General features: G+C 34.5%; 1 protein-coding gene and 1 long non-coding RNA gene across 3 annotated transcripts; both read right to left on the reverse strand.

Annotated features, from left to right (window-relative positions):
• Positions 1-2,870: 2,870 nt before the first annotated feature.
• On the reverse strand, positions 2,871-111,208 carry LOC143232249 (uncharacterized). 2 transcript variants are annotated; one of them, XR_013017464.1, is made up of 4 exons: positions 110,596-111,207; positions 97,894-98,247; positions 65,432-65,569; positions 2,871-3,102 (listed from the first exon to the last, which is right to left on the reverse strand). It is a non-coding gene; the product is annotated as an uncharacterized LOC143232249 (long non-coding RNA). The 2 variants fall into 2 exon arrangements; XR_013017465.1 differs by lacking the exon at positions 2,871-3,102 and adding an exon at positions 44,311-44,645 and having other exon boundaries at positions 110,596-111,208.
• On the reverse strand, positions 80,311-84,204 carry LOC143232248 (transcription factor Sox-2-like). Its single transcript, XM_076467417.1, has one exon. It carries the CDS (start codon positions 83,781-83,783, stop codon positions 82,785-82,787), a length of 999 nt encoding a protein of 332 aa, XP_076323532.1. The 5' UTR covers positions 83,784-84,204; the 3' UTR covers positions 80,311-82,784.
• Positions 111,209-144,179: the final 32,971 nt, after the last annotated feature.

The following is a 144,179-nucleotide window of genomic DNA, read 5'->3' on the forward strand; positions in this document are numbered from 1 at the left end:
GAATCTAAATAGCTCGAATAACCGTCAGTCCATAATAAATCACAAATGGTCAAACTTTTCATTTACACAGGTAACTTCATAGACGAGCAAAGCCTGCATTGTGGATAAAAAACATCGTCAGCTCCATCACTGCAGCAGATGGTGGCAATATATTAGTCTGTGTTCGTAATGCACTACAGTACAGTACTAGTTTGTTCAAAAAATTATAATTTCCTCCATTACATGTGCAGTTTCTATGTTCTTTTTAATAGGCATTGGGTAGTTTTACTATAGAGTTGTAATCCAGCTATACCCTAAGCTGTAATGGCAGTTAATATTTGAAGTAACTACATCTTTAAAATACCAATGCTCGAACATAATCTATCAAATATTCTCTCTCAACATAACATTCCAAGATATATGCTGAGTTGCATCCTGGAATTAATTGAGCTAGCCCTCATACCTTTGGAAAAAAGCAAGCTGAACATTCTCACGCTGGATTTTAGGTTCAGTCAAGCTCCAACAGTTTACAACAGCCATGGCTTTTATTTAATCCTTCTGATATTGCATATTGACCACTAGCAAAAAAAAAAGAAATGTTTGTCTTTTGTTTAATATAACAAGACACAATAGTTTATTTCCACTATCAAGCTAATTCACATTTAAAGCGAAGGCAGTATTTCATGCTCAGTAGGTTTTTTATGGGAATATAACGACTATTTTGTGTGCAGCCTTAGTGGTACGCTCTGAGGAGGCTACGTTGCATAATGGAAATCAATGGAGATGGACTACCACATCTGTTGAATCTTTGAAACACATTTTGGAGATTCCTCAGCCGTTAAAGTTGCAACAGCGAGCTTCTTTCTTTCAACAACTTCAAAAATGCAATCACACAAAATTGTATTACCACAGAAATAGCTTCACACAAAACAAGATGTCTCTGAATCCAATCAATATCGTAGCATTTTTATAAAAGGCCCTCAATAATTTTGTTAACAACAATGTTTTTTATGATTTAATAATGTCATTTTAGGGTACGTCTTTCAATGTAGGCATGGCAGAACAATTGCTTGATTAGTCAAACTTTAGGAATTCCTTGTCTTTAAGCTTTGCAAATTGACCCTGTGAATAGCTCAATTTACCCTGAGTCAAAACATCAGTATAACTCAGCTACAATTGCGTCCATTTTTCAAATCCTCTGTGGTATCTACTGCTGGATCATTCTCTAAGAAAAAACTTGCAACCAAGTTAAGGTCTCCAGTATTCTGGAAAACATTGTTGCTCAACTTGGTGGTAGGAAAACTCTGACTGTCAGATATTATACTCAATAGGTATCCGTAACCCTCCTCTGGTCAATGACGACGTCAGTAGTATTATTTGTTGCACCTTGGGAGTTTTGTCGACATTATACATAATTTCATCGCTCCAACAAGATGAAAGTAAACTTGAAAGAGCAGATTGTATCAATACTCCTAAAAGTCTTAGACTATGGCTAAAATTAAAACATTAGCATAATTCTCTGCGTAAGAATTTTTCCTCACTGATACTTTAGAACATTATTATATCTCGGTCTCATCTCAGTTGCTGCTTCTCCCTTTACATTTGTGAAACAGGTCTTTCTACATCAAACAAAATAAAGTCTCAAAATTATAAGAAAGCACAAAAACAAAACAAGAACAACAAAAAATAGAAAAGATTGTATGACATAAACCTTCGACTAAATTACCAAAGTTTTTACCCTTACTTAGTCTGAGGTTTACACGAATAACTAAGCTCAAAATATCAGTTATTAACGAGGCAAACACAAGGTTAGGTAGAAGATATATCTGGAGTGTAAGGTTAATTCGAGTTTGCTGGAAATAAGCACAAAAGCACAACACAATATTAAACAAACAATAAATAGGTAGAACTGGAACATGAACTAGCAATGGAGAACTTAGGAAACTCCAGTTTTCCTGTTCTATTAATGGTATGTAAATATATGCGATGTTTTAAGTTCGGTGCAATTCAATTGTGCATGATTTACGAAAATGTTCACGTTTCCTGTATTTAAAATAAGTATATTTTTGAGGGGTTTGAATTCAAGAATATTGATTACTTTTGTAATAACACTGATATTTTGCCAACCTTGAACATTTACAGGGATATATATAAGAAAAGTATGTAATGACAGATGACGGGAAATGAGTAATTCATAAAACGGGGAGAATTTGCTCTTGTGTAATTAGTAGTCTGAGACAAGAGTTGGGTTTCCCCGAATCTTTCGAAACTAATGCCATCTTTGCTTTTTCTTTTCCAAGGTAAAAGGTTTCTTCAATGCTTTATTTTAATCACTAAAACATTCAGAAAAGGGCAAAACCTTTCTCGTGGCACAATGTTTAGTTTTTTTCATGAGCACTAACGTTTCAACACGCTGTCATCACAGCATTAACAGACATACAAAAACGACGAATCAATTTTGTTGTCGATGTCAAAGGATCAAACCGGTTAGAGGGCGCCTCCTCATGAGTGTTATATTTACTAAACTCTAATGTGTGGTGATCTCGTTGGCCTTATGCTAATAAAGTATGTTAAAATGATTGTCAAGTCTGGCAACCGTTTGATAACGTAATTGTATTCTTTAAAACAAACTTCAAAGTGTCTTATTTATGCCTTTTGGGGAAAAAAAAATCATTACACGTGCATATATATATATAGCAAGTGAAGAAACTATAGCGACTGGGAATTTTGCTCTTTTTTGTTTTTAGTGGCAATTCCATCGATTTCTAAAGAAATTACGATTTATTAACTTAATTTGTTTAATATTTCTACACACTTAATATGTTGTGAGTTACGTATTTTGTTTAAAGTTAGAACTTTACAATGAATCTTTTAATTTATATATAAATATACAGAAGTAATGATATAATACATAAATAGACACATATTAATCGAAAAAGGAAATTACGTAACAACTAGCGGAAGCGACTATAACCCGCCCACACAGTTTAAATTCGTGTACGACCTTTCTAGGTAAACCATGTACTTCCGTTCTTCCTCGGTGTCTGTATCGTTTTTGGTAAATTATTAAACCAAGTGAGAGGAAATCCGTTGTGTTTACTGAAGCGAGAATTGTCCCTGCACCTGGTAGAAATAAAACTGGATTACTAAGTTATCAGGTGTTGCATTTATAACTACAAAAGGGCTTAGTCTAAACCAGATAGTCATATACCTGCTGGCAAATAAATAGGTAGTTAACTATGAGTGCAATTTTGAAAGTTGGATTAATTTAAACTGTCAGAGGCTCTTAAACCATTACAGTAAAATTAGTATATTTATTGCAATACTATTTCTTTAAACACAGGATTTCTAGAATAATATCAAATTATTCTAATCGCAGACACCGTAATCTGTAAGTCAACTTGTAATAAGCTTAACTAATTAAGTACACATATATTTGATAAAGATGTAACTTAATAACTTAGGGTTTGTACGGTTTTTATTCTTTAATTTATTTTGGACTAAACTATGTCGTAGTTAATACTATCAATAAATTGACTTATACTTTTATTCTATGGTCTAACGTTAAACCTTTTTAAATTTTTTCATGAGCTTTTAATATGTTTCCTATACAAAATGTACAATAAAATATATTTATATCCGCCTTTTGCTTACATCCGATGAAAAGAAATGCTCGCACATGTTTACATGAATAGCAAAGTGCGTGCACATTTTCAAAACAGATAAAAACTACGTATTACTATAACAGACGTTGGGATTTAGTAAAGACAATTAAAAACGTTATATACTAAAATTATTAAAGAACTGTGAAATGAAGTGATACCCAAGAAGGAAATAATATTATTCATTGCGTTTACAGAAGAAAAATCGAAAAGAAAAACATATATAATGTCACTTACAGTTTGTTTGTTTTTCACTTTTTTATTTTGCTTAGAAAGAGTTACTGCAATGTATTTCGTTAAAGTGATAACTGTCTTAACAGCTAAAGTGCTTATTGAACAGGTTTCGTATTTTTGTGCCCATGTTTTATTCTGCTGAAGAAAAATATTACAGCAGATAAAAGCAAAACATTGAATCTCTATCATAACCCACCTTTAGATTTCAGCTCACCCAGTTGTACTTGTTAATTTTTACCGTAATTCATTTTTAAAGTTTTGGTCACGATAAGCAAAATTTCCAGTTTGATACTGACAAAGTACTTTGATTAAAATTACTTATTAGTTTTGTGTTATATATAAATGCAATATATATATATAAATATATATACTGCATTTCTCCGGTACGTGACGATGTTGATAAAAGCATACAAAATACATAGTTTTAAAATACCAAAACAAGCATGAGAATATTTGACTGGTGTGAAGGGATGCTAATGATCTTCAAACCACAGCCTTAGATTGTGGTCATTACTGTGGTTTTGCGTGCTAAAAATATACAACTTATAAAATTCCCATGAATCACATTTACAAATAAAGTTAGCTTCGTTTTTGTGAGAAAGAAATTTAAAAACATAATCACACAAAGCGAACCACAGCTTTTTAAAGCACACGAATGAAATAAACAGTGAAACGTTATTGTTTTGTACTATTTCAGAGAATGCAAGCACAACATTTTTAGGTTTGCTGTCTTCCTACACATATAGCCCTCGTGTAGCTCTGCGCAAAATTGAAAAAACAACAACAAAAACCCTCTCCCATGATTAATCCGTAAAATATCTCAAACTTTAAAAATTGGGTACAATATAAATTTCGTTGTTTATCATTTGAACCTAAAGTCGAGAAACAACAACATATGTCTAAGGCAAATATTCAGTAAAGTATAATCCAAAGCATGACAAAATATATCATCCAAAAAGGAAGTGAGAAATGGATCATTAACTTCATTAGTTATTTTAGATGTAGCTCAAGTGTACATGAGATATCGTTTGAGTTTTAAAAAATCAACAAGAAAATATGTGTTTAATCTCACAATAAAAAAAATAATAATATTCATAGTGTGTTTCTATTTCCGACATTTAGTCGCTGCTGAATGAGGCCCAGAAAAGACTATAATATCGAATCATGTCTTATAATATTCTTATATCTGTTTCACTGCTTGTGAGTTTTTCAGGTTAAGTCATCCAATAAATATTCCTTATTTTGTGAGGAATTTCCTAAAAGACAGCTTATTAAATTTATTCCACAAATAAGTTGAGGAGAGGACATTTTATGAGAGCCATCAAATGTATCTGTTACATTATAAAAAAATGTTTCAAATCTTATGATAAAACTAAACTCCAAGTACTGATTGGTGTAAGCGTTGTGAGAGTGGCTTCTGTAGTATGCGGTTGTGTTCAACTTGCGTTTAGAATGTTAAATACCTCTATTTAGCCTTTATCATGAATTAAACACATGTTTGTTTTGTTGTTGAAATAGTATAATAATGAGTAATTAAACTATTTCAGGCAAATCATTTATAGCAATAAAACATGGTAGACTAAACACATGTAATTGAGGTTGTTTTTTTTCTCTACGACTTTTGAATATTTTAGTCAAACTTTGAACATCCTATGGTTTTTCGCTGAAGATTAATGATGTAGGCTATTGGGTGGTTAAGTTTAGAACTATATCTATCTGCATATAAACGATTAGTTTCCGCCCACAATGGGTGTAAGCAATTTTACTTGTTGTTTAAAATATACTCATTCCAGTATCATCGCATGAAAAAACATTTTCTTCACTGGCTATATAACTTCTGGTTAAGGGTTAACAAAGAGGTCAGTTAACACAGAGAAGTGATCCGTTCAGCCCAACACCACCTTATATTAGGGATTGCCACTAAATTTAAATAATGGATTTGAGTACTGTTTTATAATGATTCGATCATCAAAGTATTTTGCCAATGATATAATTATGAGTTGTGTAAATAATAATTATTTATTACATAAAAAAATATTTATAAAAATATATAATTGGGAAAATATCCAATAAATTTTGAGGCAGTCCCCATTTATACAATGCATATATGTTTGGATTCGTGCATGAGTTTCCAAGTAAGCATGTAACATCACAATTTCATTAACGCCCTCTGTAAAAGTATATTAAAATTTCCATAAAAAGGCATTATATTTTTTACATTAAGTGGCTAATTTCATTCTCTGTGTTGCCGGTTCAAAGAAAGATGCGATTCTTAAGGGAGTATGTCATTTTAAAATGTAAAAAAAACATCTAAGAGTCTGATGAAAATGCACTTTAGCTTAAAAAAATTGGATCACTGTATACGTGAATCCAATCAAAACATCTCTTCAATTCGAAAACACTAAACTAGTCTTTCTCTATTTTAGTTTGATAATTTTTCAATGAAAGCATATGATGAAACAAACAAACGTAGTAGGGTTTAAAATAGCTTTAGCCGTCTTCTTTTCTATAAATTAAAACATATATTTATATAATGTTAAGCCATGTTTAATGAAAATATTTTTTCCTTTGATGTCTTAGAGATTTTACTTGTAATGAAAAATATTGATAACTGAGCTTTCCTTTCTTTTCCAGTTTCTATTGAGCTTATGAAATCAGCATATCACATAGAATTGTACCATAGGACTTTTATATGAATTATGCTAACTTTTCAGGTAAAAACTTACGAAAATGTATATTGGCAAACATGCTCGACGTTTCTTCAGCATAAACAAAGCGTTTATTACCAATTATCAATTTGTTAATTATATAATGTTTGTTATCAGCAGCTACATCTTGTTTTCAAATTTTATTAATCTAAAAAAAATACCAGCTCTAATTTTTTTTTCATGCAAGTTAGGAATACCAACGTACCCTGCTTGATGTGTACGTTATTTGCATCATTTGGGTTAAGGTTATTGACGGATTCTAATTGGTAATTGTTTTCACACATGCACTAATAATATTAAATATTCCTGTTTGGAGGTTGTGTTATTATTTGTCTTAGCTTTAAGGTTGTTCAAGTACTTTGCCTGATAATTAAATTAACAAACCTTTCAGGTTAATATTATCATTTGTTCTTGTTGATAGGTACGTAAATATTCTTTCTCCCTCAAGTTAAGATCATTGTTGTGTCCTTTTTAACAGTTACGTTAAATATTATCCTCAATTTGATATTACTGTTGTGTTCTTATTAACAGTTACGTTAAGTATTATCCCTTAATTTAATATTATTATTGTGTCCTTATTCATAGTTACGTTATATATTAACCCTCAATTTAATATTATTGTTGTGTCCTTATTCAGAGTTACGTTAAGTATTATCCCTTAATTTAATATTATTATTGTGTCCTTATTCATAGTTACGTTATATATTAACCTTCAATTTAATATTATTGTTGTGTCCTTATTCATAGTTACATTATATTTTCCTTTTTATTAAGATTAACAATAGATTTTATATTGTTGTTCCTTTCAGGTTAAAGCTATTCGCCTACCCTTAACAACAAATTTGTTATTTTCTCCTCAGATTCAGATTAGTAACGTAACTATTTTCATTATTTTTCACATTATTATTTTTTTCTCAGGTGAAGTTCTTTTCTACTAATCCTGATTAATTATTAAGGTTATTAATTTGTCCTTATAGGTGAACTTTAAGATTATATATATATAGACACACACACACAATACATTACATGTATAGCTATTATTGGAGGGTTTTTTTTCTTCAAGTGTAGGAACGATGGTAACACTGGTGCAACATAGCTCTCGACTCAACTCGCATGGCTTACTTGATAGACATATCTCTTATTACAGGTAATTTGACTTTGAACTCCAAACTAATAAATCCCAAAATCATGCAATACGTAACACATAAAATAAAAAGAAAAATGATACCCAAGTGTTTACTTTTTGCATAAAACAATTTAGAAACTAAAAATATAACTAAAGCTTTGTATTTACCAAAAAATACCCTTCTTCGTATTTTAAAACTTCTGTTTCTTACACTTCAAATATAGCATTCAAATGGTGTTTTATTCTTTCTTTATGGATACCTTTGTTTTTATTTTAGTGTTGCACGGAACCACGTGCTTTTAACATACGTGACTTACAAGCCACTCCCATTCAATCAATATCTGAGCCCGTAATTGATTGAATTCAATAACAAAATTGGCCAACACCAAGTCAGGAGTGTAACTACCGCAATCCTTGTATTTGCCTCAAAATAATGTATAACATTACTTATGTTATACAGAAATATTCATGCTGCAAAACACAGGGAAGAAACTTAATAATTCGTTTCAGTACATCAAATACAGAGTTAAACAACAGGCTATCTGTGTTCTGCCCACCGTTGTTTAATACGTATTAAACTCGATAACCTTAAAAGAAAGTGCTCAACACAGTAAGTACATGTGCCAACAAGAAATAACTGTAGTCTGGTGAAAATCTAAATGTAATAATACTACAAATGATGTAGTTATATTATGCTTTATGTTTTACTGGTTATTTTTTATTTTGTTTGCTAGTATCGGGGACACATTTTTTAGATAACTTGTTAAGGTTATTGTGAGCTAAATTCGTTCTTAATAACAGTTAGTAATACTCCCTAGTCCAAACACAGACAAGCACGCACAAAATACGGTATATAGTGTATTTAACAACGATTTAATTATGACAACATTTAACCTACAGGAGAGAAAACATATGACACTTTCGGACTCGTGAATGATACATAACCATAAATATTCGAAACAACTCCAAATTATTAACAGAGTACACGTGCTTATTAATCTATTATTGCCTATCCCTAATTCTCCTTTTGTTTTCAAAATGTACATTATTGATTAAATAGTTTATTAGTAAATTAGTAAATTAATAAAAATATTGCGTTAATATTTGAAAAAAAAACTTTGTACACGGCTATCGTTTTTAGTAAAACATTCGCTACCAAGGTGGATATTAAATGTTTCCTACTGCATATTCCAAGAAATTCAACGACCGGTTTTGTGACGATTGTAGTCGTTCTTGAACTTTGATAAAAAGAAAACCCGGGAGCTTGTAGTGCACGTGCATGTATACTTGCTGTTACTCATGCCCTCATAAATTCGAGTTGTGTGTGTGTGTAAAAATGTTGGACCTCTACCTCTCTATATAACATATTGTTGTGATATGATATGACTTTTTGCTCGTAATGAAGTATTACTTACCTTTGGTTTAGTTAAAGTAATATAATGTAGTAGGAAACTAAAAGTTATTTTTCAACAATCGGTGGACGAACTTGCTAAAAACCGAACCCAGCAAAGGACGGACGACGGTCAGTGGCCCGCCCACGTGCGTGCAGCCTCACCGCGTTGTGCGTATGAACAGGTTTTCCAAAGTAAATTACAGGTCTGTACAAGAAAGATCAGAACAGAAGAACATGACATGCACGCATATCGGTAAAAATCAAGGAAAAAAAAGAGAGAGAGAGAAACTGTGTCAGTTTTGACGAATCCGTCTTCAGGACATACACAGAACAGTTGGTTGTGTGGCTAAAGTTTTGTGGAAAGATGCAAAAATAAAATACATTTTTCCCATTCCTAATGCTACAGAAATATTTTATCTAATCTTGACCTATTGTATGGAATACATTCTTTACTTGTCCTCCTGGTGGCTCAACGATAAGCTTTAGCACTTACCAAGCAAAAATCCATGATTTAATTCGCTAGGTGGACAGCGAGCAAATAGCTCATAATGTAACCTTGCGTCAAAAAAGAGCAACAAACAAGGAAATGCTGTGGAGGGTCGTCATCCTCTGAAGCTTACTGTACTTATCAATATCTCACAAACATTTGATTTATTCAGATATGAGGCATTGAATGTCTGTATATTTGTTACGTATCTAAGTTATTAAAAGCTATTATCAGAAATAATTAGGGAATGTCATAAGATATCTTTAGGTAGCACATTTATAATGGCCTGAAAATATTCAGGTGTGTTTTACAAGAGATTTGAGACGTGTAAGATTTAAAAAGACATCCAACATAAAATACTGTTACAGGAATCAGCTGTTAAACTATATATAACGTTAATCTCAGTTTATTGATAATAAAAAATATCCAGCGAATCTGTACACAAATACGTTATACTGATAGATACGTCTTTGAAGGTGCGTGAGATAGAAATATATTAATAAGAAACACTGATATTTAATACATATATTTTGATATATTAACATGCTGGCCCGGCATGGCCAAGCGTGTTAAGGCGTGCGACTCGTAATCTGAGGGTCGCGGGTTCGCATCCCGGTCGCACCAAACATGCTCGCCCTTTCAGCCGTTCGGGCGTTATAATGTGACGGTCAATCCCACTATTCGTTGGTAAAAGAGTAGTCCAAGAGTTGGCGGTGGGTGGTGATGACTAGCTGTCTTCCCTCTTGTCTTACACTGCTAAATTAGGGACGGCTAGCACAGATAGCCCTCGAGTAGCTTTGGGCGAAATTCCAAAACAAACCAAAACAATTAATATGCTTAATTCGGAACTGTGAGATAACCTTGAAGAACATGTTTTTTCTTTCTAATTGGCCATACATGTTATTTTCAATCTAAAACTACTGCTGGTAGGTTAATTTCTTAATTTCGCTCATATTTCTTTTTGTATCAATAAAAGCTTAATTTCGTGTACATGGTAGCCTTGGAGACGTTTTCATATGCATCATTATAAATTCATGTAACATGTTAAGTTTTATGTTACATTATAGAAACCACGATAAAGTTTAGCAACTGTGTAAAACCAAGAAGAAGAATTTAATTGCATCTGTAGCAACGTTAATATGGACAAACGTTAATAGATACAAAGTTTTTTCCAGATTTAAGAAAACTCTAAGTGCACATCCGATCAAAAGGATGTCTTTCACATTAGTGAGGATTGTTCTACTTGTGACTCAAAGTCTATGGAAGATGTGAATTTAATTATGCTCACATAAATTATGTATTCTACTCATATGTGAAGAGAAAACATTTTTAAAGCATTGGATCCGAAACTGAATACCATAGATTTGCTTTGGCGCTTCAGCACGATTTCCATTTCGTACCCTCCTTGTTATCGTATTGATGTGTATTTTGCTTTTTCTCGAGCAGAAACATTTTTTCGCACGTAGCGGCCCGTAATGAGATGTTTTGTGTATATACGTTGTTAACATTTATTGGTATTAAATAATTAACTTTTGCACTAGTACCTTATTTCTTACTATGTGTAATGGAGTGGTCCATGTTTACGTGTATTAAAATTTATTTGTATTGAATACTCAACTTTGGTGCTAGTACTTTGTTTCCTACTATCTGTCTCTCTCTCTCTCTCTCCTACACGCACACACAAACAAATACGTTAACAGGTAATAAAATAATGTACATGTGGAGGACACGGTTGAGATTTGAATCATAGTACTTATGAACACATTTTTACGCTTTAGGCCGACTCAAGCTATAGTTACATTACAAAATCATCACGAGCAGACGGTGAGAATGTTAATGAAAGGATTTCGTCACGTGTACCCCTGCTTTAGCAGCCGGGAAAAATATGATAGAGGTTTGGTTTGATCCACGTAACTTCCTTCTCTTAGTCTGTGATTGAAAACAGCGGTGAAAATAAGACAGATTACTGTTTAACACCTTTAGGAAAGAGAAGGTTTTGTTTTTTGTGATGAAAGTGTAAGCACGGTTTATTCCGGTGTTATTCTGACTGATACTGGGAAGTTGCTATGATAATATGTGGGTGCCGAGCGGCATGTCAACTCGAAAGTTGCGCACACCATAATAAAATCACACGTACCTTGCACAGTTTATATTAAAACTAGTGGTCTTGGGATATCTTTTATCTCTGCTCTGTGCGTTAATTAAAGGGCTAAGCCAGCGGCGAGGACGATGGCCGACCGCGTGATCTTAGGGCGGGTGCGCGAGACTCGTCAGGTGGGGCTCAAGGTGTAAATGAATGCTAATACTACATTATTCGGTCGCATCGACTTCGTATTGTATACCAGCTTTACATTACGCGTTAGTCCTGTATATATATGTGTGTGTGTGTGTGTGTGTGTGTGTGTTTTACGTATACATTAAAACAGCTTTTTTATGTTTTATATCCACACATATATAACAACGGATCTTTTATATATATTAAAAGAACTTATTTGCATACACGCCCTTACTTCTACATGCCTGTCAGATCGGTTTGTGGATGTTAAGATGCTATAAAGAGTCAGTTAATTTCCAACATCTGGAGTAAATAATGATAAACAGTGATCTTTCACGACAGGGATAAAACATCCGGTTTTGTTATTTGTTCTTATATAACAAGAAAAAGGTTCCAGACTCATGTTGGTCCTTCAATCACCAGGTCATTATTTGGGGAACATGTAAAGTATTCATATGAACGGTGATATAAAACGAAATGTATGTATGTATCGAGTATGAATGAATATAACACGTATTACATTTCATCGTGCACAAGAAAGGGCGAGTTTTATCATACTTCCAGAAATGTCCATATATCTCTAGACTAAATGGTATTCTCGACTCCTGTCATTAATATTGATTCAGTCCATTCGAGGGTGGTCTGTGATAGGGATTCTAAAAATAAACACGTGTGTTTCACAAAAGCTGTTGAAGTGACTGGTAATTTTGAGCTTCAAGGATTTGGGAAACTTATTCCACACACACACACACACACACACACACTCGTGGATATAAGCTGAATTGCTTAGAAGAGGTTTGTTTCACTTGATCAAGTGGTTCCTTTATAAGGTAACGTAGAATCATAAAATCTATTGCTTTTGTAACGTAACTAAAATATAACTCATATAATTCACATCAAACCGATTTTGTTTGTTTGGAAGTTCGCGTAAAGCTACACAAGGGTTATCTGCGTTAGCCGTCCTTAATTTAGCAGTGTAAGACTAGAGGGAAGGCAGCTAGTCATCACCACCCACCGCCAACTCTTGGGCTACTCTTTTTCCAGTATATAGTGGGATTGACTGACATATTATAATGCCCACGCGGTTGAAAGGAGGAGCATGTTTGATGTTACAGGATTTGAACCCGTTTTTTTCAAATTAAGATTCGAGCGTCCTAACTATATGGCCATGCCAAGCCCCATCAACACGATTTTACTACAAAAAGACTTTCGGATCCAGAGTTTGGCACCTCACCCATCAGCTCCACCTGCCTCTTTTTTTTTTTATGAGATCTGCATCAGAACATATTCCGCTTCTACTTCTGCAACCGTCTCATACACATTTTTCATAATCTCTTTTAAAATATGTCTGGTTCTTTAAAATCACTATTCGTTTTGGTTTTTATTGAGAAATATTATTTGATTTTGATTTTGTAGTACAATTTAGAAGTACTATCTTACTACTTTGTTACCTGCGTCAGCTGTTTTTTATTTCGTCTACAATGTGCCTTAGAAACATTCTTTCTTCTAAAATCTATCTCAGAAGTACTGCTTAGCTGTTCTCTAATTTGCATTAAAAACACTGTTGCGTTTTCCAGCCAACTGCCTCGGAAGCACTTTCTCCACGTCTTCTAAAATCTCTTTCAGTGGACACCATTTAGTTCTTGTGCTATCTGCTTCAGAAATACTATTTGTTTCTACTCCTTAGTATCCCAGTATTTTCTTCTACAAGTTGCACAGGTAAACTATTTGGTTTTTTTGTATTTGCTTCAGAATGCCACATTATTCCTTTTATAACCCGATTCTAACAAACTTTCGGTTCTTCATGATCTGATTAAGAAGTACCATTTGATCACTCTGCAATTTTGTACCTTGTTAATTTCTAATCCTGTCATGTAATCATATTACATAATTTTGCACTTATACCTGAGTAGAGGTATTACCTCTCGAATGAGTTATCTCTTTTCTTCTTTCATTTTCAATTTAGATTTAAGTATGAGTTGCAATGTTGATTCATTTCGTTTGCGAAGGAACAAAAAGGTCCACGATTTTTACTTACGTAATAAAAGTAAATAACGTTTGTTTTGACTTCAAAACCTTCACATTCTTTGTCACGGCGGGTTTCGAGTAATCGTAATGATGTATATAGATTTACCTACTTAGTCTAAAACTTATTTTCCTTTAGAAAACCAGTTCTACTATTTCGTAAGTAGAAAGATTATTTTTAATTACCGTGGCGCCAGTGCATTAGATTTGTATGATCATGTCATATATGCACCCTGAAAACGGGAAACAGAGACGAAGTGGAAAAATCGTAACCTCTATTTCAAATCTACATGCACATAGAATAAACATTTTGCTAATTTGGGGGTTTCACATTGCGTTATAAAAAGATTTTTCCATTATCATATAAGCAAGAGTTTCATTACAGTATGATTAGGACAGATACATTATTGAGGTATCTTGGCAATTACTTAGTTTGGAATATAGGCTGTATATCTATTTACCCCATTCAGTAAAGATTGTATCCAATCTCGTAGCACATTTCCACAGTCAGCCAATGTTTATGTTTCTTACAAGGAAATGAAATACTTGGATAAGATATAAATTTAGAAATGTTAAAATAAAAATGTTAATTTTATATGTGAATACAAAGTCATACTTCAAAAACAAATGAGTAAATAAGGTTTATACTGATAACCTTATCATGATTTGTTAGTTTTATACAGTGACAATAATTATATAATGATCAGTACTTTGGTTTCGAACATTAGATTTTCAGTCTTTTTAATGGGCAATCGTAAATATAAGTTAGGTAATATTCGATCATATTCATGTTAAGAAACATAATAGTAGCGATTTTTACCTCATGTTGGATAACAATGAGAGAATTAATTATTGTGGAGTTTAAGTCGGTTGAATTTTGCGGTGTTTATGTTAGTTTGTTTTGAAAATCACACAAATCTACCCTAGTGCTAGTTGCGCTAGTTGTATCTTATCTTGAAGTGAGAGAACAGAGGAAAGGCAGCTAGATAGTCAACACCACTCACCATATACTCTTGATATATTCTCTACTACCAAGTACTGGGATTAACCGTCGCATTACAACGCTTTCTCTCACACACACACACACATAAAGCTGAGAAGACGAATGGGATTCGAATCTGCAATTTTCAAATTACAAGTTGAGTGCCGAATCACCAGTCCATGACAGACCGGAAAAATTAAAAGAGACCTATAGTAAAAGTTAGGTCGGGTTGATTGATGAAGAGTTTGTTTTGTTTTTGAAATTTCGCTCAAAGCTACACGAGGGCTATCTGCGCTAACCATCCCTAATTTAGCAGTGTAAAACTCAAGGGAAGGCAGCTAGTCATTATCACCCACCGCCAACTCTTGAGCTACTCTTTTACCAATGAATAGTAGGATTGATCGTAACATTATAACGCCTCCACGACTGAAAGGGCGATCATGTTCGGTGTGACTGGGATTCGAATCCGCGAACCTCAGAGTACGAGTCGAATGCCTTAACCACCTTGCTATGCCGAGCCGTTGATGGAGAGAAAAATATTTGTAATGGTGTTTAAATCGATTGACTGATGAGAAAATTAATAATGTTAGTGTTTAAGTCAATTGTATCCTTAGGAAAGAACTAACATAGTGGTGTTTAAGTTAGATTGAATAATGAGGAAAGGCCTATTAGCAGAGGTGATTCAATCGGGTTGGATGATGGACAAAAATTAATAGTAGAGGTATTTAAGTCCTTGGAATAATGGAAAGAACTAATGGTGTTTAAGAGAACTGGAAAAATGAAGAGAGATCTTCCAGAAGTAGTGGTGACATTCTTTGGATGGTGGGAATAGAACTAACGATATTTGAACCAAGGAGGAAAATTTCGAGAAAATCCAAACGATAGTGTGTTGTTATACTGGATAATAGGGAGATAACTAATAGTAGAGTTATTTAAGTTAGCTTGATTATACGAATAGGATTAAGGGCGTATTGAAAAATAAATAAATAATAGTAGTAACATTTAAGTCAGTTAGGGGAGCTAAACGTATAAATGTTTAATTTTCGACTGAAAGATGAAAAACTAATAGAAGCGGTGTTTAACTCAGGTTAAATGACTGAGAGAGAACAAACAATAGAGGTTTAACAGATATTAGCAGTATTTACGCTGGTTGTATGATTGAGAGACAACTAACAGTAGAGATTTAAAGTCATTTTAGATTTTGAGAAATGATAATAGTATTATTAATTTGATAGAGTGAAGGGAAGATAACTATTTGTGTTTAAGGGAAATGGAAATATTAGGAGGCAAATAATTAGTAGTGGTAGGTAATTCATGTTAGATGATGGTGAAACTAACAGTAGTGGTAGGTAATTCATGTTGGATGATGGTGAAACTAACAGTAGTGGTAGGTAATTCATGTTGGATGATGGTGAAACTAATTGTAGGGGTGTTTAAATCAAGATGGATGATGATAAGAGAATTTATAGTAATAATTTTTATGTTAATTGTCTAATAAGGAGATAAATAACGGTCTTAATATCAGTGAAACAAATGTGAATAAAGCTGACATTAATTGCAATATTTAACTGGAATGATGATGAGAAAATTAATAGTAGTGGTGCTTAATTGGATAAATATTTGAAACAAAACCGTGACTGATGGTATCTAACTTGGGTTGAGTGATGAGGAGAGAGCGAATAAGCGTGATGTTTAGTTCTTTTGGATGTTGAAGGCGTTTAGCTCGGGTTGAATAAGGTGGAGAGAACATATAGTACAAAATGATAAAATCCTTAGAATATAAAAAGGTTGGATATCCCTTAATAAAAGTTAAATGTTCATGTAAGTTTTTAAGCACTGAATCACTTATAACGGAAATAAAAATGTATACTTACCTGAATTGGGTTTATGTTCCTTACGTGCTGATACATTATGATGTCAGAAAAAAAACACACTTAAGTTCAATAAGTATTGATACAAAATAATAGTAGTCGTGTTTAACTAAGGTTAGATAATTAGGAGATAATTAATACTAGGATTACATAACTCAATTTGTTTATGGGGAGAGGACTGGTGGTGTTTAATTTAACGTAGTTGGGAAAATGACAAGATGGTTATTAGTAGTGGTAATTAAGTGAGTTTGTATGAGGGGGATAGAGAGAGAGAGAGCTAATAGTAGTGGTAATTAAATCAGGATGGATGACGGGAAAATAAATAATAGTAATGGTACTTAAGTCTGATGGATGTTTGGAAGAGAAATTATAATATTAGTCATCTGGATGAAGGAAATAAACTAAAATAGTGGTGTTTTGACCATTGGATAATGGAGGCAGAACTAATGGTATCTAGGATTAAATGGAAGAATGGAGTGAGGACTACTATAAATGATGATTAAATTAGGGGAGATCTTGGAGAAAGAAAACAGTAGTAATGTTTAAGTCTGTTGGAGAAAAGAAGTAGCGATAACGTTCAGGTCGTATTGGATGTAGTAATAGTGGTGGTGTTTGAGTTTATTGGATGATGCAAAGATAAGTTAGTGGTAAACGCGATTGGAGAATTGACGAAATAACTAACAGTAGTGGAGTTAAAGTCAGGTTGGATGATGGTTCCACTAATGGTAGTGTTTACGCCTATTGGATGGTGAGGAAAGTAGTTGTGTTCAAATCGAGTTGGATGATGGACAAGAAACTAAAGGTTTAATGATGACAAGATAATGAACGGTGTTTACGTCAGTTAGATGAGTGAGAAGAGAACTACCAAGAGTGTTGATTTTATCAGGCTTGATGATAAGGAAGTAGCTCATGTTTTAACCATTATCATGGTGGAGTGTGAGCTAATAATACTGATGATGAGAAGAGAACTACCAAGAGTGTTGATTTTATCAGGCTTGATGATAAGGAAGTAGCTAATGTTTTAACCATTATCATGGTGGAGTATGAGCTAATAATACTGATGATGAGAAGAGAACTACCAAGAGTGTTGATTTTATCAGGCTTGATGATAAGGAAGTAGCTAATGTTTTAACCATTATCATGGTGGAGTGTGAGCTAATAATACTGATGATGAGAAGAGATATAAAAGTAATGGTTTTTAAGCCAAGTTAGATTAAGGGAAAAAGCATTTAATCGTTAGTTTTATGACAGGTTGGATAACAGAAAGACACCTAATAATAACGGTATTTACGTCAGGCTGGTAAATACCGAAAGGACTAATAGTAGTGATGTATAAGTCCATATATATTGACAGGTTTGCTTCACTTTCGATTTATTCACTCGAATATAAGTTATGGTGAATATTTTAAAGCAACACATCATATCACATCAATTTCTGAAGAAAAAATTATCTCAACTCTAAATTCTTTAACGTATTTTGCAAACAAACTATCTTTATTTGCTCAGTGATTAGAATATAAATCTGCAATTACCTCTGTTGCTAAATCCACCTGTGATTTTTGAACACACAAAGGTGGTTTTTAATGTGTATAATTAAACCTTGTTACGATAACCTCTTCAAACAGGATCAATAGAAACAATAAAAATTTACTGGAATGCCTTAAATAGAAGCCCGGCATGGCCAGGTGGTTAAAGCACCCGACTCGTTATTTCAGGGTCACGTGTTCGAATCCCCGTCACACCAAACATACTCGCTCTTTCAGCCGTGGGGGCTTTATAATGTGACGGTCAATCCTACTATTCGTTGGTAAAATAGTAGCCCAAGAGTTGGCGGTGGGTATTGATAACAAGCTACCTTCCCTCTAGTCATACACTGCTAAATTAGGGATGGCTAGCTCAGATTGCCCTCGAGAAGCTTTGCGCAAAATTCAAAAAACAAATAAACAAATGCAATGACTATGCTATACGTATTATACATTCACGGACTGTGTTAAATCGTTCTTTGTTTAATACATAGTACCATTTCGCTGATTTTCTGTAAACTATTGCTAAAAATAGCCAATGCAGTTTAATATTCATTCATAGGCCAATAAACACATTTTGTAAACTTTTGTTTGCTTTTTGTCAGTATAAAACTACGTGTGCTATTCTGCAGAGATCGAACCCCGAATTTTAACATTTTAAACACCGATGCTTGCCGCTCCACCACAGAGGTGCATTTAATACAAAACGTCTGAAAAAATTTTTCATTTGAAAAAATAATTATTTTTAAAAAAACGTTAAACTATTACGATGCAAGGTCATTTAACTATTATTAATAATGTTTATGCAGTATTTTACAAAAATGATCGTATGAGTGGTTCTCTCTATACTCTCAGGCACTCAGAACAGTGTTAAAACAACAATAAAACTGTTAAATTAAGATCGTAAAGTCTGAGTAAATTATTGAGAAAATTAACAACAGTCAACGTATTTGAGGTGACAAAAATATCTGCCTTAGTAAAGCTAGGAATTCATAATTATCTGCCTTAGTAAAGCTAGGGATTCATAATTGGGAAGAGAGTTTGTATTTTTTTGAATATCCTATTCATATAAAGAAACAAAAAAACGATCCTAACGTTATTAAAATAAAGAACATTAGTTTGTCTTGTTTCTTTTCATGCAAATCTGCAGACTACTTGTTAGTATGAATCATCCTCAGCATTCCAGCCATAACCATGATATGAGTGCGTGTTAACCCTATCCTGTTTAATTATTCCTGAACAGTTTGCACTGGGCACGCGGGAGTGCCCGTTTCCTACTCCATCTCTGATGGGCTGGTGCTTTAGTACATGAGCACGTGGGTTAATTACTAGGGCTGATGGGTGGAGTGCAGCGCTTTACTGGTCGGTTTGTATGATACTGAACTTCCACACATCCCAAAACTATCACCTGAACCGCTTACGGTCAAATACTTCTAACCTTTTTCTATGTACATAGATAGATTGGAAACTTTTGTTTTCCTAATATCACTGGTTCTAAGCATAATACACTGTTTTTTTTTTATTCAAACCACACCTATAGGGCTGTACTATGTTGAAGGATCTTCCATAGTTCTTTGAAAACGATTATTTTGTGTAACTTACTCCATAAGTGTAACTAATATGATGTAAGATTATTTTGTGTAATTTACTCCACAAATTTGACTGATATGTTATAAGATTATTTTATTCATTAAAGTTTACAGTAAATGCCTCATTCAACAAACAGCAACAATCCACACAGAAAGACAATGATAATTACAGAGGCCAACACTAAACAGAAACTTAGAAACAAAACAGAATATAGCGGTACCAATTAACAGCATCAAGGGTATTAAAAGAAGTCGAATCACCTGCAATGAAAGAACTGGTCATAAACGACTGAACACGTTTGGATTTGGGACACAGACAATTGGAGCTCCTTATTTGCTATATTAATACGATCATTGAATCCAAAACTGAAATATTATATGTTTACTGGTGAGCCATTTGGTGAGGAAAGCTCTTTGAAAGAAGAAAAAATTGCGAAAGCTATGTGCATAATTTTTGTAAAAGGAGTTTAGTCCTAAACTGATATTTTATATCACTTATAACTGGAAGTAAGAATATATAAGTAACTAAAGTTAAATGCTGTGAATTATACACTTTGTTGTATAAATAATGGGTTATCCGTGTTCTGCCAATCAAGGGTAACGAAACCAACTTTACATTATAATCCCTCAAACTTACCTCTTAGTCACCAGGAAATATGAATAAATGCTAATAATGTTTGAAATTACGCAAATATTCTAACTTTAGTAAATGTTCAATACATCTAATAAATATATTTTTTGAATTTTGCGCGTGAAGATTTTGAATGATTAAATTCATGATAAAACAAGTACACGTTTCTCATAATTGGATTGTACTAAGTTCTCACAATAATAACTTTGACTTGTTTACTGCATACTTTTCATATCTTTGCAAAATCCGTTTTCATGAAATATCACATAATTTAATTGGACAGTGTTTTTAGTTGTTTGTAGTAAAGCAAAAAACTACACAATGCTCTGCCCATCAAGGGCATCAAATCCGCTTTCTAGCAATTAGATAGTTTGATATGAAATTTATTATTGAATCAAGAAATACAGCTATGAATTAATTTTGGTTGATTGGTTGGTTTGGTGTTTTATGGTACAAAGTAACTGAGCTATCTGCGCCAAACATCCGGTAAACAGCTAAAATTAAAGTAAAATTCTTAGAAGAAACTTAAGGTAAAACAAAACCAAGTTTAATTTTTGAAGTAAAAACAGAAATAGCATTAAATCCAATTTTTACAACTAGTATACAGCGGTAAGAGAATTGTTTGTTTTTTGAATTTTCACACAAAGCTGCTCGAAGGCTATCTGTGCTAGCCGTCCATAATTTAGCAGTGTAAGACTAGATGGAAGGCAGCTAGTCATCACCACCCACCGCCAACTCTTAGGCTACTTTTTTTACCAACGAATAGTGGGATTGACCGTCACATTATAACGCCCCCACAGCTGAAAGAGCGAGCATGTTTGGCGCGCCTTAACACGCTTGGCCATGCCGAGCCTACGCGGTAAAAGAAAAACTACAGTAATACAAGTTGTAAAGGACTTTCTGTAACATAATTGTAATTATCATAACTCGCCAGGAAGACTAACAGGTAAATTCAAAAACTACCGTAGTCACCAGAAGTTGACCTTTCCAGTCCTGGTTTTGAGCTATTTGATGTTGCGGTCATTTTCAGAAGGTAAAGTAATAAAAGTTTTAAAAGACTTGTAGCAAAATTTTAATAATAACTTGCCAAGATGACTAATGGACAGTTTAAACAGCAGCGTTAGTCACCAGAAGTTGGCCTTTCCAGTCCTGGTTTTGAGCTATTTTATGTTACGGCCATTTTCTAATTTCATATCGAACAAGATGGAATTTGATTCTTAAAAGTGAATCACATTTAAAATAAATTAAAAACTTAAAGAGCATCAAAAAGATTAATGGCCTTTAAAAAAGTAAAAACATTTCTAAGGTGGAAAGTGTCGCCATCACCAATAACACTGTCTACTGTTACAGATAAACCTTGTATAAAATGGTGCCGTAGTTGAGAGTCGTAACAATAGCAAGACAGTAAAATGTAGCTTATTGTAACTTGAGTGTTACACAGACAACATATTGATGCATCATTTCCAGATAAAAGAAAATAATGAGTTAAAAAACTGTGACCAATGCATAGTCTAGTTAGAACAACTTCCTCTTTCAGATCCTTACGGAAGCAAGACAGCCAAGGTCCAATATAGGGTTTTATTTGGAAAAGCTTGTTTTCACGTAGCTCACTCCAAGTCGACTGCGAACTGACATGGAGCCGAGCCATAAATAAAGGACCATAGTCCATATATGGAACAGGCACATGCGTGATAGTGCCAGAGCAGACAGATGTAGTTGCGGTGTTGGCGAGCTCGTTCCCGCGAATACCAACGTAGCCCGGTATCCATAAAAACTGGATAGAAGTAGATGTTAAAGAGAAATGGGCCAATCGGTTTTGAACATCGGCGACAACTGGGTGTGAACTAACGTGAAGTGATTCCAGGGCCAGTAGAGAACTAAGCGAGTCAGTATAAATGGTGCAGTTTGAGTACTGCTTAGCTTCCATGTGATCCAGGGCAAGAGAAATGGCATACAGTTGATCAGTGAACACAGAAGCTCTAGAGAGAATTCTGCGTGCAACCACTGAACCACAACAAACCATGACAGAGCCCACACAGTTACCTGATTTTGAACCATCTGTATAAATAGGAATAGAAGAATGGTTCGAAAGATGTTCAGCAAATAACAGGCAGTATTTCCAGTCGGGAATGTCTAGTTTTCTCAGATGACTTAAAGATAGGTCACATTTAGGGGCTGTAAGAAGCCATGGTGGGATGGGCTGACCAGTGGATACAGCAATATTATCCAAGAACAGACCCAATTCATCCAACCTGGATACGAAGACCAAAAGGAGCAATGGCAGATCGTCTGTTCTGAAAAAATAAGGCCCACTGAGGAAGGAAAATACAACCCCAGGTGGGATGTTTTGGTAAGGAACGAAGTTTCGAAGCATATAGTAAAGACAGTTGCAAACGGCAGAGGTGCAAAGAAGTTTTATGAGACTCTGTGTATAAGGTCTGAACTGAGAAAGTGTAGAAAGCCCCGTTGCCAAAGTTCCCGATAATAAACGGGATCCAGCATCTTTAAGGTCGAGGTCCTGGTATAGCCACAGACCAATGATCCATAATCTAGTTTCGATCGAATAAGAGCACGATATATTTTCAGCATAGAACATCGATGGTGGAAGAGAGGACACGGATAATGTTCAGCGCTCTTGCACATTTGACCGGTAGCTGCTTGATATGTGGTATGAAGATCAGCTTACGGTCAAAGATAAATCACAAGAACTTTGTCTCAGAAAATACAGGCAGCACAACTTCACCGACACGGCAAAAGTGCATGCAAACGGTTTCAGAGAGAGAGAAGTTAAAGCCGTTTGCTGTGGTCCACTTCGGTAAACGATTGAGGGCAGCCTGTAGCTGCCGCTCAATATACTTCATTTTCGACGACCGACAGGAGATGTGAATGTCGTCGACATAGAGTCCGTTTGCAATAATCTTTATACTGGAAAGTGTGACACTCAAAACACAGCCCTGGGGGACTCCAAGTTCCTATAGAAAATAACTTGAAAGTGTCGAACCCACACACATGGAATCACCTGTCCATTAAAAATTTTAATAAAAATGGGCAAATGGACACGTAACCTATATATATGGAGATCTTGCAAAATGCCATACCTTCATGTTGTTTCATAAGCCTCCTCAATGTCAAAGAATAGAATATTGATACAATATGTTGTCGTTTGAGAAAGGCTTCTCTGATTGACTTTTCAAGTCGAATCATGTGGTCAATAGTGGAACGTTTTCGCCGGAACCCACACTGGGTGGGCGAGAGGAGTCTGTTTGATTCGAGGAACCAAATAAAACGAGCATTAACCATCCTTTCTAATATATTACTAAAACAGCTCGTCAAAGCAATTGGATAGTAGTCTGAAGGAATATTGGGATCCTTCCTAGGCTTAGAGAAAGGGAGGACAATAGCCTGGCGCCAGGCACCAAGAAAAACATTCTCTTGCCAGATCCGGTTAAAAACAATCAAAAGAATAGCAAGAGAAACAAGAGATAGATGGCGCAGCATTTCCTAGTGTATATCATTAGGTCCGACGGATGTACTCCCAGACTAATGAAGGGCTAGTTTGAGTTCCACCAGGGTAAAGGGACGATTACAGTCATAGAGACAATCAACTCAAAAGGAAAGAGGTAATTGCTCTGCCTGAGTCTTAATGGCTAAGAAGTTGGAGGAAGAAGCAAAAGTGCTAGATACCCGGCAAAGCTTTCACCAAGAATATCGGCGAAGCTCCAGGTATCAGCTACTTCCTGGGCGTCAAAGAGCAAGATGGAAGGGTCAGAAATAAACTGCCCACTGACCTTTCGAATTATGTTTCATATGAGTTTGTAATTTGTGGTAGAAGATATGCTGGTTGTAAACTTAATCTAAGAGTCCTTCTGGCTTTGACGTCTTACGCACCGAGCATGTGCACGAGCCTGCTGAAAAGCGATGCTGTGCGAGAGTGTGGGATACATACGAAAAATATCCCAGGCCCGTTTTGAGCCTTCCATGCCATGTGGCAGGCAGGATTCCACCACAAATGAGAATATCGTGGGAAACGTGTCGAGGTTTCAGGAGTACACTGAGTAGCTGCTTGTATAATACAGTCAGTTCCTGCTGCTACACATTCGTCTATTAATGACCTACAGACGATGGCAGGATCAAGATCTGCGAGAGCAGTGAATAAGGACCAGTTTGCGTGATCCAGCTTCCACTGGGGCACGCGGATCCGGTAGTATCGACCACGGCCAGTCTCTCTCAAAATTATAGGAAAATGATCACTGCCTAGTGGATTATTGTCAACCCTCCATGAAAAATGTGAGAATAATGAGGGGAAGCAAACCAAGAGATCAATAACAGTAAAGGACTGACTAGGTGTGTGAAAATAAGTAGAATAATTAGTATTGAAAAGAAAAAGATTGTGATCAGAGAGAATACGCTCTACGGATCGACCCCTCCCATCAATATCATTACCTCCCTAGAGGGGATTATGTCCATTAAAGTCTCCCAGGATTAAAAAGGGAGATGGCAACTGTTTAATGAGAGCAGTAAGGTCTGATTTGTCGTAGGTCTTTTCAGGAGACAAGTGGATGGTACGACCAAATGAAACATGGATTGCTACAGCCTCCAAGGGTGTGTAGAGTGGCAAAGACATCCATGCACTCATCCAACATACAGTCTGTTATTTCTATAGAAATAAAACTGCCGAAAGGTGACTGTATCGACAGGTTTCAGAAATGTTTCCTGTAAGGAAAGACATACAGAATGGTAGGAATCAATCAGTGCTTTGATGTCATCCAGATTAGAACATAAACCTCGACAGTCCCATTGTATAAAGGTGGCCATTTTTATTTATGTGTAGGCGAATTGGATGGAGAGCCCTTCTGTTTATGACCACATTTTTTCTTTATTGTCTGTCGACCTCCATGGTTCCTTACCTTGGTTGATTGGGCAGGTCTTTGCTGTTGGAAGGGGATTCCAGCGACTGAGGACGTGAACGAATAATTGTTTAGCATCTTGAAGTAAGAGAAGATGTACCCGAGGAAAGTCTCGTACCTGAAACTAAAGGAAGTGGATCTCAGTGTTTGCTGGAATGTATTTTAGGGAAAGAGATGGATATTGAAGTTGATTCATCAACTTTTTTAACCATAGAGGTCAAAAGACTTTTCATTTGGTTTGATAATGATTCTTTTGGAGGCACAGAGAGATCCGTCTGCACTTCCACTGTAGTAGTGGAACGAAGTACAGCAGCATACGTCCTAGATGAAGTGGTGGACAATAGCTTTCGAACCTCAAAGTAAGTATTTTTAATCGTTTTCAAACGCTGTATCTCTTTTTCTTCCAACCATTTTGGGCAAGAAAGAAAGTAGGACAGATGAGAGCCATTGCAATTGACGCAATGAGGGTCCGTTTCACACTCATAGGCATTGTGAACCTTGCCACCGCAACGAGCACACGTCAAGGAACCACGACATGATGTCTTCGAATGACCAAACATATGAGAGAGTTTAGAATGTATGGCCTTACCTTGCAATTAAGATAACCTGCCTTGATGGTGGCAGGTGGACGCGGTGATGTAATGTCAGAATGAGGACATTGGTCGGCATCCTAATTTCATCTTTGCAAGTAGAGATGCGCCTCACTGCAGAAACACCTTGGGTGGAGAAACCAGCGAGAATCTCTGATTCGGGGATGTTCTTCAAATTTCCCTCAACAATAACTCTTCATGACGAATTCAAAGTAGCATAAGGTGTAACCTCAATAGGTATATCCCCAACTGCCTTTGAATCCAAGAGGAGTTCACTGTGTTGAGATGTGGTTGTTTCCACCAATATGTCACCACAGCGAAGTTTCTCTACAAACTTTGGAGAGCCAGCAAGTCCCTCTAGTCCCTTCTGAATGAAAAAGGGAAACCCCTGTCCTAAAGGCTGGTCTGGAAGAGAATGTTGTATAAGAAAACGAGGTACAGGTGTTATTGATGTTGAAAATTGCTGCTCAGAATTTTCAAGACGTGGTCGTTTACCAATGGATTGTTTTTCCACTATTTCAGTTAAGTTTTTATTTGAATGATCCATAATAAAAAAAAAGAATATTTCGGTGCCCACTGACCCACACACTATAATCCCTACGAGAATACGCACTACAATGCCAAATAAGTACAATGCAGCAATGCCAGGGTTTCGTGAGCACCATACCTAAACACCAGCATCATATATAATGTCCACAACACCTGTTGAGAACATCCAACGCTGGTACTTGGTTGACTCTAACCCAAGTGGGCCAGCCGATTGACCTTAAAGGTGGCCACCCCAAGGCCGCCCGTCTATAGGAATTCAAGGCCAAAGTGGTGTGTTAGGGTTGGACCCCTCAACCACCAGGATCCTCTCCTCCCCTTCATAAGTCACTACGTACGGCAAACACATGGGTGGATGATTAGATCCCAGAGGAGGTTAGCTGAAAGAACAAGACCTACCCTGGGAGATTCCCTCACCATCTACAGGAATCCAAACCGAGGGGAATTAATTTTGAAAAGAAAAAAAAATCTTCAATTAAGTGTTTGGTGTAGCATAAGAAATAATGCTGTCAAAATGATGAAACATTTAAATATGTTTTGGTTGTTTATTTCTTAGTGCATATCTAAATGATAGAACATCTGCGCCCTGTAAACTACAAGGACTCGAACTACAGATCTTAGCGATGCATGTCCTCATACTTACCGTTGACAAAATGTAATAACTATATTATTTTTAGGTATTCCAGTAAACTTTTGTTATTTTTCATAACCCAGTGTGAAATTTGTCGTAACAAGTTTCAATTATATAGTTAAAATACTTTTTTGTATGTTCATTTAATGCAAAACTATAGATTTAACTTTGAATTACTGAAGTGATGAATGCAACGTTTTTGGCAAATTACTTTAAATATTTTAAGAGTTCAAATAACTATTTCTGTGATTTATTCGTTGTAATTATCACGATTTATCTGTAAAACAATTGTATCAGCATAGACACCGTTTATTTAATGTGCAAAAACTTAATCATAACTTCATAATTAAAGTAAAAATATATACTTTAACTTTATGCTTTGCCTCGGCCCCTGAACTTTTGATATGATCGGAGTCATGTCTTTTTCTTTCTAGCACTACTGTTAACAGAGAAAGTAAAAATAATTTTTAACTTCCTTTGGTGTGGTGCTATTGTGTCCATTTTCTTTTATTCCATAAGTTTATATAGATTAGGAAGCTTGTTTTCCCTCTTTCTTGTCACAGATCAAGTCACGAAATCTGCTTGTGAAAAAAAAAAGATAGTAAAAGTCGGTAGACTCTCTTAACGCCATTCAAGATTTGATCTAAGATTCCGCCAAACAGCTGTGCAGATAGATTTATTTTATTAGTTAAGATTATTTGAACTTCCGTCTTCACCAGCACTATACACATCTACACGCATGCATTAGATCACGTAAGAGTTTGCTATTTCGCGCACACAGATCTTTAATTCACGTATGTAATTCCTTTTTTTTTTTACTTTCTTTCCATGAAGGCACCGATTGTTCAAGCAGAATATAATTTCAAAACAGAAGTAACGAAAAAATTTTTTTTTGCTTAGTATAATCCAATACTATCAGAATGTTTAACTTTTTACAAATGTGAGACGTATATAGAGATCACTTTAACAAATAATTGTACCATTAGTGTTTGCTTATTTACTTAATAGCAACGTTTAAACATTCCTGGATACCAATCTTAAATACATTATTTTAATATATTTATACTCTATATTTTTGGCAAAATTATGAAGACTGTTTGCTGTAGTCCATAATATTCATCTACTCACCAGAGGGAGGGCAGCCATTTTCTACACTTACGGATTGACTGTCACTCCTCTTATAAAACACCCGCAGTTTAATGTGCAGGAAAAACGTTTGTAGTATCGCATGGATTCGAAGTCGGCTCAACAGAATCTTGTGCTCGTTTACTTTCGTTTTTAGTCTTGGCTAATAAGTTGCCTGAAACTTAGTGTTTTTACGTATATTTTATATGATAAACAGAAATTCCTCTATAATATTTTTTGTATTATAATAAAATCTAAAATCAAATTAATATTGCGCATAAACTGTAATTTTCATGGTTGCTTTAAAGTTTTTTTTACGTTACCGTAGGTTCATTCAGTTAAGTATCCAACCTAATGCCAAGCCAAGTTTTATATAACGACTATACTTTCTTTAATACAGGCATACTTTCTCAAATAATAGGTAATAACATGAAAAGCTGAGTTGTCGCGTGCATGTCTCAAACCACCTTGCGTGACACATGAACGACAATGAAGTGACGGATAGGATGTTTCGTTTTACAAAGCCACTAGGTGTCGCATAAACACTTAAGATAAAATTACAGTTTTAATTTGATGCGATTAAATAGTTTTATTGTAAAGGAAATACAAACAATAACCTCACACACGTTAGCGAATTCACAATTTCATTAATATCGAAATTTATCAAGTTGTCGTTATAAGTGTGTGTTTCTTTTAATTAGTAACAGCGTTAAAATACTTTTGATTAGAAAATAGTAAATAAATATAACTATTATCTAATATATTTTACTTAATGATTTTAAGAATAGGCCAGGTAGTTTGGACGCTTGACTCACAATGTGAAGATCGCTGGTTCGAATCTACGTTTCACCAAACATGATCTTCCTTACAGCCGCGGGGTCGTTATAAAGTGTGGTAAATCCCACTATTCGTTGGTAAAAGAGTAGCCCAACAGTTGGCGGTGTATGATGATGACTAACTACCTTCTCTCTGGTCTTACACTGCTAAATTAGGGACAAATGGCGTTTCACCTCTCATTGTAAGATCTCTCAATATAGTCTGTTTAATTCAAAATGCTCGCTTTGCTGCGAGCAAGATTTCTCATAGTGTTGTATTCTCAGAGTATTGGTTTTTCAATGTAAGATCCTTATTAAGATCTTTCATGGTGTTGATTCGTTCAGTGTAAGATCACTCTCTGCTAGTTCTGTCGGAGTGAAAAACCTCTAATTTTTTATTATTTCATTGTGAAGGTTTTCATAGTGTTGATTCTGTTGGAGTGGAAAGTGTTGGTTCTTTCAAAGTAGTATCTCTGGTTTTATCCAGTTTACGGTCTCTCGGTGATGATTCTTTCGAACTGAGAATATCTCAGAATATGTCAGTGTAAAATGATTTTCCCGGAGTAAAATACCTGAGTGCTTTTTATTCAGTGTAAAATTTCTCAAAATGATCACTTAGTGTGAAATATTTTAAAAATGTTGATTTTCAGTGTAAAATCTCTCAAGTCAAACCTAAGTGTTTCAATTTTTTCTGCTATTTTTCAGTTTTCCAAGGCCATTACACGCGTTAGTCCTTTTAACGTATGATATTTAAAAGTGTTTGTATTCTTAGGGTAAGTTTTCTCAGCGTGAGTATTTGCAAAAATGGTATTCCTCAAAGTGAAATCTCTCTAGACATTTCAAACTCCACTGTGGATTATATCAAAATATTGTTGTTTTTTTCTGTATAAGTTTTCTCGTAAAATGTTAGTATAATTAATTAATTTAAATTAAATATTTTACGCAAGTTTTTACTTCTCATGTCATGCTCTGATTTATTATTCGAAACCATTCCTATAGATACACTTGATAAAGAAAAACGTTTATCCACAAAACCTTGCAATTTTCTGCACTACTTATTTCTTTTTCGTATAAGAAGAATAAAATATAAGTGTAGAAATAATGTTTAAAAAGATTAGTTGTGGATCGGTAATCCTGAAAAAAATTAACTTCCTTCACTGAAGACGATTCGCTCTGAAGACAGGATTCGTTGACAGTCGTGTCCATCAACTGTGGTGACGACGAGAGCCTTTTTTCTACTGTATTACTGTTCTTAAAGACCAATTTACTCTTTAAGATGTAGAATTTTATAAACCCGGAAAAGATAGCAAAACAGGGCGGAGTTACTCCAAAAAAATTATACCCTACCACACGCCATATAACTAACTACAAATGTTCCCCACCCATTTAAAAATCGTTTTACCAAGTAGTTTACCTTTGTTATTATCTCAAAAAAAAAAAAGTTTGTCTTTGTAAGATATGGAAGGAATTACAGAAACAGTTGCAACTTTTCTGCATAAGTGTTTATGTGTTAATACTGTGATCACCGACTCGAAATTACTTTTATAACATAAAATCCAAACGTCAAAATTGTCAGTGCTGTTGATAAGTTAAGATCTCAAAAATCTAATGTTTTGTCAATTGACGTTTACAAGACGCGTTTCGTTGTAGACTTAAGCATTCATAGAAGATAGTGAAGTATTTCAAAAGCTACTTCCTCTGGTTTGAGGAGTTTTCTGCCAAAATAATTTAACTTAACAATATCCTAAACAGTTGTATAAACGTACTGGTCTTATTCAGATAAAAATCTACCAAACAAAAGAAGGCCGTTGCCATGGAAACTTCAAGACTTGGGTAATTTCTGTTCATTTACAACCTGTACGGTGCCCTTTGTTTTGGAGGGTGGTGTCTTTTATCGTTAACCTAGTTACTTGTAGTTTCTCTTTAGAAATTGCAATTTTTTATATAACTCATAACGAGTGGCGGGTTGAGGGTTGTTAGTCTTGATGATATGTAAAACTACACTTCAGCATTAGTAGTTCTTGCAAATAACTTCATACACCGTGCCTGAAAACAAATACATTTTTACACACCATAGAAAAGAAATACTTGATTGAATTTCAGCACGAGTTTTCGCATGGAAAATGTGTTAACAATTCCACTTACCGTTTATAACACAATGTAATTACCAAGCAAATCCTTGACATATGTGAACATATAAAATGTTCTTAGCATGGTGTGAAAGAAACTAAATTCTACCAAAATAGTTAGCTTCAGTTAAATGTGGACAGCCTCAACTTTACAACTTCATATAACGCACTATAGTAACATCTTTCATCCTAAATTTGAGCTTAATATTTGTTTTCATACCATAGCTCTGATGTAAAGTCTAAAAAAAACATTCAGCTATATAAACAGCGTGGCCAGGCATGCCCAGGTGGTTAAGGCACTTGACTGTAATCTGAGGATCGCAGGTTGAAATCCTCGTCACACCAAACATGCTCGCCCTTTCAACCGTGGGGACTTTATAATGTGAAGTTCAATCCCTCTATTCTTTGGTAAAAGAGTAGCTCAAGAGTTTGAGGTGGGTGGTGATGACTAACTGCCTTCCCTCTAGTCTTACACTGCTAAATTAGGGACGGCTAGCGCAGACAGCCCTTATGTAGCTTTGCGCGAAATTCAAACCAATACACACAGCGTTGCTAACAAAACCTAAATGTGAAATGTGTTAGTTGTTGATCCAAGATTTATCGACTAATGCATCTTTTAAGGCTTTTTTTATGTAAAAGTGAAGAATTATTTCGCAAAGATTGTTTTCTTAGTACCCTTCATGAGAAAAAATATTGTGGTATCGAATAAAGAAAACTTATGTGCTTTAATTTTTCTCTCCTGAATCAAAATAGCCATTCGTGTGTGTGTGTGTGTGGACATGGCTAGAATGTATTGTATCACTATATTTCACGCAAGACTTTTGCACACACACAAAAGTAAAAACAAGTGACAATTTTGATACCGCATTATGTTTTGAACAACTTACGTAACAAATAGACGTTCATTTATTGTAGTCAAGCACAAGTTACAGATTCTTATCCCGCTGCACAACCATAAAATACAATGTTGAAAACGTTTTTCTTGTGGCCCTGCTATAAAACCTGTTTGTTCTTTCTTTAAAAACATTCGTGTTTAAAGTTGTTTTTCTTGTTAAAAACATTCATTTTTAAAAACGTGCTTTATTATGAAAACGGTCGTATTTAGTACACTTCCTACATTTTTTACATTGTGATCTACCTCTTAAAAAACATAATATAACTTTACGTTTGCCAACCATTTATACACAATTCATTTGCTATTCACCTAGAAGAAATAAAGCAAAGGACTATTTTTCTAGGTTGTTTTTTTTCCTGGAACAACTAACTATTCCAGTTTGGTAAGCATTACACCACTTAACACAGAAGATATACTTGGGTTACCTGCTGGATCAAGGAGGTACCCCCCGCTAGGACCATAATTCGTTTTACGTTTGTACGAAAAATAGCACTAAACCACGTGCAATTCATTGATTAACATTGTATTATACAACCAGTATATGAATGTGCTATAGCAAGTCAACAGACAACACAAGACATAAAAATAAATTATTATCCAGTCTAGTTTTTGTTCAGTTTTTTTTTTTTTGGCCTTTACTCATAAAAAAATATTAGGATAAATATATGACTGATATTATGAACACTGTATTACTAGTATTTTCAGTTAATTTTGCATTTCCACGAGGAATAAACATTTAATATCACACATAATTATTTTTAGGACTCGTAAACTAACGGTTTAGTTTGCACACGCAAAAACATGCATCAACTGGGATCCGATACCTCTGTGTCTATAAATTAAAGTCAAGTTTTCACAGTACTGGAAAGTCCAGTGTATTTTCAATCATTAGTTGTTCGTGAAAGTTTATTTTTGACTGCTTCAAATCAGAATATTGCGATGTGAATGTCTTCCTGGATAGCTGAAGCAGTCTGTAATTTAAGCTTCTTAGGTCATTAGTTCGACTTTTCTTTTCGAACACAGATTTGTCATTGTATTATTTAAGTGCGATTTGTAGAACCAGGGAAGCTATTTTGATTATCTTGATATGTACCTTGTCTTTAGCATTAGTTTATGTTTGTAGTCAGATGGTAAAATTCATGTCCAATGCAGAAAACCTAGTGTCTTCGTCACAGAGGAAATCTACTACTTCCATTTGCTACTTTATATCCCTGCTTAGTACTAAACAAAGTGTAAGATGTAATAAAGTGTAATCATTGTAAAGGGCTGATTATTCGAAAGAATCAAGCATGGAACATAAATGTTTGTGTTATTCGGTAGTGACCTTTGATGTTTGTACCATCTTTAACTTCAATGTTGTCTAGCCACATTGTTATAATCTTAAATTTTGTTTACTCAATCGGTACACTGCTATCTAATTAAATCTTGCAAGTCTCTTCTTAATGTAGTCCTAATGTTTCTGTTGGAACTTAATACAAGAGAATGAGTTAGAAGGAACAATTCTGATAAGGGTTTCTATAACACTTCCATTGTCCTACGTGTCTTACCATTGTTTTTACACCACTTCCTTTGTCCCACGTGTCTTTCCATTGTTTTTATACCACTTCCTTTGTCCTACGTGTCTTTCCATTTTTTCTTTTCCACTTCCTTTGTCCTACGTGTCTTTCCATTGTTTCTATACCACTTCCTTTGTCCTGCGTGTCTTTCCATTGTTTTTATGTCACTTCCTTTGTCCTACGTGTCTTACCATTGTTTCTATACCACTTCCTTTGTCCTGCGTGTCTTACCATTGTTTCTATACCACTTCCTTTGTCCTGCGTGTCTCTCCATTGTTTTTATATCACTTCCTTTGTTTTACGTGTCTTACCATTGTTTCTATACCACTTCCTTTGTCCTGCGTGTCGTACCATTGTGTTTACACCACTTCCTTTGTCCTACGTGTCTTACCATTGTTTCTATACCACTTCCTTTGTCCTGCGTGTCTTACCATTGTTTTTACACCACTTCCTTTGTCCTACGTGTCTTTCCATTGTTTCTATACCACTTCCTTTGTCCTGCGTGTCCTTCCATTGTTTTCCTATACTCTTCTCATTCTATTAGTGACAAGTCAGTATGTCCCTTAAACAGAGGCGTAACTATGGGGACATTGGAGGAATACTTCCATTAAAAAACTGACCGGGTTAAAAAAGACATCTGACATCTGGGTGATCAAGAGAGACCATTGTAGTTTACATCAGTCTTTTTCATATTTTCTGAGGGAAGCAGCTGCGGTGTCAACACACTGATGTTAGAAAGACAACAAATGACGAACAAAACCAGATATTTTTTAACTGAACCGATTTCGCGCCATCTGTGTTCTATGTATGTTTCACCATATTAACTTGAAGTCGCAGAAAATCTAAGTCAGTATGTCAAATCAATGTCACCTGTGCACGTTCTCGTATTAACTCTTTAATAACTAATCTTAACGTTCTTGTTTTTAACATTTTTCGTAGAAGTTTTAAAACAGTATTTTATAGAACCTCGTTCTCAATAGTCACATCACATACAGCAAGTCACAACTTTATATGATACTTGTTGTTAATTGTTCACGAGGGCTATAGTTTCCAGTGACTAATCCTCTTTCTCTAAATAATGTCCGTAAGGCCTTTGGAAGGCTATTGTTAGATTCATAAGAATTGTACTATAATTATTTGTATTAGTTTAAAATATTTTATAAAAGAATTAATTATTTAAAATATAATGTTATAGATTTTGTCATATTAATATGCCCCCTAGTAGCACAGCCGTATGTCTGTGGCCTCACACCGCTAAAAACCGGGTTTTGATACTCGTGGTGAGCAGAGCACAGATAACAATTGTGTAGCTTTGTGCTTAATTCTAAACAAATCATGTTAATATTAGATTACGGACGTTTTTTTTTTCTGAATGTTGGATCATAAGCTTTGTTTGGAATCTGAGGTTTTGAACATTAATGAGCCTCGTGGGATATGATGTTTACTTTTTTATCATTTATGTATATACTCTACAACGATGGTCCAAGACAGTAACTAGTGTTTCTTAAGTCAAATATGATATATTACATATTTACTGTCTTTATTAACAATATCAGTTATAGTAAGTACATAGCTTGCTCTGATCGGAAGTTAACGTGATTTATTTGAACCAAACACTGGGTAATCATATACCGTTGTTAACTGTTTTAAAAATTGTATAAATATATAGAAAACAATGTACAGTAGACAGTTGCTAACGTTAAGCACTGGAGTTTAAAAATTGCAATGGGAAAAATATTGCGAATTTTCTGTTTCTGGGATATATTTGGGCGATAATAAAATAGGTTTCACGGCTTACAACGTTAACATTTGGATTTAGATACCCCTCGAGAAAGTACAGATAGCCATTGTTCGTTTTTGTACATAATAATAAGCAAAAATAAACAGTGGTAGAAATGCTTTTTTTAAAAATGCTTCAGTAATTTACTCGTGCATAATTAGAACATAATAAACCTCTAAACTATGTTCATGTTCTCAGTCAAGTGGTCTGATGAAGTAAAAAGAGCCGTGCTTTATAGAATGCTGCGTTTCTGAATTGTAGCTACAACATTATCGAACACTCAATGTGAATGCTACTTGATAAAAACTAGTCCTAAGAAAACGTGAGCCGTTGCCGACCAAGTCCTCTAATTGCTCTTTGTAATAAAGACATTAAAGCTAGTGATTAACCTACTTAAAATCGCTTGTGTAATTGTTGTTAAGACATGATTAATAGCTCTATAACACAATTTCAACTGTTTACTTAAAAAAAGAGTTCAGAACTGTCAAATAAGTGTTCTACTAAATATAATATTTCTAAATTGTTTTATAAGGATAGAGGGAAATATATGTATTCGTTTGAATTATTTACCATAAAACAAGATTTTGGGCTCATTCCAAACATGTATCATTCTACTGTCATTACTAGCTGTGTAAAGTAGCCTAATAACTAGTGTGTCTAGACTCAGAATCCAATGGTTTTGGGTTCGCATCTCGTTACCACAAAAATCCCTTCCGCATTTTGAGGTCGTGATTGCAATATGAGAATGACGGTCAAACGAGAGTAATCCAAATTATGATGACGAGTACTGATTAATTGTTTACCCAAGAGCTGATGGCGAGTATTGTTGAGTAGTTGTTTACCCAAGATTTGATGGCGAGTACTATTGAGTAGTTGTTTACCCAAGATTTGATGGCGAGTGCTGATGAGTTGTTGTTTACCGAAGAGTTGATGGCGAGTACTATTAAGAAGTTGTTTTAGTCATGATCTAATGGCGAATGCATATGAGTAGTTGTTTTCCCAAAATTCAACGGGAATACTGTTGAGTACTCGTTTACCCAAGATCTGATGGAGAGTACTGATGAGTAGTTGTATACCCAAGATTTGATGGCGAGTACTCTATTGAGTAGCTGTTTACCCTAAAAATCTATTAGTTCAAAATAAAGGACGCATATGCGCAGATAGTTACATGCTGTTAACTTTAAGTTCAATTCATAACAACACTAACGCTTTCGGGATAGTTTTGCTTGAAATTTAATCAGCAGTTTTACTTTATTATGGTTAAAGGCAAAAATGCAACTTGGCAAATTTATTGGCGATCCGTTTAAAGTGTGTGTGTGTGTTTTCTTGTAGCAAAGCCACAGCAGGCAATTTGCTAAGTCCAATGAGGGGAATCGAACCCCTAATTTTAGCGATATAAATCCGTAGACTTGCCCCTGTACTAGCGGGAGACTCGTTTAAATTGAAAAATTATTTATGTCAATGCAATTAATTTCAGCCAACATAACTGACAATCGCGGACCTGTAGTTAGAAGGTAGTAACAGTACAGATGCTTAAACTCTATTTCAACATCACGTGCAGTTGGAGAATTTGTATCCACGGTAAAGTGAATCGAAATCCGACGTGAAACACTACCTACATTTGTTAAGATGATTTTCTTATTTAAGAGTAAAGGTGCTTAAACGATGTAATTTGATTTTCTAAAACGTTTTTTTAAATACAGATATAATATCACGTGGTTGCTAAATTGCGTGAGTTTAATTTTATAAACTCAGTAATAGAGTACATTCGTTCAAACAATAATATCAAGACAGCACAGAGGGTAACACTTAAAGATGCTATTACATCAATCACTTGAACACAATACTTTCCATGCTATTACAGAATATCTGAAGAAAAGGAATTCTTAGTCTGATACCACCCATTTAACTGCACAAACAGGAAAACTTTGAAGAGGCCTTTCACAGAAAACTGCACTTTTAATTTTAATTCACCAACTCGGGAATTAATAATGGAATTTGCATGTCTTTAAAGCATTTAGATATAGAACTAGAGAAATAAGGAATTCGTTTCAGACATAACAGGTAGCGTGATTAAACACTTTGTTACTTTGAAGCAATAACACCCAAATTTGAAACAACAAGCCTGTGAACCTTCACGTGCTTCTCGCAAACACAAATTACTTCTCTGGTTCGGGCAGAGATATTCACTGGAGTTCCCAGCTTCCTGGATCTGTTTCACCGCAATTTTCTGTACCCTTCTGTTTCTAAACCGTTCATTATAGCACAGCCTGCCGAGGCTCACCTGTAATGAATTGGCACGAGTACTGTAGAACCCTAACGGTTACTGTGAATCATAACCAGACAGTCAGTCGACATAGTCAAGCCTAATTTCCAGTTCGTGGGAGGCGAAATGTGTGGGCAAAATGCCAAGATCCCGTAGTTAAGTAGTGTAATCTATTCATATGCATTGTGTGGCTTCCTCCTGATATAAAGATATACTGATAGATAAACAGATATCCAGACAAACAGATTGATAGCCAGAGTGTATATGTGTTATTTCCTATTTTAATCTAATATTAAATTGTTGAATATATATTTTATACATACTGTAGTTGTGTAAAATTTTGATCATCAATAATAACGTCTGAGTCAAGAACTTACACACTTGCCAACTATTAAAATCCTATGTTTGAGTTCCATTTTGGTATAGGTGAAGAATGACAGTTCCCTTAAGCAACCTTTACAATGTTCCTACTGGTGAATCAAATACGCAATTAAACTGATAAACTGATAATGAAAATTATTTAAAGTTATTTCCATGACAGACATAAATGTAAAAACGTTGGTACTGTGTTATTAGATCTACCATCAAATCCTTTATGTTGAACATTACATCGGCACTAATTGATGCATCGTGTTTTTAATCGGATACTACACTCTAGTCAGACTTCTGTTAGTCTACAATCAAAATAATTTCATACTCGCATTTTTTAACGACTCATTCAAAGAAATCATTGAAAGTAATTTCAGGATATTTCTTTTTAAAAAATACTGTTGAGATTACACTTTCTTGTTAAAAAAAAAAGAAAAAAAGTGTCACCTTACAAAAAGTTATCCGAGATCTTCTATGTTTGGGAATATAAATTTCAACCTGTATTACGGAGGTGTTGAAAATAATAAAATTACTTTGTAATTTTATCTATATTTCTTTATCAATATAACTAAAACTTGGATAATAATGTTTATATGTGCTGGTAGAAATACACGAAGTTATTTTAATGTAGTTGGAAAATAAATGAGCGGTCCCCTGTTTAATTAAAGACCCCGTCACAAGTAGAATGATTAAAATTAGCTTGAGAAAAAAAAACACAGACGGCGCCGCTATTGCCACCTGTTTGATGATAATATATTTCAATTACACAGTCTACAGCTAATACAGAAAAAAAAATAGAAAGAAAGTACCAGTTATTTAACATAGTAATATTTCTGACAAACGTCCGATGTTTGTGTCCTGTCCTCATCTGCCCTTCTCGCAGCCTTGAGGCCAAACAAGAATCGGGAACTCCCGTAGCATTAATTGGGTCACGGCCTAGTAGTTCCCTGTGATAAGATTTACTGAACAGATGACTGAGTGGCTTTATTTCTTACTCTGGCCATTCACATTTCAACTTAGCTACTTCAAAGTTTAACCAGTATTTCACACTGGAATAAAAGTGTATAGTTACTTTAAAACTTTAATAGATTGTACTTCATATTGCTAAAAGTTCTTTCATTACAAAATGAAAATCTTAATTGATTAAAATAAATTGTTTGTTTTTATTTCGCGCAAAGATGCAAGAGGGCTATCTGCATTAGCAGTCCCTAATTTAGCAGTGTAAGACTAGAGGGAAGGCAGCTAGTCGTCACCACCCACCGCCAACTCTTGGGCTACTCTTTTACCAACGAATAGTCACATTATGACGCTTCGACTGCTGAAAGGGCAAGCATGTTTAGTACGACGGGGAGTCGAACCCGCGACCCTCGAATTACGAGTTGATAAAATAAATAATGCGTTTGGGTCTCTACATAAAAAGTAGTATTTACTTTTAACACAAGTGCAAAATTCGTGCACAACATGTGGTGCAAGAAACAACCACAGCTTGCAGTTCGTTCGTAGTCGTTGTGAAACAACTAAAACATGTTATTTTTTGTAATTAAATTGAGGTGACTACAATGTGTGGTCCATCATAGCCACAGTAAAATAACTACAGAGTACCTTTTTTGTTGTTGTTTTTCATTATCGCAAGCAGAAAAACGAGTTGGTAACACCAAGCAACAATCGTAATGACGAGAAACCCACTTGAAATAAAAATGTATCTCAGGATGTTTAAAGATGACCTAGAAGGTCGAAAAGTTGTTCTCTACTATATTTTGGTTAAAGTGTTAATACCCATACCAAACAACATACCCACGCCCAAGGTTTATGTAAATAAGACCAATATGTTACGGCTGTACACAGGTATTTGTGTTGATTCTGTAATGAGGGAAGTTTTTGCATTATAGCAATTATATTAATTTCGCGTTAATTTCTCTACTCTAATTGCTTCTACGATAAGCCCCCTAGCGATATTTTTAGTAAGTTAGACACAGAAAGTAAGGAAATAACACTTTTTTGTTCCTTGGTACGAAAAAAAAAAATCCGATAAACGCCTAATCTCGTAGCAAACTATGAAATTACAGTTTATTGGAATAGATTGTGTGAATAGATATTCAGGTCTCGCCACTGATGGTGACAGATTCCACACCTCCTCCAACCGTGTTCCTCAAGAACCAATATTCCAATCCTACTACACTATGGATAGAGGACCGCAGAGCCGTGATGATATTCTGTTGTAATGAATGTGATTCTATTCTAGAAACATTATTGGGAAGCCTCAGACGGTTACTTGACTAAAACGGTCCCTTGATAGTAGTAGTCGAGTCTTCTAAAATACGGGGACACAAACTGGAAGTACATATCTTCAGAACATAACATTCTTCCTACGAAACCTCTAGTATGTACTGAACATAATGTACTCATCACATTTGTGGACACACAAAATGGTTTGGCATATGACATAAAACATTACACAATACATACCCTGTCTATTATAGTGAGTATTTGTGTCCAGTGTACATGATAACATTATCATGCATGTGTCCTGTAGTATGCTGATATTTAGTGCCCTGTATATACACTTTGTGGTGATATCAATGTGCATATGTTCAACGTGCTCAGTGACTAATGCTTTCAAAGGAAGCACCGTGATATTTAAACACTAAAGGGTAAAAGTATTTAAAAAATGTAGGTAACACACGAAAAACATGTTTATGTTTATTTTTCATCGACATACGAGATCATTTATTTGACAGCAGAGATTTATTTTTAGAATATATATCAGTTTGACTGAAAATCGAAACACCTTTTCAAGGGTTTTTCTGAGGCAGTAGAAAACAGAAATATTTCTGTCAAGCCCACACTGGATCCAATGAACAGTAGCACTTCGCGACGATTTTTTGGCTCATTTGGAAATGTTACTTTCGAGTAAAGTTATACAACAAAATATGTTTACTCTGTCGATTGCGGAGAATCGAGCCCCAGATTTTAGAGTTGTAAATCCGTAAACTTATCCCTTACCCACTGGAGGAACCCTTTCAAAATGAAAACTTTTGTGTTTGTTTAGTTAGAAACAGAATGTTAAAATACACAAAAATTATCACCAATGGCCAAACAAGTTTTTGTTGAGTTTTTGTTCCAAGGACCATAGTATATGGATATTCTCTTATAGCGAAACCACAGCAGAAAGGTTCCAAGATCGATCATTTGGTGACCCGGCATGGCCAGGTGGTTAGAGCGCTAGATTTGCAATCTGAGTGTCGCAGGTTCGAATTCTCGTTCCACCAAAAATGATCGTCTTTTCATGGCTTATAAAATGTTATGGTAGTCCCATTATTCGTCGGTAAAAGAGTAGCCCACGAATTCACGATGGGTGGTGATGACTAGCAACCTTCCCTTTAATCTTTCGCAGCCAAATTAGGGCCAGCTAACACAGATAATCCTCGTGTAGCTTTGCGCAAAATTGAAAACAAGCCAAACAGATCCTTTGTCGGTGTTAAGTGCACAGCTCCGCAATGAACTATCTATGCTATGTCCGTCGCAGTGATTGAACCTAGTAACCTAGCGTTATATTCTCTGAAACTTACTGTTAAATTACCTAGGGACGCGCTAGATCATTTAAAATGAAATTCCTTTTCATCACACTGTTTTAATTTAGAATTAAACTTTTCTTCGAAAAATAAAAAGGTGAAAATATTTTTAAAAATGTAAGTACTACAAAGATGATTTAAAATGCAATGTTTCATTAAAGAGTCAGATCAGTTCACTTGGAAATAAAATCTTCTCTTCCAAGGTTAGAGTTTTAATTAACAATGGCAACTTCTACTGTTTCAGTTTTAAATAAAAACTTCTCTTTCAAGGTCAAAGACTTTAAATTAACAATAGCAACTTTTGCTGATCCAGTTAAAAATAAAACAACTTCTCTTCCAAGGTCGTATAATTTCGATTAACAATAGCAACTTCTGATGATTTAGTTAAAAATAAAAACTTTTCTCGAAAAATCATGCTGACTCATTAATATATCATAACCTAAAATGTGAGAGAGTGAACACGAGAACCACGGTTAGGGAAACATTATTTTTGTTTTTCTTCTAGACAAAAGTTATTTTATTATTTTATATTATTATAATCTATTTTATTTGCACTTATAGCTGTATTTCTTCTCCACTGATTGATTACTATTGATTCGAGATAAAAAAAATGTTTTTTTTCTGTTTTGTTTTTTTTTGCTTTTATAAACCTTAGAATTATCTAATGATTCTAAGGGTCTCGGATTCGAAATGCGGTACTACCAAACACTCGGGGAACTTCGGTTGTAAGAACGTTACAGGCGACAGTTAGTTTCTCTATTCAAATAGAGTAGCCGCTTCAGGCGTAGTGTGAGGCTGATTGGTTTCCTTCCTTGTCATCAGCAACTCAAATCTAGGAACAGCTATTCCTGAACTATAGGGGTCTCTTACTTGGCCATTTAGCCCATTATGTGAATAAGGTGCCTTTCAAGTGACCAAATAAATTTACTGTGATAAGTGTTTCAGAGAGGGACAAATAAAAAGGAAACTTTCAATTCTTGAAGATCACAAACAATAACAACAACTGAAATATTTCATGACTATAAATTTATCTAAAACCACTTATTTAATATATTTAAGTGAGAAGACAGATTATTGAAATATCTTCCTTTCAGTTTTCAAATCTTATTGACCCGGCATGGCCAGGTGGTTAAGGCACTCGACTCCTACTCAGAGGATCGCGGGCTTGAATCCCCTTCACGCCAAACATGCTCGCTCTTTCAGCCATGAGGGCGTTATAATGTGACGGTCAATCCCACTATTCATTGGTAAAAGAGTAGCCCAATAGTTGGCGGTGGGTAGTGATGACTAGCTGTCTTCCTTCTAATATTATACTGCTAAATTAGGGATGGTTAGAGCAGTTAGCTCTCGTGTAGCTTTGCGCGAAATTCAAAACAAATAATCAGCTCTTATTATCATAATCTCTAATATTCGCGTGTTAAATGGGCTTAAAATGCGTATTGCTTCTTTCATGAGTAAGGAAACAAATATTTTCTTTTCTCCAAGACAGGTAACCTTGAAATTCCTATTTTTTGTGTTACGTGGTAAACTCCAAACTACAGTAGCATGTTCAACATAAAATGTCATGAATTATGATATGACCTTTCAACAGATACAAGTGAACTGTTATCATAGGTATATTATTTAGGAAGCCATTATCCCGATAAAAGTAGCTTGCCAGAGTAATAATAGTCTTTAAAATAATTTTAAATTCCTGAGAACATGAACCAGTATATAGATAATTTTGGAAAAAAATTATTGCTTAAAAATTGTTGAATTAAACATTACTCATTCACACGTTCTTCATATGTCAAAATAAACAGTCATCTGCTAGCTATACAATCAAATAATGTGAACTTCCTAGTTTCTATAATTGATATTTTAAATTCACTCTGTGTTTTAATTGCTATTGTTTTCTCTTTTGACGTTCCAATTAAAACTGAATTTTAATTGCAATTGTGAAATCTTTCATTTGTGGTGCGAGAAATATTATCAATTACTCTCAATTACCAGCTGAAAATATTTTTAAAAGTCTAACGTTACACCATTCATTTAACTATAAAAGCTCTATAAGTAAGAATGTTTTCTTATTCCAACAAAGTTTGTTTTTTTAATTTCACACAAAGCTACTCGAGTGCTATATGCGCTAGCCGTCCCTAATTTAGTAGTGTAAGACTAGACGGAAGGCAGCTAGTCATCACCATCCACTGCCAACTCTTTTACCATTGTACAGTGGAATTGACCGTCACATTATAACGCCCCCACGGCTGAAAGGGCGAGCATGTTTGTTATGACCGGGATTCGAACCCGCGACCCTCAGATTACGAGTCGAACGCCTTAACCCATCTGGCCATGCCGGGCCTCCGACAAAGTTTTACCCAAAATAAGACGTCAAAACTTTAATGTTGTTCAATCAACAGAGACGACACAGGCAGTTACTGTCTGGCGTGAAAAAGATTTTAAGAATAGTAAATGCAATGTGGAATTTTTATAAATTAAAAGCTTGCAGCATGCGGAAGTACAACAGTGCAAAGCAAGTGGTTCACACCTTTATATTACTCTACGAGGATAATTAAACCGTTAAAGATTAGTTTCAAAACGCACTGCCTTCTTTTATGCTTTATAAACTAAATACCATGCACGATCCTGGTTATTTATTGGTGGGTATTTCACATACATATGTTCACCTTCACATTCTCCCACACAGAGACTTGTATACATGAATGGTCAAAACTACTAAATAAGTGTAAAAAAGTTCATTGAAAACATTCTATGGACCGGACGTAGCCAAGCATTAGTGTGCCCGATCTGTGAATCCAAGGACTCATGGATAGGAACCAGTTGTCACAAAAATGCACTCCGCATTTTAGGGCCATTGGTGCGTTATAAGAGTGACGGTCATCTCCTATACTATTTCTCGTACAATAGAAGCTTGAGAGTTGACAGTGGAAACTTTTGAGCAGTAGCTTTCTTCTATCCTATTGGTTAAAGCCAAAAATTCTAAATGGAACAAAAAAAAACAAATTTTCAGTATCTACAATAGAATTTCTACCTCAGAAAGAAAACCGTCTTATTTGGATAGCTTTACCTATCTCACCATTGCGGGTGTGTCGATTACGGAAAATTCTGTTGTGCAAGCATATATGTACTCTTTCCCGTTAGTACAGCGGCATGTCCACGGAGTCACAACGCTAAAATCAAGGGTTCGATACCCCTCGGTGGGCTCAGCAGATAGCCCGATGTGGCTTTGCTATAAGAAAACACACACACATATATGTACTAGTAGAGACCCGTAAAATATTTGGAATAAAATTGATATTAGTGAAGTTTCTATTAAGTACCGTCTACATTCAATAAAGAGATACTTTGAAACTGTAATTTGTTTACTGTTTTTACTTCAGTGTAGTTAGGGATAAACTTTATCGTACTTACTACTATCAATAAATAAACTAATAATATTATTCTATAACCTAACGTTAGACCTATTTAAAAACTTTAATAACTTTTTAATGTGTTGTCGTAGAAAATGTCTACAAACATATATTTACATGCGTCAAAAATAAGTGTGGGCAGATGCGTATTTGTATAGAAAGTGCGCGTATTTTCAGGACAGACAAAAATTATTACACTATATAGCGTCGTTTTGGTTTTGTTCTTTTCTGCTCGTTCACACGCATTTAAGACTTCAAATAAAGAAAAGGTAACAATGATTTGGGTGATTGCTTTCCACTATTCTACATTTTGAATCTGCAGTTTAACTCTCTATACGTATTTGAGAAGATCAATATATTTCACTTATATGTAGACATAAAGCAACCACCTAGCGGCGTTGTAAACCATTATATTCTGAAGTACTTCATCTGGAAAACTTTAGCGAGGCTTCATTATGTCTTTGAGTGTTCAAAATATTTTTCGATCTAATTAAGAAAAACGTAATTAATTCCTTATCGAGGCTCGGCATGGTCAGGTAGTTAAGACGCTCGATCCGTAATCTAAGGGTAGGGGGTTCGAATCTTCGTCACGCCAAACATGCTCGAGTGTTATAATGAGACGATCAATCCTACTATTATTTGATACTCGTTGGTAAAAGAGTAGCCCAAGAGTTGGCGGTGGGTGGTGACGACTAGCTGCCTTGTCTCTAGTCTTACATTGCTAAAGTAGGAACGGCGACGATAGATAACCCTCGTGTGCCTTTTCGCGAAATTCAAAAACAAACAAAACAATTCTTTATCGAAACATACGTGGACAAATTTTGGAAATGTGTGTCCCTCTTTCTGCCATAAATTTTCACCAACTGAGTTCCCTGCTACACATTCAGAATGTCCGTTATAAGGTCACATCAGTTTGAATAGAAATATTTTGTGTAATCTAGAATCCCATTTCATACTTACCAAATCTAAGGTTCTATTATATTTCGCGATAGATTGTTCATGTTGAGCAACATACTTTATAGTAACTGTTTACAATGCACTAAGCTTGTTTCTTTGTTAAATTTGCGCGCAGAACAATTCGAAGGCTACCTGAACTAGCGTGGCTAATTTAGAAGTGAGAGACTAGAGAAAACATCACCCACCGCCAACTTTTGCGCTACTGTAATTGAATAGAGAAGATAACTGTAACATAATAGCTCCTCTACAGCTGAGAGGACAAGCATATTTAGTAACTGGGCTCGAACATGTTCACCACTAGCACATCCGTGCCAATCTCAGTGTGTTGGGCAAAAATATCTGATATATTTTATCTAGCTTGTTTAAAAACTTGCTAAAATTGTCTGAACTATACAGAATTATTTAAAAAAACAATTATTAAAATTATTAAGATTCATTATTACTAGGTTAAACAGTTGGTTGTAATGGTAAGTTACACTGCACAACAAAGTTTTTGCTTCTTCAACACTGTTGGGTGTTCCTTATAGATTTTTGGCTGCTGATCACGAAAATCACATCCAAATTTGTCCATCACGTACCGTTTCATCAAAATTTTTAGTTTCACCAGGACAATTGCTACAATGGAAAAACGATATAAGGACAACTGGAATCCGTCAATGCTTTCTGACTACTGTTGGACACTACAACGTGATGCACCGGACATTGAATACAAACGAAAATCAGGAGCAAAACACTTTTAATTATGTTGAACTTAATATCGTATTAGAAACATAAACGCAATTAAATACGTTATTGCTGGTAAACAGTTAACTGTCTATTTCTCAGAGTTCCTACGTGATGAAGCAAATCCAAAACTATATTTGTGCATACCCAACAGGTACCTGTCACAATCAGCAGGAAGCAAAACTTTTCAAAAATATTGTTGTGCAGTGTTATCAACCATACTTTCTACAGTATATGGTAGTACAAATACAACTGACACTCGTCTATAAAAAAATAATTAATATTTACCAAACGGTCAATAGTCAAGTCGTTTTGATCGACCTTCATTTATAGATGATTTGTGCGAGTCATGTTGCCATGGGCTAAATGTTTAGCACCTATACATTTGTTGAATTTCCGGCTATTTGACAGTGCAATACCCCCAAGAGTAAATTTATGGCTAGAGGTATTGGTGGCATATAAGATAATTATATTTAAACAGTAATTAGTCTAGTCGGTATGAGATATATAAATTTCTATACAACAATGGTAGTCAAGCTACATTTGCGGAAGTGTCATTCTGATTTCGTACAATATCAACAATACAATAATGATGGTAAATAATCGTGAAAACGTGTTATTGCTATTGTTTTATGTAGCAAACAGCTTGTGTTGTAGCCTTAAAAGTACAACGCTTAGTTTGGTGCGGTAACCTTGAAAATTATATCAGAGTAGTAACCAATGTTTGAACGACACCTACATAACCTTAATGTAATATTACATAGTATGATATTGAATAACCTATTTGTACAGTTACCATCTTGGTTATTGCATGACATTTTCGACCTTTTAATAGATCAATTTTGTTTTTGTGAGATACCTCTAATATCTACAGTGGCTATGGTAAATGTATAATGAATACTTCCCTGAAAAAACAAATGAAAAACAGTTCTGGTTATAATATACAACATCTGAATGTAGTATGACTGGTAAACACCAATTTGTGAATGAATGAACTTTTACGTGATATCCTGATTATTGTACGATCATAGCGTGTGTGTTTCTTATAACAAAGCCACATCGGACTATCTGCTGTGTCCACCAAGGGAAATCGAACCCCGATTTTGGTGTTGTAAATCCGTAGTCTTACTGCTGTCCCAACAGAAGACATTATTGTATGATATCGAAAATGTCTGACATCATCTTAGTACTTTTCAAATTATTGTTAAGAACAAATGCTTTTCAGTAATGTTTGATAAGCTTCTTATGGTATTCTAGACTCTGGTTCTAAATGAATGATCATATCATAAGATATGAATTACAAACTCGAAATACAAATTAAAACTAAACCAACTTACTTCTTGTTGTATGTATTGTCATCTGATTGGTTAAGTTCTGAAATAACTACAAAGTGTGTTAGTTATTTCAAGGAGTGTATTTTCTGTGATAGCGATAATAACAAAGAAAGCAAGATTATAACTTATTAACCAACAGAACTAATGTGATACCTAATTATTACTTTTATCTCACTTTTATGTGATTTGTTTTTTTTTTTTTTTCGCGCAAAGTTACTCGAGGGCTATCTGCGCTAGCCGTCCCAAATTTAGCAGTGTAAGACTAGACGGAAGGCAGTTAGTCATCACCCCCAACTTTTGGGCTACTCTTTTACCAACGAATAGTGGGATTGACCGTAACATTATAACGCCCCCACGGCTAAAAGAGCGAACATGTTTGGTACGACGGGGATTCGAACCCGCGACCCTCGGATTACGAGTCGCACGCCTTAACCCAGTTCTCCATGCCGGGCCATTGTATGTGATATTTTAACTGTTACCTTGACTACGAGATTTAATATGTTTTGATTGACAGTATTTCCGTTCTAACTTTTGATGTTAAAAAGTCAACGCTTCTAGGCTGAGAATCACTTAGCTAAGGAGTCTTACCAGTTTGCAGTTCTGCATGTTCGCAGATCTCCAGGTGAGAAATTTCGAGAATCTCACATCAATCAGTTCGTAAAACATCCCTTGAAGAAGATGTTTGGGGCTTTTTTGGCTACTATGGCGTCGTAGGCTTACATATCGTAGAAGATATGATGCGAAGACCACACTATATCGAAGTTTTGCACAGAAGAGTCGTTCCAGAATAGAAAAAGAGATTTTCAGATGGATCTGGCAGTTTTCAGCAAGATCTGGCTCCGTGTCACACATCGAAACTTGTGAAGACTTCTATGACTACAACGCGAATAAAGGTGCTGGACTGGCCTGGAAACTCTCCGGACTTAAATCCTATTGAAAATCTTAGGACGATTTGTAAAGAAATACTTCGGGGAAAAGACTGTACTACGAAAGATAATTGAGGTGTGGTACCGCGATCCAATAATTAGTAAAGATTGCAGTCAACTCATGGACTCGATGCCAAAGTAGATTAATGATCTTGTGAAAAATAAAGGCGGTCATATCATGTATTAATTTGTGAGTAATTTTTGGATTCTCAGAAATAAAACGCAAAAAATTGAAAAATCGTAATTTTCCGTCTTGTTTCAATTAATTTGCACAAGGGTGTAAGAGCTTACTGCGATTATTCATTGAATACTGTAAGTTGTGTCACCATAATGTGTGATAAACACGATAGTACACTACCGTGTTTCCAAGAGTATCAATATTTTACTGAATACTGTAACCTGTGTTACCATAGTATGTGATAATATATACTCATCAAAACAAGAAACGCAAAAGGGATATTTTTGTTATTTTAAAGAGAAATATATGTAATAACGTTACAAGTTCAGAGTATGTGATGTTACACGTGTTAAGGCATTGATTGTCAGACCAAAATGACAATAAAAGTTGTGCACTTTGAAAACGAAGGAAAACATCGGAATTTTCGCCAAAACGCATGCGTGTCCAATAAATTTGTTTGAGAGATCTGCATGTTTTGCAAGTGCAACATGTGCAAAATCCCTATAAAAGTGACGGGTTCTCGGTTTCCATAGCTCAGTGTTAAGCCACCGACACGCAATACAGTTACGCCAAGACTGACTGAAGCACAACGCAACAACGCCATTGGTCGCTTGGAAGCAGGCGAATCTCGATCAGATGTTGCCAGAGCTGTGAATGTCCACCCAAGCACCATCACAAGGCTATGGAATCGTCACCAACACAACATCAACGTTCTTCCCTGGCCCTCCTGATCACCAGATTTAAACCCCATCGAACATCTTTGGGACGAGTTGGACCGACGTCTGCGACGGCGACAACCTCAACCGCAGACTCTACCTCAGCTTGCAGCAGCTTTGCAGGCTGAGTGGACAGCCATTCTACAGGATGTGATTCGTCATCTCATCGCTTCCATGGGCAGGAGATGCCAAGCAGTTATTGATGCTCACGAGGGGCATACCCGTTATTGACGTTGAGTGACGTTAAACTTCACCTAGTGAGCGTGGACTTCACCTTTGCAGACTTTGGATGTTCAGCAGTGAATGTGGAAAGTTTCACACATGTCATACAAAACTACCCGGAATAAACTTGTTAACAATTTGTCTCATATTTTGCCTTTTGCGTTTCTTTTTTTGAAGAGTATAGTACACCACCAAAGTTTTTAAGAGCACCAGTTGTCTACTGTAATTAGTAAACCGTCCGTTTAAGGCTATCTGTACTTTACTATAGTTATTAATCAAATACTTTTTAAAATACATTTCAAGTACCATACATTTTAAAAGGGCATATTATGTTTTCTGAAATTGTTCAACCATAATAAATAATAAAACGTATATAAGAATATCTCCCTCATATTTTTATTTCCAAGAAGAACATGTAAGTCTATTTCATCTCTTTACATCAACTTTTAAATTTATAGAAGTTTCATCAAATCAGTTTTTAACAACAGAAAATGAAAAAAAAAAATCCATCCAAAGAATTTTTCCTGCCTTGCTAGCACAGTACTGTATGCAGCTCGTGGTTCTGTTAAGTGGAGAAAAATGTCTGGACTGTCGCAATCAACATGGTTGATATTAAATAAATATATTGTGTATTTTCAAAACCAGATCCCATTTCCATTCACCAGAATACGTTTCCTTTTAACTAGACAATGTAATAAAAAAAATTGCAGAAAATTAAATTCTATTTTACAACTGCATATCTGATCGTTGGGCATGAATTCACTGACTGACTTAAGTTTAAATTAAAATGCAGACTGTGAACTTTTCAAGTACTGGTAACTTTGAATATGTGAGAAATAAGTTCTGACAAAAAGTGTTCTTTTTGCTTCACGAATACTCTCATAATTTAACAATTTAAAAATAGAGAACTTTTATAATCACTTACATGTGTTTTCACTCTGTGATACCGATTAAACACCACATTCTTATGTAAAAAAGTTCGAAAACTTTCTTAAAACTGGCGGAGTGACCTTGTTATTAGCGTCTTAAGGTTCTATCTAGCGATATAGTTCTGCAGCTTTGGGATGTTATAAAAGTCAGTCCCGATATTTGGTTAGGAGTAGCCGTGTAGGCAGATATTGCTGTTCGCTGATTATCATCCTTCTGGTCAGAAGCTTTAAATTAAAAATGGTTATGTCTGGACTTTGGTGACTCAGACGTGTTCGTTTGACCCACATGTCGTATTAATTACTGTTCAGGTGGTAAACACCCTATATCAATGATTTGTTTACAATCTACACAAAAACAATTAGAGAAGAGCAAACTTTGATACGAATTAAATGCGTTGTTGTGCTTTTATATAACACAATTCCGCCGTTTGATTCTAATAAATATCTAATCGAACTTCATGAAAAAAAAAACACATTTAAAAACCAGAAATGTGGCTAGTTATAAATACAAAACACAACTAGATTTAAAATAATTTTAATCATATTTGATATTTTACATGAAGACTGTTATTAATTATACAGTTTTCTTTGTTTGAACTCCTCTTTATACATATATAAAGTTGTATTTATATTTTACTTCAGGGTAATTCTGCTATTTTTTAAGGCTATACTACCAAAGCAGCAGCCTAAATTTCATCTTTTGTTCACGTCTAACGCCAGAGCTGCAACCTAACTTTCCACTTTCATTTATGTATAACACTAGAGTCACAATCTAACTTTCCACTTTCATTTATGCATAACACTAGAGTTACAATCTAACTTTCCACTTTCATTTATGTATAGCCTAAGATTCACAAACCAAGTTTCCACTCTTTTGTAAATGTATGCGCCAGAGTAGCGGTTTAAGTTTCAACATTTCTTCGTGTGTGGCGCTATAGTATTAGTTTTAGTTTCAACTTTTCTTCAAAGCATTGAGTTTGGTGGGTTGATTTTCTTTTGTAGGGTCCAGAGGTTAATGAGTTACTTTCTCGAAACAAAAACGAAAAAACAAACAAACTGTATTTAACCAAAACTTTTTCGTATGTAAAAAAACACATAAAAAATGAAAAGGGTCAGGGGTGTAAAAATGTGATAAACAGAACTAGAACTGATATGTTACTGCCCCTCCCTTGCCTGCGTGTCATACCCTGAAACTGAAAGATAAAGTACTTAACACGTATATAGTTTACGTTAAACTGGTTTCTGTTTATGAATGGTCAGAGCACGGGCAGAACAAGGACAAGTTAGTCCACTTATTTAGCACAACCAATTAACTTCACCACTGTAAATATTTGACCACTTTTACCGCTTCCTAACTTGTTTAAGAGATAGATTTATTTAATTATTTTTCCTAAAAGTGTTCACTGTGTATTTAATAAGTTTGGAAGCAAGGCTTTAAAGTTTTTAAAATTTGGGACTTTGCCAGAATATTTGTTATTCTGTCACATTCTACAAATGCAATCTGAAGATGACGGTTCCTTCGTTTTTTATTAGTTGTTCAGAGTTGGTTCGTGTTCACCACTTATTATTTTATAGCAATTATCAATCTGCTTAGTGTCGAAGCTTTCTTTCTATACATAAATAATTTACTCAAAGTAAGCAAAATCACCGTGTGACATTAAAAACCTAAAATTTAATTAGATATTACATATAGCAACCTTGTCACTCTGCAATACCTAATTTTAAAACATTCTCTACGTAAAACTGAAACAGAAAGAAGGTACTTATAAAGACTCTTGTATTCTCTTCCCTCCTCGTATTCAAAACATTCAGGGAAGAATTTTGAAATGTCGATAAAACGCATTTTCTGCATAGTAACATCACAGCTCTCAATCATTAACTTGTCGTTGTTTTTGCTTGTGACACGATCAATAGCCGATGAACGGAGACTGTAAGGTGTTATAGTCATGATCCCAGCTGTTCAAGATTTTCGCCCCTTCTCAGACGTCAATGGTTGGTACTTAATATATCTAAATGACACCCTTCTCGTTGACAGCCTCTGTTTACCCAACATGTTAAATACAATCATGTCAAAGAACAAGGGTAAATAATTTATACATGGGGAAAGCCCTAATGTAACATTGTGATAATTAGAAGCACCTCTTTCTGGCACGCAAACTTCGTGGATAGAAACCCGCGAGACCCATCCCGCTGGTCCTTCGTGTTTAACCAAAGAAACCATTTTACTCTTTATGTTACTTGAATGTGCAAGCTAAATATTACAAGTTAGTAAGATAATGGTGACGGTTTTGTGGTATTGATTAAACAAAGAAATACATGAACCATCAATCTGTTTGTAATGGGGTAGTTTCACTAAACCTGTCATTAAATTTCTCTAGCCCAGTCGTTTTATTAGATCTATGTGGTACATCATATCGTAGGTAGAAGTTCTATTTAAAACGTATAACTTATTCAAGTGCTAGAAATGTTTTATCTTTTAAATTATAATCTAATAAAAGAGCCCCTGAATGAATCTGCCGGTTCAGATGTACACATACACACACGCATATATATATGAATAAGCCACATTATACTTGATTCTGTGGATTACATTCCCAAAGTTAAAATCAAATGTTAGAATGAGACTTTTAACAGAGAACAAAATTTACATTATGGCAGGTATAGATATTAATGACTTTTATATCGGATCTGCACATCTGAATAAGCTTCAATAAGAGAGGGCCATCTTACTGTATAGATCAAATATGAGAACTGGAATAATATTTACATAGTGGTATTATACACAGTAAACATCATGTACGACTGAAAATGTTCTAAATATTATGCAGAGTATCAAAGTCGTAAAACAGCTTCTAGTTTTTGTTATATACATATAACGAAATATGAATGTTATATTAACTAAAAGTCATATAATGACTAAAAGTAATTGAAAGTAATTAAAAGCAATAACTTCATCGTAAAATACAACAATAAATTTCACGTGAAATACGACAAATTTCAACCTAAGTAAATTACTCGTCATTATAAAAATATTAACTTTTATTTAAAACGTCACCCAAGAATTTTGAAATTTGTGATTTTTTTTCTGTTGTGAAATTCTATTCCATGATTTCTATACTACGCTTTGTAACGTGGTCCGACAATGTGTGATTGGTAGGTAATTTAACAGGTGTACCTGTGTTCTGATTGGATGGGCGACAGGAATACCCGATGATTATAAATATCTGTTATAAATGACAAACGGTTTGCTGCAGGATCAATGAAAATAAAATAGAAACAAATTTTAAAAATATATAACTTTGGACGACAGCCTCTCCGCCTCTAAGGCGGACGAAGCAATGACGAGCAAGCGTAAACGGCCCTGAATAGTAATTCTTGGAAGTCTGCATGGGGGTCGTCTATCCTGAGCCTTATGTGTCACGTGCCCCTGGGGAGACATTAGCACCAGTCAGGACACAAGACATAAGTTCATGATGGGCTAGAACCATCTGTCAGAACACGGTAGGATGAAAGAGGGGAGGAAGTTGTTGCCATGTGCCCCACACCTGCACACTCCTAAATACTGGTACAGCTGCAATTCTGCCTCTTCCTACCCCTTCATCTTACCCCTTTTCTTCGCTGGAACTGCCGATCATTTTATTTAAAATGGAATACGGAGTAAAGAAATTTGTTGGTTTATAAAATTCTTGGCTACAATATGACATTAATTTTTCGAGTAAAGCGCTTTGTTTCCAATGGTATGTTGGTTTATAAAATTCTTGGTTACAATATTACATTACATTTTTCGAGTAAAGCGCTTTGTTTCTAAAGATATGTTGGTTTATAAAATTCTTGGTTACAATATTACATTACATTTTTCGAGTAAAGCGCTTCGTTTCTAAAGGTATGTTGGTTTATAAAATTCTTGGTTACAATATTACATTACATTTTTCGAGTAAAGCGCTTCGTTTCTAAAGGTATGTTGGTTTATAAAATTCTTGGTTACAATATTACATTATATTTTTCTAGTAAAACGTTTCGTTTCTAAAAGTATGGCATCACCACAGAAAATATGTGGAATATAATACATTCATATTGTATCCAATTAAATAATCTTATTTCAGACAAAACACTTTACTGAGAATAAATCTAATATTTCGATGAAAAACTGTTTCAATAGCTTAATGTGTTCAACAATTACCTGTGTAATTATTAAAAATAGTGTTCATTATATATATCCCATTGTCATCGTGCTTATTCAAACGCATCCTAGAACAGCTTTCACGATAAGACTATAAATGTTGTATTAATTATATATCATTAGCACTGCTATAGCTATACATAGTGTTTCAAGGAGCTGTCGGCAGGTTTTATTATTGTTTTTGAAATTAGTTGGAGAATGTGACGGAGTAATATAATATTGTATGAAAAAGCAACATAACATCTTATAACCGTCTTCTAAGCAATATTGCATCTTCTAAACAAACTACACAATAGAATAATGAGTGATGTAAGATACTCACTATTCTTTTTCTTAACACTAAATATTGTTGCGTTAACTAACATAATTTTTATGTGTGTATATGTTTAGTAACGATTTGCATGTATAAATGTGTAACATTTACAATAAATCAACCTCCTTTGTTTCTTAATAGTGAGCAAGTTTATTGTTTCTATATCGTACGGTGAAACTTTACCCGTGATTTTTACCTCTTGTGCATAAGTCGAATGGTAACGTTTTGTATCATAAGTTTTATATCAATATAATACCAAAATCCATTTTGGAGTGCAAATCACGTGGTTTTATAGCCTAAAGGTTTACACATTAGTAACTTAGTGTTGGGTGCAGTTACTTTTGATTCATTTTATTAACTTATTCTCAAGTTATTCGTTGAAATTAATTTTATTAATGTTTTATATCATTTATCAAACATTGATTATGAATGAAATCTATACATACAGTTTTATAACATAAAATTTATTTATAAAATACATAAGTTAATACAAAAGCCAAATGACCTGAAAATCTCTTTTACGCATTTCTGAAATTTTTACTCAAGACTCTTATTATTATTGTTTGAGTGTGTGTGGTTTTTATAGGAAAGCCACATCGGGCTATCCACTTTGTCCACCGAGGGGAATCGAACCCCTGCATTTGGCGTTGTAAATCCGTAGACTTACCGCTGTCCCAGGGAGGACCTTGTTATTATTGAGGTTAAAAAGTCCATTTATATTTTAATACTTAAATTAAATTCTAAAGGTCAAATCCTTTCCTAAAAGGTACCCCTCTTTGAGCGAGTCTTAATTGTCTATTTATATACAATATAAAAAGGGAAATACGAATTCCGCGAGGAATACGACAATAGTGAATGTTCTGTATGAAAAACAATTATACAGAAAAATCTGAATTTAAGAGTTAATCAATATTTGTCTTAGTTGCCATGTACAATAATAATAAAAGGTTCTCCCGTTTCCTCGACTGTTATGCTATGTAGCTTTACAATAGGATTGATAATGTAACCTGAGGCAATCAATTTTGCAATGCTTAACATTTATTAGGCACGAGATGTCAATCGTAACTATTTGCTTGAAAACAGTATTTTCCTGAAACTTTTAAGCACTCTTTTGAATTTAAACATAAACTTGTTTCCAATCAAATAGTCTTACCTAACCTGAAGAACTGATAGCGCCATCTAATAAATTCTATAAAACTTTCGCTATTTTTAGTGTGCAAAATTACACTGTAATCGATTAATGTTTCTTAAAAAAAAGATAAACAAAAAAAAACTTTTAAAACCTGTCTTTAATCTTTGAACTTATCTATTTGTTACTCTAATGTTCAACTTAATGTAAATCGTTTAAGTGTCGAACACGATAAACCAATAATGATTTGAAGTAAGGTGTTAGTACAGAACAGATCGGTGGGTTCTTGAGCAGTGACAACTAGAACTCATTTCATGTCTAACACTCTAATGAGTGTGAATTAGGTCAATAACAAGAAACAGAAAATTAAAATCAACTAACATGAGAAGATAACGTCCATGGTGTGTTTCCTGCTTATCCTTGTAAGTCGCCATAGTTACGTGTGTGTGTGTGCGCACACTCATAGTTCATTTGTTACAAAGTCTATCACACTGAACATAACGCAACGTAGAGTGTTAATAAAGCCTTGTCTTCTATCTTAAATAAATACAAAGCTCGTTTATACTTTATAACTGTTTTAATTAATACTTGAATCACTGAATTTGTGTGACTTTTGTAGAGAACTGAAACTATTGCATAAAATATTATGAACTTTGTAAAAGGTCCCCCCAAAAACAACAACACAGAACCATGAGTTGAGTTTTCTAAGAAGTACCAGCACCGATAATGTATGTTGCTTATTCGACAATGAAAAGATAATAATTGAGAAGGCTTTTTGAATAAGATATGAATTTGCAGGATAAGCGATTAATTTCACCATTTATTAATATTGCTTAAAATTAGAAACTAGCATTAACTTCCTATTAAAGCGAGCTCTATACTTAGAGTGAAACTAAAAATCAAGTTGACAAATAGTATGGTTAATTAAATCTTGGCTAAGGTTTCCTTTAAAAAGTGGTTTTGATAATACATATCTTTAACTGATCCTTGCTAGAAAAGATAATATAGTGCGTTTATTAATTGAGAGATGTATCTAATAATTTTAAAGTAATTTTATTGTAAAAAAATAACACAAGTGTATTATTTATGGAGTAAACTTACGTTGCCTGTTTAGAAATATTGACACAAACTTTTGAGACAGAGGCGATGCCACTGTGTATTTGTTTGTTTCACTTGATGATGTAAATGTCTTTCGTGTACCATAGTGGATATATTGTTGACACACTGTTTATCCAAGCATGATATTATTGACTCATATTCTGCCAGAGAAAACATATTTTTACACATTGTTCCGAAAAATAGAATTCGCCTACCTATTACCAATAACATTTGATGCAATCAAGCTACATGCATGTGTCAGAATTATGTAATCTGTTAAATAATCTAGTTTTAACACAAACTTTTCGAGAAGGAGATGTGCTGTTGTTGTGATTTTAGACGAAAAGAAGGTATTTCAGATACGTGGTTTATTTAATTAAAGCATAATATTAACACTCCTACGAAAAGACGTTTCTAGTCCTGATTTCTCCCAGCCCTTTCCCTGGCTGTGGTTTCGCTAGATAGTAGATAAGGACAGTGGGAATCTCGTTAATCCATTCATTAATAGATTTAAATGGCAATTTCATTTAAATACAAAATTATTAGCCTAATATTAATAACCTTTCAAGTTGCTCTGGGGCTTATTAGGCCCCACTTTTCGTAGGAGTGTTAACATTTTATTTTATCCAAGTGAATAACTGTTGACATACTGAAAAACAATATTGTTGAAACGTTCTTCGAAACGGAAACTGTATCCTTTGTTTGTTGTGCACCAAAGATACGCAGTTTCCGAATGATTATATCCTTCAGTTGTTGTAAAGCAGTCAAAAGACAAGATATTCTTTGAAAAATTGTTAATCGGAGAAGATAATTTTGATACTGACACTTCTGATATACTTCTATCAGAGAGGATATCCTTGAAACACTGCTAATGAAGTAACATTTGTAATCCGTTCTCTGCCTGAGGGAGGTTATTTTCACACATTGTTTTACGAGAAGGTGGTGATCACGTTTCGTTCACTTCGGTAAGACGTTTAATGCATTTCTAAGAAACGAAGCAATTTTGTCGTTTCGTATTTTGAACATGTGTCCGACTCAGTCATACACGTATTTTAAGCTCCGTTTATTTATTTTAGACCAGAACGTATAAAATAATATCTATTTTTTTCAATAAACCGTACATATGCTTATTGAGGGTTTTTCTCTTTTTTTACCACAGAAAGACTGGACGTTGAATTCATTGATTACTGTCTCACCAACAGTTTGCCCACTAAAACACCAGGACAGGTAAAATATAATTGAGTTAAACTTTAAACTTCTTTGTTGGTTTGCTTAAAACATATACTTGCTCAGTAAGGTTTTCTCCTTGCCTCGAAAAACCAGTGACACAACGGGTACGTCTGCGGATTTCAACGCTAGAAGCTGGGTTTAGATACCTCTGGTGGGCATTTCCGGATCAAGACGATTGTAGGGCCTAGGCATCCTCTGTTCCTAGGCTCTACCAGCAGTTTATAAATTAAACCAAAATGTAAATAAATTATAAATATATAAGTTAAAAATTCTGATTTGAAATTTCGTAGTCCCTAGGCACTGTATCTGTTGTGTCTAATAAATTATCCGGCACAGGTGGCGGGCAGAATATAGATAGCCCATCGTGTAGCTTTGTGTTTAACTACAAACAAACAACTTACACGACGAAGATTGGATTTGAAGCGTTCTAGGGTTTATTCTTCTAAACTGACAAGGTTTAGTGATCTAACACGTATGAAACGGCTACATAATGAACTGTCTTTGCCCACTGTGACTATCGAAACTCGGTTTTTGGCATTACAGACTTTCAGACGCGCCTCCGTGCCGTATATATTTATGTACAATGTGAAAACAGACCTCTTTTAGTATTATTTTGTCATGAAAAAAGAAAACACATATGAAAACAATACTTCCGCTCTACAAGTTAGGTCTTCGTGGTTTTTGTGTTACAAATCTGTAGTACCAGTTTCGTATATATCCATACACAGGTTAAAAATATTAACATATAAACCCTTCTTAGACCAGTTAAAAGTAAGAGAAGTTTCGTCCCAAATAAATTAACAGTTTCGAACTACTCGTCTTTACGAAGTTAAATAAAACTGTCAAGCGACAATAGTAAAATTTAACTAAACACAGCTCTCCACAACGTGATTTGGGTGGTCAACCACCCGTCTTTGTGCACATCAACACGTGTACATTTCCTGGTATTCGTTTCCTTTTGATCGTTGTCGTTGTGAGAATTCTTTAGTACAAAATGACGTCATCTATCACGGAGGAAGTTCACCATTACGCTCATTTCATCCCGTGCACCATGGCACGAGCTAGAGCACGTCGCCGGTTCGACCGAGGAGCCATGGCTGCAGCTTGTACTAATAATACGTTAAAATGTGTTAACAATGTGGTCAGGTACAGGTTGTTTTTGGCTCTCGCGGCAGTCATAACAACTTAGCCTGTTAGTGTTCTACATAACACAAAACCATCACCAAGCAACGCTGACTTTAAGACAATATTCTTACAGTTGCTGATTCCAAAGTAGGGTGAAGTACGGAGAAGTCGTTTAGCTAAGTGCCAACTACAGTTAGTCAAAGCCTATTTTGCTTACCAAATTGCTTCGAAAAGGCGCGAAACAGCACGTTTTCTACACGCGCGATACCCCGAGCGTAGCGTGTATTGCTGCTCACGCGGAACGAGTGTGTCGTCATGCCGGCTAGTCTTACACCCATGTCCGAAAGAATACGACGTGTTACGCTGGCATGATTTCTTTGTACATACTTCAGTAAAGCCTTTAAGGCCATTCACGTAACAAAACCATTTTGTTTTTCTCGTAAACTCCTGACATCACCATAATCTCACACATTATAATGGAATACTTCCTTGACACAATTTTCACACATTTGGATATCTTTAAAGATAACAATCTAAGAAGGAATAAAACACAGGTAAGAAACATAAAGCTGACATTACACAGAAGAAAAATTCTATATTAACGTCTAGAGTTTGACTGTATTAAATTAAGCCTCAATAACTTATCTCTCAGAGAAGATAAATTAAACATTCACACAAAACGTAAGCAAAAAATTTGAAATGAGAATACCTAGTAGTGATAACTGGTAAATGTTTTACGCTAACGTAAATTGTTTTTATTTTGTATGTTCGGGGCGTTATAATGTGACGGTCAATCCCAGTATTCGTTGGTAAAAGAGTAGCCCAAGAGTTGGCGGTGGTTGGTGATGACTAGCTGCCTTCCCTCTAGTCTTACATTGCTCAATCAGGGACGGCTAGCACAGATAGCCCTCGAGTAGCTTTGTGCGAAATTCAAAAAACAAAAGATCAAACCTTTTATTTTCAAGTACGTCATTTTAAAACTTAGTCAGTACAATAAAAATAATTTTTATTGTGGTGAGACAGCTAGTATGCTAAATTAAGAAGTAAATAAAAAACTGTTTAGAGAGCCGGTTAAGAAGCCAGAAAAATAAATGTTTTACTTTATTGCGTTAGCTCGTAAGTCAAAAGAAAAAAAATGTCTCTTGATGAAGCATGGGTACACCAAAATATCATCTTTCTTAGCAAACCAGTTGATGTGAAAACAAAAGACCCAGCATGGCCAGGTGAGGTGGTTAAGGCACTCGACTCGTAATCCGAGGGTCGCGGGTTTGAATCCCCGTCACACGAAACATGCTCACCCTTTCAGCCGTGAGGGTATTTTAATGTGACGGTCAATCCCATTATTCGTTGGTAAAAGAACAGCCCAAGAGTTGGCGGTGGGTGGTGATGACTAGCTAGCTGCTTTCCCTCTAGTTTTACACTGACTGCTAAATGTAGCTTTGTGCGAAATTGAAAAACAAATAATACGAAAAAATAAGAATGTATTTCTTAAAGAATCTGTTAGTAAATAAAAAGTTATTTTTCCTTATTGAGTTGGTTAGTTCACCAAAAAAAACAAACAAACATATATTTGATGAATTTATAATATAGAAACGCGAAAGTATTTTCTCTTAGTGATTCAATTATAATTTAAAACATATCAACCTGCACCGTAGTGAGTGTTAAGTATTATGATTTATCACGGACGATTCTCCTGGGCCTGGCATGGCCAAGCGCGTAAGGCGTGCGACTCGTAATTCGCGGGTTCGCGCCCGCGTCGCGCTAAATATACTCGCCCTCTCAGTCGTGGGGGTGTATAATGTGACGGTCAATCCCACTATTCGTTGGTAAAAGAGTAGCCCAAGAGTTGGTGGTGGGTGGTGATGACTAGCTGCCTTCCCTCTAGTCTTACACTGCTAAATTAGGGACGGCTAGCACAGATAGCTCTCGAGTAGCTTTGTGCGAAATTCCAAACAAACAAACAAACAAACGATTCTCCTATTTATTATGTTACGTACGTTACGTTACGTATTTAGATTTGAAATAGTCAGAAATTTTAATTCTAATTTAGGTATTAATTGAATGTTAATGTGTATCAAATTTATGATATTTGCCAACAAGATTTATACAGTTTTCTTTCTTAACACAAATATATTTTAATATACAAACAATAATACAATTTATAATAACGGCTATTACAAATAGTTATTAGAAATTATTATTTATATACAACAATGTTACAAACTCATAAACAATATTCAGTTTATTTGGTCTGCAACTGAATATTTTATCGATGGTCCAAGTCCACAAGGCGCAAATTACTTTTATGTTGATACATAGATATACTTGACGGGAATGCTAGCTAGTTCTATTCTTCACACGTGAGTTTTTTCTTTTGAAGTTATGCGATAGCTTCGTAGAAATACTAACGTCCGAAGTTAATTCTCTGAAGTTGAATGGTACGTAATGTTCGAAATTTATAAACGTTCCTGGTCAAATATCTGTAGTTTTCCGATTAATAAGCGTTTATCACAATTATAGCTTCCGAAACTCATTGTATACCGACTGTAAATACCAAACAATTTTCTATAACTGTCTCTTGGCGCGTCGATTTGTAAAATTTTAGGCGAGGTTCTAGAAAGTTGAATTGGCAGCAATACTGGCAACCACTAGTATTTTAATACATCGTATGTTGTTGATTCTTACTCTCAATAATCTTCTACAAATTTAGAGAACAGGCGGGACTTGCACAATGTACATTTAACAATATATGTAACGTAACATGCATTAAACAGAAACAAATGTAGATATTAAAATAAATGTAAATCCGTTACATGAATCAATACACACACACACAAAAATTCTCTTAGTAAGGCTAACAAGCAACCTTGTTTCTACTGTAGTGAATCTTTTCCTATACCAGAAGTGGAACTTGTATCTTAATGAGTCAGTTAGTGCCTCAGAAAGTGAACATATTTCTTGAAGAGTCTGGTGGTACACATAAAATATAAAACTAATTCATTGTGGGTCTGTTAATACACATGAAAGATAAAGTTCATTTATTGTGGATCTGTTAATACACATAGAAGATGATGTTATTTGTTAATGAGGTTATTTGATAGTACGTTTGAAGTTATTAGTTAATAAGCTAATTATTACACTTAAACGTGTAATTGGTTGTTAATGAATTAAGTATTATGCCTAAAGATATAATTATTCGTTAATGAGTTAGTTATTATAATTACACTTAAAGTTTGAAGTTATTTGTTAATTATTAATTATTACACCGAGAGATGTAGTCATTCGACAATAAGTTTGAAGTTATTAGTTAATGAGTTAGTTATTACACTTATAGACGTAGCTATTTGATCATACGTTTGAAGTTATTAGTTAATAAGTTACTTATTACACCTAAAGATGTAATTATTTGTTAATGAGATAATTATCACACCTAAAGGCGAAATCGTTTATTTATGGGCCAGTTAGTGCACGAAAATAAGAAATTGTCTCTTAATTAGTCACAAAAAATATTTAATTTTTTATTGTGTAAACCATGTAGACCTAAGAAGTAATTTTGAATACACCTGTTATCAGTGTTTTTTGACGAAGCATAGGATTTTTTGTTTTTTTATAATGTATATATAAGTATGCATTAAAACGCGCTTCACGTGCTAAATGGTAAATCTGAGAGAACATCATCCATAGCGAGATGTGATGGGCCACTTTTTCTGCTGAGATTTGTTTTAAACATCGGTCTGCTGATCTAGGCCAAAAGCACAGCCTCCAGGATCGCTGTTCATTGTCCTAAAATCTCTGTTATCAGTTGTATACCCTCACTTCAGGCGTACCTTTTGCTTCATAACTATATGTTATGCCTTCCACGATCTTACAAAACTTCATTTCATTTTCTATCCCTTCAAAGCTGTATTCATATTTATGTGTATAATTTAAACGAAATTGGAATACATTAACGCTGCGAACGAAATGAGAAAGCACCTAATGATATCCCGTTTAGGTGAAAGAAACAACAACAAGAAATCAATAAAGTGCTCGCCTAAACTGTGATTCTATTGTTGTTATACTTCAAACCAGTCTTCCGTGGGATGAGATGCGCTGAACTTAGTTGTTTATACGTGATGTTGGGTAATAGACACCGAGAGTTCTTTTATCAAAAGCACCTTAATACTTCAGTAGATTACAATATACAAGTGTTTAAAAAAATTTCTGAACATTGAGGCAAATAATGCAATTACATCAAGATAAAGGCAACTGCAGTTGCTTTTGAATTTACCAATGTAGAATTCATAAAACCATAATAGTAAATTGCAGGCTCAAAGTTTAAAAAATTATAGTAAATTGGATATCGATTCTCTACTGGTTTTAAAACGTTATTTACAGATAAAGCTATAATTTTCACATGGTATTTTAACCATCTTTTTACACACAAACACAAATATGTTTTCCATTCAGAAAAAAAAAAAGACTGTATATGCTCAAGAATTTGTGTTAATATATCAATTATGTATAAATAATTATTCATTATAAATATAGTAATTATTATATAAATAAATGTAAATAGAAAACACTATATTTTTAACATAAAGAGATAGATCAATATATTACTTAAGAAAAATAGACAGATGAAAAGATGGCTAAACAAATTACACAAAGTAAAATCAGATAGAGAAACAAACATATACAGATCGGTAGACAAATAACTTAGTAAATACTCAGAGGCATCCAGATGTACAAATACAGAGACACATATAGCTATTCAGATACGGAGATGCATGGATACATTTGACTCTACAGATATAGAAACACGGAGATATATAGATACAAGTAACTATACAGAAGTAGAGATACGGAGATAATAGATACATGTAATTACACAGAAGGAGAGATACAAATGTACAAATATGGATATACATATAGTTATACAATTACGGAGATACATATAGCTATAGAGATATTAAGAGATATATGGATAAATAAGCATAAATACAAGTTAACTTACAGATAAGTTGTTATGCAGATAAAAAATGGAAGAAAAAAATATTGTACAGCACCTTTATAGATAATAAAAATAAACAAACAGATAGCCACAATGTGCACAACAGATAAACACAGAGACAAACAGATAGATGGATAGTCATATAAAGATATAAGCAGAGAAATAAGTATCTTGATAGGTAAAGGTATATATAACTTAAAAGTTGCTGCTAAATATGTTTGAGACACGTGCTGTAATTGATTGAACTCACAGAACCAATGTTATATATTTTAATAACTTGTTACCGTACTCTCCTTACTTACTTTGTTCTCAGATCGTGTTTCTCTGCGAATAACTGGAATCGTATTCATAGAGACTGGGACGAAATAGACAATATTCCAGATTTACTGCGAAATGTAAAATCTTGCTGCACTCGTTTCGGTTTATGTCCTTAGTCTGAACTGGTAAAAAGAGAAGGTAAATCCACACATGAAGCAACTACTACAAAGTTCCTTCTTTAATGAAAGTCTGGTAATAAGACATTAACACAACAGTATAATGTTGCATTACCGTATTAGATATGTATACGAAACTTGTGTTAATACAGTAATGTATAGCTTGCAAACAGTGGTACTGTTTTCTTAATTTCACAAGGAGGTCGTTTCTAAAAGTGGACAAGAAACATATGTTGTAGATAACTGCGTTTATACTTCTGAAAATGTAATCAATCTATGACTTATTCAACTAAGTAAAGTCGTGTGTTTTCCATTGATGAACCACAATATTCATGAATTACCCCATAAAATTAAAGATACAGTATTCTAACACCTTTTGTTCTAAAGAGGTGTAATTTGTGAGTACTATTAAGAACTGGTTGACCATAAGTAATGTTTAGGAGTTTCTGTAATTTTTATACCGAACAGAATTAACTAATATATATGTTTGAGAAATAGCTGTAGTAAGTAACTTATCTCTAAGATTTTGAATACGTCACCATTACCCAGCAATATATCTGTTTTGTATCCAATCGTACGTTGAAGTACTTTCAGAAACATTCCAATGTTGTGGACTGGAATATTAATATATATGTGTGTATTTATGCATGTATATTTATATATGTTTGTCAGTGATAAACATGAAGACAAAGATATGTAACAGAGTGACAACTGAAATAATACAGCATTGTAAGCTGGAGTGCGCGCAGTATAGTAGATACTTATCTTAATGACGTACACGTAAGTAGTTGAGAAACTGATAATATACTGGAGAACCAACAACTTAGCTTGATATGTCGTTGAGTACCCATACAGACCTATATTGTAGTGATATTGAATCGATATGTGCTATAATACACAAATTATTGTATGTCATAGGACGATGTATACATGTTTAAATGAATACCATAATGACACACACGGGTAAACAACTAGCTATTTTCTGGAATACACACTTTAGTATGTACGATAGAGATACAACGTCGATCGCCGTGAACTTAAAGAAATGTATTACAATACTCAAAAGCAAAGCGCGAGGAAATACCCACGTTCACCAATTGGTCTTTAACTAGATTTTATTTAAAATATACAAAGGTGTCTTAAAATGTTGAATGCTATTGGTATTACAGGCTAGGAATTTTCTGACAGAACATGTTTTCTGACCGATTAGGACCAACACATTTATCTTCATTAATAACTTTTCACAAATAACGCTGATATACATTATACATTAATAAAGGACATTTGTTAAACATTATCCATTTCTACAATATTTGTTACATTTGACAAAATGTACTGAGAACCAGGAAAAGATTCATCGCCGTTTAGTGAGATTAACAAATATTTTAATGCGAGTAAGGTGTTGGTAGTCAGAAACTGGCTTGGTGAGATTAACAAATGGCTTAATGTGAGTCAGATTTAGGAAATAAGAAATTGGCTTGGTAAGATTAAAAAATAACTTGATGTGAGTCAGATTTAGCTAGTCAGAAACTGGGTTGGTGAGATTAAAAAATATTTTGATGTAAGTCAGACTTAGGTAGTCAGAAACTGGCATGGTGAAATTAACAAATAACTTAATGCGAATAACGTTTAGGTAGTCACAAACTGGCTCAATGAGATTAACAAATGGTTTAATGCAAGCTAGATTTAGGTAGTCAGAAACTGGATTGATGAGATTAACAAATGGCTTAATGCGAGCTAGATTTATGTAGTCAAAAACTGGATTGATGAGATTCATAATGAGGATTTTATTCCTACTTTGATAACTTATGTAGAGCTTGGTTTAATGAGACAAGCGTCAAGATTTGGTAGTTTCAGAATAATGTACAGTTATTTGCAAAAAAAAATAGTTATTCAGATTCTTTAGTAGTCAATATTACATTATTCACATAAAAATAATTCTTTAGTTGCATTTTGAGTTGGGTATTAACAACCAATTACTAAATATAACAATTACCCCAATGTGGCTTTGCGCTAAAACATACATTCACTTAATTACTAGTATGAGTTGTTTACAACGATTGGCCTAATTTATTGGAATTTTTATTATTTTTAACTTATTTCGTGATGAAATGAACGAAACACAAAAGTATTTGGTCGCTTTTATTAGGCATTTTAACACTTTTGTAATTTTTATTTCTTATTACTTCTGTACGTATATTTGGCACTATTTTGATACATTTCTTACACAATGAGGCAGAATATTCTCCTTTTTTCCTGTAATGTCTTCAACCTGTCCTTGTTTTTCTGTAGACTTTACTTTTACCGTTCCATACGTCTTTAGCGTGTTTAAGCTAGGTAACTGAGTTGGTTTTCATCTTAGGAAACTTCTTGTGACCATCTAAGTAAAAACAGTTCAATTTGTATTTCATACGTAAACAAAACTAATCAGAGTTGCTGACTTAATAACATGATGTTTTTCAAACTCCGACGGTCTCTCTTTCCCCCCCCCCCTGAGAAATAAACAACTTTCTCGCAACTCCGTCACGAAATACTTGATTGCACATCCAATACTCATGACACTCTCATCTGTTTTGTTTTTATTCTTTTGTTTTTTGTCTCTCTCGGAATAAGATGGTTAACTTTGTATCTGTCACTTCTGGTCTATCAGGTATGCTTTTTTGTTTATAAATCATTGTCTGAAACTTCTTTGAGATGTATGCTGGACAGTGGAATTAACAAACTTCAAAGTTTTAGTAGTTCTGGACTCTCTTTATGATGATAACACAGTATGGACTCCCTAGGAGCAGCAGACACTTCCTTTTATTAGACATATCAGTGCACTCTTTTTTTTAAACTGGTCAGTTAAAGATTTTTTAACACCGTTTAGTTAATTATTTTTACAATCTAAATACATTTAACAGCTTCATTCCTTAGCGATTAAGTTATTTCTATTGAGAAAACATGTTCTTTCTGTTTGAATTGGAAATTCGATTACAGAGACCAAATACTTTTGTGGTCCTTTTTTTAAACAATTTTTTACAAGAATTCGTAATCCATTATTACCATATCAAACTTTTAAGTCATAAAGTGAGATATTGAGTTACTTACGAATTGTTGAATCAATAAACTCCTGTTCAAAGATGGACAAACGTGACATTGTGGTTAGATGTCGGGCTGCATGTGGATCGAAAGGTCCTAAGTTCAAGACGTGATGCTGCCGATCATAATCCGTACTTTCAGCTGATGATGCATTATAAAAGTAACAGCCAATTCCTTCAATCGGTTATTCAAAGAATTGGTCAAAGCCCTTGTCTCGGCGGATAGTGACGGCTGGTTTCTTTTCCTCTGGTCAGCAGTTCCAAACTAGGTACGGATGTAATTGAAGCCTAGGGGTTCTGACCTGACAGTTTAGCCTAAATGCTAAGTGCCATTAACGTTTTGAAAATTCATGTAATTATTGTAATGTTAATCTACATGTTATAACAAAAGAAAATATACGTATTAAACACTTGACCATATACGTTCATAAGCAACAGTGTGGCGATCTTGTGACATAGATATGTGAAACTTAATAGTCATGGTCTAGTTAGGGAGCCTTGAATTGTTTTAATCATGCTTTGCTGGTATATACGTGTATGAGAAATTTGGTATATATTAGTCCCAAACTCTGGGAATCTAGTATAGTTTGTAGTCATTATTTAGTACACGAACCTTGAATACTTAGTTGCCAACATTTGACAATAGTATCCACATGAGACAAAATACCTATCATTTTGAAATATTCTCTTTAGACTCTCCCTTTCATAATTTCGATACAGATCTTGAAGATCTGTTATTCATAACTTAAAGCTATGAACCTTAGAAATTCTGTATTCATTATCTAATGATATAATATTTTGACACTTAATATTTCTAATTTAGTGATACATAAACATTAATAGGAAGATGATTTTTATAATATATTGGTAATGACCTCGAATATAAATACTTAAAAGCCATTATGGTCATAGTTTATAGCGTCGTGAATGTTATGTACAAGTGGTATCTATCGTATACAGTAAGTTATATTAAAAGTTTTGACCCTCTCCACTGTTTGACACAAACTTTTCTCTAGAAATGGTCCTGGCTGTGCTGTTTGACACAAACTTTTCTCTAGAAATAGTCCTGATTGTGCTATTTGATACAAACTTTTCTCTGGAAATGGTCCTGGCTGTGCTGTTTGATGCAAACTTTTCTCTAGAAATGGTCCTGACTGTGCTGTTTGATACAAACTATTCTCTAGAAATGGTCCTGACTGTGCTATTTGATACAAACTATTCTCTAGAAATGGTCCTGACTGTGCTGTTTGATACAAACTATTCTCTAGAAATGGTCCTGACTGTGCTGTTTGAGACAAACTTTTCTTTAGAAATGGTCCTGATTGTCGTGTTTGATACAAACTATTCTCTAGAAATGGACCTGACTGTGCTGTTTGATACAAACTTTTCTTTAGAAATGGTCCTGATTGTCGTGTTTGATACAAACTATTCTCTAGAAATGGTCCTGACTGTGCTGTTTGATACAAACTTTTCTCTAGAAATGGTCCTGATTGTCGTGTTTGATACAAACTTTTCTCTAGAAATGGTCCTGATTGTCGTGTTTGATACAAACTTTTCTTTAGAAATGGTCCTGATTGTCGTGTTTGATACAAACTATTCTCTAGAAATGGTCCTGATTGTCGTGTTTGATACAAACTATTCTCTAGAAATGGTCCTGACTGTGCTATTTGATACAAACTTTTCTCTAGAAATGGTCCTGACTGTGCTATTTGATACAAACTATTCTCTAGAAATGGACCTGACTGTGCTGTTTGATACAAACTTTTCTTTAGAAATGGTCCTGATTGTCGTGTTTGATACAAACTATTCTCTAGAAATGGTCCTGACTGTGCTATTTGATACAAACTATTCTCTAGAAATGGTCCTGGCTGTGCTGTTTGATACAAACTTTTCTCTAGAAATGGTCCTGACTGTGCTGTTTGACACAAACTTTTCTCTAGAAATGGTCCTGACTGTGCTGTTTGATACAAACATTTCTCTAGAAATGGTCCTGACTGTGCTGTTTGACACAAACTTTTCTCTAGAAATGGTCCTGATTATCGTGTTTGATACAAACTATTCTCTAGAAATGGTCCTGACTGTGCTGTTTGATACAAACTTTTCTCTAGAAATGGTCCTGATTGTCGTGTTTCATACAAACTATTCTCTAGAAATGGTCCTGACTGTGCTGTTTGACACAAACTTTTCCCTAGAAATGGTCCTGACTGTGCTGTTTGATACAAACTTTTCTCTAGGAATGGTCCTGGCTGTGCTGTTTGACACAAACTTTTCTCTAGAAATGGTCCTGGCTGTGCTGTTTGACACAAACTTTTCTCTAGAAATGGTCCTGACTGTGCTGTTTGATACAAACTTTTGTCTGGAAATGGTCCTGACTGTGCTGTTTGAGACAAACTTTTCTCTAGAAATGGTCCTGACTGTGCTGTTTGACACAAACTTTTCTCTAGAAATGGTCCTGACTGTGCTGTTTGATACAAACTTTTCTCTAGAAATGGTCCTGACTGTGCTGTTTGATACAAACTTTTCTCTAGAAATGGTCCTGACTGTGCTATTTGACACAAACTATTCTCTAGAAATGGTCCCGGCTGTGCTGTTTGACACAAATTTTTCTCTAGAAATGGTCCTGACTGTGCTGTTTGATACAAACTTTTCTCTAGAAATGGTCCTGACTGTGCTATTTGACACAAACTATTCTCTAGAAATGGTCCCGCTGTGCTGTTTGACACAAATTTTCTCTAGAAATGGTCCTGACTGTGCTGTTTGACACAAACTTTTCTCTAGAAATGGTCCTGGCTGTGCTGTTTGACACAAACTTTTCTCTAGAAATGGTCCTGACTGTGCTGTTTGATACAAACTTTTGTCTGGAAATGGTCCTGACTGTGCTGTTTGAGACAAACTTTTCTCTAGAAATGGTCCTGACTGTGCTGTTTGACACAAACTTTTCTCTAGAAATGGTCCTGACTGTGCTGTTTGATACAAACTTTTCTCTAGAAATGGTCCTGACTGTGCTATTTGACAAAAACAATATTTTCTAGAAATGGTCCTGGCTGTGCTGTTTGACACAAACTTTTCTCTAGAAATGGTCCTGACTGTGCTGTTTGACACAAACTTTTCTCTAGAAATGGTCCTGACTGTGCTGTTTGATACAAACTTTTCTCTAGAAATGGTCCTGACTGTGCTATTTGACACAAACTATTCTCTAGAAATGGTCCTGGCTGTGCTGTTTGACACAAATTTTTCTCTAGAAATGGTCCTGACTGTGCTGTTTGATACAAACTTTTCTCTAGAAATGGTCCTGACTGTGCTGTTTGACACAAACTTTTCCCTAGAAATGGTCCTGACTGTGCTGTTTGATACAAACTTTTCTCTAGGAATGGTCCTGGCTGTGCTGTTTGACACAAACTATTCTCTAGAAATGGTCCTGGCTGTGCTGTTTGACACAAACTTTTCTCTAGAAATGGTCCTGACTGTGCTGTTTGACACAAACTTTTCCCTAGAAATGGTCCTGACTGTGCTGTTTGATACAAACTTTTCTCTAGGAATGGTCCTGGCTGTGCTGTTTGACACAAACTTTTCTCTAGAAATGGTCCTGGCTGTGCTGTTTGACACAAACTTTTCTCTAGAAATGGTCCTGACTGTGCTGTTTGATACAAACTTTTGTCTAGAAATGGTCCTGACTGTGCTGTTTGAGACAAACTTTTCTCTAGAAATGGTCCTGACTGTGCTGTTTGATACAAACTTTTCTCTAGAAATGGTCCTGACTGTGCTATTTGACAAAAACAATATTTTCTAGAAATGGTCCTGGCTGTGCTGTTTGACACAAACAATATTTTCTAGAAATGGTCCTGACTGTGCTGTTTGACACAAACTTTTCTCTAGAAATGGTCCTGACTGTGCTGTTTGATACAAACTTTTCTCTAGAAATGGTCCTGACTGTGCTATTTGACACAAACTATTCTCTAGAAATGGTCCTGGCTGTGCTGTTTGACACAAACTTTTCTCTAGAAATGGTCCTGACTGTGCTGTTTGATACAAACTTTTCTCTAGAAATGGTCGTGACTGTGCTGTTTGACACAAATTTTTCTCTAGAAATGGTCCTGACTATGCTGTTTGATACAAACTTTTCTCTAGAAATGGTCCTGACTGTGCTATTTGACACAAACTATTCTCTAGGAATGGTCCTGGCTGTGCTGTTTGACACAAACTTTTCTATTACAGTATTTCCATCTACTGATTGGTATAAACATGAACAAGTTTCTTTTATTGAAACCTGGCATGATACCAAAAACCTTTTGTTGTTTCTAATGGGTTTGCACGTGGATATAACTCAGTGCTGTCATCTAAACATTTTCTGTCTCACACATACACTATACATATACAAACATGAACATTTTCAAAGTTATATTATTGATGTATAGTTCAGTGGTTAGTTAAGACAACAACTTTAGTATATTTTAACGCTTTGCAGTCCAGTTTAAAACCGATTCTGTGTTTCAATATGATCGCTTTCTATGGATGAAAAATAAGTCGCTAATTTTATAATATTAGTTTTTGAGGTTTTCTAGTCTGACATTTTACGATGTCAGTTTTGTAGAACGTCACCTGTGTTCAATAAAGTATATAGCTTTCTAATACAACTGATAACTGATAGATCTTTATGTAGAGTCCGTTAATGTTCTGTTTAAGTATTGTTTAATATGCAGAGTAAATTAAGCTTGTTTTACGATAAAATGTGTACTTCGATATGACAGTCTATGTTCCTGTTAATCTGCCGGCCACTCTGAAGGGCGGGACAGTGTAGAGCACGCCGTCACGCTATAGTATCTGTTGGTTCCACGCATGCATGCTAAGCATAAAATGTAAGTTTTTTAGCCCTATATCGTCCACGCACAAAGTTGTTGGATAAAGCGTTGTGATCTGGCGGGTTTCCAGCACTCTGGGCTGATTTCAATTCGATGTAGACACGTATCGCTAGCTGCAACGCATTACAGAACTTTCCGAATTCCACTGATAAAATGGCAGGAAGTTGTTAGGCAGATCGCCGAGTTGGTAGGGGTTGAGCGGATGTTTCTCCGGACCAGTCCGTCCATATTACGGGCAAAATTGCGAGACTAGTCGCCGTGTAGTTTCCAGGAGGTATGGACTGTCGAGCAGGCCGCGCCTATATAGAGGATTCACGGTCGGTGAGCGCACGCACGTAGTCTGAAAACGTCCGACTTTGACTGTGGCCAAATTCGTCATCAATTTATTTTAGTCCATTTCCCAAGGTAATTATTGATAGACTGTATTGTACTGTGAAGAAGGTATTTACACCAAAGCATTGAAGGTGAATTATATTATTCACGGAAATTATCATGTGGTTGAAAAACAAATAAACAGATAAGTGGATCTATTTACAAAGAATGAGTGGGAGAAAGGTTTTGTTTGAAATTTGTTTCCATAACACTGATATTTTAACATATCGGTGGAGCAGTTATACCGGGCAAAACGCTCCATTCAAAGACAACCAACATTATAACAAGAAACCCTCTAACCTTCTCAAATCTTATGTTATAAAACCTACAAATATATATACATGTATAAAAGTACCAAACTTACGTGATTTTTTTTACATGAAATTATCATTTTGAAAAGCAGATTATCACAGACAGACAGAAAGAAAAGCAACAATTCTTTCTAAATATCGAATCAATCATGGTAAATTGAAGTCACATACACTGAATCATTACTTGAGTATTTTACGGTTTCGGAGCAACGCGTTTGGGCTAGGTTTACACCGCCTCCTCGTGTTATTGATATTGATTACGAGACCTGCTACAGAATTGGCTACACCACTGAGATCAGGAGAGCTTATTGTAAATCCTCGTGATCGCTGTTGATTGCACGGACTTCTTTCCTGGATTATAGGCAGGTTATCATGATTTGTCCTAAATAAACATTTCATGTGTAATTCGACATTCGATTAGTCGTTAAAGCACAGGTGAAAGCATGACACGCATTAATGTGTTCTGACAATATGATATACATATATAGCATTTGATGTATGTAATAATATATGTATTAGAAATAAAATGCATTTCAATTCAGCAAATGTAAACAGTGCAATAGATCTGATAAATTGTGCCATTAAGACTACTATTGTCATTTAAACAGAAAGTTATAAACGTTGCAGCGTAAACTACGGTAAAGTTTACGCATAAGAATTTTAGTGTTTTTCAAAGATTCTTAAATTATACGTTTTATTATTAAAAAAGACCTTCTTGACTTACTGTAAAATAATAGTTTTAAAGATTTGAGTTATAAATATCTATATACGTATTTTTAAAGCGCTAATAGTTTCACGTGTACTCTAATTACTATACGTACTTGGCATTGTCTTTTTTTGTTATCGTGAACATAGGTAGAACGCTTCTAAGTAGATAGTGACAAGAAAAAGATTCGCCAATAAGATCAGCCTGTTAACTTGAAATGATATGTCAATAAATATCCTTTGATATTTGTTGAACAAATAGAAATAATTTGATAAAGATGCATCAGTAGTTAAGATAAATAGGAAAATCTATGTTAACAAATCATGAGTAGTTTAGATAACCAGCAAATAACTCATAAAATTATACATGGGCTGTAGAGATAACCAATAAACAAGTTAAAGAAAAGAAACATGGATACTTAACATTGCCAGTAAAAAACCCATGGATAGCCTAGATAACTACTAAACGGCCTATAAAGTGACGCACGGGTGATTGAAAAACCATTAAACGTACAGAAAAAATTACGTATTGTTGAAAAGCTTACAAAAAAAACGTGAACAGATAAAATGGCCAATAGATAATTTATTAAAACTTGTGAATAGGTAACATGACAACTAAACATCTCGTCATAAGACTTGTATTTAGTTGACATTATAAGTAAACTGTAATCATCTATATAAATAAAACATAGTTACATTGACTAGTAAAATATACATAAAGACTTTAACTGGCCACCAGTAAATTACGTACAGAAATGATCGTGTTGTCTGAGTTGATAAGTTGCAACGACAAATATATAGGTGTTTCTAACATAACTGGCAGACAACGACAGAAAGTTTTCTGGATTAACGATCAGTGAACAGCGATGGTAGTACACATTGACTCTTATAATGAATACAACACATATTAAATAGTCATAAAAAGCCACAGTATCGTGTGTAGCAGCAGTTTGTTCAATTTAGAATGTTTTTCACTAGCTATACATCAAGTAGTTTTATGACTACGACAATATACTGATGATACAACTCACACTAACAACTGGACAGCTGAAACGAAGAATAAATATCTCGTTTAACAACAGGGTTAGAAAAACTGTACAACATACATATCTCCCATTCATCGTGATGAAACTTAACATGAAATGAGTTGAAGAATATACATCTATCTCGAACTAGATTATTATAATTACAATTATAGGGATTACCAGTATCTACTCCGTGATGAAACTTGAACACGTCAAATGAAAATCAGTAACACTTGAAGAAAATCAAAACAACTGCAGGAATAATACAACTAATGATGAAATTTGGACAGATGAACAGTCCGTGAAGAATACTGTAGCAGCTGAGGGATGACTGGTGTCTATTTTGCAATGAGATTTAAACATGTGAAATTAAAGTTGATATTTGGACTCATGCAGGACAGCTATATGAATTAGAAACATGCAATTATATCATGAACAATGAAGAGTGTTTATACTGGATCAAAATAAATGGTAGAGCTTAAAATGAAATTTTGGGCACGTGAGTTATGAGATAAGAGTATGTCTATTTAGACGGTGAAGGAAGTTGTAGGGGTAGCCAAGTATACATACTAGCCTCGAACAGTCGAGTTTATAAACTGTATGTACCGAAGTATATAAGGATGAGAAACAAACAGCTCACCATGAGGTTCGGAAAATTAAAATGCACAATAAATAATAACTGGGCAAGATCAGGGCATTGTAGAGATGACCATGATTCAAACTTTCACGAGACTTGGAAAACTAAGGTAAACAGTAAACTTTTTCCAAGCGGGATCAGTACAGCAGCAAGGATGGCTGAGAATATAAAGCGTCACAAAACTTGTAAAACTAATATGAACAGTAAACTGTGTTTGGACCGGATAATAAAACCAAGATTTAACTCGCCATGGGAGCCGGAAAACTAAGAGGAACAATATGTAAACATGATCAGGACAATTTTAAAAATAGATAACCAGATCAAGATTCAACTCAAATCGAGTTATCAGAAACTCACATTAAAAATAAACAAGCTATGAATAAAATCAGAGCATTTGAAAGGGTAATATAAATAACAGTACAACTCAGAACTATATAAACAACCTACTTATGAACAGAAGAAAGAAAAAGTTGAAACAGGCAATCAACAGATGATGAACAACGTTAGGACAACTATATAGATGAACGGCACTGACACATCACGGATATCCATCCTTAAGGACATATACTAGGCTCATACTATAATGTGTTAAAATGAACTAGATCAAGTCTCTGGAAAACTTTAACTCATCTCACAGACACAATGACTGGACACAAACTTGTTTTCCATATAGTAGCTCTGTCACAAAGAAAAAATGGCTCATTACACTCAATCCAGGACATGCACATTTTTATAATACCAACTCATCCATTACATGTGATAAAAGTTATGCATTTTAAAAATTATATTTGTCGTTTTACTCTTTTTAAACTCAACAGTTTTCGTTTGTTATCTTGGTTTTCTTTGCATTATCCACGCAGGTTATTCCAATACGTTTTTCTTTCACTGATAAAAATATTTTTGTTAAAACGTTTTTTAAACAAATGTAGAATAACACACTGAGCCAAACTATACAAATTGTATCTGTGTTTTCCTGTACGTCTTTTTTAACAATTTATTGATTTTGAATGTATAGAAAATTAGGTTAAAACTTAGTTTTGTACTCATGATTCTATGAGAAGAAGAGCTATTGTAATATCCAAAACATCAAAAATAAACTTTATGTCGAGAAGTCGCATGAAAGATTAATATAAACACGCAGCGCAAAATTGTTTTAAAGTATAAATGTTGTAAGAAGGTACAATATATACAATGTTACACTCTAAAAGCTATGCAAAATTTTACACCGGAAGTACCTACTTTTAACGTATTGTGTCAACGAAAAACAATTTTAGTTCTTAATATTGTTAGAATAACGATGCAAAAATTATCGGTATACAAATGTACTTGAAGTTTCAAACATGGCAAAATAACATACAGTTTCAACTGTATGTATATATATTGAAAAGACTGGATAAAGATATGAACGAAGTTACAACATCCAAATATATATAACATATAAATTCAATACTAGCCTAATAAAACGTACAATATCTGATCACAGTATTAGCCTGGTAACAAATATGATATCTAATCTCAGTGTCATCCTGATAACAAATATAACGCAATCTCAGTATCAGTCTGATAACAAGAATAACATCTGATCTAAGTATCAACCTGATAAGAAATATGATATCCAATACCAATATCAGCCTGATAAAAAAATATGATATCTTATCTTAGTAACACCCTGATAACAAATGTGATATCTAATATTAGTATCAGCCTAATAACAAGTATAACATCTAATCTCAATATCAGCCTGATAAAAAATATGATATCTTATCTTAGTAACACCCTGATAACAAATGTTATATCTAATATTAGTATCAGCCTAATAACAAGTATAACATCTAATCTCAATATCAGCCTGATAAAAAATATGATATCTTATCTTAGTAACACCCTGATAACAAATGTGATATCTAATATTCGTATCAGCCTAATATCCGTATCACATCTAATCTCAACATCAGCCTGATAACAAGTATAACATTTACTCTCAGTATCACCCTGATAACAAATACGATATCTAATATCCGTATCAGCCTGATAAAAAATATATTTAATCTTAGCATCACCCTGATAAAAAATATATCTAATCTCAGTATCAGCCTGATAACAAGTATAACATCTAATATCAGTATCAGCCTGATAACAAATATGATATCTAATATCAGTATCAGCCTGATCACAAGAATAACATCTAACCTCAGTATCAGCCTAAGATACACAAAGTGGCCATAGTGGGCTTCCTAACGAAAGAAAACAAAGCTAATGAGTGCACCAACACTAACCTCTTTTCACGGTTAAGATCTCGTATTGTTACTGAATTAACCTAACGTTTCAAATGTTCAAAGTGTCTATCACAGTTATAAATACACGTATAACACTAAAAGTTCTTATAAACTGTCGCAATAAAATACAACACAATTGTTATCCTTGATGTACTTACCGGGAAATTCACTATCCTGAATTTAAAGAATGCAAATTTTCTCATTCATTGGTTTCCGTGATTAATAAGTAACTACAATTTTGTTGTAAAAACACAATAATTAAATAAAACATTATCCAGCTAAATTGTTTTAAAAGTATTGGAAGATAATGGCTTCAATGTTAACATAGAAATCACATGATATACAACCACAGCTCAGATACATAATAATTACACTATCACCTACCGATTATTTGAAGACATATATTTTAGTTTCTACATCACTATATCTAGTATAAAAACGCCTTAATTAAATTAGTTTCCACAACAATCATGGTAGTTCCATGAATAATCCCAATTGTACTAAATAACCACAATCCATTCGTTAAACAATCGAATAGTTTAATAACTTCTCAAGTATTATAATGTTAGATTTCAGTCAAACGTTCGACGCAGTTTTGAGATTCTAATCTCAAATGTTAATTATTTGACTTCAATGTTCTAATTAATCTCAGACCTCCTTATTTTACATTAATTTATTTTTTCCTTTACATTAGATTTCTAAGCGTATAAGAACTAGATTTCCAATGGAAGAAGTAACTGCCACAGAAACGATAAATAAATCTAAGTTTTAATCGTGTAAGTAATAATTATTGCAACAACTCTCTACACGCCTTCCACTCACTGATTGTGCTATTTGTGCTCTTCTTTGTCTATTAGTAGCTATTAACCACAATATTAGTATCTTTATAGATCCCAGTTCCATGTGTGGTTCACTGACCTAATCACGTTCTATGCCACAGTCTGTAAGAGCCAAACATGAATCTGTTGCCTTGGTTCGTATGTATAACAAATGCACTGTATTCTTTACATGCCTCCGACAAATTGTCAAAACTATTTATCGAATCAACCAATAGTACAAAACTAGTTAGATCACTTCCCGAAATCTAATCAGTTTTATGTTTTTCATCAGAAATAAAATCCGCAGGTAAATTTATGACTTTAAAATTTCTGATTAAAACTAACGAAAAAAAACATAATAAATAAGTTAACAGGTTCATACAAATTGGACAAAACTTTCTTGAATTCTATAGACACTAAACTCTCATATTTCTTGATTTAAATTTCTATAAAAATAACATAATGGACGTGTTTGTTGTATTTCATACCAAAGTATCGTCTGTCAGATCAGCAAGTCCTCATCTTATAAGAAACGGATGCTTGATTGATCTCAAGTGGAACTACACAAAGCCAGCAAATTCAATATTTTGTAATTGTATTAGGTTCAATATATCGATTTTCACGTCGCTATTTTAAGTACAATATATTAAGAAAGACTCGTGAATAGATTGTGCCAAGACTTTTATTGGCCTTAGGACGAGTACAGTATATACAGATAACAATGCTTTTCTTTCGGTAGTATTACCTTATTTCAGCTTGATCATCATATGCTAATACAGAGAAACTAGAGGTTACAAGTAAGCTACTATATCATGTCCTTAACACACAGCCACAGCTTAACATTAGCGCATAGACCACTACTATCTCTGTCATATCTCAGCCGAGCCGATGAGTCTTGGTATTGCACTAAAGGCCTCTTCGGCACTGAATATGACAGATGTAGTGCAATTGACATATTATAACATTGTTTTCTGTTTTCACTCACGGGTTCTTAAAACTTCACTATCATCCTGTTACGTTATTTTAAACAGAAAACCAAAAGCATACAGCTACAGAGTTTAGAACTAAGTAAAGTTCTAGACCCAAACGTTTTAAAACTTTTTGTCTAAAGAAAAAAATCTAACGAATTCCTTCAGGGATTATTCTTTGAATGTTTGTTTTACAAACTGCTTAAAAGATACAACATAATTGGTTGAATCGGATTTCTTTTTATGGTTGAAAGAATTTGTTTTTATTTGGTGGAGTCCATAAAAATACAAATTTTACTTAAAGTATACTGAAGTATGAATTTAAGAACAACTAACAATAACAACATCAACAAACTTAATGAACATACCTAACTCTGATCTGATTACAGGTACCACAGAAAAATTGATATGCTTACGAAATTATATCGGAAAAATTATCTTAACAAAGGGACTTTTATTTTCGTGGAACAGTATAACGTTAAATTATAGCTGTTAATTACATGTATTATCATAACTGTCATTGTAATTTATCTGTAAACTACAACGAAAGTACTACACATGTAACTTACTTGTAAAATTCTGTTTAAAGCTTACAGCTTTTGATGTTTTCTCACTTAAGCTATTTTTAAAAATCAGGCGGGGAGGATATTTTTATGAATGACGTTGTAAAATGAACAAATTCAGCATTTTAATTCTGCTTTTAAAACACGAGTAAATATCTAAGATGAAATAAATACGCTCTTTAAATGATCGAAATTATTTTATTTTTCAGTTATTTTTGTTCAAACAAAACTTCTGAACAAATAACAAAATTATCAGTTGTTAAAAACGATCTTGAGCCTATAGGAATCTATCAAAAAAAGAACCATATTATCATAAATAAAAGCTATCTTTCTATGTTTGAAACTATTTCAAAGAGAAAATTATAAAGGACATAAATCAACAAATGAAAACCTCAAGAACAAGGCATGAATACAGCTATGAAACCCGAGAGTGGCGCTTTAAAGCGTAGTTATATGTTGCTACATAAACCAATCCAAACTCACATTTTTTTTTTCTAACAGTCTCTTTGACTTGTAACCATTAACAATTTTTATATTAAAAGTCAAAATCTCATAAATTACAAAGAAAACACTTGGAAATTAACAGCTAATATCAATTAAAGAAGAAGATATGTCGCCCTTCTTCCAAACTGCATCAAGTCCTTCATAAAAAGTAGAAAAACAGCAAATTCACCTCAACCTAATGCTTTCGACTCATTCGAATTTTTTAAAACAAGTATCTCGTATTAATTTCTGCTACACAACCTGAAGTTATCTGGTTTGTTTGTTTTTAGTATAAAACAATCATTTATACATTCTTTCCACTTCCTACCGTTGTTTTTTATTACTCATTTTAAATTTTAATAACATTGTTAAGCTTTAGGTCATTAATTATACTTTTTTAATATAGCATCTTATCTGAGAACAATAACGAAACGGAAATATAATAAACTTAATGTACAGACATTACATATATGTACATATAAACACCACTTCTACAGGATCAACTATACACATCATGTGATCAATAGCTGAATGGTTATTTTAAACAGATTATAAATTAAAATTTACTTTAATATTAGTTACAAGCATTTTGAACATAGTGACTTAACTGTGCTCGTCCCAGGCCTGACACTGACTGTCACACCTCTACAACAGGAACTACGACGTCGGTGTATTTAACTTCTGTGAATGTCTGTTTCCTATTGACACTCAGACAACACAATTAGATCTAGACCTATGCTTGCTTCATTTTAAACACCAACGTACACGGGCTTTTTTTTTGTTATTGTCTTTTTCTTTTTTTTTGAAGAAAAAAGCGTTATCGTTTTTCTGGCCTTATACAGGCACGGTCAAAAAAGGAAAAAAGTCCAAGTGCAGAGTTCTATATATATATACAACTACGTCTACTGAAACTCACTTATTAAATTGGACCTCAGCATAAGTTTACTTACGTGCAGTTGGAACGACTGACAACAAGAAAATCGACACTGTTAAGCGTTTTCGCTGGCTATTAGTGTCTCGTTGCTATCGGGTCTAGTTTCAGTCGGTCTTTTGTGAGGGAGTGTCCGTCATCACCCGAGGCTCCATCTCGGACTGCTAAGTCTCTATCGAAAGTCACTCGATAGTTACATGTGTGTTAAGGGCATAGTGCCGGGTCCTATGGGTTCAGCTTGATGATAGTGATTTTGCATCTGAAGTCTTTGGAGGTTTGGGTCACCGCTGCCGTCGCCAGGTAGATACATACTGATCATGTCGCGGAGGTCAGATGTGCACCCCGGTCGTCTACCGGTCACTGCTGCTACGGCCGCTGCTGTCATAGCGCAAGGTGGGGTCTGAGCACCTGGGCTGAGGTTGGACTCCGACTTCATCGGACATGGAGCAGGCATTGGACTGGCAGTTTGCATGGGAGAGTAGGAGGACATGGGCATAGAATAGTTGGAATTACCATTCATATAAGGCATGCTCATGTTAGAACATGTGGTCATTGGTGTGGACAGCTGGGCAATATCATATCGAGAGTAAAGAGCATTGCTGGCTGCCATTTGAGTCCCGTATGAAGCAGCCGCTGCTGCATGCTGTTGGTAAGCTTCGTGCATCATGGTGGGATAACCGTTAGGCATATAACCGTTCATCTGGTACATATCTCGACTAACCTGTGAAACGGCAGTGGGGGCTCGGCTATCCGTTGGAAGCAGCCCTGCAGCCAATGGGTACTTGTCTTTCTTCATCAGTGTTTTGGTTTTTCTTCGGGGCCTATACTTGTAATCGGGGTGTTCCTTCATGTGAACGGCCCGCAGTCGCTTAGCCTCGTCGATGAAAGGTCGTTTCTCGGCTTCCGACAGTAGTTTCCACTCTGCACCTAATCGCTTACTAATTTCAGAATTATGCATCTTGGGGTTTTCTTGAGCCATCTTGCGTCGCTGACCTCTCGACCACACCATAAAAGCGTTCATAGGTCGTTTTACCCGGTCAGCGTCCTTCTTGTTGGTACCTCCACCTGACGAACCAGTGCCTCCGATGCTTCCATTGGTCTGAACATGACCTTGCGGCGAAGAGGTCGGCGTTGGACTAGTAACCATGGATAGCGTGGTGTGGCTGTGAATCGCCGGGATTCCACCGGTCATTTTAATGTCGTGCTCAAGTCCGTGATGATGACCTGTACCAGCACCTGAGGTCGCCACCCCAAATGGGTGGTAAATTGAGTAGTCCCGATCTAACGTGGCCACGATGGCGGCAGGGACGGCTCACAGAGCGGACAGAAACAGGCAACAACTTCGGATATACAACGAGATAATTTGACAGACTCGACGCTGTTTCAGACAAACGATCTCATGATGAGAGGAAGAACAACCACACTCTTCTACAATTTTATTTATTTACTAGATGAAGACGGATTATTTTAGGTGTTCACTCGCGGTAATGTTTATTAGAGCAGTTGTTTCAATGTGAGCACGATTCGATCAGTGAACGAAAAGAGAACCCGTTCAACTTGAAACGTCCAGCACGATGAAGCACTTCTCTATCTATGGCCAAGTCAGCCACAAGTCCACGCTGTATTGATTGACAGTGGCCCTGGTGCACATGGATTTCAGCCAATCAACGAATTGTCGAACAACATCAGCTCGTTTCTGTCCATTTGTTGAAAAGCTCCCATGACGTACACTGGGTCTAATGACGTTAGGCAGAGGCGTGGCTTAAATATACCCCAGAACTCGCGGCGAGTACTTTACCTGAACTTAAAAGTAACTTAACAAGAAATTATTTGGCCGCTGTAGTTCTGAAGAGTGTGTCATATGAGGATGTCTCAGTTTAAACAATATTGTGAAAATTATTATTAAACCAACTACGAAAAATTTTAATAGAGCATGAAAGACAAGTTAAACATGCTGTTAAAACAGCTACTATACTTAATTGGAACAATCAGTTTACAAATTTAAGAAGTTTTATCTTCAAGAACATGAACAAGTTGTTTGTTGGTAAAACAATTGTGGTACAAATTTAACTTATGCAACTTCACATGCATAAAGCACTCGTCTGAAAAGTCCCTTGGAGGAACAGCGGTAAGCTTACGGATTTATAGCTTTGAAATCCATGATTAGATTCCTAATAACACAGCAGTTAGCTCGTTTTGGCTTTTCTCTATTACAAACAGACTCGTTTGAGAAACGGAATTGTTGTTTAAAAGCACGTAATACTTGCTAAAAATATAAGTTATCACTACTTAAGTGGTCTATAATTCTACTTTAAAATTAATGTTTCTATAAGTAAAATAAAACAATATATAGAATGGAAAATAATATAATGTTTTAGATGGAGAGAGAGAGAAAATACACGTCATGACCCTTCGCCAGATAACACAAAAACTCCCCACCAGGTGTTAGTGCTGACATCTAGTGGTTTTTTTGACAATACGAATATTGGAGTCGGTCTTCATATTCAAATCGCTTAATAAACATGCATCATAACATGAATATTTAACTCAACAATACTTTAAATAAAAAATGATAATATTTATAACTTGTAACATAAAATAATAATCATTATAATTAGATTTACTTTTAACAGTAACATGGAAAGAGAGAAAACTGCAAAATAACGCTTTTGAAAGTTGTATATTAAAACTTTACATTAACAAGCTTATGTAGAGGATAAACTTTGAAAAAGAGACTATAAATTTAATATTGAGCATTCCAGTCACCTTAATGAATTTATATTTCTCAATCTCTCTAAATTTTCAGTTTCAGCCATAAAAACCTGGCATCGTCCCGTGGTTGGAATACTCGACTTACAATGTATAGATTGTAGACTCGAGTCCCATCACTGAATATTCTCGTTTTTCCAGCCATGGAAACGTTATAACGACAAGGTAAATCTCACTTTTTGTTGGTTAAGGATGCCTCAAGAGTTCGCGGTGGGTGGTGTTGAGCAGTTGCCTTTTTCCTAGCCAATCACATCTAAATTATGGTCAGCTCGTACAGATAGCTCTCAGGACTTGGCTTGGCTTGATGGTTAGGGGCGCTTCATTCGCAATCTGTAGGTTGCTGGCTCGAATAACTGTCACCAAACACACCCATTCTTCAGGGTTGCAATCCGAATGTAAAAATTATTATATAATACAAAATACCTGAGCGGCCGACCCCGTATATATATGGAATTAAGGTCAAATGAAGAAAAGTAGCTTTGAGCGAAATTCAACAACCAAACACAGGAAGTTGAATTTTTTTTTTTTTTTTTAGGATATATCACTATTCTAGCACATTATACTTCAGTTTACACTCACGATCAACAATACTGAATAACATTCCGCGGGCAATTAGACATCCAGTGAATGGCATTGGAAAGTTCTTGTGTTCGATTCTCATCATGATGTAACTTTCATTTTTCTCATTAGACGTGTAGCCCAAGTTGTATCGACTAAGTTACACTTTTTGGAATTGCAATTTATTTTTTCATCAGATTTTGGTGTTGCTGTTTGTTTTGGTTTTTTTTTTTCATTTCAAAACAAACACGCAATGAATATTACTTCAATTCGTCACTTAGAAATCCCACATAATAAACAATATTTTTCTGTATTATAAAGCAGGTACGTAATGAATATTATATCAGTTCGTCACTTAGAAATCCCACTTAATAAACAATATTTTTAGATATTATTCATCATGGATTAACGGTGTTTCTGGTGTCAATACGGTGCTTTTATGCTCAGGAGACTAGCCTTAATTTACAAATCTGTCTGTCCGTCAATCCATACATCTACTTGTAAATATTTATTTCTGTCCGCCGGCCCATTTATCCACCTGTCTCTCTTTGTTATACCATAAGCATTGGTATATTTTACTGAAATATGACACTAAATAACCAGAAAATTGAACATATCATAAAAGAGTTTGGACAAAACGATTAACTCTTTTAATACAAATATTTCCAAACGTAAGGAAGTAACGGACAGATATACAATTTAAAACAAATCTCAGCAGAATTCACAATACGATTTTCAGTAAAGAATTAAAACAAAGAGCTGTTTAGATTTTATTTTCGGTTTCAAAGAATTACATAACGTAACTCGTATGAATATATATATATATATTCGCACATATAAATACCCTATAAAATACATAGATATTTCACGAGAGGTTTGTCACACAATCATTGCGTTTTCATTCATAACACAAACCGCCCAGTTTTGGCTGAAACGATCTGAAAGCCTTTGGAATACGAGAATGATCAATGAAACACGTCACGGATTATAAAACCAATTTCCATCTTCCCCATTTATAACGTTTGATATCGAGAGTTTATAAGGAGTTACGTAACGAGTGCTTGGATAAGCTGTAGAATTCTACGAATATACCTGCTTTTTGTTTTCTTACGAATTTTTATTTATCTATGTGATTTTTGTATTTTGATTGTGTAATACTAACTCTATTCAGACTTGTTGCCTGATCTCAATCTACACATCGCTTTCTAAACTATATCGTTTCAATTTACTGATCACTTAATTTATACGTTTGTAACACCAATAGATATTTTCACCTGAGTGTTAGAATATCCAAAATGCCTTATCTGTTACGAGTTTCACAGTTGAGGTTAATACTGCTTCATGTGTCTTAGTTGGCATACTAGTTTATTAATTCACGCCCTTTACAACAGAATGTTTTTGAAGTTAAGAACAAAGCTACACAATGTGCTAATTTTGCTCTGCCCACCATGGGTATCGAAACCCGATTTTTAGCATTGTACTTCCGCAGTCATGCCGCTGTGCCAGAATATAGTTTATTATTTATCGAGACAAAAATCTAAACTTTTCTTAACTTTGTTTTCTAGAAAAAACAACAAAACACAAGCCAAATTTAAGTATGTTCTAAAAGTCGAATTTTTGCTTTATTCGTTACTAAGCCACATGTACTCAAATCATACGTCTAGGTAGAGGTTTATCGTAATATAATTTATTTTCAATTATTCAATTAGTATTTTGGCCAGGTGGTTAGGGCGATCGACTCGTAATCTGAGGGTTGCGGGTTCGAATCCCCATCGCACCAAACATGCTCCTCCTTTCAGTTGTGAGGGCGCTATAATATGACGGTCAATTCCATTATTGGTTGGTAAAAGAGTAGCTCAAGAGTTGGCAGTGTGTAGCGATGACTAGCTGCCTTCCCTTTAATTTTACATTGCTAAATTAGGAACGGCTAGCGCAGATAGTCCTTGTTTAGCTTTGCGCGAAATTTAAGAAAAGAAACAAACAAAATTATTACGAGTGCAAAGTCAATAAATATTTCTAAACTTTAAAAATCAATATTGTGATGGTTGGTTTAGACCCAGATTGAAATTACTGATTCTAAAACATCCTGTCTCATCTGACATACGAAGGTTTAACAAACTAAAAGCAAGTTATATTATTTTCATTCTTTCAAAGTCGTCAAATGAAGTCGGCCATCTTATTCGCACATTTTGTTATAAAACACATAACTTATAATTATTATTATATTATTAGAATAATAAATGGTTAGAAACCATTTTGCGGTATACGTTTTTAACAAAGTAGGGTTAGTTCTATAGGTAGGATGAAAATCTTTGTTCTTCTAGACACAATTTACACATACAGTTTTATCTTCGGACTAGAGGATAATTGAATATTTTCAACTTATATGTTATTTCTCGAGCAATTAAAACTTACAAGTAGTTTCTGCAAAAAGTATATATCTGCAGCTATAGAAATGACTCTGACATTTACCATATTTTTTAAAATCACATTTCTCTAATTACAAGCAATGTTAAAAGTAACAAATCAGCTTTCTTTCATTTATTTTTGTTAATTATGCAACAAAGTGCAAAATACAAACATATATGTGTTACCCTAGTGACTGCCATATTTTTGTAGACCTTGAAGCAGGATAAATTTAATATGTCACTAACAATTCCTTACCTTTGATGTACCCTGTATTACTAGCTAGTTGTCATTTTATACAGTATTATCATTTATTTATTTCTTACTTTAAAATGACGTGAAATTCCATAAAAAATAAAAACATATTGCGCTCGGTCACTAAAATCGTACAGAAAAAGAAGGGATTGCAACAGTACGCTTTAACATTTCAACAGGATATTGAAACGCTGTAGAGACCAAAAGAGTGAAGCCAGTCTAACTCACTGTCAGCAACACGCGGGGCAGTACGTGCTTGATTGGTTTGATGTATATGTATGAAGGTCTTTGACGGTGGGTGAGCTGAAAAAGAAGGCCCCTCCTGTCGGGCTCAGACTACCAAGGTGACAATAGGCCCTTGGGGTAGGCAGCTTTACTACACTCCGTGACAGTCTTGATGCTGTCATGAGCTCTTAAGCCTACGATCCGCGGGCCCCGCACCTGCGCGGATTGGACAGTCGACGGGCGAACAGGGCAAGGTTCCCAAGCCCTGAAACAGCTTGGAATTCTTGAATTCTCTGGCACACCTGAGCTCGACCCCTCCCCCTGCAGACCGGGGACAGCGGATACAGTGCTTTGGTAAAGTAACCTAGCATTGGACAAGCCTAGCAAGGTGATATAGAACTTGTATATAACCAAGCGAAATAATAATCATCAAAGTTTCTCTTCACAAAACTGTAAATTTAATAACATAATATTACATACTGTTTCCCTATACCAATTATTACATTACTTGTTCATTTTGATTTTCTACCCAGTCAAAGATCACTCACATAGAAGCGAACAACCTATATAGATTTAATACTAAACTTTCGGCTATCGTAAAATTCCTAGTGACAGGAACGTGAAAACGTAAAGTTCTTCCCACTGGTTGGCGAGCGCAAACAAAACTGTACTGGCTACAATAAAGTTTCTGTTAACGCTCCTGTAAACAAAACAACACAAGCCCCAAAAAGTCCTTTCTGGTGACCACATAAGGTAAACAGAACAACACAGGTCACTGTGTGGTTTCTCCTAGTGGCCAATAAGTGTAAATAGAATCTTTTTCAGTTTAAAATTTGTTTGTTTCTTTCGGATCTTCGCGCAAAGCTACATTAACTTTGAACTAATATAATTAAAGGAAGCTAGTAAGCACACCGCCAACCCTTGGATTACTCTAATCGAATAATGGGGTTTTACTATTACTCTTATGACGCATCCATAGTTTCAAAGTGCAATTTTTTAGTAATAGAACTTGAATCACGGATCCTCAGATGCACAATTCGGCACGCTAACTTCTAGGTCCATATTTTAAATCTTTGAAACTTTCAGCCTGCCTCTTTAATAACCATTAGTATTTTACTGCTTAACCACCCCTACCACTAAGAATTATGTGACAAGAATACAAGTATTTGTAAACCATTAAATTGAACACCATAGTACTGCATTTTAAGCTCAAAAGCTTTGTCAAAGTATTTAATTATTTTTTTACCCATAATTGCTTCAAAATGGTCGTTTACAGAGTTTTCTACTCAGTCATCATACCCTAGTTTTAAGGTAGAGCTAGAAGTAAAAATTATAAAAAATAATTAATGAAATCAACTACTTAACTCCACAGTCTAAGACCATCCAACTACTGCAGTTGATCGACATACATGTAGCAAAATGATTGACATGTGAAATGAATAATAAACTAATAACCTAACTTTTCAAGCTGGCCCATAAATTTCACTCAACTTTGTTGTTTTAACACCAGGTGCAACTTTGATCAGATGAAGAACTGTTGCACAGTTCATACCCGTTGACGTAACATTCTAACTACTATAGAATTTTAGTTTTATTTGATACTGATATATAACGCTATATATTTTTCAGTTTGCCGTTGGTTTAAAAGGATCTACTTTTCGAATGCTTCAAGTAACAGAGTTTCTTTATTTGTTTTATCTTACATTATTTACTTCTTGTCAGTTTGTTATGTAGAATTAGATTCATAAACTGTTAAGTTACTGTTTAGTTCTTTATAACTAACTTGTGTTTGATCAGTAGATGAGTACGTGAATTCTGCATGGTTTAGTTCCATATACATAGATATATATATACCAACAACCTGTATATATTTAATACATTTAACAATTAACAATTAAAGATTGATTCGATGCATTACTAAATTTTTTGTTAATAGACAAATGTGGTTGAAAATTCTTTTCATGGGTTTTCTGTTTGCTACATCAGACAAGTTACGTTATGGTGTGTTTTTTTCTCTCTTAATATATGGTTATATTAGCTTGTTAATAGTACATTACCTACCTCATCTACTGTGATTATATAGTTTAAAGGTTAATATTTCCTAATTTATGCTGGGAACAAAGTTATATATTCTGTAGGTTATATTTTTATTTCAATTCGATTATACTTGTATATAACAATGAGTTAATCCAATCAGTTTCGTAGCATAGATACATGTCTTGAAGGTTAATACTCTTTAATTCAGTTGGTAGTGTGGTTGTTCTTGTCACTTTCTAATTCAATTCAGTAGTGTGGTTATATGGTATGAGGTCTGTTCCCTCCTTAATTATTTAGATCAGTATTTCCCAACCTTTTTCGCCGCAGTGCCCCGTTTATCAAACAATGGTAACTCATGCATCCTTCTAATGTGTTCTTAGATCGACCATTAGAATATTTACTAAAATAAATATCTTAGTGCAACAGTAGTAAATTATTGCTGCTTAATTTCAATACATATAACTTTAAAATCCTCAAAACTTTTCTGTCCACCCCCTTAAAGTTCCCTCCCCATGAATTTTAAAAACGCCCGCTAGGGGACGGTACCGTCCAGGTTGAAAAACACTGATTTAGATCATAAACCTGAAATATGTTTTTCATATATTAGTTTGATTATTTAATGATATATTCTGGCTGATAGTGTTTAATTAAGTTTGCATTCCTATATATTCACCCCCCAGAGGCACATCGGTATGTCTGCGGATTCACACAGCTAGAATCCGGGTTTTGATACCCGGAGTGGGCAGAGTACAGATAGCCCATTATGTAGCTTTGTGAGTAATTCAAACTAAACCAAATCCTATATATTCTGGCCCTCAATTTCACAGCAAATCTGTGGACTCAAACCCCTAGAAACTAGGTTTCAATACTTGTGATGGGCAGACTGCAGATAGCCCATTGTGTAGCTTTGTGCTTAATTCCAAACAAAGAGAGCAAAATCCTATGTATTCTGAAGCTGCTACTTCGTAGTTCAGCTAGGATATACGGTTATATGCTCCTTGTTACTGTTTCCTGTTTCAATATGGTTACATACTTCGATTAATGACTCTTCGTACTTTTTTATTCAACTATTTAATTGTTGATTAAGGATGTTCAATATTTTCTAACTCAGTTCAGTTATATTGTATGTTGTTAGGAGTCTGACTATTACCATAATGTGTTAATCAGTTGAATTCTGATCCTGCAGAATTCTACTAGAGAAGAATTTATTATCTTATTTTAACACACTGATTACCTTTACACTGACAATGGGTTTGAAAAACTAGATATATTTCATTCGTGATATATACTGGCTTCATCATTCAACGTTCCCAGTACAGCTGTTACCACAACCCAACCAAATAGAAAAGAAAACAATAAGTAATCAATAAGTATTGGAAAGAGATAACAATATAAAATAACATAAGCTGCAAGTATACGATTGATCATCCTGATTCGGAATAATTTAAATTAGCTACAAGATAGAATGTAAAAGGGTAAAACTGAACCGAAACAGAAGAACGCGTAAAACGTAAACCTGAAAGAGGTTTGTTCATAATGAATAAACAGCAGGTGATCAAATAGTTTATAAAAAATTAATTTAGGATAATGCTGTCTATACACGTTTATCTCGCAGTTTAAAGTTGATCGTAAGAGACTCCACAACAATACAGAAGTATTGTGAACAGAATGGACAATAAAAACGCTAGCTATGACAGTCAGGAACAAATTAATTGTAACAGATAGGATGAAGTTGAATGGCAGATGAAAAACTAAAAACTAAGTACAATTTACAATAAAAAAAAGTTAGTTCGAAAACTATAATTAAAACTAGGTTTAACCTATAATAAACTTGGGATGTTGTACATAAGGTGAAAACTTAGAAGTAGACCGTGTAACAGACTGAAACAACTGAAAACAGGAGTAATGATCAAAATTCTAGGCTTAAGTTAAATACATCTCATAACAGTTAGATACGATCTAAACAAATTAAACCACACTTCTAAATTATAATGACAGCTAAACTTTTAGTAAAACAAAAAGAGTATGCAGATAATGGAATAACAAAAAAAAAAAAAAACGGATGAACGCTGAGAAAACAAGTAGTGACAGGTAGTTTTATTTAAACAAAAGACACAACAGATTAGGAAAAAACAGTACAACAAACAGAAAGGGCTAAAGACAGGGTAGAACAAATTACTTTGAAGCTCTAAAACAAACAACTACAGAGAAGAACAAGTTGATTGTGTGATAGACGTGAACAACGACAGATTGGGGAGACGAAAGTTAAGTACTAACTATAATAAGTCAGGCGAGCTAAAATCGTAGTGGAACAAACTAAGTACGTGTTACAAAACGCAGACGTAGCACAACACGTGGGGAAGGAATAAAACTATCGAATGCGTAAAAAAGAGAAGAGATTAGAACTAACTCTATAAAAGTAAAGAATACTCAAAACAAAGTGAAGCAAGTACTATAAAAACTATGAAATGACGAACTCGGGTTTAGTCTTTCTCTTGTATACGTTCTTTCGATATTTGGTTAATTTATGGTAACAACTGTCTGGCAGATTTGGGCGACAAACATAATTTTCGTAAATGAAATAGCCTTAGCGATTCAAATCCATTCTTAGACAAGCACGTATATAAGAAAAATAAAATAATTGTTACAGTCTGACTTCAAACTACCAGTTATCAGGATTTAGAAAGTGTAGGAAACAAGCTTGTATCTAAAGCGAACTAAGAAGGAATAATGTTACTGTATGTACAAAAAACAGCAAAATAGCCCAGCTGAGCTAGACAGTAGTGCTACACATAGCAACAGATAGGAACAGCAGACCACAAAATATAAAATGAAGTTTACATAGTAACAAACAGGAACAGTTAAACATAGGGTGTAAAAATTAAGAGCAGATTGTAAGAAACAAGAATAGTTCATCACAGAATGTTAGAAATGATGCACATATAGCAACAGACAGGAATAGCTGAACAAAGAGTGAAATGTTAACATTCGTAAACGCCCTCCAGTGGCATAGCAGTATGTCTGCGTATTCCGACCGCTAGAAACCGGGTTTTGATACCCGTAGTGGGCAGAGCACAGATAGCACATTGTGTAGCTTTGTGCTTAATTTCAAACAACCAATGAATAATTCGAAAACAGCTGACCACTGAGTTGAATAAGTTGTAACAGACAGGAATAGTTAGACACTTGGAGTAAAGTTATAGTCCAGATACTAACAGATTGGAGTGGAGGACTAATTTCATACAAAAAACAACAACAAAACAACACAATATCCTTTATCGTGCTGTTCTTATGTGTGCACAACAAAGTGAAAGGATGAAATTAATTAAGTAGAGAAGATAGATCTAATAGAACAAATTAATTACACGTTATAACAGAGAGGAACAATTTGTTTTTTTAAAAGCGGATGATTATATTAAATAATGATTCTAACAGACTGTAAGCTAATAAGGCCGTTAAGTAATAGACTCGACCTGCGAATTAAGTAAGTAGTGAACATTCTGAGCTTGAGATATTCGTTACCTCTAAGATATTTAATTGTTTTAACTGGAAATCTAGTATTTTATTACGCTGGTGTCTGAACATTTAGTTTTTCTTAACTAGATCATGTTAACAAAACCCAAAAAGCGTTTGTTTGTTGTTGTTGTTTTTTAAATTCAGGTCACATTTACACCAAATAGGGATTTGGGAATGATATAATGTGATAACAGCAGTTTCAATGCTGATATATTCATTTGTTCATGGCGGAGGAAAAATGTGCAGAAAGGCACGTGCTTTGCAACTCGGTGTGACGCACGATGCCGCTGAAACTCACGTGAAATTAAACCGACAATATATTAGTGATATGCAAGAATAAAATTAGGAAGTTACGTCAAGGTGGAATTAGAGGAAAAGCTACGTGCTGGAAAACGTGACATAGCTGTCAGTAATGAAACCTATTTGATAGACAGACAGACAAACAGATAGATAGGTATTATATTTTTTGATACTTTTTATTAAAACAACCAAACCAGTTTTTACAAGTTTCACACCAAACAACCCGTTTCTACAAGGAAATAAAAACATATTTATCCATTACATCATTTATATGACCAATTTATCACTATTATCTGTAACATCTCTAAATAACTACTATATATTTAAAATAGACCGTGTTTTCAAGTAACGATTTCCTTTAACTGTATTCAACAACCTCAGTTATAAAATGTTGAATTAATGTTGAATATTTTTATTAAACACTGAAGCTCTTCTATTGCAAATTTCATTGAGATCTATTATTTACGTAACAGAGTATACTGTACAATAATTATTAATATTTGTGTGTGTGTGTATATATATATCAGTTGTACTCGTTAATTTCCTATAACATACAATTTCCTTAGTATTTTCACTATTGGTACTTGTTAAGAATATTTGTTAAAATTGTGTCATTGACAGTTTCAATTCCTTCTCTAACTTTATATTATTTCTCACAAGAAACACTAGATTTATATCGCTTTTAAGTAGATAACATTGTATCATCAAAGCGAAATATATTCACTTGGGATTAACCAGCTGCTAATTTACAAGGTAATAAAATACAGGTGTCCCACACGGTTATTATGAAATTATTACTACCATAATTAGTTTTATCAGTGTAGACATGAACAAGAAAGAGCATGCGTGTTGAAGCGTAGACGTTTCAAAAAGATTAGTTATCGAATTTTAACAATCCTCTCTTGATAGCCTATCTATACACAACAAATTATACAGAAATATATTCAGACGAATTTGAGATGTATATGCCCAACGAAAGATAACAACATTGGAACTTATATCTGTCTGAATTAGATATAATATGATGACAGGTTGTGTGATAAAGATTACTAAGTTCATAATACGTAAAGATAACGTTTAGGCCTAATTAAGAATGCAGTATTAAATTTACGATAATATTTATACTACACTGTGACTCAGAGGTGAATCTGAGAACGTCTAGCGCTAAACACTGAGCATGATCGCTCTTTCAGCAGTAGGGACGTTATATGTTCGTTTAATCACACTCTTTGTTGGTATGAAAAGTAGCCCAAGGGCTGGCCGTTGGTAGTGTTTACTAGCTACCTTCTCTTTAACCTAGAAATGCTAAATTAGTAAGGGCTAGCACATACAATCCTCGAGCACCTTTGTGCAAATTTGAAAAGGTACCCAATCCATATCTAATGCCAAACTTTAGGTCTCGATACTCACGGTGGGCAGAACAAAGATAGCCCATTGTGTAGATTTGCCCTTGACAACAACAAAAAAAGGCACTTAATATGCTGTACATAAAGGGTCAATTTGTTTATTTCGAAAACTCTTTCGATTTTGACAAAAAAAAAAGCAACCTAGTTATTTGCAATGTATCATATTTCTTTTTTTTATAGAAAAGCAACATTGGGCTACTGTGTCCTCATCGGGGTTTCGAACCCTGAGTTTTAATGTCTATAGACTAACCACTGTCTCGCCTGGAGACGTGTGTTATGTATCGGATATTAATAAACATTTTAGGGTCACCAGATGAATAAAAAACATGAAGAAAAATTAGCTTCATTATTTATAGGGGAAATTTGTTTGTTTGTTTTGAATTTAACACAGAGCTTCTCGAGGGCTATCTGCGCTAGCCGTCCCTAATTTAGCAGTGTAAGACTAGAAGGAAGGCAGCTAATCATCAAAATCCACCACCAACTCTTGGGCTACTCTTTTACCAACAAATAGTGGGATTGCCCGTAATATTATCAAGCCCCCATGGCTGAAAGAGCGAGCATGTTTGGCGTAACAGGAATTTGAAACCGCACTCTTTGGATTAAGAGTGGAGTGCGTTAACCACTTGGCCATGACGGGCCTCCTAAATGTAGCATATTGTTTTGTCCGAGTTCTTTTTTCTTTACTTGGTAACATAAATATTGTTATTTGTTCAAAAACACACTTAATTTAAAATTTAACCACTCTTTTGTTATCGAATATCAATAATATTTTGATAATATCGTTTAAATAATTCAAATTTATGAGAACTTCCTTTCTCACCACTAAGAAAACTTCGACCGATAGCTGAAATGTGGCTTGTACAGTTATCTAACCTCTTCGCTGAAAGGTTTCACGCGTAAACTTTGGCAAGTTTTTCTGACTTGCGTTCCAGAATAATTCGTGCTTAATGGTTAATCTTGAACAATCCAAGATTCCAATCGTAATTCGAGACACAATACCCGTCAATCAAACTCGCAACATTGTGTAATTACAAAATTAATAATCAAATACTTGTGTACCAGAGCAAGAAAAAATTACTTTAAGCCTGTTACAATAAACAGTTCATGCACGAACAACAACAACAAAAAAGACTTGGTTGGGTGCTGAGTGGCGCTATTGAATTCAATAAGCTATAACTTTGTAGATAAACTCCCATAGATACATATATGTATGAAAGAAGTATAGTAAATTTATTTCCAGTAAATAGTCTGTACTATATGCTTAAATTAACATGGTTCCACGAAAAAGTTGTAGATCATTTTGAACGAACTACTTTCTGGTTTTGAGCTGCGTAATATCAATCAAGCAGCTTCATGTAATTAACCTGTATTACGATCTTGAGCTAATTCACCTATTTTAAGGCTTTTATGTTTTGATGGTTTAAAACAAAATAATGTTTGAGTCTTTGACTGTTCAACTCATAAATGTTTTATGTTCGAATATTTTAAGAATCTATGAGTATTTTCTGTATACTGTTTCATACCTCGTTCCCTAGGTGTTACTATGGCGCTATTAACCATGGCTCAGTTTTCCAAGTTCCAGAGGGAAGTGTCAAAAGCTAAGAGTATTTATTGTTTATGCGTCAGTGAAAATGGTCAGACCAGTTTCATAACTCAGGAACAGTCAATGATTAAACGAAAAAGAAATCATTTTATTTTAAAGTCTTCTTTAAGTAAGTAAAGTCACGGTATATTTCAAAATAGTTTTAACAATAATATATACACTAAATTTCACTCAAGCTTTGTTCTACGCATACTTTCAACAAGTAACAAACGCATTGATAACCTTACCGTTATAACATAGAATGTCTGCAGATGGAGAACTGCGTCTTTATAAATCAAAGTTAATAAATCATATCCATTTTGCACGTGACGGGAAAACGAAGTACTTGACCGTCCTGCAGATAAAGACATGTTCGTTGAGGTCGTTGAAATTGACCCAGAGTTACGTGTTTAATCACATGTTCTGGTAAACTAATCACTTGTTAAGCACTCTGTCATGAATTATGAAATCTTCACATCGGAACATACAAAAAAGTGCCTTTGGGAAAAATATCAGTTCCTAGTGCTCGCTGATAAGAATCCCTTCACAAACTTTATTCTATCTTTATATCACAAGCTCAATATAATCCTCTTCAACTGATGCTGAAAATTTAAAACAAAAAGTATTAAAATAAAAACACTGTATGTTAATTAACGTATTTAAAAGTTTTCAAAAGTACAACTTGATATGTAAATCGTTACTTAACACAAACTGTTAGCATTAAATACACAATATTATACAAAATTCATATAGTGTACGTAGTACACCAGACGATCCAATGATAAGTTGTTGCATATATATTAAGTTAGATTGTAACTCAATAATATCTTAACTAATAATCATGTTACGGTTACGTCAATCCTTATTTTTATAACAGCTCAAACAATAAAAGTTTTAAAAAAGTTTATAGAATATATTGCCTCACTGCACAGCAGCGACATCTGCAGAGCGAAACACACACCAGCAATATAGTTTCACGAGGGTTGCTTTATCTATTTTTTTGTTTTTTTTTTTTTGCTACGTAACTTTGTATCTAAATTTTACTAGAGTTTAAAGATAGGTAAATATATGTATCAGATGGCTACATTTTATTTGTTTATCTACCTAGCTCCAGCTACTGAAAAAATAATATTCAATAAAGTATAGGTAGATCATACGCTAAAAGCAACATAACGCTAACGACAATCCAAGCAAAATCGACAAAGTGGATAATTTCACAATATAAATACCAAAAAAGGTCCGAATTATTAGGTGAGTTGCTCATAATAAAACCAGTTGTTATTGTGTAAATCAAGTCATTCAAAACACGTAGTATTTCTAAATTATTTACGTTTCAGTATTAGTTTATTGAATTGACGCTTAAGAACTAAATACTGTGCGGTCTCAGTTTTTGTTATTTCATTTAGACAAGGCCCGACATGGCCAGATGATTAAGGCACTCGACTCGTTATTCGAGGGTCACGGGTTTGAATTCTCGTCACACCAAACATGATCACCCTTTAAGTCGTGGGGACGTTATAATGTAACGATCAATCCCACTATTCGTTGGTAAAAGAGTCGCCCAAGAGTTGGCGGCGGTTAGTGATCACTAGCTGTCTTTCCTCTAGTCTTACACTGCAAAAGTAGGGACAACTAGCGCAGACCTATTTTTCTTTTCAAACTTTGATTTTGTGACCTGGATAATGAAATTTTTAAGTTTACATATTTTCCAGAACATTCCAGGTAGATTCAGTGCTGAGTAGCTGATCAAGAATTTTCAAGAACGTTGTAGAATATTGTAGAACTTACGAGAATTTTCAAGAATCTTTTAGAATTTTCTAGAACTTTTCATAGTATATATATATATATATATATATATATACATTAGCTCTCACCACTCACCACTTCAGTTTGGTTCTAGCTGCCTAAGTGACTACACAGACCTATATGATGGCATCAAGAAGCTACAAGCATTCTCCAGACGCATTCTGCTATGTATATGGCTAATTTATCAATACAAGAGCGAAAAAGTACTCTGTGACAGCATCTGTTAAAATGTGTGAAGCCTACAAGGCATATTTCGGCATGCCTGTCGGAGATGAAGACAAACCCTGGGCACGCCATTTTACCTGCGAGCACTGCAAAAAATCTCTAGAAGGTAAGACGGACAATTTTTGCTTGCTTGAATAGTAACATTTTATATTATACAAATTTTAGACCTTTTAAAATTTAAATATATTTTCTTTCTTTTTTTAATTTCCAGTAGTATAGAAAAATATCACGTAAAATATTTTGCATAAACCTCTTACACATTACTTGTGCACGAAATAAATTTATTCTTCATAATAACTTTATTTTGCTCTTTTGCAGGATGGTACAGAGGGGAAAGAGAGCCATGAAGTTCGCTATTCCAAGAATTTGGCGTGAACCCACTGACCACTCAAGCAATTGCTACTTCTCCATGGTAGACTCTTTCAAACATCGGGCTGTCAAGAATGCATATACTATCATGTATCCAGACTTTCCATCATCCATCGCCCCAGTGCCACACTGCCCTGAGCTTCCTCTACCTACTCAACCAGAGAGAAAGCAGCCATCCTCAGAAGAGAGCAGCAAATCAAAAGAGAAGGTAGACATTGAAGATCCAGATTACAATTTCAGAGGTGCAGCTGGTGAGAGAAACCCATATTATCTCAACCAAAGAGATCTCAATGACTTGATCAGAGATCTTGGTCTAAAAAAGTCGAATGCCGAGCTTTTGACATCAAGCTCAAGGAGTGGGAGTTGTTAGATGAAAGTATGCAAATTTGCCCGTTTTTACATAGAAAATAGGTTAATTTCTAAATTTCATTATCCAAGTCATAAACATAGCCAGGGGTTTAAAGCACTCGACTCGTAATCCAACGATCGCGGAATCGAATCCCCCTCACACCAAATATACTCACCCTTTTATCTTGGCCCAGCATGGCCAGGTGGGTTAGGGCGTTCGACTCGTAATCTGAGGGTTGCGAGTTCGGATTCCCGTCGCACCAAGCATGCTTGCCCTTTCAGCCGTGGGATCGTTATAATGTGACGGTCAATCCCACTATTCTTTGGTAAAAGAGTAGCCCAAGAGTTGGCGGTGGGTGGTGATGATTAGCTGCCTTCCCTCTAGTTTTACACTGCTAAATTATGGACGGTTATCGCAGATAGCCCTCGTGTAGCTTTGCGCGAAATTCAAGATGTCAAAAAAACAAAATACTTAGATGTCAATGTATGAATAACCAGCTGAACATATACAAGTGAAGAAAAACTTTAAAAAAAGAAAGTAAATGTAAGGATGACTAATATCAATCCCTCAGAAACAACACAAACAAGATAGTAGGGATGGCAAATTTACATCATCCCAAAATAATAACACAGATACACAGTATAGTAGAATGTTAACAGATAAAAATAGGATAAATTAAACTCGTTTGCGATTGAATAATTCTATATATACATTGTTATCCGTTAATTATTGCCTGTGCTGTTATATATAACCTTTGTAAAAGCGGATACTCCGTTTCAAACTACGTCACCTCAGTGAATTTGGTTGACACCATTGTTTTGGTTTTGAGTTATTGTGTAATAAAAAAGTATAAAGAAGAAGAACAAGAAATTCAAATATTTTTCTATGATATTTACAGACAGAACTTGTAATTCAGTTACTACATAGATCTTATTATGAAAGGAAATACTGTATAATATTATAAGATTCTGATTACCTATTGAGGAGATATTTAAAATGCCATCTCGAAGAACAATCCAAGCCATTCCTACTTAGGCAGTGCTACCATCTGTATGATATTTAACTCAGTGTTTGTTTTATAAAAGTTTTGTTCAGAGCTGTCTATAAGTTTGGACTGCTAGACTATAAAGAAGTCAACTAGTCAAAAATATTCACCACCAACTTCTCTCTAATCGAATAGTGGGATTTGACTATTAGTCTTATAGTGAGCCAACGGCCTCAAACATTGGAGCACAATTTCTGCGGCAACTGATTGCAAACAACAATTCTTCAATTTAATAGTTTGAATCTGTGCTAAATACGTCATTTATATGAGCATTGTGTCCCCTTAAAAACAGCCGCTTCCCTGTGCTCTTTCATGAGATAATACAGTTCTCCAAAACAATGAAATTAAAATAATGTTGTATTGTTAATTGAATATACATAAGCACGTGCAAACGAACCGCTATCAGTAGCAGAAAGAAATGCAAGCGTTAACCTCCCAAAGTATGTGTGACTGGAGTTCATAATAATAAATAGAGTGACTAGAACGACAAGCGTGATGAAAGACAAATAATGTAAAATACAGTGCTGACTTACTTAGAGTATACACAAGTAATAAGGGTAAATACAGTAAGAACAGTAAGCGTGAGGGGTAAAAATACGAGTCTTCCTTTGCCGCCAGAACCACTAGGTCGGTGAGATAAAATATTAAAAGCCATTTTCGTTCATGAGAGAAAGACTTAATCACTAGAACCACTAGTGCGATGTGAAGCAGTATTATAAGTCAGTTTTGACCTCCATAACCACAGATATGATGTGATGTAACAATAAGAGAACCCTAGCGTGTTGAGAAGTAATATATCACCATTAACCACCAGAACCATTAACATGATGGGAAGAGATATTAATAACCATTGTTGCTCATAATAGAGACTTGTTCAGGGTGACTAATGTTTTCCATAATTTGTAGCGTGGTTGAAATATTAATATCAGTGTTTTCCATAGAACTAGTAGCGTGGTTGAAATAATAATATCAGTGTTTTCCATACAACTAGTAGCGTGGTTGAAATAATAATATCAGTGTTTTCCATAGAATTAGTAGCGTGGTTGAAATAATAATATCAGTGTTTTCCATAGAACCAGTAGCGTGGTTGAAATAATAATATCAGTGTTTTCCATACAACTAGTAGCTTGGTTGAAATAAAAAGCCAGTATTTTCTAGGAGAAGCGTAGCATGGTGGAACAAAAGCCATTACTATGACTTCGAATTCATCGCTACGAACCACACATTACTGATGCTTCATGTCATACGAGTTATAAGTTCATATTTAGTTTTATATTAAACTATAAAGTAAAGTTGGAAAATTGCTAGACTGTAGTCAACATTGAACTATTAGTACATATCCAAGCCAAAATAGAATTAAAACAAACAAATTTATATTTGTGGTGATTTGTATTCTTGATTATGTGAAAGGAATTCATATCAAAATATGTATTTTTTTCCAAGGACTTCAGGAAACAGTTTCTACACAGAAAAACAGATTCAATTAGACACGTTCTAGCTGGTGTGGATAACTAATTCGAGTTTGATTTACGTCTGTGTACACAAGTAAAGTCATAAAATAGCAAAGATACACGAATAAAGATACTTATTGAACTGAGACGTATGTACATATCAGCATGAAATATTAACATGCATAAATGTTCATACTTGAAGAACTATTTTTTGACTCTAGAACATTTTGTTATAAAAGATTTCACATCAAAAGAATTAGGCATACTCAAGGAGTACACTCAACGTGTTGTGTCACGCCGTAACACTTATGCTATTGCCTAAAATCAATTATCTTATATTGTTAAGGTAATTTAACATGTAGAATGTTGACTGTAGTACTAACGTAAAGGTATTGCTGCCACATGCAAGCTCACCCTTATGTTTATCCCACTTACCTAAACAACACCGAATGTTACTAACACTACAGCTGTGTGTAACATAACCATACATGTTAACAAATTTTGCACACCTCATTTTTCCAACCTATGAGAAAGTCCGCTAGTCTGTTGAACGTAAGATTATAATACATCTTCCCCTTCTCCCTTTAACCGATGTAACAACTAGGGTTACGAAACAGTGAATATTGGTCATGCTAACCATTTCGTTCACCTTGAGAGCACCTGTAGACTATGGCAATTCACACGCTTACGCACGCACACACACACGTCTCACCAAAAACCTCAGTAAACCTACTGAGAGCTTTTCTTTCTAGAAATAATTTTTTACTATTTCTTCTCTCGAAATAAGTATAACGAAAAGTAACAAAAAGTGATCGAAATGGTTTACATCATTGTATCACTGAAAATAATATTACTATGATTTTAATAGTTTTTGTTTGTTTAGAAAATAACACATTTTACCCTTAAATTTAAAGTTATTCTATAAGGATGACTGGCTGACATATGGATACTAAAAGATAAATATGTGTAAATTATATTTAAATTACAATAACAAAACCCACTGAATGAACAAAGTGGGAAGTCTTTATTACACAGAAATTACGATCTTTTCTGATAACACGAAATCCAATTTGTTTTATGGAAGTTAATCCTAATATTCAAAGGCTATATCTATTTCTTGTCTACCTTTCCTTTATATATTTTTGTTCTGTTACCGGAGTTATTCGATGCTCAATTATAACTTATATCATTAACTGACTACGTAAAAAAACAAACAACAACATATTCCAGTACTTTTTGGAGTTAATATAGCATTACACAATATATTGGTTGAGTCTACATCATACTTTTCGTTTTTTGAATCACCAGAACTACAAAACTAAGTAACGTGATATTATTATTGTTACTGTTGCATCAATTCGACTCCATGACTATAAAAATTATATCAGCGCGTATTGCGCTGAAAATACAGTTTGTTTGTATGTTTGTTAGTATCTTCATAACTTTATAAACGAAATAGCCTGGATATTTAAGAATATGTCCTATAATTCTGATATGAATATGTGAAAAAAACAACACACACACATTATAATGCATAGACTATATTTTACCGAAATGCGTGTAATATGACCATGAGGGTGAACAATTTGCGAGATATCTCACAAAACTAAATTCGTATCTCGAGGGCTACAAGAGAGTGTTTGATTCAACACATATTATTTCGCCGTTACATTATTTTGCTATCTCTCCAGAAAACCCTCGGGGCAACATCGGCGCTAGGACTAAATAGATAACACTAACGTTCAAAGTTGAAAATGTTGCTACTTTGTTGTGATAAGTTTCTCCTAGTGATTATTTCTACAACACAGAAGCAAAGACGGAATATTCTATTTCTTATTCTTATATTTACAAAACTTTAAAACTATAAGAGGGAGTAGGGCTTTCGGATTTTTTAGAAATTATTTCCTCAAATCTAAGCTGAATCTTCATAATTATTTTTGAAAAGATTGCAACTTTAACATGCCACTTTTCCAACAACAAAATCATTGTATTCCGATTGATTCGATTAGAAAACAAAATATAAAAAAACAACAAATGACCTATGTATCCCAGAAGCAAAAATTAATTCACAAACAAAACAACAAACTCTACTATTATTCTTTTTTATTGTTATTAAAGGTGTTATAATTGTCGTTTTTGCAAGAATGCTATAATTATTTTAAAACATAATTTAAGCCATTTTTAAAAAATAAAAGGCTTGATTCTTAAAGGCTCTGTTTTAAGAAAGAAAATAATGCTACCTTTATTACCCAGGGGAACTGTTGGTATAACAAAAAAAAAAAAGGAATTTAACTTGAAATCAAATTATTCATCAAAGGAACAGTATGTATGAGGATTTCCTCCATCTTCAGATATATATTCATTGTATGTCAGGTTTTAGTACTTTTAGAGTATTCATAACAGTTACACAGATATATTTATATTTTTATTCGCTAAGATAGATTTTCAATTTTTCAATTTATTAAACTTAATGGCCCGAAGCCACAGCAGACGAAAGCTTTCCTCTCTAAAAACTATAACGTTGAACTACAACAGGGAATCCAAGTAACCTAGCGGGCGTTTTGCTTAAAATAATGAAATTTAACACGAATAATTTCGATGCTGAGACCTAGAAAAAATGCTCACATTGGGAATGGCATTTATTTTTATGTCAAAAACATTAGGGTGTTCTGCATTGCAAAATAATAAAACAAACTCAGATAACATAAATATAGTTTGATGTACACTTTCAAAAACATTTGCAAGGTTTTGGTCGTTCTAGTAACGACTGGCACGGATTATATTTTACATTATAATTACGTATCTTTGCAAATAACCTGTTGTAAAATAGTTCAAACAATTCTTGGTTTTACATGTTCAAACAAATGAAACGATTATGTTCGGTTTCATTATTTGTTAGGCTAAAGATCGTCAGCAGCCGTTTATTGGTCGTTTTAGTATCGAAATGTACAAATTATACTTAACATTATTTTGATTCAACATATTTGAATAACTGAAACTAGTAGGTTCAGTTTCATTATTTGTTAGGTCAATTTCGTCCGCAGCTGTTTATTTGTCAATAGAGGCCGTCACAGTGGCGAAGTTTATTAAATATTTGGTGGGTGGTGCACTCAAGAAAACTTTTATATATAAAACAAACTTTCCAAGTATTTATGTAATTAATAACTGTTATATTAACAAAACTCGACGAAAAGCATTCTTCCATAAAAAACAAATAATTCTAAAGTAACTCTGTGAAATACCTCTGCAGTTTCTTATATGTACTGAGACGTACAGATAGATTATTATGTATCATATAGACAGATACGCAGAGATACTAATATTATATCCTATTTCTTCAGTACCTATAACTTTATTAATATTTTAATCCAACTGAATTTTACGTTCACTTCACTCGAACAGTCTGTACATAATTTATCCACCTATAAATGTATAATGTCATAGGCGCAAAAGTTTAAGAATTATTCAGCTTACGAAGTTACTCATAACGAATACAATAATTTCTTTGAAGAATGTTCCTATATTATGCCTTTTGTAATGAGAACAGAGATACGGTAGCGAGAAAAGACGATTGCTCTAATTTCATATCACACTATACAACACAAAGGTTAACACAAACAACATTTTTGGTCTGATTTATATGGTTTGTTTTGAGATTCGCGTGAAGCTACTCGAGGGCTATCTGTGCTAGCCGTCCCTAATTTAGCAGTGTAAGACCAGAGGAAAGGCAGCTATTCATTACCACCCACCGCTAACGCTTGGGCTACTCTTTTACGAATTACTACGAACGAATAGTAGGATTGACCACACATTATAACGCTCAACGGCTGAAGGGGCGAGCATGTTTAGTGCAACGGGAATTCAAACTCGCGACCCTCAGATTATGAATCGAGTGTCTTAACCACCTGGCCATGCCGGGCGTAATTAATATGACCATAATTTAAAGCTTCTTATAAATGAATTTTGCTTTTTTACCCTTTTCGTTGAATGATTTTTTTTAAATTTCACATAGTAACTCATTATTAGGTTTTTCAGGATTTTACGTCCATTACTTAATATAATGTGTTTTTATGTCAAGCCTTATATATTTTCAACTTAAACGACATTTTATAAAACAAATGGACGTAATGGTGAGTTAAAAGATCGGTAAGAATCAGGCATATAGACATCCCTAATTTTAAAATGCTGAACAAAAAGAGGACATCCAGACAACCAGCCTCTAAATGGTTAATCTCAATGCGGAACATGAATAGCAGCATATCGTAGGGTTGAATCTCGGATCTTCTAATTCCAAATTCGACAAACTAATCACTAGAAAACGTTCGGTTGTTTTTCTTTAATCCTATGTTTTTGCGAGATGTTCTTCAACTGAAGAACTATTTTAATTAAAAAAATGTTAACGTTTATTATCAACGAAATTCAAAGATTCTTAAAAACTGAACTAACTATTTTTTCACGGTACACTTCATTTGTAAAGTCTCTTAAATTCATATTGTTAGTTTTGGAAAATGTATGTAGCTTTATCGAACTTAAACCCATATTCTCAATTGAAAAGGCTGTTAAGATCTATATTAACTTTCTTGGTTCAAGACTAATACTTGCTGTTGGTAATTCGTGAAACTGAACAATGTACATTCCTGTGTCCGTGCATCATCAGATCAAGACTTCAAGGAGCAATAGTTATATGAGTTAGGATTCGCAACGATGACAAAAATCTAAAGTACAGGGATTAAGCACATGCATCAGTGTTAACCTGTAATCGTAGACAAACGATTTTCAAACTCAATATGCATTTAATTATTTTAGATATTTCTTTATCATATTTTCGATACGAAGGTTATTTTCTACTTTTTTGTGTGTGTGTGTGTGTTTGTATGTTTTCTTATAGCAAAGCCACATCGGGCTATCTGCTGAGTCCACCGAAGGGAATCGAACCCATTAATTTAGGGTTGTAAATCCGTAGGCTTACCGCTGTACTAGCGGGGGTGCTTTTATACTTTTAGTTTAATATATAAGTTTAGGACTAATCTAAATATCGTAACATGGCCGATCCTCATGACAAAATTTTGGGATTATGGTTAATAGTACCACTAGCAGCAAGAGTACCAAATTCAGGAAATAATTATTTCCTTTTTTTTATAAAACAAGCATCGTTTTCCATTAGGCAAGAAGACAACTGTCCCATAAACATTCTGAAATTACACCATTATTTATAAGTAAGAATGGTCCACCGGTGGGACAGTGGTAAGTCTTCGGATTTACAACGCTAAAATCAGGGGCTCGATACCCCTCGGTGGACACAGAAAATAGCCTGATGTGGCTTTGCTATAAGAAAAACATGCATTCATACACATAAGTGGGAATGAAAGAACAGCATGTGCAATTAGCTATATATTTTTCCAGGTATATGTTTAGTCATGGTTTTCCAAAGTAGCCATAATTTATGCCTTTTCACTTTTGATTAACTATATATAAAGTTGAGTAGAATATTTTAAAACAGTCTTGAATATAAAAATGAGCAAGCCACTGACAATCACTGTCAAGGATAAAGTTGCGGTGGAACTAAATCTTGGCACTGTTTGATGTTATATAAATTGTATAATGTCACCGAAAATTGATCGCTTTTGAGAAAATTATGTAACAGCCTTCTCTTAAGCTTAATATTCATACATTCAGTTCATTAAGATGTGTTCAGATCAAGGATTTAGAACCTCTAAGACGAGGATATCTTCTTCGCTTACTATAATTGGAATATAAAAAAACGTGTATCAACTTGCGGCACCACGACTATATAGAAAGAGAACTACAACAAGTCGTACACCACCTGTGACGTGCAAAGCATAGCGTATTGTAACAAGTAAGAATTCATAAACACAAAGAACATAATTAAGAAGGACCTCCGTTGAAAAACGAGGCCAACAGAGTATGGGTTCACCAAGATAATGATTCCAGTCCTACCTCAAAAAGCTGAATAATAAAACATGTTTTTTTAAGATATTCATAACTAAGACATATCGATCGCCGGACGCAGCACCTATGGATTTCAGTGAGATAGGACTGTTAATGGGAAACTATCATCTTCGTATAGTATACTCGATTGATTACGGTAGGTATGCATGAAAGAGTAGTGTGCTTTGGACATGACGGCATTAAAACGAAACCTTTTAAATAAAATAGACGCTACAGACCGGTTGTCAAGATATGCGATCGTGTCGTCAGATAAGGTATAACAAGACGTGGCGACATGGACTGTAACAACGTGGCGAGGGTCTGTAAAATTGTTGAAATATAACGCACACGACCTGCTGTTACTAATTATATTCGCTTAGTAATATACGCATACTTCTTTATCACATTATAGTCCTTTCACTGTTTTCTCTCCACATTGCTTTGTTAAGTCATGACTTTTCCGTAATTTTTTAAGTTATTGTAACTTACAACAAAGATCCCGTATCGTTAAATAAATAAAAAAACACATTAAAATTAAATAACAATGCTTCAGTTTAATTCTTATATTTTAATAAACCACAAAAACCACAAGTGTAATCGCTTAGCTCGCTAAAACTAAATGCGAAATTTAATGAAATAGAGCTACGAAATCGAACATACTCGTGACTCGTAATGTAATAAGTTATTATTAATTCTCAGAAATATACTGTTTATAACATAAATCATTATGTGTGAGAGAATTATACTCAAAGCCTTAAGCCAATCAGAAGCTTCCACTGAGAAGCATATGCTCAGACACATACTATGAGGTTACACGTGTCAGTGTACGATATGTGCAAGCACATTGGTTACTAGATGAGTAAAAGTGTTTTTCCTAAGTTTAAAAAGGGAAGTTTGTAACTTACCAGATACCTAAGACTGTCATATACGTTTGAAATAGTTTAATCTCATTCCCAGTGAGTTTTAACTCTGGAGTGAGTAAAAAAACAACAACCGATCATCAAGATATGGGCTTTTAGATTTCCCTGGTGGAAGAAGTCTTAAATGTCTAAAGATACCTTGATGCAAGTACTTAATTAAAAACTCTGTAGCATATTCATCAACAAATTAATGTCTATTAATGACTAATCGCCGAACAATCATAAGTCGAATAAGGTCGAAGAAAGAATCAGATAACGTTATTTAAAAGTATATTGCTTTTCACTCCCAGAAATGAAATGTCAGCTTTAATCTTGTCAGAAATGGTTTGTTTGTTGCTAAACGCAAAGTTAACACTGAGCTATTTGTGCTCTGCTCTCTGCAGGTATACAAATCCGATTTTTAACCTCATAAGCTTCTAAAATTACCATTGAACTATCAAGGAGCCAGAAATGGGTCATTGGTGAAAAAAGTCACCAATATAAAATTTATAAAGCTATAGATACAGCTGTTTGTGTTGTGTAACATCATATAGGATCTGACCAAATTTGGATTCAAGCCTATTTATTATTGTAGTTATGCAACCCACTAGTTTCTCTAGTCATAACTTGGCTAAGGGCGTTCATCCTTGCATATTACAGAATGTTCCTACTTAATACTATTAGTTTGTTCGTTATACTCAAAGCTTTAAGCCAATCAGAAGCTTCCACTGAGAAACATATGCTCAGTCACATACTATGAGGTTACACGTGTCAGTGTATGATATGTGCAATCACATTGGTTACTAGGAGAGTAAAAGTGTTTTTCCTAAGTTTAAAAAGGGAAGTTTGTAACTTACCAGATGCCTAAGACTGTCATATACATTTGAAGTAGTTTCTTATATGAGTCAATTTTCAGAACTATTTTAAACTGTACTTTAAGTTTAACGCTGAAAGTGTCAGTAAACTTAAAGTAAGATGTAAACATATATCCAACTCTGTTTTCACAACCACTGCGTTGACTGGCTACAAGTCGACTAGCTGTGCTATCTCATCGACAGCACCAAAATGAGAACATTGCAGCCCGACCGAGTGATTCACGTGCTGTGACGTTACCGCTTTATTTTGCCTGTCATTGTGTAGAAGATATCCTCTTTTGAGACAATACAATATGCAACTCGATAAGAGATGCCGTTCTTTGGAAATAGTACCCATATTTTTGAAAAGGCAAATAGTAGCCTCGAAATTCTTTTCAGAAACCTGGTATTCATGTCGATCGTGTATATGTGCAGTCGAGACTCGATACAATAGAGGCGGGCTAGTAGCGTGAGAGTGCCAACCCCTATTCAACTCATGCGCATGCGGAGTTCGTGACCAGCACGAGACCATCTCTATGGAAACTTCGTTTTGTTATGTATGATTTCTGAATGATAGAGTCCATCACATTAAATCCACGAGGACGAGCTTCCCCTCCCTCGTGGTAAGTTCTCTTTCTCTTAGTTCTGAACATATTATTCGTCGTCGCCCACGTGAATAGATGCACTCACAGTTGGCCGACGTGTTTGGAAAAACCCGGCTATCAACTCACCCTATAACTATATACAAATTCATCGACCCACTCACATATCATCAAACACAGATTTCCCTACACAAGATAGTGGTAGAGGTTTTCCAACAGTGCCGTCAGGCCTCCCTAGACTCTACACGGGTCGTCGCTTTTATCTGTGACTCCCGGAGAGCGGGATGATTCTGACGCTGTCACCACCAAAGCTGCTTAATACATACATAGCAACTTACCAAAGAAAAGTGTTGGGTTTCTCCTGAAGGGAAAACTACATCAATAGGTATACAAGATTTACTCAAATCGATGCTGGAGATGATCTAGAAACTGAGACACAACTTTCAGTGCAATGAAGAGCAAATGAACTAATTAAACCAAAGACAATTAAAACGTAAAACATACATAGCGTCTAGCGAAGTTTAATACTTTTTGGGATTTAAATCAAACAAAGGGGCAAGTTGTATTCACTATGATTTAAACCTGTTCAAAGAAATGTAATGAACAAAAAAATATATTATAACATCAAACATACTGTGTAAAACTGCAATATACGAATGTCTGCGTTTAGAGTGTCCAAACTGTACATGCTTATTTTAAAAATAGTTGGTATCCTGTTAAGTCTTGTAAAATGGAAGTAGTTAGTGTTTAGAAGCAGGTGTGATTTAGTTTGTATGTAGTTTTAAATACACGATTTTGTCGATAAAAAATTAAGTTTTATAGATAAAATATCTTGTTGAATGATACAGATGATATTAAAAGTAGCCTCAATGCTGCATATTTCATAAACACCTGTATCAATATAGGATTCAACATATTCCGAACACCAGACACAGAAACTTCAAATTTCTACTACAAGAAGCTTAGTCGTGTTCTTTGTTCGTATATAGTCACGGTTTATGATGAGTTCCTGATACCAGAGTAACATGGTGACATCTACCAAATCCTATAGTAGACTGTTTCTCATGTTTTATATTTTACCGACATAAAATATAGTGTTTATATAATATTAACAACATTTTTTCCATTACGGAAGTTTTATAATTTTTCACCGAAATATACGTGACTCCGAATTAATATTTTCAGGACACTACAAAACAACAGTTTATTTTATTTATTTAATTTGTAAAATGAACTGATCATACGGTATTTCAGGTGATTCCTTGAGACATATAAAGACATGGAAACATACAACGATTAATCTGAAATACGATGAGAGAGATGAAGGCTCTCTCTGACTTCCAACAGGATCTGGTACTTGGTGTTGTCTAGCAGCAGCATAGTTATAGAAAAACGTTTTTTTAAACCAAATACTTCTGTCCTTAAAGTCTATCACACAGGTAACAAGTTTTGTAATGGAGGAGAATAAATTGCATGTCAGAAGAAGGGTTTAGGATATCTTTCTGATGGCGTCCCAAGGGGAACTACCCCTTCTATGTGGGAAGAAGAGGTTAAAATAATAAAACAAACAGTAGCAAAATTGTTTAAAGTTTATTAAGGGGAAAGGCTGAACTTTCTTTCTCATTAACTTATTTTTGTTAAAGCAGTACAATAGAACACTTTTGTACTGTGCACTACAAATTGTGACAAAATTAATTCACACTTTCTCTTGGTGTGAAGCAGTGTTTATAGTCCATTTGGCTTATGTATAATGTGAGGTAATATTTATGTAAGCATTATGTATAGGAAAAACTAAATTTAAAAATGTCATAAATCACGGGAGGGGTAACTTTTATGCTTTTTCTCTCTCATTCTTTAATTATCTTGGTTTCGAGGAAGGGAAGTTAAAGATACTATGTCTCCGTCTATAAGTAGGAAGTGGCTGCTTAGCCTGTGTTCTACCATCAATTAATAGTTTTGAAAATAGTATTAGTAAAGACTGCAACTTCCAGCTGATGATGTTAAGTCAGTGTTTCAATGAACCGGATTCTTCCCTAGAGGTCAAGACCACGTTTATCCTGTTTATAAGGACAAGAGATATTGGAGATGCGTGTAGGTCAAGTCGTTTTTGAGGTGGTTCCAGATTCTTCGACCAATTAGTTCATAAAAGCAGAAGTTAATTTTTTTGATGTAGCTTCGAATTTGTAAATTCTGGCTTATACACCTTCGCCAACTTCAAGTTTTGTTTATCATCTTGTTAACGATAATAGGAAATATGATTACGTACAAAGTAATGGCCCTCTAGGCGTGGTTTACAAGCTTGTTATTGTCCTAAGTTCTCTACTGCAGAAGTTCTTATACCTTCTCATACAAAGTCCTTAAGAACATTCCACGTTTTGATCTAAATTCCCACCCAATGGATCTATAAATCATGAGTATCTTAATAGTATATTTGTTACGGCTCCCCAGTTTGGGAATCCCTGATTTACTGTATGAGTTTTTCCGCCCTCTGCAGAGAGAAGTGAGGCTACCTTCTTAGAAACGTTGTGTCCTACGGCTCTAAGTCATTTGATAATCTCTCTACACTAAATATTTCACTAGGAAAGAGCTGTGACGTTTTTTTTTTTTTCTATATTCAACCCGTTGCCGAATAGTACTGTCGAGCGGTCGGAAATTCACCATGAACTATATAGATAAGTACCACTGTACTGGCGTATCCACATCAACTTCTCTAGAGTTAGGTATTAAAATATAAAATAAAAACGCTTTATAGATATATCATCATATTTTCTTGGAATACCTGCAATCATTTTTTTTCTTTGTGTAAAATTAGACAGAGCAACGATGGTGTATTAAAATGTCCATAAAGATGCAATAGAATATCTCAAAATTCAGTTTTAGCCATGTTTATTAGTGTAATTGTGTGCACGTATCACAGTGCTATTTTTTATCATTTCACTAATGATTAAAAAGCAGCTGCTGTTAAAACATACAAAATTGAAAACGAATTTGAATGAACATCTTTAACTGATTATGTGTAAAGTTTAGCCATTCTTGTACCGATTAATTACAGAGCATTAAGTAAAACATGAAACATTATCGATTAACTAGCAGGATAAGCAGTTTAGTGTGAAATGGTGAGCAGCTATTGAGTTTAGGTATTCAGGGATTGGTTCTCTCTTTCTTTGTGAGCACAAAGACAATTATTGAAGGGCGCATTAATATCCTCTACTTAGAGTTTATACAGTGAAAATAAAGCTGAGTGAAAGCAAATTAATCAGTTTTGCAGAATTACTAAACCATATAGTGGTGATAATTAGTTATGTACAGTGCTATTTAATCAAGAAAAACACACATATTTGTTTTATCTAATATTAGTTAGTTTTAGTTTAAAGCTGCAGAATGAGCTATCTGCGTTCTGCCAACTGCAAGGATTCGAACCCCAGAGTTTAGAGTTATAATTCCGTAGATGTACCACTGATCGTACGGGGTAAACATTTTGAGCAAAGTAATATAGTTAGTTGACAATAAATATTTAAAATAGAATGGTTGTGGTATTACATATAATGCTATACTATTGTAACTAATAATATTAAGGAAAAATAGTATGCACGAGTGAATGTTCTTTATGAAGTATGTGTGTTTTCTTATAGGAAAGCCACATCGGGCTATCTGCTGAGTCCACTGAGGGAAATCGAACCCCTGATTGTAGCGTTGGGCTTTAATCTCTGAAATATATTTATTGTAAATTGTGTAACTCTCTCTAATATAGCGTAATGTTACGCACTTATTTTATTTACATAAGTCTGTGTTACTTGCTTTCTCATATTTATCGTTGTTGTTACTTTTGTGTTTACATTCCAATCCAATATTACTCTGGTCTTTCTCATATTTATCGTTGTTGTTACTTCTGTGTTCACATTCCAATATTACTCTGGTCTTTCTCATATTTATCGTTGTTGTTACTTCTGTGTTTACATTCCAATATTACTCTGGTCTTTCTCATATTTATCGTTGTTGTTATTTCTGTGTTTACATTTCAGTATTACTCTGGTCTTTCTCATACTTATCGTTGTTGTTACTTCTATGTTTACATTTCAGTATTACTCTGGTCTTTCTCATATTTATCGTTGTTGTTACTTCTGTGTTTACATTTCAATATTACTCTGGTCTTTCTCATATTTCTTTCTCACTTTTGCATTTTAGTCATTTTTTAATTCATTGAATTTGTTATTTAGTACTTATTACTGTTATTTACTTTCATAAACATTTAATTTCCCAGTTAAACAACAACATGGTAATTAATCTCAATTGAAAAGCTAAAGTTACACTTTCAGAACCATCTAAATGGCTATTGTTAGTCATTATATGGGAGGACTGTATAAATGTCTGCCTATATTAGTATCATCCTCGATATGATAACAATATCGATTAAAATGTATCTCAGAACGGCTGGTATGGGTATTAACACTATTACTAATAAAGTGGAGAACAATGTTTCGACCTTCCTGGGTCATCTTCGGTGGTCGAAACTTTGTTCTCTGCTTTATTAGTAAAAGTGTTAATATCCATACCAGCCGTTCTGAGATACATTTTTTACTTCAAGTGGGTTTTTCGTCATCATGAAGAAGTATTGGTTAAAGGTTTTTACTATGTATGTGAGATATTTGTTGTGAGAATTATTTTTCATCGTTAACTTAATATACGGGTTATGCCCGAAAATATTGTTAACTGCTTAATCATGTACTTTAATAATTATAAGTACGAATGGTATATTAAATTAAGTAAAGTCATTAGTGGTTGATTTGTAGTCTAAATCTATGAAAGTAACTTACTTTCATCACAAGGTACGTTTAATTTTATAGTACATATTATAAAATATTGGCCTGGCATGGCCTGCGCGTAAGGAGTGCGACTCGTAATTTGCGGGTTCGCGCCCGCGTCGCGCCAAACATGCTCGCCCTCCCAGCCGTGAGGGCGTTATAATGTTACTATCAATCCCACTATTCGTTGGTAAAAGAGTAGCCTAAGAGTTGGCGGTGGGTGGTGATGACTAGCTGCCTTCCCTCTAGTCTCACACTGCTAAATTAGGGACGGCTCGGTGCAGTGGGCTAACAACCTACTCACTTAAATACTTGTTGAAGAATCCGCAAGCGATTGCGGCCCTACGTTCCTAGATGGAATCTTATGGTGATAACTAACTAACTAATTATAAAATATTACCAAAAATCCAAAAACAGTAAATATAATTTTTATACGAAAATGTCATAATAATTTCTATAAATTGTTTCAGTTGTATCATACCCTGGTTATCTCGAACATAAGTTTTAAATACTATATGAATTATAAGGTTATTAATACACCCAAATATCTATTTTAACAACATATTGACCAAAACTGAGGCTTAGTCGTGTATACAATTTCAGAAATTGAAAAGTAAATTCGATTTTCTTTCTTCCTTTAGTTTGTTATGTCCTAGTAGTTAGAGCATTGACTCACAATTCCATACTGAACATGTTCATTCTTTCATCCGTGGAGCATTATAAGGTTACGGCGAATCCCACTTTTTGTCCCTAAAGAGTAGTTCAAGAGTTGTCGATGGACGGGGCTAACACTTTGCCTTCCCTTTAATCTATCAATTCAAACTTCGGGACGCTATAAAAGATAATCCTCGCGTAGCTTTGCATGAGATTCGACATTTCTTTTCTGAGGTTTTATTGTGCTTTCCAACATACTGATATGTCTATTATATATACGAACGTCAACGTACTTAATGGTCTGTTTTTGGTGACCAATTTCTTTTTTCATTGCATTTCTGTTTTATTAGAAGAAATCACAGGTGGCTGACAGGTTCATTGTAAACGTTACCCATATACGTTTTGAAATGTTTATGTTTAGTGTTCTTCTTACATTTCTCATATTTGATTGATAAAATAAATGATATCGTACAGACAAATGTCAAGACGTTAAAAGGGCCTTCGTCCGAGGAGTCCGGATTGCTTATTGGCTTTTTCATTCAGAATAACTAAACCTGCTCTTTGTTTATTCAAAATAATTAACGCAACGAATATGGTACACAATAGTACAATATCGTCGTCATCACATGATGATTGGCTTCTATTTCATTTTTAGTTTTGTATTTGCAAAGTATTTCGCACAAGCTGCACTTAACCTGCATAAAATTTTATAAAACAATTAGCATTATCTTAAATACAATTGCTATGGACTTTCTTGACTTACTTGGGTCTAAAATATGTATGCGCAGCTCGTTCAAAACCATATACTTATCATTTTGTGAATACGCATTCAGACGTTTCTGCATATCAGCTAAGTTTGCTTTCATTACAACTTTACATTTATCTTGCTTTGCAATAATTTAGCTTCAGTCCATTTAGCATACTGCTAAAAATACCTTTTAACTAATGATTTATTTATTAAGAGTTTATTTTCTCGTTTTTGTGAGTTTGTTTGTTTTAACTCGTAAAATCATATTATATACTGAACGCTCATAACTGTTTCATACTCTGTACAGATGGTTAAATATGATATATTAGAACATGAAACAGGTACAACTGCTATAAAGTCACAGTAGAATGGAATATATATGAGCTATATTCTGATATTGCTCAACGTTTCATTACTAGTGAGAAACCGCCGAAAATTAGATGCTTTTGGTAAGGGATTCCCCAGTGGTACAGTGGTATATCTGTAGACTTACAACGCTAGAAACCGAGTTTCGATATCCTTGGTGGCAGACCACAGATAGCTCTCGGTGTAGCTTTGTGCTTATTTACAAATAAACAAAATTTGGGAAGGGTATGTTAACAGCTTTTTCCAAGCGAAAATATTCGTTCATTTAGACTATACAGAGGTATTTAGGTCAACGATTTAAAATATCCAAAATCAATATATCCCTTGGACAAACTGATATTAGAAAACAAAGGGATGCAAATCGAATTCGGGTACCCGGACCATCCAGAAAGGCACATGCAAAATCCAGCCATTGTCAGAAAGGTGTGGCGTTCGGTAACAAGTGGGAATCCATAAACTCAAAGGTCAATGGAAAAAGCCACGTGCACGAAGCGATATTACGCAAAATAATTAAGTATCTCCGTTTGGAGTCATGTGTACATAAGTTGGTTCCATGAGATATCCAGTGAAATGTATCATACCTCAAACACCCTATGGATTCCTGGTGATCAGGATGCTGAAATTGGTGCCAGTAACCATCGCAATCGCACATTACATGATTTATGGAAACCATGCAGAGAGGAGAGGTGTGTTTTGAACATTACTTCACGAGGGTGTTTTGTTTTTTCCAATGGAAACTATGCTACCGTTAAAATGTACAGTCGTTAAATAGAATATGACAGGAAGTGATAACACAGAATCTAACGATAAATCTCAAAATCATATTAATGTAACGTATTCAGCTATTATACAAATATATTTCAAGATGTTCTGTGAAATGTAATATATGACCTCACACTGGCTTTTCATAACATCTGTGTTTTTAATTATTCAATGTAATATATTACAATTCTTTAAATAAGACATTGGGTAATAAATTTAATCAAGACTGATTTGATTTCACCCAAAGAAAGTTGTAGAACTGGCTTTAGTGACAAACAAGTATATTATGAAGCAGTGAATTCACCTTTCGAAAGCGCATTGAAATGTACCCATTCGTTTATAATGGTATCTCCCTAGTCTGTAGTTGAACCGTTAAAAATGGTCATATACCTATGATATTGTATTGTTTACAACAGCCACTTAAGATTTCCAAACAAGAACTCGTCGATCATGAAGCCTTAGTTTGCCTGTGAATAGGATACTATATGTTCTTCCGCAGGGTCTCCGAAACCGTTCTGTTTCAAGAGTAAGTAAAACCAAAATTAAAAGCAACAAATACTTTTTCTCGTGATTTATGGCATCTGTCACGGTAGCACAAATTGCAATGTTAAGCGTCTCTAATATATGATGCCATTTCAGTCTACTGACTGACTGACAGAAAGCTCACTATTGTATAATGGCGCGAGTGGTTAAAACAAATGACCCTTCCAGGCGGACTTCAGCCTTCTTTATTGGAAAAAATCATTTAATGACAATATCGCTAAATTACAAAAGGGTTATGTGATGTACTGTCTGTATTTCATATTGAGTCCATGAATAGAAGATTGGAGATGATTTGTTTACACCCATGTCGTGCAGATAGTATATATACATACGTATTTTAGCTTTCTTTCTAAAAATACTTTTAGTGGATAGACCCACTTCTCTAATACTGTGCTCATACTTGTTTCACTACACACTGGACTTACCAAAACGAGATACACTTGTCTCGACATTCAATGTTTGTGCGAAAATCCCCACCTGCCCGTGGTAGGAAACATTGACGTATAGTTATACAAAAACAGTAACAGAAACAGAAAATATGAAGGTTAACTAGCGGTACTGTATTTCTTCATCAGGTAGATTTTTCGAATTACATTCAGGTGTAATTTTCTTGATTTTACTGAGTGTTTAATATTGTATTTATTTTTTACATCAATAAACACATTATCACTAAAATAAAACCTATATTTGTATAATATGTGTGTTTGATTCTGAATTTTGCGCAAAGCTACACGAAAGCTACCTGCACTAACCGTCCCTAATTTAGCAGTGTAAAACTAGAGGGAAGGCAGCTAGTCATCACCACCCACCGCCAACTCTTAGGCTACTCTTTTACCAGCGAATAGTGAGATTGACCGTCACATTATAACGCTCAGCGGCTGAAGGGGCGAGCATGTTTGGTGCAACGGGGATTCGAACCCGCGACCCTCATATTGCGGGTCTAATATGTAATTTTTATAGTACAGTTTTTGAACCATCAATACTTTGCTTCTTTTGTATGATGAAATTCCATTTTAGAATTACAGTAACGAACTAAGATAAGTATAAGTAGAATATTATACTTTTGTGGCCTCTAATGAACATGGATACTTCCTGGGAAAAGAATGTTTAATATTCATATCTACAGAAATGAGTAAAATAGTTTAGTTTTGTATTTATTTCTTTGCTTATTTGTAAGAATATAAATTTTAACAACTATTTTCTACCTTTTGACAACAATAGAGATCCTATTTCTATTGCGTCTCATGAGATGTTTATAAATATATTTTATGTTATTTTCTCTGTTCTCACGAAAGAATATTTTCCCCGAACCGAAAAGTAAAATAAACATCAATAAATTTCGTAATAACGATCCACAAGTCAAACAATATCTAGACGTGTGTACGACTTCTAATGCGGCATTTAAAATAACATGTTGTCTCATAAATTAAGTCCCATTTCACGCCCAGACCTAAGGCTAAAGTTTTAAACCAATCACAGGCGTGGACTTTATATTTAACTGAGGCTATGGGCCATGGCACGTCTAATAAGTCACAACGAATTAGACTAGATTGGTAAACCTACAGTACTAAAACTACTGCCTTTCACATTCGTATTTCGCTTCGTAAGCTGGGTAATTGAACCACAATGGACTGGATTTTATAGAGGAAAATAGCTAAAACTTAGAAAACTTCACAGCAAAAAGCTGTACGTGCTGGGACAGAGGAAGCTTTTATGAAGGGAGAAATCTGACCTCTGGCTACGCAATATTTTTACACGGTTATTGCTATATTTAATTTTATATAAACAGATCGGATGGATTGCAATATTTAAAATCAATAACTTATTAGCTCTTGCAGTATTCATCATCATTGTGTCACCAGTGGATATTTATTTGTGTACTTCATACATTCATACAAACACACGCATAAAGGTACGAACTTGAAATTGTATTAGGCCTATGCGTATGGTTAAAATGAAAAATACAGTTTACATTTATAAAGGTTTATTATTGGGCAAGAGTCACCAGAAAGATCGATGTATGTTGTTGATATAAATCTTAGTTTCAGTGAAACATAGATCGACAGTTTCCATAGTTACACAGATAGACGTTTGTCGTTATACATTAAATATATCTTAATGGAATTCGGGAAAAAAATGGCACCAGTGATAATGCAAAAAGGTGCCATTTTACCAGATATTTTCAGTGGTTCATTATTACTGGATAATTATGGTACTGGCTATCGTGTTTTCATATCTGGGACTGATAAAATCAAATCGTTTCATGTGATGTAAAAAGTAGATTACTTTGTTAGTCCTAGATACTGGATAAACTTTTAACAATTTTTGAAAAGATTGTGTAACACTAAAACTGTGTTAACTACACAGATAGTTGCAAATAAATCTATGAAGTTTGTATTTCCTAATAATACCTATTTTCTTCATTTCTCAAGACGTCAGGTAGCATTAAGCTGATTAAGTATCTGGAATTTTCAGGAACTACTAAATAAATCGTTTGTACTTTAACGTTTCAGAAGCCTATTAATCCACGTGTTAAATCATGAAACTTTGCTATATAAAAACAAACTTTTTTTTTTCTCTTGCACAGTTTTATTCTTTACAAACTTACTAGTCCTGTCATACTTATAGAAAAGCAGTTACCCTAAAAATTCTTAAAATAGAAATGAAACCACCCTAAACTTTCTACTGTATAAAACCCTTTATGTCCGTGCTTACAGAAATATGTTATTTTAAAGAGTACTAAAATCTCTACCTTAATAGTTCTGATAAGATCGTTACTTTATAGTAGAAATAAAACCACCCTAACATTTTTACTATACGAAACTCGAACAGAGAAAGGCATTAAGCGTTGAGACGTTGTGGTTGTGAGCACTCAGCCCCGTGTCATTAATTGATTTTTCCATGATAACTGGCTTGTTTAGCCCGAGTATTTGGATGTTGTCTGATAAATAGGATATCCCCAACACATTTGGGTGCTATTACCACAAACAGTATCTGTTATAACATCAAGTTGACAAGTACAGGACCAACAATGGCAACGCTTATTTTATATATATATAAAGAACTGTATGTAAATAATGTTATTATCACTTATAAACATAATCATTAAAATCGGTAGCATATTTTTCTATGTAAAACACATATCGAATGAAATATAATCAGTAAATTCGTAATTTATAAAATTGGTGTTCATCACAGTAACTTGTGTCTGTGGCGTTGCAGTAAGTCTAAAAGGTTATAGCTCTAAATATTTGGTTTTCATACTCATGATGAGCAAAGAGCCCATTGTGTGGGCTTGCACTTAATAACAAACAAATACAGTAGCATATATCCGTATTAGCTGAAGAGACTATAATGCTAACTTTACTAAGTCAAAAGTACAATTTATTCTAAATGTGAGTTTCAAATATTTGATAACACTACACTTTTTTACGTCAAATATGGAATTAATTTATTTAAAAATGGAGCACTAGCATTTGTCGATAATTTCATAATGATGTTTGATAGTAATTTATAGTCTCAAAATATACAATATATTGCTAAATTTACGGATTTATATTTTTCAACCAAAGCAGTTTTGGCTTTATGTATTGCTTAATTGCTTAAGCACTTACTAAACAAATATTCGAAACTGTATTTAAAAAGTAACAACATTTAATGACATTGTGCAAGTGAATGAACTACAATAACTGGTGTTACACCAAAGATAATCACACTGCACGGTAACAATAAGAGAACGTAATTTTACTCATATTGTGTTTTACCATACTGTATTGGAACCTGGTTGATTGCCAGTATAGTGTACTAGCTATAACCGAAACTTAGGTATGAAGAACAGTAATTCTAGACGATAAAACTACGTGTCTGTAAAAACTATAGGGATTCTGATTCACTTGCAGACATGTGTAGTTGTGCACATACGCACAACTATATCAAAATGAACCGTAGAAGTAGAGTTAACCCTTGGTCAGTTCATACATAACACCATTCGACCACGGTCCAGTGAGGTCACCCGTATCTCGCAGTGGCAACATTGTGTTGTTTTCCCACGAACAACAGGACACGTTCTCAGGCCGCCAAGAGTTAAAAAGCCACTGATTGGAGAACATTGAATGATGTTTTTCTCCCACTAACATCACACGACATGCTTGAAAGACTCCGGCTTGTGTTTAGAACAAAATGAGCTAATGAGGACTCGGCGATTACTGCTTTCAAACCAACGAAGCTTAGAAGTCCACTAATGTACTATGGAACCGCGATTGCTTGCTTTATCTCGCATTCAACTACATCATTCAGCTCGTCACCTTTACAACTAGATCCTTCAGTTCCAAATAACTGTTTTTTAGTTTGGATGCTTATATAGCAACTTGGTCAGCTTGTTTGTTAACCAAAAATATTCCAATAACATATATTCCATCATTTCGTAGCGTTAGTGACTTCATTGTGACTTCAAAGCTGTACCTTTAAAATATATTTATTTATTTCTGTTTAAATTTTGGTTTTAATAACCATAAATGGAAGAAATAAATATTATGATTATATTTATTTTATAGCTTTGTCAGATTGACTTGGCCTGGCATGACCACGTGTTTAAGGCACTCGACTCGTAATCTGTGAGTCGTGGATTCGAATCCCCGTCACACCAAACATGCTCGCCCTTGCAGACTTGGGGGCTTTATAAAGTGAGGTCAATTCCACTATTCGTTGGTAAAAGAGTAGCCCAATAGTTAGCTGTGGGTGGTGATAACTAGTTGCCTTTCCCCTAGTTTTACACTGCTAAATTAGGGATGGTTAAAGAAGATAGCCCTCGAGTAGCTTTGCGCGAAATTCAAAACAAAAAAAAAACAACAACAAATAAGCTAACGAATTAAATAGCTTAAGGTGAACTTAAATTATTTTCTGTTGCAATAAAATCTAGAACATTCACATGAAACAAAGTATGAAAAAATATTTTATTAAAATTCACTTTGAATAAAGAAACAGATAATATAATGTTTAAAGTGATAAGCAACGTTAGTATATTATTTATATTATTATTATTATTAAATGAGGGCTTATACCAATAAAAGTAGAGGTTAGATCCTTGCATTGAACCCAGCGCAAATAACCCACCATATAGCGTTATTCGTACAGAAACAAATGCATTTGATAACTATCACATTTTTAATTTTAATAAACGCTTTCATAGAGTTGAGTACTAAAATTATGGCAAAATTATATGTGGTTCCTACATAAAACCTAAACAGAAATATCTTCAAACAGCATAACTATTGTTATTTTAAATTGTTCCTTTTATGTAATTTCAGTAAATATTATTCGACATCACTTTTAAGAGAAGAAAACTCCAAATTAGAGGTTGGGTTTTATGACATTCGCCTCAACTGCACCAGGTAATAAACACCCATTCAAGTAACGAAATCTGAGACTTAAACAGACTACAAATGATATCTCAGATGGGTCTAGAGATTTCAGTTTAGCGATAATGTTGATATGGCATCCGGTAGAAATATTGACCCCCCGTCTCTTTGTTTTTAATCCACCTCTTTTTCTTTGACCTCCTGCTGAATAATTATTGTAATTATGTCGTATCTTCAACATGCTAATTAGATCACAGATAGATTTATTCCTTAACGAGGTCGGTTAGTTAAAATAGTTAAGGGGGAGACCAAATGAAATCAAGTTTAAAATGACACTTTCCAGAGGGCGACTACAGTTCACGCTTGGGACGTGACGAGGATGCTAACAGACTAGAAACAATAGACTTCAACTTGCGACACCTACACTCGTAAAAAATGTGTTGGGAAATTTGTTCACATTAAAATAAGGTCAGAGGTTGAGGCTTGGTAACATAATGAACGCTCTAAGAGAGACCTTGGCAGTACAGTCATCTTCGCAGCTAAGTTATACTTGGAAAGATACAATCATTCGAAAATAGTCGAATTAAAGAAGATATATTAAAAATACTGTAACTATGATTAATTAGATTGTGACAAATGTTTTAACTTAAGTCTATACCTTTTTACAGGGAATAGATGACCTTCTATAAGCTAAACATCTTCACACGTTTATTTCTTTTGCTTTTGTGTGTGTCTATCTGAGATGTTATCATTGCCTTAATGCCTAGAGATACGACTTTTGGGTTTCTATAGTTTCAAAGGTTTCGAACAGTGTTTTCAGCAGTCCTTGAATTGAAGAAATATAACAATTTTAGAAATGCTTAATGTATAGATTTCTGAGCTAATGTGGGTTGATATACTGAAGAAATAAAACTGTATTTTCCACTGTACACTATGTCCTAACTGATAGTAACGCCAAACAAACTAGTGATAACAATACAATTTATTTATAAATGAACATATAATTTGTACATTACTGCAGAAACTCCAAATTAATTCTTAATGTGAAAACATATACAGAGGCTGAGTATGTTATATTTGAATGACTTTGATTATGGAAATCAACAAGTCACTATAGACACATTATAAGAGCAGCTGTCAGATCCACTACTCGGTCAGATGTGACTGTCTTAAGAGTTGGTGGTGGGTACTATTAACTAACTGCCTGCTGCTTATTATATCAGATAGTGTGATACCCCGAAAATTGTTTACTTTGGGGTAGGATGTGTAACAGTCCTCTCTGATGCAGAATATTCATACACTAAGGTAATTAAGATGTATTTGCCTCGGGGATTTAGAATTTCTAAAACGATGATATCCATTGCACTTAATGGCACTTGAAAATGAATTAATGTGTATCAATTTGAGATATCTAGAACCATCCAGAAAAGAGACCTGTAACAAGTCGCACCTCAGACGTGGCAAGCGTGAAAAGCCACAGTCTGTGGTGGGACTCAATGAACTTTATGTGTACTTTGATAGCTGTAACAGTACTCGTGCTATTTCACATCATCAGTGGATGAAGAAGAATTCCGAAAGTGGTATATAGCATGCTGCAATAATTTTTCAAAGGAATTCATGATCAATACTGAATACTGTTCCAGGGATAAGTTAGGAGTAGGAGAGTGACTGAAGAGATTAAAGTGAATTCTATTTACCATCATACGAATGTTCTGGATTATTTGTATTACACATAAATACTGTCTTTGTACGGAAACTTATACCAACAAGGTATGAGCTCATGAAAATGACGATACCGTTCATACCTCTCGTTCAGCTGTTGTATACCTCAAATGATTCGAGAATTAAACGGGCTTTCATGCTATTCCATTCGAAGATGTGTTAACCAAGTTGCTGGACCAGAGTATATATATATTACTGTGTGATCGGACTGTTAAAATGGACATTGAAAAAGTGTGATTGTACATGTTATGAAAACTTACAGAGAGGAGTGGTATACAGCGTACAAAAAAGCAATGGAAACTACGTAGCTATGAGTGCCGTCCACGAATTGCAAAGAAAACCAACCGAACGTAACGATATGGTAAGGCTACAAAATCCGTCTAAGTTTTAAATGTTAATATTGTAACTTTCATGTTATTAAATAGATAATTAAGTACATGTTTGCAGATTATGATACTTTTAAAGTAACCAAGAAAATGGTTTCCCAAGAAATGTTATTATAAATATGTCTGTTTCCATATAATATAATAACAGCTCAAAACACGTAGAAGACACAGGGGCACCTGAGGGGGATGCAAGAGTCAAATTCAAATGCTTACTCCCCTCTACATATGTTTTTCCCAGAAGTTCTAAGGGTGCATGCCAGGTTTGATGACGATCGGTTCAGCGGGCAAACAACCTCAGACTTTTGTGAAATAATGGTTTAGATCATTTGAGTAATTTGCTTTAAATTCCTCTTCGGATAAATCGATTTTAGTCCTTTTAATAATTGCAGTAAATGGTTACACGAAGAAAAATCAGCGCATGCCCAGACTGTGAATCTAACAATTCATGATTCGCGTTTCATGGCCGTAAAAATCACATACACTTTGCGTTTAACGACCTGGAGTACGCTATAAGAGTGATTGCCTATTCCCACTGTTCGGTCAAACATAAGCAGTCCCAAGAAATGGTAGTGGGTGCCCTTGACTGTAAGCTTCGCTCCTAGTCTATCGGTTCAAAATTAGGGGAGCTATGCGTAACTTTGTGCAAAAACTCTAAAATAAAAGAGAGAACAAAGCGATTAACTTCAGCAATCGAATACCCACAGATACCAGCTTCATAACAAAACTTTACAAGTTTTTATTTCAACTTCTTTTTTTTTTAACTTTAAGTTTGTTTTATATACATACTTTATGATTAGTTTTATTTCCTTGCTTTATGTTTAGTTTTTAGATTCCGTGTTTTATTTATTTTTATTTGCTACATTTTTATTTTTATCTTTTATTTATTTCTTCTGCTTGCTTCTATGTTTGTTTTCGGTTTCAAAGTTGTTGTTTTCTAGGGTATATTTTGTATTATGGTTTTTCCATAGTTTATAATGTGTTGCTGTAAACCTCTGTGACTGAACGCTGTCTGGCCCGGCAGAGCCAAGTGATTAAGGTGTTGGACTCGCTCGTAATCCGAGGGTCGCGGATTCGAATCCCTGTTGCACCAAACATGCTCGCCCTCTTAGCCGTTGGGGCGTTATGATGTGACGGTCAATCCTATTATTCGTTGGTAAAAGGGTTGGCGGTTGGTGGTGATGACTAGCTGCCTTCCCTCTCGTCTTACACTGCTAAATGAGGAACGGCTAGCGCAGATAGCTCTCATGTAGCTTTGCGCGAAATTCAAAATAAACCAAACACCTGAACGCTACCTACTATACTTCATTGTTAACCTTTATTAACTTCGGTGTGTTTTTGTTAGGTGCTCACATTTCGTTATTTGTGTCTTTGCTATCACATTGGCTTTTAAGAAAAACTTGTAATAGGAAACTTAGGTATATTTTTAAATGCCTAATAAATATGTATTCCATCTTTTTTTATCATTTTAGTAATAAGTTAGTTTCTCTTGCTGCCATTAGAGCTAGCTGTCTATTTAATGTTTTAACGTACCTGAAAACGAGAGATTCTATGTATAGAAATGCAAAACGAATTTCGAGTTGAATGTTTTTCACAATTACGACAAGATAACGTTAAAGTACCTGTAAGTATTAATCTTATGTTACCGACATCAGTCAGTTTTCGGGTAATATTAATCTTATCTATATTTCTTCTCGTATCAAGTAAAAGTTTGGTCGGTAAAATAACGTTTGTTGAAAAATTGAAAACTTTGCCCTGTGTATTTAAGGCCATATAATTAATTAATTTCTGTTTTATAATATCGAAGGTGAGATAAAATGTCTTATTTTTTCACAGTTTTAAAATAATTTCAATAATGTTAGTCCTCGAAAATCTCTAAAACTAGTTTATTTATCTGGATAATTGTATTGTTTTGCGTACGTCGTTTTAACTTTGAAATATTGCAGTAGCAAAATTAATTTGTGAAACACAAAAGAAAAAAGGTCATGACATCGTATTTTTATTTCCTTTACGGTCTTGGATACTTCATATGAAAATAACACAGTCAAACCATGTTGAGTTTGGTCACAAATATTTGGTATGTTTGACCAATTTTTTTAAAGCACTAACTGACATAACAAGAGTTATGAATCAACTAACCATGTCTTTGTATGTCGTTTTTCTTCTACATATAGAATTTACAGCTTTGATGTCAATTCATTTCAGCTGATGATATTCACATCAAGAAGAGCTGGTTTTGACACGTACGCACAACCACGCCACTACACAGGAGATCCCGAGATTGGATCAGTAAAGTCACGTGATCAATTAGAAACAGGAGAGGGAGCACCTTAGTCGTCCAAAAGATTTCCATCAAAAGCCAAGAAGACAGAGGAAAGCCGGAAATTAGAATCCATTATCGCAACAAAGGCGCGAGAAACAAAAAAAATGGAAACGAAAATAATATGTAAGAGCTTTTTCACGAAAGGTGAGATTGTTCTAGAAAAGTCTTAGAAACACAAAAGCTGTTATCTACACAATCTCAGTTTCACACACACAGTAGCGTATTAATATATCTTAGAGTACATTAGAGTCAATTAATTTCAAACTTTATGACTGCAGTGCTTTTTGTAAAATGTACCCAACTTCCGATAAAAATAAAACTATAAAATGATTTGTCTACTGTTACACAATAGTTGCAATAGTGAATTACCCCCTGAAGGTAAAACAGCAACAACAATAAAAAATAAAATGCATTTAATTTCCGGTAAACCCAGAGCTAGTATTAATAAGTTACCATATTATCTCGTGTTTCCATTTTTTTCCAGTGATTATAATGTTTAATGGTAAGTTATAAACAAATTGAAAACTTATATTAAGTGCAGTGTGCATACGAATACGTTTAGAAATCTTATTTTTTGTAATGAACAGTTAACAAAATAATCTTAATAAAATACAATACTTTCATGTTATTTGTCGAAACTAACGCAAAACTAATTCACATTGTTATTCACCACAGGCTTTACACGTAACGTATGCGTTATTTTGCAAATTGTCTTAACTGTCTTTACGTTCTTATATTTGGTCTTACATGTGTATTATACAAGTTAGTACTATTAAATTAAACAGTCACACAGGAAGACAGGGTAAAACTAATAAATGACGAAGGTACACGTAAGGACAATACTAACACTATGACACTAATAAATTACATGGTCATATCTATTAATAAGATAATACTAATAAGTCATATAACATAATGTTTTGGGCCAATATGGGATCTATTGGTTCATCTCAGCTGTTCCATCCTTTAAACTAAACTAAAACTACGAATAAGTAAAAAGAAATTACTGACTCCACAACAACAGAAAAAATCTATTCTAAACGCCAACTGCTCTTTTGGAAAAACAAACATACAAAACTGTCTTAGCTGAGGATGACTCCTACCCTGACAAATTTGTGTCCCCTAGTCCTCTTATTGTCACTGATAAATATGAAAAAATGTAGCAACAATTATCTTTTAAACCTTAAACACCTCAATCATATCCTCCATAACTTTTCTTTTTCAAGACAAAACAATCTGAGTGATTTCAGCATTTTGTATGACAAACCCTCCATCCCAGGTATCATTCTAGTAACTCTCCTCTGAGCCCTTTCCAATAATTCAACGTCTTTCCTAAAGTAAGGAGCCCAAAACTGAACACTAACACTAAATTCCATATGTGTTCTAGCCAGTGACATGCACAAGGAAATTATAAGCTCTTTAGGCTTGTATTAATTAGTTCTGTAGATATAACTTAAAATCCTATTTGCCCTATCATTACCAACAGCACATTGCTTGGATGACTTCAGAAACTGATCAAATATTACAACAAGATCCTTTTCTTTTATAACACTGTTAAGGTTATTTCTATCCAAATTATACTTGTAATTCAACTTACGGTAACCCACACGCATTCATTATCTTGTATTTATTATAATTAAAACCCATTTGGCATTTATTTGTCTAATTCACTAAATGATCTAAATCCTTTCGTAAATCAACAGCGTCCTCTTCACATAAGACTTTAATATCATCTGCAAATGCAAGAAACTTACCAATATTTCCTCTTTATAAATGATGTAAATAAAAAAGATCAAAGGTCCTAAGACTGAGTCTTGAAATACCACACTTGTGACATTAATCCAGTTTGGTTGACCTCCATTTGTAACAACCTTTTGCTTTCTTTCATCCAGCCACTTTGTTATACAGTACTATAATTTATACACTACACCTATAGAGATTTTTTTAAAAGCCTTTCATGTGGCACCTTGTCAAATGCTTTCTGAAAATCCAGATACACTAAAATATATATTCTTACACTCATCAACATGAACAGTAACCTTTCAAATAATGTTAAAATATTTGTAAGGCAAAATTTCCCATCAGTGAAACCATATTTATATCGAATACAATACTTTATCATATCTAAAGACAGATTAACAAGATAATACTAGTAAGTTATGTAGTCAAACCTATTCCTACATCAGTGTGGTAACACTTGTACGTAAATAAATATTTCTACCGCTAGACTACCAAATCATTATTGGTAATAATAGTCCTCTCAACTATTAGGACTAGTTTTTAATACTAAGATGAAGATAGTCAGTTTTAAACTGAGTCTACGACTCGCCTGATGAAAGGGAGTTGTGATTCACAATAAATGTGACATTCTGAGATCAATGTCTTGCCATTTTCACTTTAGAGACAGTAAAGGTTATGGAGAAAAAGAAATATTTCATAATTTATTGCGTCGGAGAAGATTTAGCCAGTGAAGTATTTCGGGAGCATTGTTCACTTTCACGAGACCAACGTGGACATCAAAACGTTGGAAGTCACATTTGATTCTGACATCTCAGTCAACTGAATTCGAAGAGTTGTAATAAGATAGCAAAGACACATTGAGTGCAAAATTCTCATCACGTTCAGCGCATTATGTATTTCATAGTAGAAAGAACCACAAAAGGTGTGGAAAGTTTTTGTTGCCTCCATCACGAGTATGGGTGTACATATTTAACAAAAGCATTTGTTGGCAGAGAAGTCACTATTTTTTTAAATAATGAATATATTTGCTGACGAGCTTACTGTTCAGGGGATAACCAAACAGAGACATGAATGGAGGAGTAAATAAAATTACAATGACAAAACGATAAGTGAAAAACAATAGATCGACTAACGCGTCGCTGATTGAAGAAGTGTACTAACAACGAACTAGTTAGGTGATGTTTCAATTGCTGGATTATGGATTAGTTCAAAAATATGTCAAAAGAATTCGTACCAACACAACAAATAATGAGCTAATGGAGTACGAGTGATTTGGAGGATAAATGAATCGATAAATTATAAAAGTATATTGCCATGAGTAGAGAAATGGGTAAAGAGTGGACGTATATAAAACGATTGAAGCTTAAGGAAAAAAATTAAAAATTGGATGAATAGACTGTTGAATGGTTGAATTAATGGAAGTATGGTCAGTTCAGTGATTACTTGGATCTAAGAATGAACACATCAGTACAAATTTGTTCACTTTGGAACTTTGCCGAGGAATTCTCTCCATGCCCATGAACACGATAACGATAAGAGAAGTTTCTTTATGTAAATAAGATAATCGTTAAAGAACCTTTCTGTGGCTTAATTGTGAGACAATGCCATTCGACATCTACGTATACGGCTCAATGGCAGCAAGTTCCTTCCAAATTAAGAAGAATTCATTGGCTACAAGACGAGCACAGTATGTTCTTGTCCCAGTCACATTTCACGCAAGAGCGCTCGAGCCAACAACTAGCGAGCCTTGCTGGTCAGTGAGGCAGAACCACCGGTCCAGCAGTCACGTGTCGAAAGGGACTTGCTTGCGGGAAAATCGCTCATCGAGCCGCAGGCAAGAACAAAGACACCCAGGAGGCTTCATGCGGTAATCTAACCATTAAGTGGCCGCAGTGTTTGTGATAAAGCCGTTCAGGATGGCCTGTTTAAGACAATAAGATAATGTGTGGTTTTAACATCAAACGGTTGAGACCTCTGTAAAACTAATCAGCAGTCTTTATTAGCCATACCCACAGCAGACCAAGAATGAATAAAAATAATAAATATTGAGAGCATTCTTATCTACTCTTTTGTTTTATATCAAAGTAATAATACAAAAACTCGATTTCCATCCCTAACCACGTTATTACTGTTCACAACTAATCTTTCTCCATGACATAAAAAACGATTTTGAGCTTTTAATTTCATATTATTTTGATACGTCATTGTAAAAATGTGACTCAGTAACTGAGCATAGAGCTACTTTAATAGTATCACCTTTACTAAAGTTACAGGAATAATGTATTAGATTGGTTTGTTTTGTTTTAATTTCGCGCAAAGCTACATGAGGGCTATCTGCATTAGGCGTCTCTAATCTAGCAGTGTAAAACTAGAGGGAAGGCAGCTAGTCATCACCAACTCTTGGACTACTATCTTCCAATAAATAGTGGGATTGACCTTACATTATAACGCCCTCACGGCTGAACGGGCGAACATGTTTGGTGTGACTGGGATCCAAACCCACGATCCTGGGATTACGAGTCGAGTGCCTGAAACCATCTGGCCATGCTGGGTCTAATGTATTAGAACCTATGGGTTCAAATGGTGGTTCAAATCCCCGTCACATCAAACATACTCGACCTTTCAGCCGTAAGGGCGTTATAATGGTACGGTCAATTCCACTATTTGTTGGTAAAAGAGTATCCCAAGAGTTGACAGTGAGTGGTGATGACCAACTGCCCTTTCTCTAGCCTTACACTACTAAATTAGGGACATTTAGCTCAGAAAGCCCTCGTGAAGCTTTGCGCGAAATCAAAAAACAAACAAACCAATGAATGTTATTCACTCGTCTCCCACACCAATAGAGATACTTTTTTAAAAGCCTTTTATGGGGCACTTTGTTAAATGTTTTCTGAAAGGTGGAAAACTAAAGAATAAGATTAGTGAAGAAGTAAAATTACAAGAAAAAAAAAAATAAGAAGTGAAAACCAATAGATGGACATAGTTTCTATTATAAAATATTTTGCGAGAAACTAGATCAACCATAGACTACAAAGTCGGTCTTCGTTTACGGAGACCGTTATATCTCTTCAGTTTCTGAATAATTATTACTTTCACAGTTTGTATAATGTCCGTAGTTCATCCTTAGTTTCCAGTGTGCACATCTACTTTATCGTGCACATAACGTATCCCTTAATTCAAAAGGTTACTAATACACTTCATAATTAATAATATTGATGATGTATTCCAGTTTATTGTGCTCTAAAGTTAAACTTCTATGCGTATAGCACAAAATTCCTCTTGCACCTAATGGTATTTTTAATTCATCGTCTTATCTCAACTTACCATGATTCGTCCTATAAGTTATTGTGCACACTTTTCATCACCAGTATATAGTCCATAACTCATCTTCCACTCAGGAGTAGCGATAATTCCTCTTTCAACATTCCTTTAAATATATACAATTAGTTTTACTAATTTATTATGTTTTCAGCAGTTTACATAATCAAATACCTAACTCTTATTGTGTCTCGCAAATTATTGTCAATATTTCATTTCAGCGTGTGGTGCCTAAAAATAACATGATATCCGCCATCATTCATCCTCCTCACTAATTTCTTCATCTTGGCTTTCACTTAATCATGCCTACAATTCATCCTCTCTGTAACAATGTGCACAATTTATCATCTCGTTGTTATTTACAATCCATATTCTAGTTTACATTGTCTAGAAATAATTCGCCAGACAATAATTGGTGGAATTATTAATGTTATTCCTTCTTGTCCTCAATACATCAAATCGTTTTTTTAATTGTTTATGTATTATCATTTCGATAATTCCCCATTATTTAGTTTTATGATTATCCAACTCAAGAGGACTCGTAGTTTCATCATTCTAGAGTAGTTTGATTTCTGAATTCAATAGGATCAACGATTTGCACATACTATGATGACCATGGCATTATTCTTATATAGAATATTTTGTTTTCTTATTGTTTGTTTGTTTTGGAATTTCGCGCAAAGCTACATGAGGACTATTTGCGCTAGCCGTCCCTAATTTAGCAGTGTAAGACTAGAGGGAAGGCAGCTAATCATCACCACCCACCGCCAATTCTTAGGCTATTATTTTATCAACGAATAGCAGAATTGACCGTATCATTATAACGCCCCCACGGATGAAAGGGCGAGCATGTTTAGTGTGACGGGGATTCGAACCCACGATCCTCAGATTACGAGTCAAACACCTTAACCTACCTGGCGATGCCGGGCTCTGCCTAGTGAGCCTATTCTTAAACTAAACTTCGGTACACTTGTTTATGTTTTCATCAATACAAAGTAGAGCTTAATCAAATTCAAGAGAAAAATAAACTACAATAAAAATGAATGAACTAAGTTATCAGAACAAAGGTTAGAATATTATGAGTGAAATTAAACAAAAGTCTGCTGAAATTGAAGCATAAATGAATTTTAAGACATACCTCATAGGCAATTTCAATTAACACAAAAAAATCAAAGAAAAAGTAGCGAGCCATCCTTATATTCTTTAAAATCCCAAGAAAACTATGATGCCCCAAACAACTGGACCAATCACAGTAAGACTGACTTGGATTAGACAGTATAGACAGCTACTCACATCATCAAATATGGGACACCAAAGTCCAATAGACCAATGAGAAAAAGAATATGGTTCAACACTAACTGCAGATGTTACACAAAATTGAACAAAGCTAGAATATTAGCACGTTTTGCTTTTGATAACTAAATTAATATGTTACAATACATCCAATGAGATTTCATGAGATACGATCCAAAAATAATGAGAATCAAAATGCAACATTTACATAAGAAAAATATATTACCTACATAAAACTCTTATATATCATTTTGTGCATAAGGTAATATATTACTGCAAGAAACATAATGCACAATAAGTTTACCCTTTATACATGTAAAAAAACTACAGTAGAATATAGATGGTTAGGGCGATCAGCTTGTAATCTGAGGGTCGAGGTTTTGAATTTCCGTCTCATCAAACATGCTTGCCCTTTCAGCTGTGGGGGTGTTATAATGTGGCAGTCATTCCAACTATTCCTTGGTAAAAAAAGTAACTCAAGAGCTGGCCGTGGGTGGTGATAACTAGCTGCCTTCCCTCTAGTCCATTGCTACTAAATTAGGGACGAATAGCACAGATAGCTATTGTATAGTTTGCGCGAAATTAAAAACAAACAGTAGAATACAAAGCCGTAAAACAACATTGTAACCACATCCAAAACAATTAAGCATTGAACAAAATCACATTGTAAAAATCATCTAAACTTGCAGGAAAAATAATAAGAGAAAATTAAAAAGCATTGTAAACGAAATCAGGCATGATAATAAAAGAGCCATTTCAAGACAAATTACCCCATAATAAAGTGTACAGTTCCAATTGATCAAGCTCAATATATGAATTGTGTCTTAACACTAAATATGACACAGTACAAGTAAGAAGGTTAAGTATAATATTTTAAAATAATACATTCTACGAAGGCAAATCCACTGTGTTAAAACAATGTGTAAAAACTGTATAACATTATACCATTTACATACAAGCAAAATACAATAGAGACTTATAATTTATAACTAGACATAAAAATAACAGTAGCTAAAAACAACAGATTATCAGGCCATCATTTCCTCAGCAATTCTTTGATCAACTTTTCCTTTCTTTGGTGAAATTTGGTAGCTTTCGCCTGCTTCTTTTTTTTTTTTTTTAATGTCTACAACTCCTCGATGGCCCTGATAGCGTTTCTTACACTCAGTGTCAGAGTACCAAGTGATGACAAAAAGGACAGACCAGTCGTCATTCTAGTTGTTGAAGAAACCATCTTTAATACCCCTAAAGAGTGAGAAGTGTTTCTAATGCAATCCAAGATCTCTTACAAACAATATTCGTCTTAGCAGTAGCTCATTTATCAAGCACTTCGATGAAATTTTATGGACTGTTCTAACCTGTAATTTCACTGAAGGTGTGTTCATGTTTTACTTTAATGCGCACATCACATGATACACACTTGTTTAGAATTTTGACACATCTTTGTTTTGTAATACTTAAATACAAGAATAACTGACTTGTTGGTGTTTTTCTTAGAGATTCTTACACTGTAAGATCTAAGGTTGGCTTTACTCCACTTACAATTGTAAGTCTTCTGATCGATGGGCATTGAAGTTTGAAAGGGGAACGACATCAAATCACTGAAACAGACATGAATAGGCATATCGTTGAACACCTCGTATTTCGCATCTCTCTTAAAATCCTGGCTTGATATTAACAACATTGAAATGTGATAAGCGCTACAGTAAGTGGCCATCATACTCAGCCTCAAACCTTTTATTGTAAAAGAGAAGAAATACAAATACTAGTCAATGTAAGGCTAAAACAACCAGAAGAAAGCTCTTTTCTTTGAAATCTTCTAAAAGATGAAAAATAAGATTTTCAAAAACAAAATTAATAGAAAGTAAAAATCCTGATTCGCTGCAGCAGAACGTGTGTTTGGTGTTGAAAAGTGGTGCTCTCATCAATGAATCCTTGCTAAACTTTATGGAAAATAAACACACTGTTTTCTGCTTAGTGATTCCAAGTCTGTTATAACTTCTTTAGGCTTACAAAAGGAAACGGATTTTTACTCATACTGATCGTTGAAGAACTGTTGTAGAGTATCATGTTAACACTTAAACCATTTGACGGGTTAATGACTTCACGTGCTACTGAGTACTCTCCCTTCTGAGTAGGCCCGGCATGGCCTCGTGGATAAGGCACTCGACTCGTCATCTGAGGATCGCGGGTTTGAATCCCCTTTACACCAAACATGCTCGTCCTTTCAGCTGTGTGGTCATTATAGTGTATCGGTCAATCTCACTATTCGTTGGCAAAAGAGTATCCCAAGAGTTGGCGGTAGGTGGTGATGACTAACTGCCTTCCATCTAGTCTTACACTGCTAAATTAGGGACGGCTAGCGCTGATAGCTCTCGTGTAGCTTTACGCGAAATTCAAAGCAAACCAAAACCATTTTGACTGCATCAAGAACTTGTTGTATGTTAAATTGTGAAAGCACCAGTCACAAGAACTGAATGACGTAAGAGGATACGTATCACTTTGCTATCTGTTGTCATACAATAGTATTGTTAGTATCAAACTTTATCACACTATCTATTGATTAACAGATCATGCTCTACGAGATTAGACTTTGCATACTAGAGGATTTCATGTGTCGTAATGACCAATTTAAATCCAATTAAAGCAACGTTTTAGCTGGATCTTTGTACGTTGCAAGCCAACCTCTTGAACAGTGGTACTGAATGAAAAGCCTAGTTTAACATTGCGTACAAAATACAAAAGTGTGCAATTGAAATACTGTTATGCACTCTTCTAACAGGAGAGACGTATCGAACCAGTAAAAACAGATGTGAGTAAAACTGTTATTAGTATGATCAGTCTTGGTGTACTGTAGTATTACACTATTTACCAATCAAGAGTATATTTAACTTTACCTTCCAAAGATGGAATATATCCTGCTACTGACAAATTAGGTTTCACCACGACATTAATGAAACAAGACAAGTTATTAACCTTGACCAACGTATTACTATCTGCTTGTCTGATATTTGTAATAACGAGAAATATCTTTACGTGCATATATAAGAAAATTAGGACAACTTCTGTCCCTGAGATCTATGTGATACTTCACAAAGACATCCTTGTGGTTCATTGCTACCACGTCTGAACTCTATATCATCTTCTCACTACTCCAAGCTCTCATCATGAATGGAATTTATCCTGGTGAATACATCAGTTTTATACTAGGTTGAATTAGCTCCTCGTGTTTGCCATGACGGTATCCCAACAGTAACAACTGTCTGTCATTAAGATGTTTAACAACACCAACGTTTGAATCATTCAAGCTTACCAAGAAATGTTGCGTTGCTTACACTTGGAATAGAGAATTTTGAATAACCAATGCAAGGTATTTGTTCTCCTCTGAAAAAGGTAGTCTTTCTTGGTTCAACCCTCCACTTTCTGTGTGAACAATTACCGAAAACTGGCACATTTATGTCTACACATATAGAGCCGATTATTACAGATATACGAACATATTTAAGTAACCCTTAGCCCTGACCTTTTGTCGAATTCTAAGTGCACGTGTAGTTCCACAGAATGATACCTCACAGATTATCATTAAGTTCTATAGGATCCCAAGATTTGACTCAATATCTATCATTACGATATGCGTGTCCATATATACCAGGATTAACTCAGTTGTTTATGTGCACGAGAATCATAAGTTAAACATTCCTGTGAGTTGAAGAAATATTTCAGTATTGTTGTTTACCTAGTAAACATGAAAGATTCTTTAGATCACTAGAAAACACGTTTGCAGGTGTATAATATTTATAACTGGTGTAAGTCGAGACTTATTTATATTTCTAATCAAATTTTCTTTGGTAACTCCCATATATCCTTTTGAGACTTGTAATTTTAAAAAAAAATACTGACTTCGAAGTGGCTCCAAGCATTAGTTTTGTCTGTGCCAACATCTTCAGTTACCATTAGCTAATTCTCAAATCCCCCCTTTTTTTTACTATTATCTTCTTCAGTTAAATTCTGCTAATTTTCATTTTATATGACCCATTGTTCTTGTGAACAATAATAGTTTCTGCATGATTTTACGTGGAAGAATAGTGTTTGTTCCTTTTTAATTAATTCTTAGATAACAGTCCATATCATATACGGGATGCTAAGAAAATATTTTGTTATATAGAAGGGTGATGCATCTATGTGCTAAATATCCCATTGCATGGAATGTAAATGAGTAAGTTGCAGAAAAGTATTGTGGGGTGTCAATCATCAGCCCATCCAGCAATAAAATAATTCCAACTGAAAGTAACCATTTATTGGCCAAACTCTTCTCTCCGGCATTGTTTATTTAATGTTGAGGTTCTGGTGTGCTAGATGCTAATAGCTGGAACATAAAAATTTCATTATGACTGATTACTAACATCTTCTCAACTGAGATAGTGCATGAAGCTGAACGACATCATTTGACTCAGCAAGATCTAGATTATGATTTGACTTTTTTTTATTTTCTGAGGAATTGGAAATGTTCTGAGGAGATCTTCTAGATTCATTGCAAATCCTCCAACCATGGTCTGGTTCCAGCAGGCATTTATTTCTGACTATACGTCACTCTATGTAGATGGGATTATAACAGAACCGATTCTATTTTGTTCATCTGCAAGAAATATTGGTCAAGGTAATAAAATAGAGTCTGTGATACTCTATGTGAAGAGTACAGAAAGTTTTGAAATTGTAATAGGTCGGATTGATATAAAAAACTAAAGTGACTTAGAACAGAAAAATAAACATATTTCATTCCTTGTAATAAATAAATAAAAACTGCATTTACAATAAAACATCAATACTTCATGAAATAACAGAGCCGTAATTACCAGTAAGGATGAGCAAAAAAGATATTAGTGAAACCCAATAGATAAATAGGTTAGACTGAAATGACCAAAGATCAGAATGTTCTAAGTGAAACTGAACACGTGTTAACTAAGATGTACGTATAAACAAAATTGATAAATGACACGTGGTTGACTGTCTGAACAGAAGCAGAAATTAAAGATAAGTTCAGAAATCTAGTCTCAGATTGGTATGTACTGTCTAAAGTCTCTAACCTAAGTCTTTTTAAATCCAAAGCCATCATAAAAGAGTGGCTTTGCGTAGAAAAAAACAGCCAGATTGGCCCATATATCGACAGTTCTGCTATTTACTTCACGTACTAGTTAAATTGTTTGTCTCACACGATCAAAGTAACAGAGACAGTTTGCACTGGAATGTACTATACAGACTACATAGCTATAGCTATGCTTGCATGTGGCTACTTAACACATTTTGTTGGTTCTTAACAAAACTATTATCTTCTAGAAGTTTAAGAAGGTCCATAATTTGCCCACTTTACACATTTCATGATTTTACGCTTTATATATCCTCCAGGTTCCTGAGTTAATATCCATTCGTGGTTTTCCCATAGTATAGAGTCAGCAATTACCATACATTTTCCCCAGTCTAAAATACGGATGACTCGTTGTAAATTTTGCAAATATGTAGGTCCAAAAATTACCAGTTTATGTTAAATTCAGTTTTCATTTGTTGTGTATCCCAATAATCGATTCTTGAGATATCTAACATTATAGAATATTTTGAACAATCATCAGCACTTATGAGTTTTTCTTAATATTTTGTACAATTTTATGTCCTTATGACTTTACTGTGTTTGACTTTCTATCTGCGATGCTACTCATGTTTTCCATGTTTCCTGATGGTTAAGGCACTATCTTCGTGATCTGATGGTCGAGGGTTCGAATTTCCGTCACACCAAAAATGCTCGCCTTTTCAGCCGTAAGGGCGTTATAAAATTATGATCGATCTCCCTATTCGTTGATACAGTTACGACAGAAAGTGTTCGTACCCCTGCGTCGTGAGTAGCTTTTCCTCATAACTTAAAAAGTATCACGATTAGGATAATGAAAGTGTAGTATATTATACATATTATACTAACACATATCTATATAAATTTTTATGTAAATTGAACGATAAATAAACTGTTTATAAACAAATAACCAAACATAGGAGGAGCAGAAAGTGTTCGTGCGTCTACTTTAATGGTCAGTTGTGTAGCCTTTCAGATGAATTAGTTGGCGCAATCTCTCCTCATAGCCCTCCATGATCATTTGACAGTACTTGACTGGTATTTCTTCCATTCTTCTTTACAGAAGGCCTCCAACTCTTGCAAGTTTCTCTGATGACGCTGATGAACCCTGATCTTCAACTTATGCCAAACATTTTCAATTGTGCTGAGATGTGGTGACTGCGATGGCCACTCCAGAAAGCTTATATGGTTCCTCTGCAACAAGGATTGCACATATTTTGGTGTATGCTCAGGGTCATTGTCATGCTGGAAGATCTATCGACGCCCAAGCCGCAGGTTCCGAGCATCATTCATGATATAAATGCCTAATATATCAACGTACTCTTCTTTTTTCATGATTCTGTTGATGCGGTGAAGGCTGCCTGCACCAGAAGAGCTGAAGGAACTCCATAGCATGATCGAGACACCTCTGTGTTTAACTGTAGGAACGGTGTTCTTTGGAAGATTTCGTTCCCCCTTTTTACGGAAAATATTGCGAACATCATTGTGGCCGCAACCTCGATTTTAGTCTCTTCTGACCAAAGAATACACTTCCAATAGGTAAAGGGTTTATCTACATGCTTTTTTGCACACCTCAATCGTGCTTCTAAATGAAAAGGCTTTAAATATGGAGTTCTACGAGGACGGCATGCTATGAACCCAGAAGAGCGTAACATGTTCGTAACTGTAAAGGTGCTTACTTTAACCCCAGTTTCCCTCACCAGTTTCTGTATGTCATTACGTGTTAAAAGAGGGTTCCTACTAACCTATCTAAGAACCCCCCTTTTGGTTATTTCTGAAATTTTGGTGGGGCGTAAGCTTAAACTTGGCAATTATGCTTTGAACAGTAGATTTCGGCACATTAAGTTGTGTAGCAATACCGGAAAGAGACACACGAGACTTGTATTTTACAATAATTCGGTTTTTTAAATCACTGGACAGTTGTATCCTGTTCGCTATGATGACCAAGCAGATAATGACGGAGACGGCGTTAAATTGCCGGAAGTAAATTTTTTGCTGGCTAAATTCCAATAATTATGAACCCAGTGTCTAGTTCTGGGATTGTATAATGTAGTTTATTCGTAAACTAAAAAAAATTATACGGGAATATTAGTTTTTTCACACGTTCTGAACTGTACGAACACTTTCTGCTCCTCCTATTTTTGGTTATTTGTTTATAAACAGTTTATTTGTCGTTTAATTTACATAAAAATTTATGTAGATGTGTGTTAGTATAATATTTATAACATAAACTTCTATTAGCCTAATCGTGATACCTTTTAAGTTATGAGTAAAAAACCATTTGGGACGCAGGAGTACAAACACTTTCTGTCGTAACTGTAAAAGAGTAGTCCAAGAGTTGGCGGTGGGTGGTGATGACTAGCTGTCTTGTCTCTAGTCGTACACTGCTAAATTAGGGACGACTAGCGCAGATAGCCATTGTATAGCTTACACGACATTCAAAGCAAACAAACCATGTTTTCTGTTGTGAAATCCCTAATTTGTTTGTACTTTACATAGTATCCGTAGCTACCCAGATCCTTTCTAACCTTTATTGACGCCCCCCGCTAGTATAGCGGTATATCTACGTACTTACAACGCTAAAATCAGGGGTTCGATTCCCCTCGGTGGGTTCAGCAGATAACCCCATGTGGATTTGCTATAAAAACACACACACACACAACTTTATTGATAGATTCTTTAACAAAAATTAATAGCTTTAATTTAAGATCTGCATGAGATATTTTTGCATCAAGTAATTTTATATTTTATAAATGCAAGAATCTATTTTTGAATAGTATGTATGCGGTATTATACCACTATAAACCAGGTTACGATACCCGCGGTGGGTCGATCATCGTGTAGCTCTATGCTTAACAACAATCTGACAAACAAACGAGCCTTCTTTTCTGAAATGAATAAAACCTCATAACCCGAGCGCATTAAAAAGGTGGGCTTTTTTTCTTCAGGGGCAAATTTCAAGACTTCTTGAACCTACGTGTTTTTCTTTGCATCATGAACAAAACTTTTTCTGTCATTCTAATATACTTCAGTATTAAATAATATTAATCCGATCCTGATTAAAGATTGATATGTTCCCTAAGTAAAGGGAACATCTTAAGGTATCCTAACAAATTTTTTTGGAAATTATAAATTTTACTTATCAGGTGTCATTCAGAAAGATTTATACTATTACTTACTTAACAAGAGTATAAAAAGCTTGCTTTTTATCTTACAGCATTGTGTGTTCGCTTAACTTTCAAGGAAGAAGTTCATTTCGTTTATGCTATCTTGAGAACAGAATGGATTTAGATTGACGGAAGAATTGAGTTCGAGTTTATTGGAGGTGGAAATCATTATAAGAAAAACTTACTGTAAGCCTCACCTGCTCACAAAAGGAAGGATAAATGTAAATTTGACGCGTGTATGGAGATTAGATAGAAGAAGAAAGAGATACCACTATGATGACTTAATTAATTCGTCTTCCCTTTCCCGAACAGACATAATCCCTGGCTGTTGGACTTTCCAGCTTTTGTGAAGATTTTAATTCCAAGTTTCGCCCAAGAGGATTATTTTTATTGGACGCAGAGTGATGCATACTATCAACACATACCAGGCACGTGCAACAACGTCTTTCTCACCTAATGTGCTAATTGACTCTCGACAACGCTTTATATGTTAGTTGATTTGACACAAGAAAGAAGTAAAAGACACGCTTCTGGTGTTTAATAGATGTTGATTCTGCTTAACTTTTAAAAACTTCGTGTAATTCTTTGCCATAAACGCTAAAGCGTAAGTGTAGTTCTAGTTATAAAATTATTAACATTAATATATTAATATTTATAAGGAAACTAAATGGTCTAGTATAGGACAATT

This window comes from Tachypleus tridentatus, chromosome 11 (assembly GCF_004210375.1).
Source record: "Tachypleus tridentatus isolate NWPU-2018 chromosome 11, ASM421037v1, whole genome shotgun sequence".
Taxonomy (NCBI): Eukaryota; Metazoa; Arthropoda; class Merostomata; order Xiphosura; family Limulidae; genus Tachypleus; species Tachypleus tridentatus.

Excerpts from the sequence above, each read along its gene's own strand:
- LOC143232248 (XM_076467417.1), bottom strand. The coding sequence starts at position 83,783 with ATGACCGGTGGAATCCCGGCGATTCACAGCCACACCACGCTATCCATG.